The sequence below is a fragment of the Podarcis gaigeae genome (genome assembly GCF_964106915.1).
Source record: "Podarcis gaigeae genome assembly, chromosome: 2".
NCBI classification, from domain to species: domain Eukaryota; kingdom Metazoa; phylum Chordata; class Lepidosauria; order Squamata; family Lacertidae; genus Podarcis; species Podarcis gaigeae.
In genome coordinates, this window is record NC_139679.1 from 59651160 (window position 1) to 59795338 (window position 144179).

Here is a 144179-nt window from a genome sequence, read left to right on the forward strand (position 1 = left end):
GAGAATTCTTTCTTAATTAAAAAAAAGAGCCATTTAAATAAGGATGAACGATAATTTGATTATCAGGGGTAAGACTTTGCAAAGGGGAAGGGCTGGGGGTGGGGTTCTGCAAAGTTCCTTTTTAAAGGGAGGCGATTTAAAGAGGGATGTTGGGGGTGGGGGGAGATACTGCCGTCTTGGGAGGGAATAAACGAGAGAGAGGTAGGAACCTTTCCAGCCGCTTAGTGCTCGGCATGGCCGGCTGTCCACCGCTTTCAGCTAAAGAAACAAATCCCCATCGAGAGTCACTCATGCACGTGGAAAGCAACGCCGCCCACCCGACGGCCAAGCGCAGGGAAACGCGAAAAGATAAACAGACCCTCCCTGAAGTGGTTGACCCTTGTCAGGATGACATTTGCTCCGCTTGAGAGTTCCCATCTTTCCATTGACCCGAAGCCCCGCCCCCTCTCGCCAGAGTCCCCGCCCCTTCTCCTGAAGCGGCCGGAAAAGCAAGCAAACCCCCACCCCGGAAACCACGCCTCTTCCCCTCCCACCCTCTACCACAAAAAGCCCCGCCCACGACCCGCGCATTTCTTCGCTGGCGCGGTTTCTTTCCCCCCGCCCCGCCCCCCTCTCCTCCCCGCCGTATTTCCTCGAATAAAGTGGACGCTTAGAAGAGGAAGTCCTGTGCAAGTTCAAGTAAACACGCATACAAAACCCGCATCATCCAGAGGAGAACGAAATACATTGCAACTCATCCCCGTGTTTCAGGGCCGGGCTGGGGCGTCGTCTGAACCCCCGCCTCTCTCTCCTTCTCCCTCTCCTTTCCGGTCGTCGTTGCCGCCCCGCCGCGCCCTTCCTCCTGCGGGGCTCCCTTGGCGCAGCCGCCGCGATCCCTGTGCGGAGGCGCCGGCCCGTCAGCTGTTGTACTGGCAGGCGTTGAGGGTGGAGCCGGGGCTCTGCAGGCCGCTGTAGCCGAAGTTCGAGTGCTGCTTGGACTTGAGCCTCAGGCTGGCCAAGCTGGAGTTGCAAGTGTCCCGGTAGACGCTGTAGGGCGAGCCCGGCGGGCCGTAGGGGCAGGCGGGCGACGACATGGCCGTGTTGAGCGACGAGCCGCTCAGGTTGTTGAGGCCGGCGTTGGGCACGCCCGGCACGGCCGAGTGGCCCATGGACGACGGCATGCTCATGGAGGGCAGCGTGCTGGGCGCCGAGAACATGGACTGCGCCGACGAGAGCGGGCTCATGGAGTTGAAGAAGGTGAAGCTCTTGGAGGAGAGCGGCGCCGGCGCCAGGCTCTTGGCGTGCCAGTAGTTGGACGGGTAGCCCGCGTACACCTCCTCGTAGGGCTGCATCAGGCCGCTGAACTGCGGCACGTAGCCGCTCTTGCACAGGTCCATCTGCTGGTTGCGCTCCCGCTTCCGCCACTTGGCGCGACGGTTCTTGAACCACACCTGCAAGGGGCGGACAGAGCAGGGCTTAGCAGGGGGCGGCCGAACTCCCCCGACGGCCAAAGCCAGGCACGCCTTTCCCCCAGTCACCCACGCACCCACCCACACTCGCCAGGGCAGGAGAATCGTCATCTCAGGGTCGTGGGGTAGGGCAGCGTGCCAGGAGTTGGACTCAGGGGTGCCAACTTGAATAAAATATTGGCGGGGGGGGGGAGGAAGGCAAGTCACACCCCGCATAATTGATCATTGAGCCTGGATAGCTCAGTTGGTCAGAGCGTGGGGCTGATAATGCCAAGGTTGCAACAGTTGCATAGTCCTGCATTGATCCTTTTAGTTTACTATCTGCAAACAGGCGTTTAATGCTCACAACCAGCTCTCTGATTCTATGATCACATGAAGTGGCGCGCACACGCCATTTGAATTGCAATACCCATCAACAGGGGGGGGGGCTCCCTCAAATATTTTATGGGGGCAAAAGGCCCCTAGAAGTTGGCTCCTATGGTTGGACTAGATGACCCTGGGACATAGCTGTCAACGTTTCCCTTTTTAAAAGGGAAATTCCCGAATAGGATTCCTCGCAAGAAAAGGGAAAAGTTGACAGCTATGCCCTGGGATCCCTTCCAGCTCTTACGATTCTGATTTCATTTGCCTTATTTCCCCTGCGCCCCCCCCCCCCTTTATTACATGTCACCATTAAGCGGTACAGAAAATAATAAGAATAATAATAGCATAGAGGGCTTCAGAGTTGGCTGCCAGCCCTGCTGCCCTAAAGTACGTCTCCCTGTGGCCCCCGCCGCTACGCGGTCGGAGCCTTTTTAATGGGAAGCGCTCAACAGATGAAACTGTAGGACCCAAGAAGGGTAGCATCAGATTCCAGGGATGGCCAGCTGATGGGTGTGCTTCAAGATGCCGTGGGCGTCCACTTCCCATCATCCCTGGCCTTTGCTGATGCTGGCTGGGGCTGACGGGGGGTAGACGATATCTGGAGGATACGACCCTGGCAACGCCGGAGCTAGTTGCGTACTGGCCAGCCCGATGCTTCCGGAAAGCGTCTCCGCTCAACTGAAGCTCAACTAAAGATGCCGTTTAGTTAACAGCTAATATACTATCTCTCCGTTGTGGCATCTTCATGCCAGATTATGGAATCACTTGGTGGAATTTCTGGAGGCCTTGCTAAAATGTAGCAGGATGGATATTTTCTGAAAACTACCATAGAAGTATTCTGCCAAATGCTTTGCAAAGGTGCAACATGGTTAAAAATAATGGTTGCTTCTGAGCTATTTAGAAAGGAAAAAAGGGACAACCAAAGTAAAGGGAAAAAAACTTCGAGCATGTTCAAAATAGCTTTTCTTTCTCTAAAAGAAGAGCCATCAATGTTCAATAGTTTCTGCTATTTCTTTCTCCTTTAATCCTCCAAATATGAAAGAAATCTATGAGTTATTCTACTAGCTTATTGCACCCAAATGCATTGCTCACATGATCTAGCAATATAACCCTGGCACTAAAAATAGGTTTGGGGCCACCTCTTAAGTTTATTGAAGTGGATATGGAAACATGAAGTTTATTTATTTTTAACGGTCTTTCATGTGTATGTTGCCTTGATGTTTTATGATACGATAGTGTCAAAACACTGTTTAGAAATTTAAAAAATGGATGGCAGAGGGTGACCGGAATGTTAAAAACACGCAGGATCAGCACATTAAACTGTTTTGTTTTTTTTAATTCTCCACTGTATATAGACACCTATGGGCACTGTATATAGACACCTCCATTTTATATAGACACCTACCAGTTTCTCAGCCCAGCTTATGCATTTGATAAAAGTAAGCTATTGCCTTTAAAAGATTGCACAACAATGTCAGCCTTTAAAACAGGTGTGGGGACCTGTGGCCCTCCAGATATTGCTGAATTACAGTTCCCATCATCCCTGACCATTGGCTATGCTGGCTGGGGCTGGTGGCACCCAACAACATCTGAGGGCCTTAGGAGTTCCCTGTCCAGGCTTTAAAAGGGGCCATGGTACTTTTGACCATTTTTTTGCTGCAAGCTAGCATGATTGCTGGTCTGGATTTTTTTAAAAGCTGAACTGTCACTTGCAATATTTCTCATATTCATGCTGCTCCACTCCACTGGGAAAGCTGTTTGTGGATAATCTATTATGCCAGAGAGGCCATTCAGCCTCCCTCCGCCTCCACCCCCAGCCCTCCCAAAGGAACAGCTGGAGTTGAAGTCAATTGAGTAGAACCAAGAAGCCAGTAGAGTACAATTTGTTTCTGGGTCTCAGCTAGGGTCCAGTTCCTGTCTCTGGGGAGCAATTATCCTTAAAACTATGGCTGTGAGCCAGTTAAATAACGTTGGCTTTAAGAGGGCTTTTAATTGATTAATCAGCAAATGAATTAAATATAAATAAATATGCCAATTTCCGAAACCTCGGTCTAGGTGCCTTTCTGGGGGTACTGAAGAAAATACATTGTCCATCTATTTGTGCCCAGTCTGAACTTATGCCAGATTATAGATTTCCCTTATCAAGTTTTCCTGCTCTCCTTTAAAAAGCCCTGGAGAAAGTTGTCTTAGGAAGAACACACTTCCTCAGAAAGGAATTCTGTATCTGCCACCCCTCTCCCAAGCATGATGTCTTTGAGGTTCCATGCAATAAGACATGTAAGCTGTGTTTGTCCTGGCATAATTCCCTTCCTGCAGACTGCTGCTTTGGACGGGCATCCGATCTCTCTCCTCTCGATGATCTCCAAAATTTCAAACCCTCGCTTTCTTTCTCTGCAGAGAATTAACTACCCTTGACCATACTCTTGTTGTGATCAGGCCCTGGCTATGGCGGCTGGTCTGCTTTGTCCAATGCTAACGCTTTTAACAAAAAGCACACCAAAAACACCCTCCTTACAGATCATAAAAAGTGGGACTGGGCAGGTAGGTTTAAGGTAAACACAGAGCCAACCACCCCCTACATCCTTCGCCTTTCAATGGATGCAGCATCTGCCTTTGCATTTAATATTCAGAATTTACAGCTTTGCTGCTGGAGAGCAAAAGGAGGCTGGTTGCTCCTGGGGTTTAATGTAAAAAACGGTGAAAGAGGAGGGGGGAGGGATCTGATGCAGATTTGTGGAAAGTGCATCTTTGGGAAATGCTTTGAGTTCCCTTTCATAAAAATCCAGGGCTCAGAGAACAGGAAAAGACACCCAACTCATAACCTGAAGCAGGACACAGCCGGATCTGGTTTAGCGTCCTGTTAAGAGACGGCAGATCTAATGGGGAGGTATGTCTTCCACGTGGTTTCTGCTACAGGTTAAAATATCTTCCCCTCCCTTGGTGGAAAATATCGGCCTCCGGAACTGCCTGTGTTACTGGTGGGTTGTGTGGTCTTTGTACAGGTCCCGGCTAAGGAGAGTCAGGGAAAGCAAGCAGATGTGAGACGACATCACATCCACCTGGCCTCTTAGAAAGTGAGTTCTTCCTTCTAACAGAAACCAGTTTTCCTTAAGTAAGGTCCTTCCAAAAAGTGGAATGTTGCTGTGTCATTCAAGGGGGCCTTTCAGACTCGGCCACCTACTTCAAAATTATGCATGTAGCTGATGCTCACCAGTGTCTGAGTTTAGGGGCAACAAACTCGAATGCTACATTGAGAACAGGAAGGCAAATTGTGAGGGGAAAAGGACCAGGGAGGAGGAAGGATCCGGTGTAAATATAAAAGAGGAAATGAAGAAAGGCGACACACTCAAAACCTGTAATTCATTTTTCAGAAGGTGCTTCCAGACAGGAATTTCCTGAAAATGAGGCTAATAGTTTTAATGATGGCTTCTAGACGTTTTAAAGGAAGGTCCTCTTAGCAAATTAAGGGTGGATTGGCAAAACTGAGTTATAAGGCTGCTTCTAAATATATATGTATTATCTACAGAAGGCTGAAGGAGGAGAAGAATTGCAATGAATGGGAATGAATTCCCCGAAATTTTTTCTCACCAAATGTTCAGCTTGCCCACACGTCTATTATTATTTATTTATTTATTTATTGATTGATTTATCTACCTCTTACTTGCCAAAGTGGCTTCTGAGCTGTTTACAAGTATAAGCGCATTCACAAAATTTACTTGGGAGGAAACCTGATTTTTCTGGCTGCCCCTGAAAGGTTAAAAGCGGCATCTGCAAGCGACGTTTTTATTGGTTTGTTTTGTCCAGGTCTCAGTGATTTACGAAGGCCAAAGTGGGATTTCCGAAAACGGCCTTTCTTTTAGATTTGGACAGAAGTAAGGACGGGGCGATTCCAGCCGGATTAAGTCCTACAAACGGGGCTAGGTCCTAGAGTTTGAGGCTACAGTCTTACATCTCGCTTAGGGGAAAATTGAGCCCGTGGGGAGTGAGACGCCTTGGCAAGAATATAGGAAGGTGTCCCTCGCCTTCCAGTGATCCTCAGGTGATCCACTTCGGCTGGATCGCGCCAAAACTAGACTAAACGCATTCCTGCAAAAATGCAGCATATTCCCTGATCCTGCTTATGCTTTTTTTTCAGACACACGTCCCATTGACCTCAGGGATACTTCCTCTCAAGTCACTGAGCCTCGGGGTTGCTGCTTAAATTTCAATCAATGCAAAAAGGACCCATAGCCCTTTTTTTTGCTTGTCACAAGAAGGGCTGCCATTTCGTGCGCAGTTCCCGGGGATTAAGCCGGGATTTACTTTTGAGGAGACAGAGCTTGCCTAATTGCATTTTCTGAAATAAATATCAAACCTCTGCGGATTTCCCAGTTCTAACAGCCCGATCCCTAAGCCGGTTAAGCTCCCGTTTATTTATTTATTTGAAAATAAATTAGCGGGGCTGCCTTTGCAAGTGTCACTTGGGGACAGAATATCAGCCTAACAGGGCGATTTAAGCAGACTGAGGAGGAAGTGGCTGAGATCCCATGCAGGCGTGACTTGAGAGTCACTCTGGACTTGGTGTGATTTACCCCCGAGTAAAAGTGCATCGGATCCGGCTTCACCGCGGTTTCAAAAACCCCAGTACTCCAAGCTAACCTCCATCGAAGAAAGCAGTTCCCTTAACGTTTTCCCGAGCTGAGTTTACGCATATACTCCCCGATCGCTTCTCCTGCCCCACTGCGGTATACAAGCCCCTTTGGGGTGGTAGCCAGCTGGAGCCCACGATAACGCGGTTTTAAGAGGATGCAACGCATAACCATTGAACTGAATGGGCGTCTTGACATTCGCTTCCGCCCACTGTAGTTATGTCGCAAACTATCCTCAGCGGGGATTAAACGCACCCGCAGCTCTGGCGCTAGGAGGATTCATTCTCCCTACAGTGTAAGGAAGTATCCTGGGTTCATAAATGGGGGGTGGGGGTGGTAGAGGAGAAACAGAGAAAGAAAAGAGGGCGGAGAGAGTACCTCCAAAAAAGTCCAATAAACTAAAAATCCAAAGTTAAAAACAAGCAAAGAGAAAGTCTAATAAAATACTAATCCTCTCCCTACGGCAAGATATTTTTTCCTACCGGTTTTAAAACAAACAAACAAACAAACAAACAAACAAACAAACAAACAAACAAACAGAAACAGCCTCTTCAGTTGTAGGCAAGAGAGGCGTAAGAGAACATCTCTGTACTGATTTAGGACTATAATGATTTGTTGACTTGGGAGCCCAATGCAACTGGCCCCGGTAGCCGAGTTTACTCGGCGGATCCTGTCCGTGCTGCGCTAGAGATTCCGACCTACGCACAGACTTGGAAGTCGCGGATCCTTTGATTTCAACGAAATCTCTTGAAGCGAAAGTGTGCTTTGGGGTTTGTTATAGCTACAAGTTAGGAAAGATATTAATAATAAATATATCCTCTCCTGCCACCCTCAACATTCCCACACCCACAAGGCCCAGGCCATATAAAGTCAACACCAATGGGATTGTTACTCCGATCCCGAACACTGAATTTGTAGTTTCTTTAATTCCAGGGGGACTTAGCGTTTTAGGGCCACGCGCTTGAAATGAACTCCGCTTAAAAAAACCCAGTTTTGTGAATCAGGCTGTTGGCGTTCAAACAATATGTACACGAATATAAGGAAGGGGTGGCCAAAACAAAGCGAAACAAAACAAACCGCACAGGAAATGGGGCCTTTTATATATGGTTCCCTGCTGGTTTTAGGGATTTTGCACAGCTCTCTCTAACACACACAGAGCACCCTCAGCGCAACATATCAAATGTCATTTCATTTCACCGGGATTTACTTTCACGCAGTGGGCACGATCCAGCAACAAACCCTAACTATGTTTAACTGAGAAGTCCGACTGAGCGCTATGTAATTCACCCTCGCGGATTATGTTTCCGGGGGAGAGTTAAGCAGGTCTAGGCCGCTGAATTCAATGTGACCTTCCAGGCCAAAGCAGGGCATCGTTGCTTGGAATTAAGTCTCAGTGAGCTCAGGTGAACCTGAACCCACAGCAATGCACCTTTCTGAAATGCTTATTTTGGGCTGGATCACGTCCAGTATTCTTCTCCAGGGCACTCCAGGACAAGCCTCTTAATTTATTTAAAATCTCCGCGTTCTGCAGTAATTTAAGTACAGCGCGCAAATGCCACGTTCTGTCCAGCCAGCGCCATTCACAATGCCCAGCACGTGCAAACGAGCGCTGCCCCTGCCTTCTCCTACATTAGCTAAAGGAGCGGTGTGGTCGCTCCCCTACGTAGAATGCGTAGACGCCAGAATGTGGGCCGGCGCTATACAGAGGGCTAAAGAAACGAGTTATTTCAGAGAGTGTCTCCTATTCTTTCCCGCCTCCGGTTTGTTTAAATATGCTGAAACTTAGAGCTGAAGTGCAGGGTTCTGTCCTGGACGTGTCTCCCGGTCTCACTGACCAAGTTAGCTGCAGTCTACCATCTAAGGAAATGCGCCAAGGAAACGCCGCGCAAGCGAAGCACCACCCAATGAAAGCGGCCGGGGCCAAGACTCCCCTGGGAAGAAAAAGAAACCCACAAGTTCCTCACTTCTAGATCAGACCGCACAATTGTTTTTGTTTTGTTTTGAAAGATCCTTTCCTGGCCCCATGAAAAAGAGCGCATTCATAAAGACTTTCTACCCGGATGCCTGGGCTCCCTCTCTCTCTCCCCCAGCAATCGCCCGAAGAGAAAATAGATTTCCTGCTTGGTATTAAATGGCTGCATTTAATTAATGCAGGAGAGAACAGTAAATTCTGAAAGATGGCTCTCCTGGCCAAGCCCCGCTTTTCCCATGCTACGGAAAAGGACAATGATCTGGGGCGGTCTCAATGATTTCAAGATTATTATTTGTTTACGGCCCAATCCTGGGCATGCTTACTCGGTTGAGCTTGCTCCTTAACGTTCGTAGGATTGCGCCTTCAGCAGTGCAATGGAGCAGGGATTTTGTTTTAAATAAAGCCTCGCCCGCGTTTCTGGAGGCCTGTCTCTCTAGTGGCTTTAAAGGGCCAACGACGTGCCAGGAAGGGCGCCTTTCCACTGCCGCCTTCTCCACCCCTGGTCCCGGGAGGCCCCAGACGCCTCGGAAGGCCTCGGGGCTGCTTGGATCCTGCACTCTGCGGATCCTGATTTTCTGCGGGAAATCACCTCTGATGCGCCTCCAGGGAACTTACTCCAGCCCTGTGGTCGCGGCCTGAACTCGCCCCGAGATTTCCCCTCCGTCGGGAGCCCGACGCGCAAAGTTTGTTGCGCGTGGATTCATTGGTCCTCAGGCGCCCAAGTGAGGCCCGATCCGCCAAGTACGTTTTCACTGGGTTTTGCTCCCCAAATCGCAGCCTCCCCGACCCCCACAACCCTTGGCGTATAGGGTGCCTCCTCGAATTTCCTAAAGCAGGCTTGGAGCTGGAGCTTAGCCGAGTCCACTCAGAAGTAAATCCCGTTTGGTTTCTTACTCCGGAGTAAAGCTGAGGCCGCTTGCGTGCGAGCCCGTTGCTTGGGAGTAAGCAGCGAGGCGCGCGTCTAAGGAGTGAGTTACGCGGCTCCTACACAACATTCGACGGGGATTTTCTCCTCCATGCAACCCAACTCTGTGCACGTTTATTCTGAAGCAAGTCTCGCTGTCCTCGGTGGGACTTCCTTCCGAGCAAGTGGGAATATAGGGCTGCAAAAATTACCTTGGTTAAGGAGATGGCAAGCACAGAGCAGGTCAGGCCCAGCTCAGCCTTGTTTACCTGCATGGAATTATACATTTGGCTGCCTTCAGTACTGTGAAGCAGATTCCCCCATTCCTGAAATACTGCCTCTTTTTTCACTACGAAGGAGCTAATTCTAATTACAAGCTATAGAACTTCCCTTCTCTTTCTGTAGATCTTCCTAGCATAAGGTGATATCGACCAGAGATGGCTTAGGATCTGTAAAAACAAAGCACCCTTGGACAGCCCCACCAGCGCCAGATCCCCCGGATCTCTTCCTCATCTTCCAACAACGGGCGCTTCCTCTTAACCGCCTCCTGCCCCAGTGGCTCCCTCTCCTCGGATTTCACCTGGGACTCCTCTATTTGGTAGACCGGTGTCTAAATAAGGCTCGAGGCTGCGCTCCTCTCCGCACAGGCGCACCTACCCGGGAGAAGAAGGCCGCGCTACCTCTGGAACAAACTTATTTGGAAGTCCGTCCCCTGGGACGCGCACGTGGGGGGGGGGCTTACTTCCGAGAAAAGCTCTTTCTCGACCTGTGCTCCATCCGCGCCCGGCCAAGAGGCGGGAGGGCCCAGGGGAGTTGGCGACGGGCTCTTACGGGCTGCCTCGGGGTTGTCTTCAGGCAGGCCTGGGAAGTGGCTGGGTTGGTTAACCCTGGGAGGCGGGCGCCCGAGGAGAGCGCGAGCGTGGCTCACCCTGACTCGGGGCTCCGTGAGGTTGGTCCACACCGCGATCTCCTCCCTCATGCTCATGTCCGGGTATCGGTTTCTCTGGAAAGTGGCCTCCAGCTCCTGCAGCTGCTGGCTGGTGAAGTGCGTCCTCTGCCGCCTCTGCTTCTTCTTCTTCGCCGGGTCATCCACGTTCCCGTCGTCGCTTTTCTGCACGCCGCTTCGCTCCTTTTCTGCAAAGGCAAAGGGCCGGGCATAAGGAGGCGAAATAAAGAATTACAATTAGAAAAGTTGGGGGGGGGGGAATAAAAATGTCCAAACTGCTTCTCCTAACTCCCCAGCCTAAGTCAGCGCCACCAAACTCTTCTTCGGAAGGGAATCTGAATGAGGTCTGGATTTGTGGCCCAAATCTTCCTCAAATGCATCTTTGCACAGCACAGCAGCGAGAGCTCCTGGACTGGAACCATCGCGTCTGTTTTAGAAAGCCTCATCAAACACAACCCAGAACCAAGGATTTTCCATTACAAAAGCAAAGGCCAATCAAGCCCGGATCCTGACCTAGTCTTCCTTTGACGCAAATGATAACAGATTTTTTTTTGTTTTGTTTTCATAATGGACTTTAAGAGAGTCAAGGTGGGAAAAACATTTCTTTAAAAGGCGTGGGAAACCTTTGCAAGCCATTTCTTTAGGCACTTTTAAAAAGTCTCTAAAAACAATGAAGAATTCACATCGATTTTGTTGTTGTTTTTGGATATTTTCCTAGCAGGCACCAGGACACAAAATATACTCCCCACAAGGGGAAAGTTTGAATTTACTTAACCCGAAAACGAAGCCTTTCACACAACTGGATTAAATTTCTACTTTGGGAATTTGGATTCTGACAGTCAAATGATTTTTCAGTTAGGTAAAATTTAGAGCCTTATTTTTTTATGGTTCCTTAAATAAAGGAAAACAACAACAGCAAAAACAAAATACATTTGATCCCACCTACACCTTTCAAAAATGGAAATTATATGAATTATTTTCAGTTTCGAAGTGCACACACAATTTAAGGCAAAACATAATACCTGCTAGTTAGTTACAATACAGCATGTACAACTGGTACAAGCTTCTATTGGCACATTACATCAAGACCGGGGCTTCACTCTACGACCCTCTGAAGTCAATGAAGGAAGACTTCGAGGCCAAGAGCTCCATTGACTTCAACGGGCAAAATTTAATCATATTCTGAACTCTGCCTGACATCCATAGGACTTTCAAGATGTCATAGGTATGCGCCCTGGAGTGCAAGTATCCTCGCCTTCAATTGACTCGCTTCCGAATAAATACGCACAGGATCGTGCTGCCTGGGCAGTGATTAAATATATTGCCTTTTGCTGGTTCGATGTCTCCATATTTTTATTCCTGCTGAATAATATTAGTATATCTACTTAAATTATACAACGTTCATTTTATAGCAATGCATTCTACAATGGGGCGAGGGGCGGCGGCGAAATCTATGGCTTCTTACTTCTTTAAAAGCAATATAAGAGGAAATACCTAGACAGGGCAATTTGATTTCAGTGAATTTCGTGGTTCACCGGAACTACGGTGCTAACATATTAATGTAGAAGAAACATATTTCAGACCGGCAAACTTATTCTATCATGGAGCACGATCCTCTACTTGTTTACTCAAGAGAAAATCCCAGAGTCCAATTGGGACTTGCTCCTTCCTCCTTCTGAGGTGATGCTTTGAGAGCACTAATCATTTCGTCTTAACTGAAGCTATTCAGCTTGCAATCCGTGGCAGCAAATATTAACCACTGAACCCAGCGGCACTTTCTTCCGAGTAGAAACGTTTAGGGTTGGGTTACCAGTGGTCTGTTTTTCTGCATCGATATATTCGTTCATTATTGCAGAGCCACTCCAATTTTACGGGCTTGCAAACCGGTTTTTTAAACTCATATTTTACGAAGTATTTTATCAATAGCCATAGACACGTGTGTTAACCGATGATGATGCGTTGCGCGTGTCTATCGTAGTATGCAAACAGGAGTCCATATGCAAATCTTTTCAGGTGGGATTATGTGTACTCCACACATAATCGACTATGCAAACGAAGCAAATATTATGAGAACCACACATTTTGCTCGACAACGCTTTTTAAAAAAGTAACATCTTCAAAATAAATGCAGTAAGTTTTAAAACAAAGGGACTATGGATCTCAGCCATAGGCTGTTGTGTGTGCAGAATGAGAGCGATTTTGTTCTCAGGTACATAAAACTTTGCTTTCTTTTTTTTAACAGGCTGATGTATAACAACATTATTTGAAGTCCCAGTGCTATGGCATTGACTTAGGATCGTCACGTTCTAATTTCTCTATGTATTGAAACGCACAAATTGTAATTGAATCCGTGCGTAAATATATGTACAACACATCAGTGTTTATGTAATTAACAAACCAAACCATAGCACGGGATCCATCAAACAGCAAGCTCTTTCCTCCCATTGATTTCAAAGGTGAAATTAAAGCATACAGTTTAATCAGTGGGGTGTGGGGGGCATCAGAATCCCCCCCCACTTTGTTTGGATCGGGAACTATGTGCCATTCTATAGAGCGAGAAGAATTCCGTGTGCGTAAGAATTCAGTGTGTGTAAGGCACGCACAACACGCATACAAACACGCGCACGCATACACCTCAAGGACTCACGCGAACAAGAGTGAATGCGCTTTAATTCGCATCTGGAATGTTTATCTTAAATCCAAGGCTTAGTACTGAATTAATTTCCTTGAAATGTATTTCCTTGAAACGTCGTTTTATGTATCGGGCAGTGAGGATCTGAAAATCCTAAATAAAGGAGCTCTACTCCTGCAAAAAACCAACACCCCTCAGTTCCCTTTAAGTCACCGATTCATGCCTATCCCCCGCTCTGGCTGTGCTTAAAATGACTCCTGCGTCCATCTGGGAGCTCTGAAAGCAAAGAGGCGAGTTCAAACGGTTACACGGTTCAAACCCCAAAGTGGTAAATGACCTTATTGCAGCCTGTGATAGCCCTCTTTCCAGTAAGCGGTTTGCAAAGCAAACAAGGCCTGGAACGCGCTCGCCTCGTTAAAAGTTTCCTTGGTGGTGTCCAAGCCAGAAACCCATCGCTACCCAGATCCCACCCACTCCAGCCCCGGCTGGGCTCCTCCAGTTCGCCATCCCTGGAAAGAGGGTCCGGCTGGCTAGCAGCACAGGGAGAAGATTTCACTTTGGGACGCCTCCTCGAATTGGGAGAGGGCAGGAGAGCTGCCTCCGACACACACACACACACACACACACACACACACACACACTATATACATATAAATTATATACATATAAATCTTTGGAAGCGCCATCCATCAAGGCGATTGAGATCTTGGTCTTTGATTTATCCCTCTTGCCCGTTTCATTACAGGAAAAAAAGGGGGGTCTGCCTTCTCCAACGGGCCTCTGATACAGTTTCAAATCATAACACACATTAGGCTTAATTGGTCTTAGCACATTTTTCCACTTAGAAGAAGTGAGAGGTACTTTGTGTCTTGGCGTGGACTAGCGCGGGCCCTGCTCGCTGAACCGCTTTGGGATTTATGAGCCACAGTTTAGGGGGACAACGACCACTGGGAAAGGTCCCCCCGCTCCTCTTTCCCGCAGCTCCCTCTCCCCGCACCAAGACACATCGGCCTTTCAGCCTAGGCCCGGCCGCTTTCAAACTGCCTTTGGAAAAGAAAAAGGGGAAAGGAGGTTTCTTTCTTTATTCCGTGACTTGGATTTAAGGCGCCTCCTTTGCGCTGGAGCTGCTAAAACCGAAGCGCCCTGTTATTTTAAGACCTCGTCAAAGCGCCCAGAATCATCGATTTCCGTGGGGAAATCTAGAGGCAATAACGACCATTCCCAGCCCTGGTTTTTTTTACTGCTTTTGTTACACAAATTAGGTTTGTTTTAAGTTGTCCTGCTTCTCTTGATCCATTTTCCTTTGTCTACGGAGCTTATGCAGTGTATATGCATTCTCGGTATCACCTATATTGTGTAGATAGCTGCGCGTGTGTTTTACAGATCCGTATGTCGAAAGTCACAACTGTCTATGCAAAGGGAAACGCACGGAGGGGGGTTGTTGAGAGTTATAAAAAGATACTTAAATTTAAATGAAGCCAATATACGTATTGACCTGAAAAACGAGGCTGCGATCCTGTGCACACTTACGCAGAAAGAAGTGTGGCACAATGAACCTTGATCGCAAGTAGATTTGTATAAAATTGGGCTGCAAGTCCCAAAGGTTTCAGTAGATCTCCCTTCCAAGGGTGCACGCAGTATCCCGGCCATAACCTCTTCCTGTGCTCATTTAAGCTTCCAACCCTCCCCATTCACTTCCAGGTTACAATCTGTCATCGAGGCCTCTAATCGTGGTTTAGGTTTCCAGGGATCTTAACCACAGAACTCTGGAAATTAAATGGCAAGGCAAGGAACAGGGCTGTATGTACCGACTTGAGGGACACGGCCTGGGTGTCTGTGACTCTGTTTTGTGTTGAAATAAAAGATAACCTTTTCAGCGGAGGGGCCTTATTATATGCGGAACATCCGCCAAAATTGAAACAGGCAGACAGTTTGGAGGGGGAAGAAAAAGAAATCCGAAAGTCTCCTTAAAATAACTTTAAGCATTAACTTTAAGGCTGCGATTATACTACGAACGTTTACCTGCGAGTAAGTTTCAGTATAAGCATCTACACACACACACATACACACACACACACACACACACACACAGAGAGAGAGAGAGAGAGAGAGAGAGAGAGAGAAAGAGAGAGAGAACGAACACCACACATCCGTCCCCTTATTTTGGCATCTTCTAAAAATGATTTTTCCCTTTACGAAGATATATTGTAACATAATCCAAGTTTTACGTGATGGGCAGCCTATGGAATAATATAGATTCTGAATGTCTGGATTTCTCAGTCTTTCTCTCGTGTACTCCCACCCTTCACCCCCTCCTGATTTTTGATGGGTGCTCCCCCATTTTGACAGAGGGAGATATTTTTACATGTTGTACGGTTTCCAGGATGGAAAATAAACCCATCAGAGCTGACATGCTTTCAGAAACATTCTACAAAAACCGCAATCGGAATGGCAGCTCTCAAATAAATTTATAGCACATAAATTTATGTGCGTGTGCAACGCCAATATTTCGCTTGGATGTGGAGACCAATATACGACTATGTGTTAGAAAGTTTTAATCCCTCCGCGCCTCTTTCCCTTTCTGCATTCTGCATTCACCTATTTGGTTAAAAGACGTAAGTCCTCCGGTGTATCTTCCCTTAGTAAGGAAAGCAGACATTTGCCCTCTTTTCTTACGTGACGCAAACAGCCCCAAGAACGACGCCACTCGCAGGACGTCAGCCCTTACCTGGGACTTCGGTGTCGGACGATTCGCTGGCGGAATTCTCGATCGCTTCCCTGGCCTCGGACGATCTCTGCAAATGGAAGCTGGAAGCCATGTCGTGGGGCGCCTGGGGAGCTCTCAAGCCGTCGGGAACCCTTTCCAAATTCATCCCACCTTTAAAGGAATCCATAGCAAGAAGAAGACTCAGTTGTGCCCGCCTGTGCCTTCGCGGAGGCGCGCGCGCTGCTTTCCCAAGACAGGGCGAGGGTTATTCCACAGCGGTTGCAAAAGGAGAAGTCTGCTTTGGGGTTTTGCTCTGATTTTGACGGGTTAAATCCACTCGGCTCCGGGCTGGGCTTGGCTCGCTGCGGGACAGGCGGCGCCAAGCCTCGATGGGCTCTGGCTGCATATGCGGGGCAGCGGCAGCAGCCCCCCGCGCCAGCCAGCCCCTTCGATGGAGAGCAGGGGGGCCGAGCGCAGCAGCAGCAGCAGCAGAGCGCAGTGGCGCGAGGTGGCCGCTGGCGAGCGAGGGAGCTCCGAGTGCGCTGCCCGCGCCCGTAGGTCTGTAAGCTGCCTCGTAGCTCCTCCCTCGCCGAGGTTCGAGACCTCCCCGTCCCTCCTCGCGCTGAGATGCCTTCCCTTCCACGCTGGGCCGGCCTCAAGGGAGCTGCCTGCGAGCCGGCGGCCCAGGCGAGCGCTCTCGGGGGCTGGCGGCGGGGCGCATTTCTTAAAGAGACCGCGCCGGGGAAGGAGCGCTCTCGCCTCTCTCTCCCGGGTGGCTTGGCGCTGCTCTCGCTCTCTTGCCTCGCCTCCCCTCACTTGGCTTTAAAAGAACCGAGGCCCCGGAGCAGCCTGGAGCCAATCAGGTGGCTCCTCTTGCCTCTCCATCAGCGCCTGCCTCCTGCCACTATTTATGGCGCGAGCCAAGGTCCCATTCCAGCCAAAGGGGACCTTCTGGCATTGACATCACCGGAGAGGGGGGAGGAGGAGGAGGAGGAGGAGGGGGGCTGGGAAAAGGTAGATCGCCCCCACCCCACCCCCGCCAGTCTCCTCTAGGGAACGGCCATAGCTTTTAACCACATCCTACTGGAATCCACGAAGCCTCCCACCCCACTTCTGTGGCATCATACGGCGCCCACTATTTGGTTGCCAGTGCGCATGCTCCACTTCAAAGGGGATTAGTTCCTTCCTAAGAACTCCTGTCCCAATTTACCTGTAAACGAGGTTGGTTGGAGACCGAGAGGCTGAGCCGCCAGTAAACGGGCCATAGGATCGGCTTGTGCGGCTTTTTTGGGGAGGCGGCGGCGGGGATGGGATAGTCCAAATTGATTCTTAAGACTTCCTTCCACAAACCTGGGAGTGAGCCCTTCTGAAGACAAAAGGGTTTGCTGCTGAGCAAACCGGAACAGGATTGCTGATAAAAAAGTGGGGGCATGGGATGAGCTCCCAACACCATTTCGATGCTCACGTGCGGATTTGCTCGGGATTATCATGTCTCACCTTCCCAATAGAAGTTTCTGTGCCGATAGGATTGCTCAAGCCTAAACGACTTTTAGGCACAGGGCATAAGCCGCAAAAACCAGCCGGGGGTGTGTAGTTCTTTCGGATTAAATCGCGTTGTGTAAAACGGGTGTGCTATTGCTTAGGGCTCGTGGTGTAAGGTCAAAGGGGGGGGGGGGGGAGCACGAGAACGAATTCAGCCGAGTTGCTCTGGTTTCGGATAGGGTGGTGGCATGATGTTCTAACTTCTTCTACGGGTTCGGAGGTCCCTCCGCGCCCCTCCATAAATTTAAGAGCGACAGAGAACATATTTCACCCCTGGATATAAATCACCATCGAAAAATCCAAGTACAGTGATGCTCAACAGATTTTAAAGAAAAAGCAAATTAAAGTATTCATTAAGAACCCCACCAATTTGCAGGATAAAGCACCCCAGCCAAACACTCTCTCGGGGACTGATATACAGTGGTACCTCTGGTTACGTACTGAATTCGTTCCGGAGGTCCGTTCTTAACCTGAAACTGTTCTTAACCTGAAGCACCACTTCAGCTAATGGGGCCTCCTGCTGCTGCCGCGCCACAGGAGCACGATTTCTGTTCTCATCCTGAAGCAAAATTCTTAACCCGAGATATTATTTCTGGGTTAGCGGAGTCTGTAACCTGAAGCGTATGTAACCCGAGGTACTACTGTAATGATGGCGTGGAAACGTGGAACATAGGAAAGTTCTCAGTTTGTTACATATTATCTTTAAATATATCAGTGAAAGAACTTGCCTAGCTGCCTGTAAATTGGCGACCGGGGAGCGGAGTCGGGAAATAATTTGTTTTCATGCGGCAAGAAAGGCAACGCCTTCCCCCCCTGGCCATTTCTGGAGCCTTTGGACTGAAGGTATAAGAATCCATGTCCCAGCCTCCCCCCCAGCCCGCATTGCCCTGAGGCTGAATAAGAATCTGCCCAATTGTTATTCTTGAAGGCCAGCCGGAGATTTCCTTAATGCGGATTTATTTGGGTTCAAAGAGAGGCTTTTCTGGCGGGATCCTACCATTACCTGCGTCGGTAAATTGCGGTGCCCCCAGTGTTGCTGAACTGAGTGATGGACTCATTTCTGAGACCCTTTGATCTCTTTAAAAAGTAGAGTCTTTGGGGAGTTTTCCCTCGCGAGGCGAAAACAGTACCGCTTGAGGATGCAGCTTGAGGATGTCTCCCGACCTTCCCGTGGCATTTGGATCGCAGCCCACGCGCACTGAAATTCTCGTTCTTCAAGTCAACCGGGAGGCTCATTAGGGATTGCCGCAACGTGCAAGGCTCTCATTCCATGCAACTTCGGGAGGACTACTTGGGAAACTGGTTGTGGATTACAGTTTGGAATAATAATCCCTTTTGCTCCTGTGGTTTAAAACTCGCCTCTCGGTTGTCTTAAAAATGGCCTCCTAATCTCGCCCCATTTTGGAGCCCAGTGCCACTTTTGGGGCAGGTTGGATGATGATGGGAAGGTCGTAGCTGCCACGTGCGCGCGCGTGTATACATTTTGGTGACTCCCTAATTAGTTGTTTACAGATCTGTCGACCACCCTGAATTCACACACACATCTCAGCCCGAGAGGCCAACTTCTGGATCCGACTGCAAGCCCACCGAATATTTCAAATCGGGGAGAGGCTCTTCCTATTTCTACTCCTTGAAATCTCTTCTCCAAACTGGGCTCAAGGGCAGAATATAAAGCCTGGCTCTCCCTTCTCCCACTCAATAATAAAAGAGACAACGCCACTTTCAGATCCTCTGGCAACCAATGTTGAAATGTTTCTCTCCAGGTGGCCGGCTCGGTAGATCGGTTGTGGTTTGATGTCTACCTAGTTATAATATCATTCGCACATGCACCATTACTAAAGGTATCAGCGGATAGCAATAAACCAGTCGATAACTCTCATAGAATCTACCTTACATTTATAAGTCCTCTAGTTGGCTATATACAGTGGTACCTCGGGTTAAGAACTTAATTCGTTCCGGAGGTCCGTTCTTAACCTGAAACTGTTCTTAACCTGAAGCACCACTTTAGCTAATGGGGTCTCCTGCTGCTGCGCCTCCGAAGCACGATTTCTGTTCTCAACCTGAAGCAAAGTTCTTAATCCGAGGTAATATTTCTGGGTTAGCGGAGTCTGTAACCTGAAGCGTCTGTAACCCGAGGTACCACTGTATATAACTCTTAGTGTTGGTGCATATTAAATTCCACCTTCACCTAGGAAGGGCTCTTGCACAAACCTGGGATTGAGGCATGTGGGCCTGGGGATAGATTCTGCGTCTATACACTGGAGAGTGCTCAGGATCAGAATCTTCCCCCATCCCCTATCAGTCTGTCTTGTCTTTCACCCAAGCTCAACAATAAATGCAGGCTATAATGTTATTTAGCATTCTTCTTCTTTACAACTTGTCTGTTGCGGACAGAATATTCATTTATTTTGGATAGGAATGCCGAGTGCGGATGTTAAAGAAAGAAATCGCATCACAAAGAGATCAGCTCCGAAGCCGGACCTTTCCCTGTGTCCTGTTTAAGGAAGCCTCCTCCCCGCCCCCATTGTGGAGCATCCCAAATCCCTCCTGTAACCCCGGAAAAAGGAACACCGGGAGTGCTTCAGTGATGCCAACTTCACCATTTGCAAGCCTAAGCTCAATTCCTTGGAAACTATTCCACTTGAACGCAATCGGGAGGCCTTGTTCCAAATAGAGGTGGTTTGGGTCGAGAAGGCCACTCCTTGCAAGATCTTGCTTGTTTGGCAGGGCTGATGAAACTGTGGTCCTCCGGATGCAGCTTGACTTACAATTCCCATCATGCCTGACCATTGGCTGCCTGGGATGCTGATGGGAGTTGGAGTTTCGCAACATCTGGAGGGTCACAGGTTCCCTTCATCCCTGGTCTAAGCCGAGTGCCTATGCTGAAAGGATGGTCTCCCCAACAGACTGAAATCAGATACAAACCTCTGTGTGTGTATGTGTTTTAAAGGGCTGTGTGGGTTACATAGAATCATGGGCGACTATCTAAAGCAGGAGTGGGGAACAGCCCCCATCACCCCATGCCATTCTCATGCCGGCTAGGGTTGTTGGGAACTATAGTTTAACAATACCCGAAGGTTCCCGGGTTCCCTCCCCCCTTGAGCTAAAGGGTGTCTTTGTTTCCCAGCTCCCAGGTTCAAAATACTTTCAGAGAGAAGAAGAAATCTGTGGTTAACCTTCATGCTCCATATTCCGGGGATATGTCATTGGAGGGAGTTTTCCAAAAAGGGAAAAGGGCCCCAGGAGGTCAGTTTCGGTTTAGGAAACCCCTAAATTCCTGTACTGGACTCTCTTCTTCTTTAATCGCACCCTCCCCAACCAATGTGCGAAAGGAAGACTGGAGAACTGTCTTGAACAGACTTTTCCCAGACAACCCCAGAGCGCACAGCTCTAACGCTGACTCAGGGCCGCCGAACCACTCCCCGGTTAAAATGGCCCTTCAGCGTTTCACTCTCACTTCTCTTGAAACCACCGACCCACCCACTTGCTCCGAAAGCGCCGGTTTCCTTAGAAGCTACTTGCAAGTAAGTGCGCCTAGGATTCCAGCCTTAATCCAACATCCCTGCGTTTTTCAGCTGCTTTAGGCTCGGATCCTAAACCCACAGTTTAGAAAGGCGCTTCAAATCACAGGGGCAAAATACTTCCAGGGTGGCCGGGACAACGTTGCGTCGATCGCCCCGGGAAACTCCTGCGCTCTACAAATCCCTCTGAACAAACTCTGTGGCCTACACCAGGATCATTCCGGAATCAGGTGCCAAAGGCGGTTCGAGTGTCAAGAAGAGACTTGCCCGGGGGTTGTGTCACCAGAGGCTGCTGGCAAGCCGGATGCACCAAGCTGAAGTGGCGGGTGGGGATAAATCATCCATAGAAGCATAGAATTGTAAAGTTGGAAGGGTCCCTGAGGATCATCTAGTCCAACCCCCTGCAATGCAGGAATATGCAGCTGTCCCATATGGGGATCGAACTCGCAACCTTGGCGTTATCAGCACCATGCTGTAAGAACCTAAGCTATACGGAGTGTTTTCTCTTGACATCCGTTCCTGAGGCCAACAGGACCCAGCAGTTTAACTCCAGCTGCATCATGGGCTGTGAAGGAACTCAAAATTTGAGCTCATCCGTGGCTCCGCTTGGAAACTATTTTTCATGAACATAGGATGCTGCCGTTTGCTGAGTCAGACCATGAGTCCAGCAGCGTCTGGAGGGTTTCAGGAACAGGACATTCCCAGCCCCACCTGGGATTGAACCCGGGACCTATTGCAATGCGAAGCAGATGCTCTGCCCCTGAGCCAGGCCCTTCCCTAAGTGGTGCAATGGTGCGGGTGATCTGTTAAACAAATGCACCGCCAGTGACCCGCAGTCTCTGCCATCGTTATGACGGTTTCTGTTGACAAAGCGCAACGGAGCTCTGGGATGGAGCTCTCAGAAACACCCCACTGGGGTATTTATTCTTTTATTATCTGCGTCTCTTCCTCCCCCAGGGTCCAGTCCCAAAACTACGACCTCTGGACTGTGTTTTAAAGAGACAAAATATTTGCCTGTGCTGATTTCAGATACAAGGAGCCCAGTTTGTTTTGTGGGGGTGTGTGTGGATTGGGAGTGGAGTTTTCCAAAAGAAAATAAAAGACAAGCGCTCCAGAAGTCAGTTTGCTTAACCGAAACTCCCAAAGTCCACGGCAATTTCGTCTCCTTGAGTTAATCCCCTCTTATCGCCCCTCCAGCAGCAACGCATGGGCGAGAAAGGTGTGAAACCAAGCCTGGAGATTTCGGCTGCACAAATGCAACCTGCCCTTTCTTTCACTAAATCCAATTTCCCTCAGAAAGGATGCACCCTAAATCAAGAACATCGATTTCCCCAAACAAACTAGGTCTCGACACCCCCTTCCTCCCCTGATTCACGTCGGAAGCTAATAGAAAACACAGCTGGGTTTCTCCCATATGAGGCTTATCAATCGGCGGCAGCCAACAGACCAAGAGTGCTGTGGCACCTGGAAAACGAACTCGTTTCTTCGAGGGCATGCATTGAATTCGGCACATAATCCTGTGTCATAATTAGCGCGCTGTCTTGTCTCCTGTGTGAAGCCACAATGGGGTCCCTAACCATGTTCGGTGCGTCTTTGGCTTCGCACGCATCCCCCCTACAAGTTAAGGGTCAGCGGATGTAACCTCCAAGGCAGGCTCATTTCGTTTCGGAAATGAAATCCAGCATAAAAAACACACAATACGTTCTAATCTCCCCAGCCCTCATTTATTCCCTTTTTAATTTAAATTTTATATTAGTTTTACAAAGGGATGATTGAGGCACTGCTTGGTTCCAAGGGATGCGGATCCCCTCGCTTTCTGATCTTCCATGGTTATGGCAAAGTGCCATTGAGACAACTACCCATGAGCTGGTTGGACCAGCTGGGAAACGGAAGTTACAGAAACACAGGAAGCTGCCTTCACACCACTGGTCTGCCTAAATCAGTATTGCCTGCACTGGACGGCTGCAGCTCTCCTGGATTTCAGGCTCTACAGTGGGTTTCAGGTGGGAGTTTTACTTCTTTAATATCCCCCCTTTCCTCCAAGGAACTCAATATGGCATACATTAAAGTAAAGTGTAAAGGTACCCCTGGCCATTAGGTTCAGTCGTGGCCGACTCTGGGGCTGCGGTGCTCATCTCACTTTATTGGCCGAGGGAGCTGGCGTACAGCTCCGGGTCATGTGGCCAGCATGACTAAGCCACTTCTGGTGACCCAGAGCAGCACATGGAAACACCGTTTACCTTCCCGTCGGAGCAGTACCTATTTATCTACTTGCACTTTGGCGTGCTTTTGAACTGCTAGGTTGGCAGGAGCTGGGACTGAACAACGGAAGCTCACCCCGTCGCAGGGATTCGAAGCACCGATCTTCTGATCGGCTCTGTGGTTTAACCCACAACGCCACCCAAGTCCCATACTTCTCCCCATTTTGTCCTCACAGTGACCCTGTGAGGTAGGTTAGGCTGAAAGCGAGTGACTGGCTCAAGGTCACCCAGCTAGCTTCATGGCTGAGCGGGGATTTGAACCCTGGTCTCCCAGGTCCTAGTCCAGCACTACAACCATTACACTACGCTGGCTCTTTCCTCTGTCGTACCTGGAGATGCCAGGGACTGAAGCTGGGACCTCTTGCCTGCAAAGCAGATTCTTGACCAGTCTGTCCCCTGGTATTGGCAATCAAATTGTAAAGAGCATTCATCTGAAACCTAAGGGGATACTTTTCCAGTGTCTGTGTTTATCACTGTACAATGCATCAATCAGTTAAAATCCATGTTTTCTCTTAATTTACTTGCCGGTAGAAATATGATTGAATCAACCTTTTTTTTTTTAAAAGAAAAATGGCATGTTGTGGTGGGGAAATGACAAGTCTCCAATCTAAATCAGAGGGTCGCAGCTCATTTGCTGCAAAATCAACTTCGACAGACTTCACGGAAAATGCTCCAGGGAAAGCAACCTGAGACTTCGAAGTTTATTTTCTTGAGGAACACCCTCTGCATTGTTTCACTGAAAGTTAACACAAAGGGACTGAATTGCCCTTATCTCTTCTTCAATGATCAGCTGAGTGGACTGGGAGGGAGGGAGGGAGGCTACAGTCTGTGTTAGAAAGCCTGATATGGGAAGCTGCTGTGGCAAAGGGAGACAGGGCCTGTGACAGTCACAGAAGATGGCGTTTGGGCAGGTGCAAAGGACAAGGAAGCTTTATCTCTCTCTTTTTGCAACTTTTGCAAAAAGTAACTGTGATTCCTATGTTACCTTTCAACCATGTCATCAGAAAGCCATGAGAAAGAGTTTGACTTCAGCATAACTCTTATTTGGGCTGGATGTTAAGCAAAAAGGAATAAATGAAACAGAGGAAAAGAGAAAATAAGAAGTCGCAGGGTATTTTGCAAAAGGCCCAGTTCATAATTTGTGTTTGAAACACACAACTTGGGGCTCTCTAACCATGATATGTTCCTCAACCCCCCCCTTTTTTGCTTGACATACAGCCCGACAAAGAGTTCTGTTGAATTTGAAAGTTTGTGACCTTTTAGGGTAAGGAGATCCTAATATAGGCACTGAGGAGGGGTCAGTGGTAGAGCATATATTCCTAGGTTTAGTCTCCAGCATTTCCAACCCAAGTACAGTGGTACCTCGGGTTACGTACTTAATTCGTTTCGGAGGTCAGTTCTTAACTTGAAACTGTTCTTGACCTGAAGCACCACTTTAGCTAATGGGGCCTCCTGCTGCCGCTGCATGATTTCTGTTCTCATCCTGAAGCAAAGTTCTTAACCCAAGGTACTATTTCTGGGTTAGCGGAGTCTGTAACCTGAAGCGTCTGTAACCCGAGGTACCACTGTATCTGGATGAAACAAGTCTGTGGCACACTGTTTTTGAGGCCATGTGGATCTGTTAGGGGACAGAGTAGGTAAGAGGTGGAGAACCAGTGGCCATCTGGATGTTGGTCTCCAGTTCCCATAAGCCCCAGTCAGCATGACCAATGGTTAAATATGATAGAAGTTGCAGCCCAACAAGTTTGGGAGGGCACCAAGTTCCACACTCCCAAGGAGCTTGATTATCCAGTGGTGTGACTCAATGAAAGACAACTTCAGTATGGGCTGGGGAGCCGTGCCAGTGGAACAGATTTCCTAGCATAGAGAGATAACAGAATCAAGAAAACATAGAGGAAAATGTAAATCTCCAGGGCATTTTAAATCTTCACAGGAAAGAACTGAGGACTTTGAAATTGCAATATGCCACAACGTGCGCAGCAGCATAGTGCAGTGCTTAGAGTGCCAGACTCTGGGGTTCAAATCCTCACTTGGCCACAAAACTCACTGGTTGACCTTGGGCCAGTTACTGTCTTGTACCTCGCAGGGTTGTTGTGGGGATTAAATGAGGAGGGGGCTCCAACATACACCACATTGAGCTCTTTAGAGGAGAGGTGGAATATAAATGCAATGAATGAATAATTAAATAAGTAAACAATGGAAGAGTTAAGTCTTCCTAGGAACATAGGAAGCCGCCTTTCATCAAGTCAGTCCATTGGTCCATCTAGCTTAGCACTGTCTATGCTGATTGGAGGTGCTCTCCAGGGTTTCAGATGGGATTCTTTTCTCAGCCATACCTGGAGATGCTGGGGACTGAAGTTCTGCATGCAAAGCACCTGCTCTGCTGCTGAGCTCCATCCCTTCCCCTTCCTGTAAGCTTCCTACAATGATTTCATCATCATCCTTTTATTATTTATACCCCGCCCATCTGGCTGGGTTTCCCCAGCCACTCTGGGTGGTTTACTGAAAGGCTGACAGTCCTCATGGAATCAGAACTTTTGTCTGCTTAAGGTCACTTCTTTTTACCATATCTATTAATAGGAGTGATATGCCATCCCTTATCACATGGGAACCTCGGGGCAGGTCACAACATTTTTAAATACAACAGCCCGTGTCAGAGAGAATATAAAATACAATTAAAATCAGAATCGCCAGTCCCTGTATTAAGTATTACAATCAGTAGTTACAGGGACTGAATGGACTCCTTTATTTAATAGGGCCTAGTCAGTAGCCAAAGCAGCCACCAAAGAGGAACTAAGAGAGAATTCTTTGAAACCACGACCTCCTGTGCCAAAGATGCAACAGCTCAGGGTCTTCTGGCATAATTGCCTTTAAGTGTTGACACTCCTGCAGCCAATTTTAAAACCAGCTTCAAAATCATAGCCTGTCCTAAGAGGCCTGGAGAATTGCAGTCTTGTAAAGTGGCTGGGCGCTGGTCCCACCAGAACAAGGACAGCCCCCACAGTCCATCTCTTTGAATGCGAAGTTCTGCAGGATGTTTGAACGCCAAGAGAAAGATCCGTAGACTTCTAACTATCCTGTTCACCCTCTCTCTTCCTCCCTGACCCATTTTGCCGCCTGACCCTTTGATATGAAACTCTTTGCTCCTTTCGAAATAGCATCTGGTTAACAACTCAGCCCTCCTTGGGGGGGGGGGGGAGAGACATTTATTTGGAACACTACTGATTCTATGCAACGTTGCTTACTCTCAAGGAGCGATGCTCACGATCGAGTGTGGCTGCCTGAGTTTCCTGGCCAGGAAAACGTGCTCATGGACTAAGGGGGTTTGTTTCCAAAAGAAGCAACCCCTCATCCCCAATTATCCCCTTCTGGAAATCAATTTCTTTTCACTGAAGGGAATTGGATGCGTGAGCTGGTGGCGTCTGAAAACCCCAAACTGCAAACACCCAAATGATGGGTGCAGATGCATATTTGGGGACGTGGGAAGAGGGCTGCCTTGATGTGGACCCGCCCCACACAGACGTCCATCGGCACAGATCAGCTGTAACGGGGGCAATGGGATTGAATCTCCGAGTGCGTAAAAGTGATATTTTTAACTGGGTGCGTCAGCTCTTGCAGAGGGGTCTGAATTAAACCCTCGGTCCCTTAAAAGAGTGGCACCCAGCGCTGGGCTCTGCCAAGTGGCTGGTGCGACTCTGCAACCCAAAGGGTCCCCGGCCGGTGCTCGGCGCTCGCTCTCCCCTCCTGGCGCCTTTCAAATAGATCCGTGTCGGCCTGTCATCTTTTCCGAGCGCGGAGGGGCATCCGGAGGCAGCCGGTTGGTGCCAGCGGAGCTCCTGCTTCCCTCCTCTTTGAGCTGTCAAAACTTACACCAGCCTTTTCCATTGCAGAGAGAGAGAGAGAGGAGAGAGACCCACCCGTGGCTTTCAACGAAATCTCCCAGCGGAGCCTCCGGGGTTTGTGGCTTGGAGAGATCTTCCAAGCCAAACAACCAAACAACCGCCGTCGGTTGGTTAGCAGCCTTAGCCGAGTGGAAAAACTACCGAGGCAGCCTGCGATTGTCACCGCGGTCGATCTCAACCCGTCTCGCCTCTCTCGCCAGCCAAGAGCAGTTTGGTGCGGCGGAGCTGGGAACCAGGAGGTGGCGGGTTCGAATCTCACCAAGCGACTCTTGTTATCTCTAGCCAATAGGGAAAATGGAGATATTGGCCCACCTTACGGTGTTGCTGTCCTAAAAGGCGGCGCACGTTATTAAAAACATGACCGCCGATCCCAAATGTATCTGCCTTGCTTTGGAGGCTGTCCGTAACTTTCGATGGGGCTTGCGAGGAAGCGCGCTTAAACGTCCTGCCTTTGTTTCACACGCATTCCTAGGCATATTTGGGAAGCAATTCCCATTGGTTTCCTTGGGATTTTTCTTCCAGGTCAGCATGAATAGGATTACAGGATTTCCTCAAGTGGCAGTCTCTTTTACGAATTTATAAACCCACTAGAAGGAAATTTGGATCACTATGGATGAGCACCACTAATTTGCCTCCATTGACTTTAATGTCTCTACTCTTTGTTGGATACAGCCCATAACCTGTATTCTCCTATGCCATTTCATCTGTATAAAGTAAGGGGGTCCAATGAAGTAGTGGACCTTATCCCTTGTAATATTTTTCCCCACTCATACTAGTTGGTATGACGGAAGAGCACCGGTTCAAATGAAGGAATGGACGGAGAGGATGGCAGATGAACAAGATTTCATTAGTTAAACGGTTCTTTTTTTCCTTTTAAAGCAGAAGCATCAAAGGACGCACGCTCACGCAGGATATACGTTTCAATCTGGAATTGCGACCATATAACGTGCGTGGACGTAGGATCTCAGAAATAAAGGCCTTACAGAGACCTGTGTTGTTGTTGGTGCTCTTATTTGAGTCCACAAGAAACATCTAACCCACTCTCCCAAATATTTCGCCAGTAAAATATAGAGATTGCACGTTTGTGCTAAATTAATCTTGCCGCGCAATTCATGGTAGGTAAATTTATGTTCAAAGTGGGTTTTCTTCTTTTATCCTAGTAGGTTATTTTTTAATTCTTATTTAATTAGACGCTCTTTCTGCCCCACGTGTCTATCATTTGGAAGCTGCAGCTGAAGGGTGATGTCACCAAGCTTCTTTAAGGCATGTGCATGACGTCACAGGCTGGAACTAATCCCGGTCCAGCGGGCTCTCAACTTGGCGCTCTCGATAGCGTCCACTGATCGTCCTATGTCAGGACGTCTTGAGGGGGCTGGCTCGATTTTCCACGGGGAAATTCTCCTATAAATGCGTTGGACGTCTTATGGGAAAGTGTCCTAAACCGGAGTTTTTTTCTTACGCTATTATAGATTTATTTATTAAATTTATATTCCGCCCTCCCTCCTAAAGATGCCCCGGGCGGAAAAGACAGAAACCATAAAGCAATCAAAACACCCGAAAACATTTTTTTTTAAAAATAAACTAAGAGCCATTCCAATGCACGTATTTTGGAGAGCAAAAAAGAGGACACATTTGCTGACTTCTACTCTTAACTATGGATCGCATTGACGACTCTCATTTTACATACCCATGAAAAAGAGGACATGTCCTGGAGATAGAGGACAGATGGCAACCCTTAAAAGCTTCGTTGGAAGCCTTTTTGTTGTTGTTGGCTTGTTCCGGAACAGAGAGTCAATTTTAGGAGGATATGGTGGGGCGAGGGATGCAGGGCCTATATCCAGCAAAAGGGGTCGAAGAGGCTTGGGAAGGCCGAACACAGGAGGCAAGAGGTTGGGAGTGAGCCAGGAGGAGAAAGGAGAAAGATGGACACAGATGGGAAGGCAGGTGTCGGAGATGAGAACCTGCACATCATTGAGGGTGTACTATAGAGGGTGAATGAAGACGGCAGGAGGGGGCCTTGGAGCAAACCAACCTGGCAGGCGGTGAGAGGCTGGGGGGAGAAGGTCCACCTGCTTGTATTTCAGTAGCACTTTCTCCCTTCAAGACTAACAAGAACACAGGATACGGTGAGACCTATCTGGTTCAGTATTATCTACACCAGTTGACAGCTGCTCTCCAGGATGTCAGACGGGGGCTTCCCGCAGCCCTACCTGGAGATGTTGAGAATTGAACCTGGGTTTTTCTGCACGCAAAGCAGACCCCCTGCCATTCCCCACATTCATCCTATGCCCACTCAGTGGATTTAGGATCGCGCTGAAAGACATGGGACGCAATCCTAAATCACTTGTGTGGGCTATCTAGATAGAGCAGTCAAGTCCAACACGAAGTCGTGTCATTGAACATCGTGGATCTTTCTCGCGTTGGCTCAGCTCAATGGCGCAGCGAGGCAATTTCAGGCTCTGGATTGACAGCGAAACTCCATACATGACTTTTCAGAAGTAAACTCCACCGAACTCAATGGGAAGTGTACCGGATTGCAGCCTAAACGGCTTTGGGGTTGTTTTTTTCCTTCCCCAGATGGCAGAGTGTTTTACTTCCCTGACTTGATAGGCCAGTCAGGCTACATTTGGGGGCCCTGCTACTGATTCTGCCGTGTGGGATCCTAGACCTCTAGAGCCCCGAGACCTCTGCCCTGACGGCAACACGGGTTCCTTACTCTGATCGGGCGGAAGCAGATTCTGTTGGAATCGGCGCGGGTCTTCCTCTCAGACGCAAATGGGATTTGATTCAGGGATGCAAGCAGGGTTGTGCGTTAACAGCCGCAGTGTAGTTCTCACTTATCTCTCTCGTGATTATTAAATCCAGATTTGGTGACTAGGGGAAACAGCAGCAAGGGCGGCCTGCACAGGGGAACCGACCAGCGAAACCCTTAAGCCGGAGTACTCGGCTTGTGCAGTTCCAGCCAAGGCGGCATAAACCGAACAAACCAGTCCGAATTGAACCAGATTGTGTGCCAGAGCCGCGCTTTAAAAGGTCCGTGCAGCCCAGCTCTCGCTTTCCTGAAAGGTCTGAGGTTTGTTTGCGTTCAAGGAATTCCAGCAACCTTCCTACTGAAGACCGAAATTACCCTGAACCGATTAACCCTTTGCTTCCCACGGCGACCACACATCTGAAGGCCTTTTTCCCGGCAGGTAACTTTCCTTTCACGAAAAGTGCCAAAGCGCTTAAGTGGAAGTAAGTAAATCCACGACGACAAACCTGTTTTCTTTCAATGTGTTGAGGGTCCCGGTGTCAGAATGGTTGCAACGGCCCATCTGCAACAATGCTATCCAGAACCAGGACCCCGAACCTCCGAACCTGACATCTTATACACGCCTCCTCAGAAGTGTCCCATTGAGCTCGGTAAGCGACTTACTCCCAGGAAAAGGTGTATAGGGATTGCGGCCCAAATCTGCGGCCTTAAACGCATTTATTAGAGAGCAGGTCCCTCTGAACACAATGGGACTTGCTTTATCAGTGAAATGTAGAAAGTTGCGCAGTAAACTTCTACACGACTTGTTTTCTTTCCCGAGTCTGGGATCAGGCTAGAAGGAGTTCCTCCAATTAAAACCTGGCTATAAATCCGGATCTAAGCCTAAATTTCGAAGCTGCAAGCATGTTTGCTTTGGCTGAAAATGCAAGGGAATGTGTGGTTGGGACACAGTCTGTTGGTCTTGCGACAACGGGACTGCACCGTTTTTTACTACAAGCCTCGTTCTTACAAGGAGGTTTAAACGTCGCAAGAAGCTATTCCCAAATGCCTGCATTCCCCTGGGAACAAAAATGTGCTGCGGACATAAAGTTCATCACAACACACTCACGAGAAGGCTGAAATGCGATTGTAAATCAAGCTTCCTACCTGGCCATCAATCAATTAAAAACACGGTGCAAAGGTATTTGTATACTTCAACTGCCAATGGTGGGACGCGGTGGCTTAAAAGTGGTACGTGTGAAACGCGGTTTGGGGTTTCCGGATGGCGCTGCTTGGAGCTGTTCTGAGCCAAAATTGTGGAAGGTTGCAAATAGGCTTCCCCGCCTGACCCCCGCCCCCTATCTGTGCACAAGAAAAATACCTAGAGTTGTTGAGCTGGATCTGTACGTCCAGGAGCTCCCATGCGCTCTGGATCCGTATGCCTATGCATTTGTGGGTTTTTACAATAAAGTCTAACTCGGATCCCATGAATGTTCAGACTGGGCGATTTCCCTCCGCCGCTTGGTCGTTTTGCGACGGCTAATTTCTCAGTTGTTTTCTAATGTTTAAACTAGCAGCCCACAACGTGTGTGTGTTTTTAAACTTGATGATTCATTTTTAAAGAAAGTCTCCCCGCCCACCTTGTACAGCCCGATCCATAAACCAGTTAAGTTATAATATAGAGCTGATTACTAAACAGGGTATTATGCACAGGACAGTAACCCTTAGATCTCAGTTAAAAGCCACCTGGCAGCAAAATGTGGAATTCCGCCTCCCCCCCCCCGCTCGATTTTCTGCAGGTTTATTAGCGCTAAACAGACTCATGTTTCGCCGATAAATTATTGAAAATCGTTAAAAAGTAAGTGACACCGTTTCCTCTCAAATTCCAAGGAAAAGCCTATTATAATGAACTACTAGTTTATATATTAGGCAGTCTTCTGACGCACAAGCTCCACAAACGCTCCTAGGACGACATGGATATTATTTTGTGTTTTTAAAAACAATAAAAACTCCTTATTTCCTCAGACGTTTAGCAAGCAATATTTTAACTGACTGATATTCCCAGTCAGTCCATCGTGTTTTCAGTAGGGCAAAGCGTTGGATGGCTGCATGAACCTCAAGGGTGAGATTTTGGTTTGGATACATTCTAAGCGCCCGGAACAGGGCTGAGAGCAATCGCTGGCTGATACAATCGATTGACGAATTCACACGTGCAAGTTAATCAGGTGGTTTTAAATGGTCCTTGAGCCGGTTCACTCCGGCAAGCAATCCTGTGCCCTGGTCGGGCGTTTCCCTTTCCGGCAGGAGTATTGCGTTGGGTTGCCCAAGACATTGCCAAGACCAACTGGGTTCCGTAAGAAACGCTTCCAGCTAAGAAAGGAGAAAGGGGGGGGGGGGCGCGCGGGATGCGTAACTCTCGACAGAACTTGTCCAGATTGTTCTGCTTTATGGACAGTTACTGGGGAGTAAATTTCATGGGGTTCAGTGCGACTTAACCGCGCATTTTTTTAAAAATGCACAGGCTCTGGTTGCATATGTCTCCAAATGAGGACAGTTGGTTAATGGATAACAAGGTAAGCCTATGTATGTCTACTCAGAGGTAAGTCCCCCTGAGTTTAATGGCACTTTCTCCCAGCGGGATTGCATCCTTAATACGGTATAATTCATTGCACACAAACACGTACGCGTGGATGGCGAGTTCTGACAAAAAAAAACTCGTAGGAAGACTTTTGGACGTTGGTTGCCTTGGGACTGTGCTCTCTCCCGTGGAGGAAGCAGAGAGTTAGGAAATTAGGGAGAAACATTATTATTATTATTATTTATGCAACTTGAGCCCCCTCATTTCAGACTCACCAGCTGTATGTGCGCTGCTTGCCAAAGCAAAGTATGCCCCAAGATTTCTAAGGAAAATATGTAACTGTTTTATCAAGAAGACAATGAGGCTGTGGGTGGCGTTGAATGATGTGCCCATTCTCCTCTTCCAGACAACAAACAAGAACAATAGCCATTTCTATCTCGCCAGGAGAGATAAGTTCTATCTGCACAAGAAGGTGCAGCTCGGAAAATGGCTGGAAGGAGCGGGAGGAGGGAGATACTAAAAACCTGAAAGGCAGAATAAAACTTCAAGCTGCGCTTGAGTTGGCCTACATCATTCTGTTCACTATTGAGGCACGCCTTTTACTTCTAAACTAAGGCTTGCTTGGCTGTTATTTTTAATGATTTTACAGAGCGACAAACAAAATAAATACCTAAATAAAGGGTTCCTGCCCCAAGGATCTTACAATCTCCATTTTGCCGGCAGGAAGACAACTGCGCAAAAGGAAGAGAAGAAAGTTATGGATAGTTGCATAGGAGTAAGCCTTCCTAAATGTATTGAGCTACTCCTTAATTTACTCCTTAAGGACAGCAGTCTTTAGTTTACATAATCCATGGGTGCAGCCAAGGGTGGGGCAGGGGGGCAATTGCCCCCTAGATCAAGTAAAACAACAACTAACTGACCAATCACGTCGGTTCTGCCCTCTAATGAAAGTCCTGCCCCCCATACCAAGTCCCGCCCCACCAACAAAAATCCTGGCTACGCCCATGACCTAATCTGAAAAAACCTGTTGTAAATTATTCTCCGATTGCGCTCATAATCTTAAAATATGGGACACGACTCGCTAGTGAGTCCTCTATTTTTCCCAAGAGAGTATTAGACAGGCCCCTAACAGACCACTCTTGTGCATGTTGACTTCGAAGTAAGCCCGGTGGGGATACTCCCTAATGCATTTTCTTAGGACTGTGCGTCTATCCTGATCTCAGGGTCATAGAACCGTAGAGTTGGAAGGAACCCAAGTGTCACCTAGTCCAACCCCCTCCAATGCAGGAAGGATATACCTTGTAAGAAAGGCATCAACGTAGCTGTGTCCCTTTCTTGGTCTTCCTCATTTTTTGTCCATTTACATATAACCGTTCTCTCATCTATAACTGGGGGGGGGGGGGACCACTATTCTAAGCTTCGCATCAGTAGTACTGCATTCTGTTTTGGAATACTTTCTGCTTCTGCATTATTATTTTTTAATTTGAGTGTTACATAAATTAGTATAAAACAGCACACTGCTGGCTTGAGGTTAAATGGTTGTACCCTCGACTTTGAAATCTACCAATAGCGCAATCCTAGGTCTGTTTATGCAGAAGTCTCACTGAATTCAACGGCGCTCACTCCGAGGTAAATGTGCATGGGATCAATTCACTTTGTACACAACGAATTCGGATTAACTGGTTTGTCTGCTCAGAGCTGTGGAACGCAAATAATGAAACCAGGAGGGAGGTGGAGAACATTCAATGGTGCGCACACTAACGGTGTAGGATGGGACGCGACTGGTACGTGTTGAATTCATAAAAAGCAGACAAAAGCTAATATCAGACAATTATTAAAGCCTTAAATCGCCAACGAAGACCTCCTCGTGGTTTAAATGCAGTTCCTCGCACACATGCAAAGCACACAGTTCAAACTGCGTCCCAGGGGAGGATGAGCGCCAGCCACGTCTCACCGAAGCCCGAAAGGCAGGAGACTAACCCCACGGATTGCCACGAGACTCTCCATTGCGCGCACTGAAACTTAATCTGTCCTGCGTGGGGGGGCGGGGAGAAGTTCGCATCTCGCGCCACCAAACCCAGGAGACAAAGACACGTATGCGAGCACCGGGACAGCTCCAGACGCCCATTATTTGTGGATCATAATCTGCCTTCATTGCCCTGCCAAGTCGGTCCAAATCTTGCGCCCTTTTAAATCTGGAAGTCCGTCCCCATGGGAGGGTGAAGCGGGACTTCATTCCCAGCTAGCCTTGAAGAGGACTGCAGAGCCACGCCAACCAAGGGGCAGCTCTCTGATTCCCGACCTCATACGTGCTGCGAGGTATTGGTGATCCTCGAAAACCAGTTCCACGGCGACTTACTATATTTCCAAACCATTTGTTTCAGTCGGATCAGGGCGCGAGTCCCACGAAAGACAACTGAACCAATGCCCAACGCCTTTATTGGGGGAAATAAATGCATTTAAGGATGGGGACGTAGATATAGGCTGAAATCGAAGCCTAGGGAAGGGGAACCCTTGCGGCGGAGCGGTGGCTCTTAGGATTTGCAAGCAGCCTGCTTCTTCTTAAAGCCGCGAGTCCCTGCGCGCCTCCCCGAGGTGGCGAGGCTAATGGAGTCCCAGGGGCGCGGCTCCTCCCGGCCTCTTTCTCCCACTTGCCCAAAGCGTTATAGAAGCGCGATCGGGTCGCGTTGCCGTCGGATCTGCCCGCTCAGCTGCCCCTGCCCTCCACCAACAGCACTGGGCCTGCAGCCCCGCCACCCCGTCTCTGCGGTGGTGGTGTGCTTGTGGTGACCCGGAGGATGGCATGGGGGGCGGGAGGGAATCACACCGGCCCCGTCCTTGGAAGCGGACCTGTGGCCTTTGGGCCCCGCAGGCGGATCCTTCGCCGGCTGGTCTATCCTAGCCAGGGCGGAGAAGGAGCAGAAGGCGCCTGCCCCGCTCCAGTTGCCCCTAGCGTCCACCACCGTGGCAGCCATCCAGAGCGAGGCAGGTTTTATAGAGCCTTTTATTTTACACGGGACAATAAAACAGCTCCCTGAGCCGTTTGCCAACATAAAAACACCCCCGACGACGGAGGTGCCAATGCAAAGCGGAGGGCAACGCGCTTTGGGCTTGGGAGGCGATCGCAGCAAGAAGGGAAAGGGGGAGCATTCAAGAAGAAGGAGGCACTTTTTTGGGGGGGGGTTCAGGACCCCAGAAACAGTCTCTCCCTCTCTTCGTGGACACTTGACATGGCTAGACGACGCTTACTCACTTAAGCGCGAGGCTGCTTTTATTAAGGGTGTGTTGGGAGAACAAGCAGGCTGGTCGTTTTCCTCGAGCATGGCGGCCCTCAGGACTGGAGGTCAACTTCTGGCCCTTTACACAAACCACTGCCAGGTCAACACCGGCGCCCAAGCAGCGTCAGCGCTTGGAGAGGCGTCCCGGAGGTCTGAGGACCAACCTAGGCATGCGGGGGTCGCCCAGGAGGAGGAAATGGAAAGTTACAGGGGCTACAACAATAAGCCACAGGCCCCCCTCCCTCCAAGCACTGAGGGACTTCCCCCTCTCTTGGGGGTGCACAAGAAGAGAAAAACTAATCTCCTCGCTGATCAAAGCGCATCCTGACACGTACAGCCCAACAAGCAACATCCACTCCGCTGTGTGGAGTTCAGCAACTCCCTCACAACTACCACCACTGCGTTATCGCAATCCATGAAAGGTGGGGGGGCTGTGCATGACCCCCCACCTTCTAGCTTTGTCTTGCTATTTGAGTCACAGTCATCCTTGTCTTCGGGCAAAATCCCTCCTTTAGCCCCATGACGGGATCCCACTCCCCTCCTTTAAAAAAAAATGCAAGGGGGACATACAACCACACAAAAGAATTTGCTCGGGAGCTTGGTCTGCAAAACTTGCCTCTGGGCGATCTATTTATTCAAGTGACATTCCAGCTTTAAGCTTCAGAAGTGGATAAATTCAAGCTAGAAAACCCAGATTAGTTAAATAAATGGGCGAGGACCACCTACTTTCTCCGTCTCACCCCCCACCCTCTCTCTTCAGACGTGGCAAATGCACTCTTCCGCGAGCACTGGGACCCAGTGTGGGAGCACCATATCAAAGATCTACCTGCACGAATTTGAGAGAGTGCGTGTGTGTGTGTGGACTCGTGTGGAGCTCTGACTGTAATAGGATGAGGCATCGCGCGCTGCGCAGATGCAACGTCTTTAATATATTACTGTCCAAACAGATGATGGGACTTTAATAATAAGGCAGCGGCCCTCAGCTAAACGTTGGGAGAGCTGACAAAAACGCGGGCTAAAAAACAGAAAGCTTAATTTTCCCTGACAGATACAAATGACACCCCAAGGCTTTTTCGAAGAGCAGCAACTGGCTGCCGGAACCGCCGCTGATCTCTCCCGCTCCCCTCCACTCGCCGCTTGAACGTGCTTCCCAAAGCTGGGAAGAAAGAAAAGCCCTTCCCTCCCCCTCCCCCTCCCTCTGCAGCAAAGCGAGCTGGGTTTCCGCTTGGCACCGGGACAGCCGGCCTGCCTGCCTGCTTAAGGCGCGCCTGGGTGACTGCGGGGCCCCCAGGCCGCCAGAGCGCAATGGCTGAGCCTCTCTCGGGGGGCCTCCGCCTCTTGTTAGGATGCTGAGGCTCTCTTGCGTCCTGATCCTGGACGTTTCCAGGAGGAAGAGAAAAGGAGAGGATTGCAAAGCGCGTGTGGGAAGAAGTATCAGATAAAAAGAGCATCTGCTTTGCATGCAGTCCCAGGTTCAAGTCCCGCCATCGCCAGGCAAAGGGCTGTGAAAGGCCCCTGTCTGAGCCGCTGCCGGGCCAGCCACGGGGAACCTCTGGCCCTCCAGATGTGGATGGGTCCAGACAGCCAGGGGGAGGGTGACAGCTGTACTCCTGCGACATCTGGAGGTCCCACCGGTTTCCTCATCCTTGCTGTAGACAATAGTGGTCTGTCTTGCTGTTCGTTTAAAAGGAAAGCGGTCCTACAGTTCCACTTTCTACTAAAAGAAGCAGCCCTTGGGGCTGAAATACACGAGTGACAGCCTGCCACTTCAACTACATTGAATCCCATTTTGGACACCGTGAGGCTGAAGGCACGTAGCAGGGACCCCGCCCGACTCAGTGGCTTCTGAATCGACGCGCTCCGAATCCCGGCTCTAGGTCGCACTTCGAGGCTACCACTAATGCCTTGGCAGGCCTGGGACTTTAGTGCTGCAAAATCGAGATGCTTCGTTGCAGTAGAACGCGCTGCATTCCGACTTCGGCTGCAGCCCGGTCCTGTGCGTGTTGAAGAAAGACCCACTGCACGGAATAGGATTCGCTTTCCAGGGGGAAATAAAACGCGCATCTAATTTCCCTGTTAGGCTGCGCTGGGCACTTACACCAGAGCAGATCTATTGATCTTAGGCGGGCCCTGGAGTCCACGAGCTGCGGGTTGCTGTCTTCTTTAAAAGCTCTGACTATCTTCAGAGCAGAAGAGAAGGGAAGTTTCGGAAGCGTCCGGAGGAGCAGGATAAAGAACTATAATGTCGTTCCTTAGCTCGCCCCCTCTGGGAACATGCTTTTCAGATTAATTGATGGAGGAAAAGGGCAGGGGAGTTTGTTAACCAGGCTGCTCATATTACTCAGGGCATCTTGGTGCGCTTTTTTCCCTTCTTCTTCTTTAGGGCGGAATTAAAAAATATGCCTCTGATCCAGTGTAATCAAAAGCGCAGGAACAACTAGCCTCTCTCATTCGTTAGGGAGCCTTCCCAAGCTGAAGAGAAGCTGCAATCGGAGCCACTCGGGATTGTGTTTCCAACATGTATTCCAACCCCCCCCCCCGTCCTTGTTTCATTCGAGCAACCCTCTTAATTGCTGGCAGTATTTTGCTTGGGGAGGGAGGGAGGGAGGGAGGGAGGGAGAGAGAGAGAGAGAGAGAGAGAGAGAGAGAGAGAGAGAGAGAGAAACACTCCCCCCCCCCCAAACGGGACATTTCCTGAAAGGCTGAAGTATTCTAATAACGCACGGGGCTTTTTAATGTGCTCAGAGCAAACCCAGCTAGGAATGTTTCCTGTTTCAAACGACAAAAAAAATCAGACAAATAATTACCCTTTGTGGAGAACCAACAAACCCAAGATGCCTTTAAACACAGTTAAATTGACAACCCGGTGACTCTGCTGAGGAGAACGGTCAACGACCAATATTTAATAATGGTAATTATAAATGTTTCAAGAACATTTGAAACGCGCCCGATAAAACTCCCATTAAGAAAAACAGAACCCAGACAAGTGCAATCCACAAGTCAGTTAAGCGGAGCTAACCACGGCATCGGCTAAAATCCTTTCTGGTTCTGAGTTGAGCTGCGGATCCGTATGTATATTCACTCTAGAAAGTTTTATAGGAGTTTGGTTTTTTTAATAAAATCTAATCATCATTATAAAACTTTTTACTGACTCTCCCCGAGTCGAAACTCTATGGAAAGGGAGCCTCGTAGAAGGCGATCCTGCACACATTGGACCTGATGAAAACCCTGCTGGATTCCCCCTCCCCCTTGAGATCAAGTACTTGCAGGATCGCAGCACCCAAACAACATCCCCACCTTGAACATGTTTCTCTGGAAGTCAGAAAGCCACGGGACTTTATACTTCCAAGTTCTTATCAGCGTGTGCCAGCTCCATCCATTATCTTCCCTGCAGTCATGGGGTCCAGAGAGCAAACAACGTCGCAAAGAAATAGCTCAGATAAGGCTGGTGATGCTTTTGCAGTTGTATTTGGGGGGAAAAACATCCCGCTTTATCTTAACACTAGTAGCAACTTGATGGGGGGTGAGAGTCAAATATTCCCTTAAAGTCTTTTTTTTTTTTGGGGGGGGGGGAGAGAGCCGAGTTAATCAGCAGCACACGCAGAGAGAGATAGCGAGGCAAGAGTAAATAAAAGAAACGCGCCTCAATTAGTGCCTATAGAAATCCGCCCAACTAAAAAGGGGCTCAATGGACTTTACTAGAGTATTAAAAGCGACGCGGAGCCTAATGCCCAGGAAGACCCCCCTCTCCTCTCCCCTCCCCCGCTTCCCTGCTATTCCGAATTTCTCTAGCGAATAGACACTGTCTTACCTAAATCCACATAGGGAGGGATACTCTTGGGCAGACCCAGTTCCATAATACAATCTGTGTAGACAACAAAACACACCGTAAATGAATCGCATGGGGATGCTTGTATGTGTGTATATCTATGCATGCATGCTGGAAGGGTGAAACATATAAGATTTATACCAAAACCACGATTATTATTTTTAATGGAAAAACCCACACCCAATATTTCAGCTGAATGCCTTTTCTTAAGGGCCTATACCCAAGCCACCCCTTGCAAATAGGGGACACTTAGGTCCCGCTGATTTCACTGTTTAGACACGTGCTTAGCTCCCTTTAATGGAAATCAATGGAGGAATTAGGTTTGGCGGATCGCGCCTGGGATTTATTGGTAAGTGGGCTCTTCTGTCCCAATGTATGTTAATATAGCTCCCCTCCAAACAGAAAATCAAATGGCAGCGGCAAGTGTTTGACAGTCACTCTTGGAAAGCTGTATTTTAGCAAAAAGCTGCTTTCCCGCACACTGGAAAGGGAGATTTTATAAAGCGAGCGGATGCAGTCCTATGTCCCACTTATTCTGTGTCCCTCTGAGCACGGTGCGATTTACTTCCGAGTAAACATACAGAGTCGGGTTGCATTGGCGCAATCTAGAGCCAAGAGTGGATTTCCTACTGACTTGGACAGGTTGCCAACCCTACATTCAAAACTACAGAAGCTGAATATCCCGTTTTTCCGATTCTCCCCAGGGCTCCTCGTACCTGATTTTCCGAATGGGGCGGGGTGGTGGGGGCAACGGGAGTACGAAAACACAAGATTAGGAAACTATGGGAATTTGCAGCTGGGCGCTTTCTTATCTTAGCAAGCCATTAAATTTTTCAAAGGCCAAATAAAATAACATTTCATCCGTCCACATAGTACTGTATTATCTAGACTGGAACTATTAAACAGAAGTAGTTTGCCACTCAATCTTAATATGTTTACTCATAAGTAAGTTCCATGGGGTAGATCTCCCAGAGTATGTTTTAGGACCATATCTCAGGAGTGTGTGTCTGTGTAGATTAAAATGAAAACCACACAACCAACACCTATCTACTCCCCGCTCCCCTCAATGTAATAGTAACAAGAATTGCCAGGGTGGATAACATGCAAAGAAACCAAAGATATTAATCTAACCTCAAATTAGACAGGAACCGATTCAGAACCTTGACACAGATGTGTGTACACACATATACAGAAGTGTACATCAGGTAGCTTCTCTCTCTCTCTTTTGGTGCTACTGCCTTATTCACAACAAAGGCAACAACTGTTGACAAATGCTTGGCTGATTGTTTTATTTATTTTTATTTTACTCTAATCTACAATCCATTTTAAACCCCCGTGTTGTTTGGATTTAAAATGATTATGGTACTGGCACCCAGATTTTGATTTTTTTTTTAAAAGTAACCAGCCTTGATAGAAATAGAACTTACTTCCAAGTAAAAGTCAAGTTCTGAACAAACATACTTGGATGTCAGTTCTATTTAAATAATGTAGCCTCGTCTATGTTTTAATACTTGGAAACTTACATAAACTCTGCCTTAAGCTGTGCAAGGAGTGCAAAGAAAGCCAAGGAACTAATTTCTACTAAGAGGAACTGAGGATTATATTCAGCGTTTAACTAGGGCAGCAATTACTGTACATGGACGGGAAATGAAGGTACATGCTTCATTATCAATAACACAAATCTCATTTAGGATTTAAGTCAGGACAGTTTTGATCGTGTATATATTTTTATTTAAATGGATATTTCCAGTTTAATAAAATAGCTTCCATTTAGGTTTTGAATGTGGACAGTTTGAATTCCTATTTATTTTATTAAACCGTTTGTTTGCAGTTTAATAACTAGAACCAACAGTTATTTCGGTCTATGTAAAAAAAGAAAAGAAAAAAGACATCGTCTTTTTAAGGCATCGGGTTTCCTACTTGATTTCTCTTTGGAGTAATGCATTCTTAGTTTTATTTGTTCTTCCTAAAGTCCTCCTAGACTTTTGGCAAATTATTCGAGTTCTGGCGGATAAATCAGCGCTCTGAAAAAATCATTTGGACCTTAAGCTCTTGTCACATGACCTCTAGAAAAATACACCTGTGAAATATTAGGTTAGCCTTTTCAACTGCATATATATATTATAATAATACTTCAGGATCAAGTAGCTGCAGCTATAAAAAGAAAATCGAATTCCATAAAAATATAACATTTATTAGCGACGTTCCGACGTGTTTCTTGTCATGCTGATCCACAACGCGCAGGAGACGAAATTGTCCCCTGCAGCCTTGACACTAGACAGCCCCGAGAACTGTCTCCCCTTGGCAAGAAGTTCTGGTTTGATTTCCATCTTCGCAGTATGCAAAATGAGGTAACCCCCTTGGAATTATATTTTCGGGTATATTTGTCAGATTTGACGAAGCGCAGGAGCCCTCGAGAATTTATACAAGGTATAAAGAAGTCAAGGACTTGCAACTTCAAGGCTAAGCCCAGGCTGCAATTAGGAAAGCCGCGGGGACGGCGGCGACTTCGACGGGGGAAAAGGCCGAGGCAGCCAAGGAGAGAGAGGGCGGGGCCCGGCCGGGGTTGCCCGGCGAACGACAGGATCCCTCCAGGCTGACAAAACCCGACGGGCGATCGGTCAAGGCGATTCCGCCGGACGGATCGTTCTGCGGGCCAGCAGATAACCTCGCTTTTCCATTCGCAAGAGAAATCCCCTTGGATGTGGGGTTAGGAACTCCAGATTCCGCCCCCCCCGCCCTCTTTCCAGATTTAAGGACTGCCCTCTAGAGTGGTGGTGGAGGAGAACCAAGGGGGTATATAAACAACGTGGGGTTTGGGGCGGGGGCAAAGGGGAAGCCTTCCCCGAGTCTCCCAAAACGATTGAGGGAAGGCTTCGAGCTCCCCTTGGACTACAACAGACTCCGAGACCAGGAGCTCTGTGGAATCCGCAAACCGGCGACACCGGCCCGCCCCCGCGACCCGAGTAGCGAGGCGCTTACCCTTGCTCGCGCCCCGGTCTTCTGGAGCGCCTCGTATGTTATCCCAGCAGAGAACGGGCTGCTAAAATTAGGATAGCAGCGGCGGCGGCCTCCTCCTCCTCCTCCTCCTCAGCGCGCTCTAAGCGTCCTGCCAGGGTCCATGTCGACTCCGCTCTCAAAGCCTTTCGCGGGAAGCCGTCGGAGGGAGGCCCTTCCTCCCTTCCCTTCAGGGCGCTCCGGCCCAGCAGCAGCAGCAGCAGCAGCAGCAGCAGCAGCCCTCCGCCCCCCGCCCCTCGCCTGCTCTGGTCCCCGGGCCCAGCAGGGAGCTGTGAGCAGCCGGCGCCGGGGGGTTGGCAGGTTTTCTCCCGGCGATCCCGCCGGCTCCTTCTGACGTCAGTCACCCAGGGTCCCACCACCAGCACACACGGTCGAGGAGTGGGGGGGGGGGAGAGAGAGAGACCCCTCCAGACGAGAGCGGAGCCTTCCGCCGTGTATGTACCTTGCCCCGCGCCCTCGGTTTCTCTCTCCGACCCCGGCTCCCGCTTCCTGCAGTGCCGGCGGCCTCGAAGAACGTGATCCTTCCAGTCCACCCCCCTCTTCCCGAAGGGGATCACCCTTTCCGGTGCGTGTCTGCCCTAGCAGAGGGCTGGTGCCGAGGAGGCAGGAGGCGGCAACGGAGAAAGCTCCCCCTGCCTTTATATATATACATATATATGGAGAGAGCGAAAGCTAGGAGATCCTGGAAAGAGGAGGGCAGGTTTGTTGGCCCACCTTTGGCTGGGGACCCTGCCTCGCCACGCTTTGGCAGAGAAGACCTCCTTCTTGCAAAGGCGACCTCCTTTATCGCTTGTTATTCGGCCCCCCTCCTCCAGCGAGTCTCCTTGATCCCCCCTCGCCTATTCCCCTTTCCCCAATCAGGAGCAAAACGCGGAGGCCCCGAGCGGCCCTGATGAGGCACAGGGCCTACAAATTGGCTGCCTTCGTTTCCTTCTCTCAAATTGCCCCCTTCCACCCCCTGCAGCCCCCACCCCCAGCCGCCTGCTCCTTCCTCACTCGCCACTGCCAGCGACAGACAACATTAACATTTCCTTTCCCCTTTTTCTTTCCTTGCCTTCTAGGGGATGATTATTATGGAGACCCTCACCCTGGCAGTGGATAACAAGGTCTTTGCCTGGGGATTTACAGGAGCAGGACTCCCTTCTCTTGCTAGGCCTAATCCTCCAGTTTCTCAAGTTAGCAAGGCCTTTTATTAAATTGCTGAATAACAGGATACAGCAACACACAGCCGAAGAAAGGACTAATAGGCCGGCGGGGGTCGGCGTGGTGGATTGGTGGGGGTGCGTAAGAAGTGTTGCTAGCTTGCTGTTTCCTTACTGAAGCAAGAGCAAGCAAGCTCTCTCCATCATCCCATTGTGGCCAAGGCAGCAACCCTAAACTCTTTGCTAGGGAGGATAACCCATCGCACACATTAGAGCTTCCTTCTGCATAGACTTGGCCCAACCTCCCCTATTTCTTGGGTTGAAGGGGACAGTGGTGAAGAAAACTATACCTTGTTTCCCTTTTACTTTATGGAGGCAGCTTAAGAATGATTGGTAAAGTTGGCAGGGGGTTGGTGGGGGGGAGCTTAGCCTGCCTTGACAAAATGGCTTTAAGCCTAAGAGTCTTCCACTCCCCTCTTTTGGAGCTGATGATACAAAGAACCACCAGATTCTAGGTTTTGTACATAAATCACATATCCTGGTCTAGTGAGATTTAAGGCAAGGCAACTTCAGTCAAGTCAAGACTGACCCTCCTGAACTGGGGGATGCAGAGGAGCTAGGGGCCTGTTTGGAAAACAGGGTGGTGTGGGGGGCAGTGGTTTAGAAAAGTTGTTGCAGTTGAGAACCTGGATTCATCACAAATCTGATTCTTAAGAACAGGTGTGCACAATGCAGTTTTTGTGCCAAACCATTTTAAGTGCAGATGATGATTTCCCTGCCTTTCACCTTAGGCCCCAGGGCAGGTTACAATCAAAATACATAGTTCATAATACACACAGTTCATAATATGCACTACAGTCTTCAAGATACTTGCTAGGAAGTAGTGCCATTGAACTCTGCAAGATGAATTTAGGATAAGGTTACCAGATTTTTTTCAATGAATTCGGGGACACTTTTCAACTTCAATGGATTTTGTATAGGGGCTGATTTGTAAATCTGGAAAGTGTCCTCAGGGAAACGGGGACGTCTGGTAACCTTAATTTAGGACTTGGCGTAAACGTGTTTAGGATTATGGGTGGACTAGTTTCCTTCACTAGCTACTTAATTAAAAATGGATTTAAAACAATTACACCCTTATCCCCAAATTTGTTGTGTCAACCATGATGCCTACATTCCTCCAGAAAGCCATGGCAGCAGAAATGTTTAGAAAATGAGGTAACCAGCAAGCAACATACTCCAGTCTAATTAATACACGAAGGGGTTAATGCCATAGAGTATGCAGTCCCACCAGGCATAGCTATGTCACTTCACCTCATATTGGGAGGAAATAGGCAATCATTCCTATTGCCCCTAGTCATAGGCGCCGACTCCATGGGGCCTGAGGGGGCCCGAGCCCCCTCAAAAATTCGTTTGGGGGGGCTCCGCCCCCCCAATAATTTAAGAAAATTATTATCGTATTTTTCCGGCATTCTGCCTCAGGGTCTTACTGCCCACCCGGCTCTGTTTCCTTGCTGTGTTTGCTCAAACGGAACAAAGAGCAGGGAAAGCCCCTCCCCTCCAGGCAGAGGGAAAGCAGAGTGTGTCTCTGTGCTCCGTGCAGGAGGGAGAGAGAGCGAGAGAGCGCGCGCGAGCTGGCTGACTTGGATGGGTAGGTGAGGGAAAACTTTTGCCTTCCTTTCCTCCCTCCTCCTGTTATACCCCTCTCCTGCATTCTTAGCCAGCTGCTTCTCTGCACACCCCTCTCCTGCTCCGTGTCCCTTCTGTGTTTTTCCTTCCCTCCCCACTTAAAATGTGGTTAAAAACATGGATCCACATGGATCCTCAGGATCTTTGCATTGGGTCAGCCCAAATTCACCATCAGAGCACATAGCATGTCCATGGCTACAGCCTGCCCCCCCAAAATCACGCACCCACTGTTGCCTGGGGCTGCAATGGTGCAAAAACGTGGTTACAAAACATGGATCCACATGGATCCTCAGGATCTTTGCATTGGGTCAGCCCAAATTCACCATCAGAGCACATAGCATGTCCATGGCTACAGCCTGCCCCCCAAAAATCACGCACCCACTGTTGCCTGGGGCTGCAGTGGTGCAAAAACGTGGTTACAAAACATGGATCCACATGGATCCTCAGGATCTTTGCATTGGGTCAGCCCAAATTCACCATCAGAGCACATAGCATGTCCATGGCTACAGCCTGCCCCCCCAAAATCACGCACCCACTGTTGCCTGGGGCTGCAGTGGTGCAAAAACGTGGTTACAAAACATGGATCCACATGGATCCTCAGGATCTTTGCATTGGGTCAGCCCAAATTCACCATCAGAGCACATAGCATGTCCATGGCTACAGCCTGCCCCCCCAAAATCACGCACCCACTGTTGCCTGGGGCTGCAATGGTGCAAAAATGTGGTTACAAAACATGGATCCACATGGATCCTCAGGATTTTTGCATTGGGTCATCCCAAATTCACCATCAGATCACATGTCTGTGGCCACAGCATGAAGCACAAAAATGATACATCCACTGTTTCATTCAGAATGTTTTTTTCCCTTGTTTTCCTCCTCTAAAAACGATGTGCGTGTTATGGTCAGGTGCGTGTTATAGAGCGAAAAATACGGTAGTTATATTATGCTTTGTAAAATCACAAAATTATGTTGGTATTTTTTATTTTCCTTGTTTGATGATAGTTACCTTTTAAAATACATTCAGTAATGAGTTAAAACAAATAATTATTACGGTAGTAAAAGAGGCGGCGCGAGTAGTTTTGCTCGGTGCGTGCGACTGGCCCAGCCCCTCTTTCCTTTTCCTCTCTTCTGCTCTCCCGCCGGGCGCCTGAGGGAGAGTTACTTAGCGGTTCTGAGGAGCCGCTGTTGTTTCGGCAGGGGAAAAACCGCCGCCCGCGAACCGCCGAGCTCCCTCTCTCTTTCCAGCCTCTCTCTCTCTCTCTCTCTCTCTCTCTCTCGCTATGGCCAAGGAGGAGGAGAAGCCCTTCAGCCAGTCTATGGCCGAGTGGCGGAGGTTCATCTACAACCCCAACAGCGGCAAGTTCCTGGGGCGAACGGCCAAGAGCTGGGGTGAGGAGGGCGAGCGAGCGCGCGCGGGGAAGGGAGGGGAGGGGGCGGCCGGCACGAGGGGCGGTGGGAGGCGAGGCGCGGCGGGCACTTGCCTTGCCCACCACGCATCTCTCTCCTTCTCGGTCTCTCTCCCTCCCTCAGCTGGCGAGGGGGCCACGAGGCGGGCGGCAGCAGCAGCAATGGGCCGGGAGCGGATCTTATAAAACTTCCCGGGGCAGGACCCCGGTATGGGCCCCCCCAATATTTTTTATAAGTCGGCGCCCCTGCCCCTAGTCTACCTGAGAAACTCACTGTGTGAGGAGGTTTGAACTGGTTGCTGCAGCTCAACTGCTTGGCTCTCACCAGCCACTCTTGAGTTCCTATACCAATAATCTAGGAATTTTTACCACTTTGTAACTAAGCTAAGTTTTACTGCCTGTGCAAGTTTTCTAACTGATGTATGGAAAAGTACACGAACCAGATATTTGAAGAGTTTGTAAATAAACCAATTTTTAACTTACCAAACGTGTGGTCTTTTCCTATGCTGCTGGAAGGGAACTTACGGTACTTGAAAGGACATAGTTTAAAGGTCTAACAGCCTATATTTCCACACTTTACTTGCTGCATATTTTGTGACTTTATATCTCTGCTGGGGTTCTCTCACGAAGCAGTAATTTTCCCAAACTTGGATTTTGGCATCCAGGAATTCTCTCATTCCCTGCCCCCCCCCCAAACAGCATAGAATTCGTAGTGGTCTAAGTAGACTAATTGCAAACTAAAATACCTGTATTTAAGAACCCTGAATCCATTATGTAGAGACAGGCTCTAGTGACATAACTGGATTTATTTCCATGCAAGCTTCAGGAGAATCGAGCGTTAGTGCTGTTACTTCTATTCTTCTTTGCCCTCTGTTCAACAAAATATGGATTTAAAGTCAAACTTGTTGAAATTAGTGGGGTTGCCATGCTAGGTGCAAGTTATCCACTCTTCACTAAAATTGGAAAAACTGGACTGTACCAATCACTGGAGTGTGGGCCCATTTAGAGAAGAAGGAGTTAGTGCACATCATAGGCACAATCCAACACAGAGTTAGGTACACATAAACCCACTGAAATCAATTAGTTAAGCAGGCCTAAGCTATGCTGAATCTTTAGGATGAAGGCCTAGTTTAATTTACTTCTAAAAACGGAAGACTGCAATCTTCTGTTCACTTACCTGTGAGTAAACATTATTGATGTCAATGGGACTTGCTTTTGAGTTGATGTGTTGATTGTACAGTAAGACTGCAATAATATGCATATTTACTTGGGAGTAAGTCCCATTGAAGACATGCACGAGTTGTTGTTGTTTAGTTGTTTAGTCGTGTCTGACTCTTCCCCATGGATCAGAGCACGCCAGGCACTTCTGTCTTCCACTGCCTCCCACAGTTTGGTCAAACTCATGCTGGTAGCTTCGAGAACACTGTCCAACCATCTCGTCCTCCGTCGTCCCCTTCTCCTTGTGCTCTCCATCTTTCCCAACATCAGGGTCTTTTCCAGGGAGTCTTCTCTTCTCATGAGGTGGCCAAAGTATTGGAGCCTTAGCTTCATGATCTGTCCTTCCAGTGAGCACTCAGGGCTGATTTCCTCCAGAATGGATAGGTTTGATCTTCTTGCAGTCCAATGCATGAGTTACTTCCAAGTAAATATGATTGGATTAAGCTTGTATGTGTAATTGAGCTTTGATTTCTTACTTATTTTAATATAAGGCTTTTATCTGAAATAAGTAATACGGTACATTAACTGAATAGTAATTCCGAGAAAGAGGTGGTAGAGAGATACTATGATACAAGAGAGGCAGACCCCATCTGTACTACACATTGAAAGCGGCATCATAACACTAAATAGTCATGGCTTCCCCCAAAGACTCCAGGGAATTGTAGTTTGTGGAGAGTGTTGAGCTTTGTTAAGAGACCCCTATTCACCCCCCACCCAAGCTACAGTTCCCAGAGTGGTGTTAACAATCCCTATTCCCAGAGAACTCTGGTCTCTGAAAGAATCTATATGTATATCTTAATGACTGCATCTTTCCATCAGATCTAGACATTAGAGCTTGCAAGACAGCTGCTTCCAAAGAAGAGAACTGCACCTTTAGAGTAGCAGAGATTTGTAAGGAAGATTTTGAAGAGATTACACGGTCTGGGGCATATTTAGTGTAAAGCTAAGGGTACACATTTGGGGAAAGTAGTAGAGCACAAGCTGTGCATGTAAGAAGTCCCAGAATCAATCCTTGTTGTCTCCTGATAGGGCTGAGGAAGACTCCCATCTGAAATAACAGAGAGCCACTGCCAATCAGTGTGGACAATACTAATCTAGATGGACCAATGGTGTGACTTGATATAAGGCAACTTCCTATGTCCCTCAGCTTCATGCTGTTTTGTAATTCTGCATTTTGATTGTGGAATACAGCTCCAGTGAAACACAATCTCGGAACTTGGGTCTGGATCTGACAGTTACGCAAGATACATTATGGAATTCAGAGGGTAAATAAACCAAGGCCTAGCTAAGCTGGGAGTCCTGTTATGATGCAATCACTGGGCAGTGCTTTCCTATGGAGAATATGAGCAGGACTTCTGGAAAATTCCTTACAGTGGAGCCGCAGCGAGGGGAAAATTGGCCAGGTTCCAATTCTGGACAGCTTTAAAATACCGTTGTATAACTAAGGAGAGCAGAATGAGTACATTCTCCATTCCAGGTGTATAGAATTGATGGGTTAGGAAAAGGATGGCTGCTCCTTGGAGCCTGTTTATCCAGACGAAGAAGAGTATGATCCAGAAATAATAGGCGTAACAAGTTGTGCCCTTTATTTATTAATTTAATATTGATCACAGTCTCCAAGACTGTAGAAGCAGCATACAGTACTCACATTTGCCACTACTTCTTCCTTCCAGCCAGCCAGGATGTTGCTAGATACTGAAAGGATTCGGTTCATATTCACAAATTTGCATATAGTTTGTTTATGCTGTTTCTTATATGTAGCTGCCTCTGGGAAATTAAGAAGAAGGGTGGCTAGGATTTCATCAGCCACCTAGAAGCAAATGTTTTAAACAAAGGTGTTGTTTTTTTAAAAGGAAGGGCAGGAGATTCGAAACCAGAAAGGACACAGGGCTTGGACACCCACAACCACTTTCTAACAATGTCCCTGCTTCCTTCCTTCTCAAGCACCACTCAAGTGCCTGGGCACTTAATATCCCAAGGAGGGAGTAAGCTTTTCAGTTTGCATGTAAGAAAGGGCATCTTTTGGAGTTTCTCAAGCACATCATGGAGGTCCATGAGAAAACCTGACCCGAGCTTCCCTCTTGTTCTGCATATAAAGCAAAATGAGAGTATTCAATATGGAAAGGATCATAAAGATAAATAGCATTAAATGAGGAACAGTTGAACTGCACACTCACCGTTTGATCAACAGGGAAAGAGTAAATGGAATTCACATGCCAGGCGTTAGCCGATTCTTAGATGGTATGATAATATTAATGTTAATATTTTATGGGTTGCTTGAGCTTTTGAAAGGGACTAGAAAGGTGGGGTTAATATGGGATGGCTGGCGCATGTGTGTGTGTGTGCGCGCGCACACACACACTGTGTGAGACATTTTGGCACAAGAGCCTACCCAATACAACAAGGTGATATGAAGGTCATAAAAACTCATTGGGGAGCTCATAAATTAATGCATTTTACTGGTTTAATGCAGGCAACTAACAATGTGTTTCCTGTTTGGCTGGGAGTCCCCATTGCACTGTGGCAGCTGTTTTAAAGGGGATGTGAAATTAAAGAGAGCAAAAGGCGATTGTCCCTAAATCAGTGCTTAATAGAGTGCTATTAGGAAGTCTTCTTTTATTCCCCCCTTCTTTAAACTCCCCTCAAGTGGATCATACACAGACATCCTCCAAATGGAAAAGGAGAAGGGGGCACTTCCTGGTGTGGGTTGGATTCCCAGGAATGTGGTGAGAATGAAAAGCCACCAGGAGAGAAACACCTCAGAAAGTTAGGCAGAAAACAATAATTACAGCCCATGTACCCACCTCTTCTCCTTCACTCTTTACTTAGATTGAGATGATTGTTGAGGCATTCAAGTGAGGTCTGTGGTCTAGCTCAGTTCCCCTTCACCCCTGCTAAGATGTCAGTTGTAAGCACACTTATGAGGAAGTTCCACTGTTGCAAAATTCCAGGTTTATTCAGAGCCAACTCACACCTGTATTTCAGAGTTTGTATAGGTGATGCGGGGTGTATGGGGTGTTAGGGGAGGGGTGATTTAGGGACTTCCCCTGAATGCCAAGACAGGCTCTGGCGGATTGAGAAGGTGGTTTCTGTAGAGGGAACTGATGGACAGATGAGGCTTGTCAACCTGGGAAAGTCGCTTATCTAGGAGAAGGAAAACTCTGATCCTAACCTTCCTCTGTCTTGTGGGACATCTTCAGGAGAAGAAAAGGCTAAGGAGTAAACCCTACACCAGTGGTTTTCAACCAGTGTGCCATGGCACCCTGGGGTGCCTTGAATGAGGTGCTGTGGGTAACACTGGCCTTCTTCCCTTCCCTCCCTCCTCTGATGCCCTCTCATGTCTCCGATTCCCAAAGGCTTGCACAGCTGTTTATTGCAGCAGCCCTGGCTATAAGCTCCACAGGTGAATGGTGACTCTGGGAGGTATCTCTCTTGTGCGGGGGGCAGTTCAAAGACCAGGGATGGCAGCATTAGCTGCTCAGAGGACTCCCAAGGTGAGAGGAGAGGAGGCTGAGGGAATACTTCACAAGGGAAGGTGTTCGAAAAAAGGTGAGAGGCTGTCAGCTTTGCAGGCAAGGGGTGACATAACTGTGCTCTTGAGTCCCACAGGGGTGCTGCAGAGATAATGTAGCTGGTCAAGGGACTCAAAAAGGTTGAAGAGCTCTGGCCTACACAAATCCGGAGTGGACTCCCTAAGGCAGTTGGATGGCATCTTGTACGCCTCCTTCCGGCAACTCCTGTAGCCAAGCTGGTGCCAAACATATTGCTCTGCTTTCCTTTGGACCATATCAGTGAGGCTGGGGTGTGTGTGTCGTGTCATCTGGGCAGCCCAGGACCTCCATACACACTGCCCAGGCTTGTGTCTTGCAGAGGTCACTTTAGTGCTGTTAATGCAGCTGTTTGACTTCACCACTGGAGGCATACTCCATTGTCTCTTGAGACAGGTGGATGCTAACCAGTAGGTGATGCGGGAGGAACCATACCGCCCTGCTGCCTGTGGGGAGACATTTGTGTGAAATTTAGCAAAGTTTACCACTCCAGGGACACGGGTGGCGCTGTGGGTTAAACCACAGAACCTAGGACTTGCCGATCAGAAGGTCGGCGGTTTGAATCCCCCCGACAGGGTGAGCTCCCGTTGCTCGGTCCCTGCTCCTGCCAACCTAGCAGTTCAAAAGCACATCAAAATGCAAGTAGATAAATAGGTACCGCTCTGGCAGGAAGGTAAACGGCATTTCCGTGTGCTGCTCTGGTTCGCCAGAAGCGACTTAGTCATGCTGGCCACATGACCCGGAAGCTGTACGCCGGCTCCCTCGGCCAGTAAAGCGCAATGAGCGCCACAATCCCAGAGTCAGTCACGACTGGACCTAATGATCAGGGGTCCCTTTACCTTACCATTCCAGAAATAAGATTGCTCCTCGCCTCCCCATATACATTGGTCCTTGCCTTGAAGTAAAACAAGTTTCGGATGGAGGCATTTACTAAACCAAGCCTACATACACTATATACACTACATACACTATGCACTATGGGGGTCTATGCAGGTTTCTTAGCCTTCTGTTACCGCATTGTTGTCAGTGCCAGACCCCAGCCATTAATTTTCAGTTAGATTGATATGTGTTTGGAGAAATAACAATTCGGCCAGGCAAACTGTAATGTCTCCAAAGATCCTATTGGACATTGCATGCTCTGTGGATAGGTTTCCAGTGTTTTCCAGAGGATGGCATGCCACATTTTAGACAGGTACTGTCTTGCCGTCATGGTATTGCTGTTGAACCCTCTTTTGTAGGCAGCGGCTCTAATGGCTGTTTACCAGATAATTCTGTAATGTATACATTAACTGATTAATCCTATCTATACAGCTATTAATTCCCTTAGCTCGGTTTTCCTACACTGCAAAGGGCCAACCACCCACACTCTTCATACTAAAGCAAATACTTTTTTCAGCACATCTGATTCAGATTTGCCACACAGTCATTGGAGCGATCCAGAAGATGAGCCAGAAGAAGATATGTACCGTATCTCATAACCTGCCTGCTTAACATGTTCTTGGTTTGATAATACAATTAAGGGTAGTGTGAAAATAAAGACAATATGCCACACCAGGGTATTTCACTTCCATTTAATAACCTTTTTTTCTCGCTCTCCTCCTCTCCTTGTCTATAATGAGGGATGTAATCCTCATTCCCCCCCGAGGTCCTTTAATGGCTCATGGAAAATTTGCCTTTTCTTGTCTCAGTCGTGCTGCATGGGAAGTTCCGTAAATTAGCTCTAGGGAAGACCAGCCTAATGATTGGTTGTTAAGGTGCATTTCCAAAAGGGGAATGTGTGGTGTGCTTGGTGCTACAGCTAAGGCAAGATCACAACCGCATAGCCATTTAAACAGCAGAATTCCTGCCTTACATTCTAAGGATTCCATCCTGAGATCTGCTTATTTTAAAGTTGTTTTGTGCTCAGCGTACATGTGCTTGATATATACATGGGGTGGGGAAAACAACTCGGGAGGCCTGTTGACCCTTAATATGAATGTAACACAACACACTGCATTTAAACATTGCTATTATATACAGCTTTGGACTGTAGTGGACCTACATTTGGGGCCCCCTGAAGCTTGAACTGTTATGGGACCCCCTTTGCAAGCAGCAGTGAGGTCCAGGAAATCACTGTTCTCTTCTTCAACAGGGCTGTTCCATAACAGATTGCCACACTGAAAAAAATAAATAAAAATTAACTACTACATCTCAGATTTTGATTAAAATTGTACTGGATTATCTCACATGCCAAAGTCACTGGTGCAAAAAAAAAAAAAAAATCATATGCCTTACAGTTTTCTAGTTATGGGGTGGTGATAGTTAGGTATGTACATGCATGATGCATCATAGAATGATGAAACTGGGTCTAATTTTTTTAAGCATTGTGGACTAAAGTCGCTTCTGAGGCCCCTCCAGGATTAGGGCCCCTGAAGCTTAAGCATCATTGGTTTCATAGTAGATCCACCTCTGGCAGTGGACTTGTAATTTCTTTAAAATTTACTTATTTATATCCCCAGCAGCATAGCACATAGATACCAAAATCTAGGGAAACCTAGTCATATTCAAACCCCATTAAAATCAATTATTATCTTAAGCTATCCAACAAGGTGTTCCATTGGTTTCAATGAGAGTGAAGCATGAATAAGTTTCTCTGGATTTTGCCAGAGCACACACAGCTCTGCGTACAAGCATACCCTAATCAAATCTGCAAGCACATTCGTATATATCCATGTTTGCTCTAGTTAAAGTTTAGGACATGTGGCCTTTGCAACTACAATATGGGTTAGTCATCATAGCCTTCACCCAAAAACCTTGGAATTTATAGCTGAGAGAACTCAAGTAATTGTAGAAGTTATATGTTCACTTGCTTTGCGTAAACTAAGGCTTACTTGGGCTGCACACCTTTTGCCTAGGGATCTTTCCCCCCTTAATCCCAGATATCTGGGGGCTGGATGTGGTCAGGGGAAATAAAAGTACTGCGGCAATATTAGCAATTCCCTTTTTTAACCATTACTTTGCATATTTCAAGGCTGGGCCAAATAGACATATTTTTCCATGTATAAGACTAGGCTTTTTCCCTAAAAAACAATGTCAAAAACTAGGGGGCGTCTTATACACGGATACATCTCCCCCCATTTTCTTAAATCTGAGTCCCCCAAAATAGGGGGTGTCTTATACATGGGAGTGCCTTATAGACAAAAAAATACGGTAATTTTTACAGGAGTGAGCATCAAAATATAGCATGTACACTGCTGTGATATTTTTTTAATGAGTCAGCGGCTTATAAATTGAATGAATGAATGAAATGTTTTCTCCCCTCTCTCAGACTCATTACCATACCAAGATATAAAGTTATTCATCCAAGAAGGTACAGTGTGGCATGGCACAGGGGAATCCCCCCCCCCCATGCAGTCAGAGCAGTGGTGGCTAGTGGCCACTGGGATTGGTAGTGGGGGAGGGAGGGAGGCCAATTGGACAGGAGAACAGCGCTAGTCACAGGCAGCCCCAACTAATTCCAGTTTTGCCTCCATTCGACCCACTGAGGGTTCTACAAGGGCAAAAGCTGGCAGTAAATGCTACGCCCTGGTTGAATTTAAGAGCACTGATTATTGTTCCTGAGTGGTTCAGTGACTCTTATGTCTTAAACCAATTATTGGGCACCGTTTGGGAATAAGGTAAGTGTCACTTCTGTGGCTGTTCTAATCCACACGCATTTGGAACATCTAGAAACAGCTTCAGTTTGTTGCTCAATTAAGGTCCATTTACCCAGTAAATGTAAAGTATTTGAAGCAAACTATTATTATAGCATTTTCTGTTTTGTCTACCTCCCTAAATGGTTTCCTTCTTCAAAGTACTGAGCTAATGTATGTGAAAGACTTTGAACACATGACATGCGTGATATACTAATACGTGGTTATTAGCAGCAGGAATGGAGAGTTTCCCATCACCACCAATCCCAGGGGCCGTGCTGGGAATAACTTTTCAGACCTCTGTCTCCTTCTGACTTTCTGACAAAGAATAGGATTTGAGGGATTTGGGCATTCGCTTGAAGTAGTCAAGCGTAGACATTGATCTGTCTATATAAAATGTCATATCATAGCATTTGGATATAGAGTTCCTTTACTTTCAAATGCTGTGTGTAGTAGTGGTCTGATTACATTTGATAACCATGTAAAAACAACCACCGTACATTTCAAAAAGCATTAATGTCATGAAAACAATTCACAAAAGCACAGTTGTTTTACGCTAGTATGACTTGAATGCTATGTACTTAGTAGGATGTTAGTATCCTGAACATAACCCATGTGTGATTTTCAAAAATGTTTGAAATTAAATCCACATAATGGGTTTAGGAATTGCTGGGTGCTTCTGCTGACAATTATTATTACATTGAATATCCAATAACATTAAATATTTATATAAATATTCAATATACCTTTTAAACTTGAATACTAACAATGCAGTTGATTTATTTAACTTTTAATTTCTCTCCAAGGACCTCAAGGCAGCATGCATGAATCTGCCCCCTCTTCATTTTATCTTCACAACAAGCCTGTCAGGTAGGTTAGGCTAACAGTTGGTGACTGACCCAAGGACAACCACTCACCTGCATGGCTAAATAGGGATTTGAACCCTCATCTTCCAGGTCACAGTCCAACACTCTACCACTACACCAGACTGAATTAAAAGCATACCTCTTTACCTGAACTTTTTCTGACTTGTAATACCAGTTCCTGGCATTTCCATCTACTGTAATTGATACTGATGTTTCTTGCTGCTTTAATGATATGGTTTTTACTGCTATATTTTCCTCTCTCTCTCTCTCTCTCTCTCTCTCTCTCTCTCTCTCTCTCTCACACACACACACACACACAGAGAGAGAGTTTATGTGTGTATGTGTGTAATACAGTTATATTTGCTGTATCTCGCATGCACACACAAATATGTATGTATGCATATAAACTGCTTTTTACAATTCATCTTGTTCTTTAAACTCAAACCCTTTTAAGAGGTTTCCAACAAAATAAACATGTTCCCGCCAAATAAATCAGGCAGCTTCTAATTTTATATCTCCCCTAGTGAAGCCTAAGGACTGAAGACATCTTTCGTTCTTTCATTCCAACAAGATATAAATAAACTCTATTTTGCAATAAAGGAGTTATCCCTTTGTCTGCCTCCCCTAATCCTAATGATATTTGTAGGTCTTATCATTGTGCTGTACGCCAAGCCTTATTTATTCAGGTTTCCAGTTTTGGGTGGGGTGGGGGGAGGCCTCTGGATTCCTCTGCATCAGTAGCAGGCAGGACTGCCTTGCTCACCTGCCTTCCAAACACTGAGCATCAATGCTGCTGGTTCTTGGGAGGGAGAGAAGGAGGCGGAGGCTCAGGGAGTTCAGCATGATATGACAGTGTAGGGCAGTGGCTCCCTAAGTGGGCGGTACCACCCTCTGGGGGGCAGTGGGTTATCCTAGGGGCATTAAGAGACAAGAGGGCAGCAGGGGGATGCTGGAGGTAAATGACTATCAGACTGTGAGAAGCTGGTATCACTGGATAAAGTTCATCCATTTTGTTGAGTTAATTAAACCAAATACAGTGGTGCCTTGGTTCTCAAACGCCTTGGTTCTCAAATGCCTTGGTTCTCAAATGCCTTGGACCCCAAACACTGCAAACCCGGAGGTAAGTATTCCGGTTTGCAAACTCTTTTCAGAAGCTGAAAAAGCTCCATTTTGAATGTTATGCTTCCAATTTTAGTGTTACACTGAGGTCTGTCTGTTTTTGCTATTTATTTTGTGTTTTTGCGGCTCTTTTTGTCATTTGTTTTTGTGACTGTGTGGAACCCAGTTCAGCTATTGATTGATTGATTGATTGATTGTGTGGCTGTAGTACATTGTTTATTGCTTTCATTTTATGGATCAATGGTCTTGTTAGATAGTAAAATTCATGTTATATTATTGTTTTAGGGGTTCGTTTTAAAAGTCTGGAATGGATTAGTCCATTTTGCATTACTTTCTTTTGGAAAGCACGCCTTGATTTTGGAACACTTTGGTTTTGGAACAGACTTCCAGAACGGATTAAGTTTGAGAACCAAGGTACCACTGTAGTTTTAATTGGATTTTGAGTATGTGGGCAATTAATTGTTTTTAATGTGATTGTGTTATCATTTTCCTTAGTGGGTTGTGCAAACTGCTTTTAAAAGTAAGCTTTTTCAGGGGCACTGGGGATGAGTTTATGAATCCAAGGAAGGGAATGCCCCTCCCACAAATTTGGGAACCAGTGGTGTAGGGAAATTCTTCCTTCCATGGACCACTTGAAAATTGCTGAGCGTCTCTCCAGACCACTTAATGCCATTTCTGCCTGTGGTAGCAATTGTGCTAGATACTTTGTTATTTTTAATTGCATTTGTAATGTTTCTTTTATTTCATACATACAGTATTGCATTTAATTGCATCATAGTTTGAATTCAATCTAACTCAGTTTGTAATACAACAAAATACAATACATAATAGGAGAAATAAAATTATAATTAAAATCAGTATGAATACAGGTGGTGACCATTTTGCTCAGGGGTTCCATTCCCACCCCCCACCCCACGTCGGTACAGAGGGTATAAGTTCCACCTGCCCCATTACTGCCTCCCCTGCCCCCATTCCACCCCGTTCCGCCTTCTTCTGGGTCCAAAAGGACCCGCACTTAAGCAATTGCACATAATTGGATGAGCCTAAAATGGTTGCCAACTGTATTTAATGTGATGGCGGTGCCGTCTCACCTGTCTTCTGCCACAAACCCACAGATGCACCACGGACACTCTGAATGATGCTTGTGGATCAGTGGTGCTTCATGGATTAGTTTGGGAATCCCTGGTGTACGGGACTTAGTTGAACTTTATTTCTTTTGAGCACATTATGAAAACTAGACAGTTTGGATATGAATGGTGATTCCTGACTAAACAAAAGAAGTTTATGGCATCTTTATCCCATTAGTCTGTTTTTGATTTCTCCACATTTCATTACCCTCAGGAGCATAACATCATTTTTGCAGAAATGGGCCTTTACCTATTCCTCTTTAAAATAAACAGCCTTTTTGGAAAGGAGGTAGACATTTAAGGGCAGACATAAACCGACTCTGTACGCTGATGATGTGGTAATCTCAGCTGTAGTTCCAGTATTGTCTTGTAGAGAAACAATGGATACAATTTAAAATTTCTGCCAAATATCTGAGCATGAACTGAATGAGATCCCCCTCCTATGATTATGTCCTTAATTTGGAAAATGAAACTTGAGTGCAAATTATGATGTCATTTGTGTGACGTCCCATGGGTAAAAAGAACGAGACAAGTAAAATATATGAGAATATATTTACTCAAGCAACATTCAGGATTTTTTAAAAGCAGGGGAAGTCCATGGCCTTTCAGATGTTGCTGGATTCAAACTCCCACCAGTCCCAGCCAGCATGAACAATGGTCAGGGATGATTGGAAGTATAATTCCAAAACCTGTGGAGGGCCACAAGTTCCTCACTCTTCCCCTATAGATATCTATATCTTTTAAAACAGATGCATAGCAGAGGACTGAATGGATATTTGTGGATTTACCTCCCCAAAACGACATTCCATTTACTTTTCCAATTCCCAGGAGATATAATGGGGAAAAAGTTTTGCCTGGTATCTTTGCTGTTGCAGGAGTTAAGTAAATTACAAATCCTTTTCAAAAGTGATATATAGTGGTACCTCAGTTTACAAACTTAATCCATTCCGGAAGTCCGTTCTTAAACCGAAACCATTCTTAAACCGAGGCGTGCTTTCCCTAATGAGGCCTCCCTTCCACCATTCGGATTCCGTTCTTAGATTGAGGTAAATTTGCAAACTGGGACGCTATTTCCGGTTTTGCAGAGTTCGTAAACCGAATCGTTCTTAAACAGGACTGTTCATAAACTGAGGTACCACTGTACAGTTGGATGCAATAGAAAATTATAGACCATGCATGTTGCGTATATATAATCTGGAAGAGATGGACTGGATATTTCAATTTTTCTTGACATTCCTTCTATATTCTTAAGGTTGTAGGCATGGCTAATTCCCATTTGTACACACTGCCTGCTCCATGGTTTCAGAATTATATGGGTCTCCCTTCAAGATATGCACACAGTTCATTTCGTGTTGCAGTTTTTGGCAGCGAGCTGGCGAATGTCAGACACAGAATTCCTGAAAGAAAGTACCAATTTCTGGTGAAGAGTTACAATTGCCAAAAATATTCAAGGTGTGTTAGCATAATTACATATTGTATACCTCAGGATTAGGGAGTGCATTAAAATGTTTGCTTTTAAAGACTCAAGTTTACCCCACTTCATACTTACGTAAACATAGGAACATGGGATTTTTTTAAAAAACCAAAAACCGGATAAGACCGCTGGTCCATCAAGTCTAATATCCTGCCTTCTCTGGCAGAGACCCAGGTCTTGATGCTTTAGAGGAAAGTCTCCCGTTCATAATGTACCAAAGAACCGTAAAGGAAAAAGCACATGCCTGATTTGTATGCCTATGTATAGTTATCATTTGCATGGCTGAATGTATTTTATCAACTGATTATTCTTTGTTTAGTTTTGCCCTTAGCAGCTTGTTTAGCTTTGCTGTTTTTTCCCGCCAAATTTAGAACCCAGTGCCAATCCACAGCATCTTCAGTGAACATGGCATTTTAAGAAAATTGCTGTGCTTATAGATGAAATGAAATGGCTAAGTCCAGTATCTCAACCATGGTAGCTAGATCCATGATGGGATCTCCATAGAACTGGAAGGGATCTCAAAGGTAATCTAGTTTAACTACTGGGCAATGTAGGCAATGTACTATCAATACATTCCTGATAAGGATACAATTGATCTATGCAATGCTGTTGGGTTTAAGGTGTCAAATCAGTTTAGTTTATTTGTATTTTTTACAATGGATTATTTTTTTTTGGAATTTATTTACATATTGATATTACAGTTATTTCTAGTTGTTTCTAATATTTTTTTCCCATTGTTGTACTTATTGTTCTTTGTTTTCAGCCATTTTGGGCACAATTGTGTGGGAAGGTGGCATATATCTATGTCTATGTCTATGTCTATGTCTATATCTATGTCATCTATATCTATATCTATGTCATCTATATCTATATCTATATCTAGTATATCTATATATCTATATAAACAGATGATGGTGAGGTGGCCATCCAGTCTATTGAAAACCCCTAGCGAAGGAGAGTCCACCACCCTCCCAGGGTTGTATTGAATATTTTGTTCCATCTTAATGTTTCTTCTAAGTCATTTTACTTCCAACTTGAACTCAATGGTTCAGGTCCTACCCTTTAGAGCAATGCTACCCCAAATGTTATTCATGTGATGCTCCTTCAAATATTTGAATATGGCCGCCCTCCACATAGTCACATAATTATCTCTTCTCCAGACTAAACACAGCCAACTCATCCAACCTTTCCTCATATAGAACTAAATTATTTAATTGCATATGTATTCTGCCTTTCTTCCATCAGGGAACCCAAGGAGGCATACATGTGTGGGTCCCATGTGGTCACCCATCCAGATGCTTGCCAGACACAGACTTGCTTAGCTTGAGCCAAAGGGTGGGTTAATGTGCCTTCAATATCCTGCAATGTCAGCTCCAAATGTTCTCACCATGCAGAGGCAGTTTACACTGAGACAGTGGGGATAAACAACAGATTATGGCTGTTGCCTACATGATAAACAAAAAGAGAGGTGAACCTGTGATTGGAGCCTGAAAGACAATTTATTGATTTAAATAATATCCTGGCCAATATCTGCCACAGAACCAAAGCCATTGACATTTAATTACAATAGATATTTACCAATATGTATTTTGGATTGTACAATGAATATATATCAATATGTGCTATAAAATTAATAAATACAAAATAAAATCAGTGTGAAAACATTTGGTGGTATCCTGCAAAGCCATCCCATCAATGCAGGGGCTTCTGCTTGTGGAACAGGACTTCCTTTCACTGTGTGCCTCCTGAGCCTCCCCCAGATCTGCTCTGGAAAGTAAGGAAGCTCTCAGAACAGAGAATGTGCACACAGAAGTCATTGTGCTACTGCAGAGATGGGGAATCTCCAGCCTTGGGGGCCAAATGTGGCCCCCGGCCCTCTTTCTATGGCCTTTGGAACTCCCTGAAACCACACCACACCTGCATTCCTCAGGCAGGCCACTCCCCTCCCTCACCCCGCTTCACATCCTGAGTGTTTTTGCCGGGCTGGCGCCTGTCCTTGAACTCCAGTGCCTCCTGGTTGTCTGGATGAAGCGTAGCGAGGGGCATGTGAGTGTCTTAGAAGCTAGCCTTCTGTGCAAAGGTAAATTTCACACTTGCTGCTTCACTCACTTTTGCCTCTGGACCTGCTCAACCCAGAAGGCTCTTTGGCTGTAAAAGCTTTTTTACATCTGTGCTAATGGGGCATCTTTGCTGGGTACAAACCACTAATGAGATTCTTCAAAATGATAGCACCCATTAAATCAGAGTACAAACTGGAACCAATATTAAACCATCTATGTAAGAGATACGTTCTTTGACCTAGATAGCGTCATCTTTTTCAGCTCACATATTGAGGTTTATGTGATGATATTACTTAGGGCATTTAAAAGTTGGTTTTGAAATCTGGGCTTTAAAGAATTAGCTGCTTTCATTTAATGGGAGGACTTGGAAATCCTGCTTGGATGTTTCTTTTCCGAGTGCCGCTAACTTTTCGTAACTAGCCCATTGTTGTCTGTATTAATACAGTGGACTTGATGAACCTACTTAATCCTGGAGACGGCTGTCCACAATTGCCCTATATGCTTTCCAACAAGGCTGTTTCACAGATGCTTATTTCACAAATTTGGTATGTTTCTTGCTTAACATATTTTTCAAAAAAGAAAAAAAGAAAAGAAAAGAAAAGAAAAGAAAAAAGGATTGTTCTTGTGGTATTGATAAAGCATGTCTGTTTCTTGTTTTGTCAATTTTATAAATTCTTTTTTGGTGTGCTATCCAGGTTTATCATAGAATAACATTGTTCTTAGGTTGATTTCCACTCTGCAGTATTGATATACTAACACACCACTGAGGAAGATGTGTTAAAAATCTTTGCTAAAATTATTTTGCAGGTCCCAGTTGGACGTTTATCCAGTTGGACTTTTGAATTATGGTGCTGGAGGAGACTCTTGAGAGTCCCATGGACTGCAAGAAGATCAAATCTATCCATTCTGAAGGAAATCAGCCCTGAGTGCTCACTGGAAGGACAGATCCTGAAGCTGAGACTCCAATACTTTGGCCACCTCATGAGAAGAGAAGACTCCCTGGAAAAGACCCTGATGTTGGGAAAGATGGAGGGCACAAGGAGAAGGGGACGACAGAGGACGAGATGGTTGGATAGTGTCTTCGAAGCTATAAACATGAGTCTGACCAAACTGCGGGAGGCAGTGGAAGACAGGAGTGTCTGGCGTGCTCTGGTCCATGGGGTCACGAAGAGTCGGACATGACTAAACGACTAAACAACAAAACACACCACTGAGGAAGATGTGTTAAAAAGCTTTGCTAAAATTCTTTTGCAGGCCCCAGTTGGACGTTTATCTACCATTGGCTTCTTTAGGCATTTCTGATGCTGCAATTATTCTCCCTCCCCGCACTTCTCCCTGCTTGGGAGTTTCCTGAAGCTTAGCCATTGTTGGGAAACAGGTTGCCACACTAGATGGACCTTTGCTCCTGATCCACCCGGGCTTTTCTGATGTGCTTACCCAGAATGACTTGCTTGTGTAGTACATCTTCACTATGCTCCCCCCCCCAAAAAAGATCCTTTTTATTGTTTTGAATGCAAAAACATCAACAAACAGTTACAAAATAAAGGGCACCGTCATTGTACAACTAGCAATGCCAGGTCTCTTACGTTTCTACTGTGCAGGAGAATCATGACAAGGGAATGCAAGAGTTGCAAGTTGGTAAACAAAGTAAGTCCCCTTATCGTACAGAGTCTCTCCATAAGCCCACATGAGAGTCCAGTGGTTTCACTCTCTCGACCGACCTATTAATGAGCGTCATAAAAAGAAACCAGACAGTCTCAAATGCATCTGGCTTAGATTGTCCCTTGGCCAACCTGATGCTGATCTTCATTCAATTTGAACAAAAGTCGTTCCTGAGAGGTGAGTACATGGTAAAGGACACCCAGAAAACTCTGGAGGGAATGTTGCTATTTACCACTGCTTTGCCTCATAAGTCAGACTCAAGGGCATCTTGGGAGCTGCCATCATCATGTTTCTGAGTCACCATATCCCCTACCAGTGACCACCAGGAAATCTACTGGGGGCATAGAGGCTCTTGGAGTTAAGATTATGGCTCTTATGCAGTGCTGGATTTATGTATAGGTTAAGTAGGCTGAAGACTAGGGTCTCTAAATCTAGGGGGCCTCACCAGCCTGCCCTCTCCCCAGTACCGCAGTCTCCCCTTTCCCAACATTGCAAACCCAAGACTTCATGGGAGGGCAGGGCAACTTGGGCCTCTAAGACTAGGGGGTCTCACCAGCCTGCCCTCTCCCCAGTGCCACAGTCTCCCCTCTCCCAAAATTGCAAACCCAGTACTTCATGTAAGGGCAGGACAACTTGGGCCTCTAAATCTAGGGGACCTCGCCAGCCTGCCCACTCCTCAGTGCCGCAGTGTCTCCTCTCCCAAAGTTGTAAACCCAAGACTTCATGCAAGGACAGGGCAACTCAGGCCCAGCAACTCTTAGACTCAGGGCTAGCCAATGGGGCCCAATTTTAAGCAGTGGGGCGCAACTTGATATACAGTGGTGCCCCACAAGACGAATGCCTCACAAGACGAAATACCTGCAAGACGAAAGGGTTGTTCGGTTTTTGCGTCGCTTCGCAAGACGAATTTCCCTATGGGCTTGCTTCGCAAGAAGAAAGCCCATAGGGAAATCTCCGGGGACCTCTTTTAAATGCTGGCGGTGGGGAGCAAAGCCTTTCCCCCCCTCCGGCCTTCAGAAGAGGTCCAGGAAGGCCGGCGGGGGCCGAAAGGCTTTGCTCCCCACCGCCAGCATTTTAAAAGCAGTCCGGGATAGCAGGGAAGCGCTTCCCGCTATCCCGGACGACTTTTGAAGGCAGACGGGGGGGAGCAAAAACATGAGAGTCCAGTGGTTTCACTCTCTCTTCTGAAGGCCGGCGGGGGGCAAAAGTCTTTGCTCCCCCCCGTCTGCCTTCCCGGGGGCTTTAAAATCGCCCTGGGACAGCGGAGAAGTAAAATGCCGCCCACCAGCATTTTAAGATCGCCCGGGACAGCGGAGAAGTCTCCGCTGTCCCGGGAAGGCAGGCGGGGTGGAAGCAAAGACTTTCGCCCCCCGCCGGCCTTCAGAAGAGGTCGGGGGACAGACTGTCCCCGGACCTGGTCTGAAGGCGGTTTCCATAGGAACGCATTGATTGATTTTCAATGCATTCCTATGGGAAACCGTGCTTCGCAAGACGAAAAACTCGCAAGATGAAAAGACTTGCGGAACGAATTAATTTCGTCTTGCGAGGCACCACTGTATTTTTTTGTAGAAGAAGAAGAAGAGTTTGGATTTGATATCCTGCTTTATCACTACCCGAAGGAGTCTCAAAGTGGCTAACATTCTCCTTTCCCTTCCTCCCCCACAACAAACACTCTGTGAGGTGAGTGGGGCTGAGAGACTAAAAAGAAGTGTGACTAGCCCAAGGTCACCCAGCAGCTGCATGTGGAGGAGCAGAGACGCGAACCCGGTTCCCCAGATTACGAGTCCACCACACTTAACCATTACATCACACTGGCTCTCATTGTAGGGCCCCAGTTCACAGCCCAAGTCTGCAAAATCTTATAGATATAAATAAAATCCATCTAGATTGCCCTGGTGCAGGGGCCCCCTTAGGAGCGGCCCACAGGGCCCAATTTGGCCCAATTGCTCCAATTGCCTTAAGGTCAGCCCTGATGAGACTGTGCAGGGGTTGGACTGACAAGCCCTGCACCTTCTAGGTTCCTGGTGTCACCACTCAGAGTACAGACTCAGTGACTTGTTGTGGAAATAAAGGGGGGGGGCACTTATTGGAAATCAGTTTTTTCACCTCTTCCCCCCCCAAACCCCGAGACAATGAGCCAAGCCACCTTTTATTCACAGTCGCATAAGCACTACACAACAGCATGGCCATAAACTTATATGTTCAACCGCTGAAATATACACCTAATATGTAGCAATGGAGATTTATGTTACTGCTTTATGAATGAACACTGTGTTTTATGAATGGACTCTGTATTTTGTGAATTACCTAAGAGCCACCAAAAGGGAGCTCTAGAATCTGATAGTTAACCAATTGGGTACTACCAAACAGCGACCCCTATTGCTGAAAGCATGTAACCAGCAGGGAATGCTTCAGCTCAGCCTTTGCACTGTTGACTAAACACCCCCTACTGTGCAGATAATGGAGAAAGCTCGTTAATTGTATCCCTTTTGGCATCCTAGCCAACTCTATTGTTGTTGTTGTTGTTTAGTCGTTTAGTCTTGTCCGAACTCTTCGTGACCTCATGGACCAGAGCACGCCCGGCACTTCTGTCTTCCACTGCCTCCCGCAGTTTAGTCAAACTCATGCTGGTAGCTTCAAGAACACTATCCAACCATCTCGTCCTCTGTCGTCCCCTTTTCCTTGTGCCCTCCATCTTTCCCAACATCAGAGTCTTTTCCAGGGAGTCTTCTCTTCTCATGAAGTGGCCAAAGTATTGGAGCCTCAGCTTCAGGATCTGTCCTTCCAGTGAGCACTCAGGGCTGATTTCCTTAAGAATGGATAGGTTTGATCTTCTTGCAGTCCATGGGACTCTCAAGAGTCTCCTCCAGCACCATAATTCAAAAGCATCAATTATTCTGCGATCAGCCTTCTTTATGGTCCAGCTCTCACTTCCATACATCACTACTGGGAAAACCATAGCTTTAACTATACGGACCTTTGTTGGCAAGGTGATGTCTCTGCTTTTTAAGATGCTGTCTAGGTTTGTCATTGCTTTTCTCCCAAGAAGCAGGTGTCTTTTAATTTCGTGGCTGCTGTCACCATCTGCAGTGATCATGGAGCCCAAGAAAGTAAAACTCTCACTGCCTCCATTTCTTCCCCTTCTATTTGCCAGGAGGCAATGGGACCAGTGGCCATGATCTTCGTTTTTTTTATGTTGAGCTTCAAACCATATTTTGTGCTCTCCTCTTTCACCCTCATTAAAAGGTTCTTTAATTCCTCCTCACTTTCTGCCATCAATGTTGTGTCATCTGCATATCTGAGGTTGTTGATATTTCTTCCAGCGATCTTAATTCTGGCTGAACTTGCTTCCTTAGGGAGGAACAAGACATGGGGACTAGTTCCAGGCCTGCCCAGGCCACAAAAGGTTTACAAAGTTCAGTTATTGCAAAAGTTTTTCAGTGTTAATTTTATGCATTTAACAATAATATCTTATGTCCTTTATAGGAGAAATTATGAACTGTAGAATTTTAAATACCCGTCATCATCCTTGGCTTCACTCAATTTTGTTTATAACACGCTTCCATTTTCTTCTAGATGTGAGGGTGGGGGATGGGGAGGGGCCTCACAAGTGGAGTAGCCTAGGGTAAGGTTACCGGATGTCCCCGTTTCCCAGGGACAGTCCCCAGATTTACAAATCAGTCTCCATACAAAATCCATTGAAGTTGAAAAGTGTGCCCGGATTCATTGGAAACAATCTGGTAACCTTAGCCTAGGGCCTCTCTTCATCTAAATCCGGCCCTGTTCTTATGGTAAGCATGTCTAAGTGGGGTGAAGCTCACTCACCGTGGGATGATTGTTTTTAGGGTGCTTACTGAGTGTGAAGGAGAGATGGGTTTTCTTTTCCTCCTCTCTCAACTTTCGGATCAGCAAAGTGGATGAGTCACGCCATCTATTTGATGGATTCACACATGTCAATGCAGCCCACCGTTGCAGGAGGGCATCTGTGGAGCAGGGCCAATAATTTTAGGCTGCATTTACAAGAAACAGCATTGCATAATATGATATGGGAAGCCAGGCAGTTAGAAAGACCTTGGGAAGGAATGTTACTTTAAACAAATTGAGTGCCTGCACAGAGCAGATCTTCATAGTTGTATACTTTATCATCGAGGGACAAAGTAGATCTTCACAAATCAATGTGCTTTTTTCTACTATTACTGTTATAGGGTACATAGGACCTTTGTAAAATAATTTCATCTCATTTGCATTAATGTTAGGTATCTTTTCTGAAAAAAGTATCTTCGGCAAAACCCTTCCTGCTATTCAAAGGGCCAAAGGGCAGGCCTTCTATAGTTTTCACCCAGGTACCTGAATTTTAAGGGGGAACACATCCAAGGAAGAGATCTAGCCTTGACTACAGACAATAATTATTAGAAAACAAAACCAAATACTGCCTGTACCCTTATACTATTTGCTTGGGTTGTGAAGCTGGGGATGAAGGAATGGCAAATGCAGGCTTTCAGCATCAAGTAGATTCACTTTAATGCTTTCAACACTGACTACAGGCTTTCCAGTTCCATGTTTGTAAAGAGGCAGGAGATTTCTTTAAGGAAAGAGCTGTATACTTTATAGAGCCACTGGGATGGTGGAAGGAATACCACTTTGGCTATGTACTCTTCTACCACATGCTTTTATAACTTACATAAGTGTGCTTAAAAGGGGTAACATACTTATTCCAAGCAAAATTGAATAACATCTGTTTGAGCTCTAGTTCTAGTTCACTTTTTGAATTGTTTCCCCCCCTCCCTCAAAATTTACACAGGGACTCTAGCAATATATTACAGCTCTTTTGTGAGTTTGGCTTTTAGCATAAAAAGCCCAGGGATGGTAACCTACATTTTTGATGCGAAAATGCAGGCTTCTGCTGAAAGTTTTCAACAGAACTTGGAAGCATTTTTAGAATTCCAGGTAAAGACTAAACTCAATTCCCTTCAGTGCTGGGGTGCCAAGTGTGAGATTAATGAGCTACATGCATCCTACAAGGCTCTCCAATCCGCCCTACAACTGATGCTGCCATTTTGGTTTGGCTGTTTGAAATAAACTGGGAGATCACCAGGCAGCAGAGCCTAGGTGGCCAGCTTTCAGGGATGTTGTCTTCTTCTTTGGAGATCACTCATAGCCGAGTAAGATTGTCTTCCATAAATACAGTTTTAACAATGAGTCCCTAAGTGACTGTGGAGACCAGTTCTGGATCCTTACGTCCTTCCACAGTGGGGACATTGGTGTTTGGGTGGGAGTTGATCATGGTGAAGTTTTGCCAAGCATGCCTTCCTCTTAACACATTTTCCCCTTGTGTCCTGAGTTTGAGTGTCTTCAAAGCCCATGACACCTTTGGTAAAGGCTGATCTCCAATTGGAGCAGGCAAGTGTTTCCCAATTGTTGGTATTTATACTACATTTTTAAAGATTTGCCTTGAGACAGTCTTGAAACCTCTTTTGTTGACCACCAGCATTATGCTTTCCATTTTTAAGATCGGAATAGAGTAGTTGCAGGGATGCTGTAATAGTAGTGTGTTGTACATACTAACATCAGCAGAGGTGAAATAACTCTGAACATCTCTGCAGGGTCGAAGCTGAATACTGCATAGAGACAAATCTCCACTACTGCTTCAGAAGCAGTTACTTGCAGACTGAGCCTTATGCAGGAGGTGCAACTTTGTCTTCCACCTTCACTGAGAGGCGCTTCTTTATTAAAATGGCCCAGCATCCTCCTGGAATAGTTTACTCTGACAGAGTGGAAACACTGGCTGTATTGGAACTTCTGAGATGGAGTCCTCTGTGTCAGAGAAGGGCAATGCAACATCCTCAGACTGGAGGAGTACTGGCTCCATCAGCTCCTCTTGCTGAACCGCCAGCCTCATCTCCTGAAGAAGGTGACTCTGACCCCAGGGTCATGAAAAGTAGTGGGTTTCCTGTATCAGCAAGGGATGTATCAGCAGATGACCCACGGGGCCCCTTCTAACTCCATGATTCTAAATAAATTAAGCTGTTTCCCCCCCACTAAATATGAAGAAGAATGCACAAAAGTTTGGTTAACAAACAAGCAAACAAAGTGGAATGCCTTTTGCTTGCACAACAGGACTGCCTCCCTTCTCCCCCTTTGTGCTTCCTTAATTATTCTGGGGTTTCTTCCAACCCCCCAGAGAAGATTTGGTGACAGCACAGGGAAGGGGAGGAGAGGAGGAGAAAATCCTGTCGCTCAAGTGGAAGTTGCTCCTCTCATGTATTTATTTTGTTGAATACCATCCAAACAAAACAAGCAAAGATGTTCCAAAATTAATGAACATGACCAGAACCAGGTGAGTTTTCCACATGTTTGTACTGCAGCACACATGTTGCATGACTTGCATATATTTATCCATTCTGCTCTATTATATATAATTTGGGTTCTTCTCTGTGAAATACTGATAATCTTTTAGCTGAGAACTGGGTTCATTGTAGAATGAATGCTCTGGGTAGCCACTTAAGCTGTCTCTGCTGAGATTCAAAGGGTCTGTTTGATTGAGTTAATTTCATTGCTGATTTACTTTGTTAAATATGTCCACTAATAGGGGGAAGAGGAGTTGGCTGAGCCAGATGCCCTTTGAAAATTTATTGCTGTTCTGAGGAATTTCTTATACATACCAGAACCAGGAATCTGAACAACAGGCTGTCATGGCAAGTAAAGGAATATATGGCGTTATCTTGATAGCCAGATAACACAGTATCTGCTCACATAAAGTCATTTGGGGAATATTGTTTGGGAAAGCCACTTTGCTTTGGATCCACTCCTTTTCCCATCTTCTGATAAAAAGACCCCTAAACACCAAGCAGTTAAAGGCTGCCGTAAAACTGAGAAGAAACACTGACAAAAAGACACTTTATCAACCTCCATCTGGGAGACAAGCCAGCTCTTCCTACTTCAAGTTTATTCTCCTACTCTGCTTTACCTCAGATAATGTCTCATAAACAGTTAAGAGGGTCATTTATAAATGTTTCAGAATGGGCTATTGCTCTCATCATAGGTTCTGGATCCTTAGACCTTAAGCTACACAACATGATGAAAAGTCAGAGTAGAAAGTCAAAATTTCTTGACAATGTGACACTTCTTAGGCGGGGCCTGATCCAGAACAGCGCTTTTTATGTTCTTATTCTGTCTCTCACTGTTTTTAATGATATGATTCACATTTTAAAAAAGCAAGCAGAGTTAGTGTTAGCCATTCTTTTGTTGCTTCTAGTTTGGTAATTTCTCTTTCGGTGTATACAGCTGCAGTAAAATACAATAAAGTAAAAGGAAAAACCTCAAGAACGTTTAACCAAAATTTAAGATTTTTAGAGACACTTTACCAATGAGATATGTAACAATCACTCTAGTTGTTACATAATACTTTTTGTCTTCACACGGATAAGCCTTTCTATAACAATACAAATTGCTGTTTTCAAACCTGGAAGTTTGGAAGTTTCAAACCTGCAAGCTGGAAATGCCCACAGCTAAACTGTAAGAGCTGATCAACGCACAGTGTTTTAATGGAATATTTCAGATTGCTTTTAAACATTTTGGTCACACTCTAGTCCAAGTTAAGCATGTTTAAACTCTGTTAATTTCAGTGGGAGAATGCAGTATCTTCTATGTTACACACTGAAATCAATGGGACTTCAAAAGTGTTAAAACTTTCACTGAATTGTGCCCATTTAATTTTATTTAAACAGGATAAAGCTCCTGTGGTCATGCTTAAACTGGTATTTATTTACTGACTGAAGAATAAGCTACTTCTAGGAGAAGTGTAGTGTTTTAAGTTTTTAATTAATTTAATTGCACCTACAAAGATTGAAAATCTGAATATCTTGCTTATAAAAGATAGAGGAAAAACTTTGAAGAATTATTATTGGATAGGCACTCATGGTAGCCCAAAGGGTGATATAATTAGTGGGTGGGGAAAAAACACACACTGTCAATTAATGGTTTGCTTCAAAATAATGATAGCAGTCACTGGATTAGGTAATTTACCCAAGGTCATTCTGGAAGACTGTCACAAAGTTGGGGATAGCATCATCCGCACCCATTAGATTACTAACTAGTAGCCTTAATCTTACAATAGATATGTAGCAGAGAAATTTTAAATAAGGACTGTGAAGATTTTGCTCTCAATTCAGCACCACAAGCAGAAAAGCTATGCCTAGCAAACAAACCCTTTAGCAAAATACAAGTATTTTGAAGGCAAAAGAACATTTTCCAAGACCAACACTTTGGCAATTTTATTCTGTTAGTGCCATTCCTAACAAAGAGCACCTTTTGAATATGGAATGCCATGTATTTACCGTGTTTTTACTATTCTGCTGGGAGCTGCCCAGAATGTCTGGGGAAACCCAGCCAAGTGGGTGGGGTATAATTAAAATTAAAATTAAAATTATTTTCTTGCAATTTCATCTGAAGATGCAGGTTTGAGAAACAGAAACAAAAGGGTGTTTACAGCAACTGTTGCCATTTTTTGAATGAAAAGAGCCTACTTGCAAAATCATTTTGGTTAAGCTCTTTTCAAGAAATGCTTAACATACAAAGATGGAGATTATAAAAACGACCGAAATATAATGACACGTGGACTTACTCATTTCCCACTTTCAATGCAGTAATACAGTGCAGTGTAATGAGCAAAATTCACCACCAGAATGAACTGCAGTAATCAACAGCATAGCAATGCTGTGTCATTCTGGGAGGAAATGATGCAAAAATCAAGAAGAAAAAGTTTTCTTGCATAGCCATCTGCCTCCCAAGACCTGGATCTCTTATTCAAACTTCCTACTCTGGACACACAATTTTCTTGGCATGTTAAGGCCTGAGGAAACTCAGTCCCCTGACTGAGAATGCCTATTCTAAGCCTATACTAGGACTGTTGTGTTCCTTAAAGACTTTTTTAAACAGTTTGTTACTTCGCCATTCCCAAGTCTCCTTTTTTTTTTACTATTTCCTTTAGTGTCCCTTAGAATAAGGTGCACACTGATGATGTCATTATTAGTACATGGCACACTTTTGGACTTGCTGTTTCCATAGGGTCTAGTGCTAGAAACACTGTCCAGCTTCTGGTTTGACTTGGGAATTTCATTTTATGTTGTCTGAAAGGAAATTCAGTTTGTAAATTTAATCATAATTTCCACATGAAATAAATCAGTCTGCACGTTAGAGAAAGCACATACCTTAAATATATGTTGGAAATGTAAAGAAAAAGAAGGTACTTTGTATCATATGTGGTGGGAATGTAGAGAAGTTAAAACAAATTGGGAGATGATATGCAATGAATTGAAAAAAATGTTCAAAATGACATTTGTAAGAAAACCAGAAACATTTTAGTTTGGGGTTTTAGGACAAGACCTGCCAAGAAAAACAAAGAATTTATTTATGTATGCTACAACAGCTGCAAGAGTCTTGTTAGCACAAGGATGGAAGAATGAGGAAGTCCCAACCAAAGAACAATGGCAAGAAAAACTGATGCGTTATGCGGAGATGGCAAAGTTAACATATAAACTGCGTGAGAAGGACAACCGTGACTTTAAGAAAGAATGGGAACTATTTACAAACTATTTAAAAAGACAACAAAAGGATTTGGACTCCTTGGCAGGTTTTGAATAAACACCCCCAAATTTATTAGTAGAATATATGATAGACATGGTAATGATATGTACAATCTTACAGTATGCAGAGAATAATATGTATGAACAAATCAGAGAGGGAAGTTGAGGGAAGTCTTTGGAGGCTGGGAGAGGGAGTGAGGGGAAATGAAATTTGTTATATTTGATTTATAATTTGATTTGTTAAATTTACTAATAAAAATAGTTTTTTAATAAATAAATAAATATGTGTTTATAACGGTCCACTTTCTTTTATAAATAGCAGCTGTATAGGCCCCCAGTGTGGTCTGGGCCTATGGTGTTTTTTTGCCTTTTTCTCTCCTACCAAAAAGACATCACCTGAAGCTGTTTACCTCTCAAAAATGCTATTTCAAGCAATATCACAACTTTAAGGGCAAAAAGCAGCACTGGAAGCATTTTTGAGGTAGGCTAAATAGCAAAAGTAGAGAAGGCTTAACTAACCCCTTTATCAATGCCACAATCTGAGGCTGCGGATATTGTTGTTGTTGTTTAGTCGTTTAGTCGTGTCTGACTCTTTGTGACCCCATGGACCAGAGCATGCCAGGCACTCCTGTCTTCCACTGCCTCCCGCAGTTTGGTCAAACTCATGCTGGTAGCTTCGAGAACACTATCCAACCATCTTGTCCTCTGTTGTCCCCTTCTCCTTGTGCCCTCCATCTTTCCCAACATCAGGGTCTTTTCCAGGGAGTCTTCTCTTCTCATGAGGTGGCCAAAGTATTGGAGCCTCAGCTTCACGATCTGTCCTTCCAGTGAGCACTCAGGCCTGATTTCCTTAAGAATGGATAGGTTTGATCTTCTTGCAGTCCATGGGACTCTCAAGAGTCTCCTCCAACACCATAATTCAAAAGCATGAACATACCACACATTTAAAGAACCCCCCCAGCAAGAATCCTGGGAACTTTAGTTTGTTATGGATGCTGGGAATTGTAGTTCTGTGTAGCTAAAGTTCCCAGCATTCTTTGGGGGAAAGTTATGTGCTTTAAATGCATCATGTGTATGCAACCACAGCCTGGATCAGTGCTCCTGGGGCGGTGTTATGGGAGTAGTCCAGGGGGCTCAAGCCCTGGGTCTTTTGTTTCAGACCACAGAGCTCTTGATCCTTTCCCCTCTTTGATTTTTTTTAAAGAGTGTGTACACTTCAAAGTGCATTACTGTCACGACTCCACTCACCCCTTTAATTTTCCAGTGCATCTATGCACATAAAATTCACACATGCAGATGTGCAACATGGGTCTGTGCCCTGCATCCATTAAATCCCTAGGAACGCCTCTTTGGGAAATCAGTTTTTGTGTCAAAAGTAGTTGCTTTTTGTTTTTCACATTCCCCCCCCCCCCCACTTTCCAGTTCCCACAGCACTTCAGATTCTTAACCATAAATCCAGCTATGTAAAACCTCAAGGGTGATGCTAACCAGCATTTTTTAAATGTTAGCCCCCCCCCTGGAGAAATTCCGCATCAGACACCTCACACTTTAAAATGTAAAGGAAAACCCGAACAAACAGAAAGAGTGCTTTGCTGCTTGCTTACACCTTTTTTCTGCGGTGGTTTCTCCGCAGGAGTCACTAGTTTTCATCTATTGTACAGCAACTGTTTGTTTATGAATCTCCTTTGCAAGGGTGCAACGAAGTGTTACCTGCCCAAAGCTGAAGATGAAGGAGTGAAGCTTCCGGAAGGTGTTTTGTTTCGGCACTTTGCTTTAAATATGGAAACGGAGCACATTCTAATTTGTGTGCCTGCTGTCCCTAACATTGCTTGTCATTTAAATGCTGAATAAGCACATATCCCTAACAAGGCTATCTTCCTCCCACCCCATTATTCAAACTGCAGATTATCAAATTTCCAGCTGCACACGTTTTTCCCAACTCCATATTTTGTGTTCAACTGCACACTAAGAAACCACCACCTTGGTGCTAACTGTTGTCTGCTCAGGGCTATATCAATTGAAACTAGGTGTGTTCATCCTCAGACTCATCTCGTTTCAGGCAACTTTGCTTTCTTACTTGTTTCCTTAATGAGGTACAGGCCTCTTGGTATTTGTTCCAAGGTTTTCACCTATGCTGCATTTAATGTACTCCCCCCCCCCCCATTCTGTAGAGGTAAAATTAGCACATTGAAATGGAGCACACACAAAATATGATTGTTTCTGACAGGAGGAAATGAAATTGTAGGAAGGCCTGCAACAGCCTGTTTCACATTTAGAAATGTATATTTAGAAGGATAAAAACCAAAACTGAAGTAATGTAAATATTGTAATTAAATCCAGGGATTTCCAAATCCTAACACTAATTTGCTGCTTGGCCTTGAGATAGTCACATATTCTATAGGATCTCAGATACCAATGTGGAAAATATGTACCAGATTGAAGGCTCTAGTAAACACCATAACAGAAACAAATAAGGCTTTTCTGGTTAATAAATCAACCTGGACATATTATATAGCTGTGTCCGTTCTGTGAAACTCCCTTTCTAAGGAAACTTGCCAAGCAAGCTCCCTTCAGAATTTAAAGAGAGTCTTATTCCACACAACATTTGGGGGCACTGGTAGATTCATCTGCCTTCTTCTGATGCGGCTATTTTGACCTAGGTTACTGGGATGGGGAGGGAGGAGAGCTCAGTGGCAGAACACATGGTAAAGGTTTTAAATTCAATGCTGCTGACATTTCGACCGACACATATCACACACAGACCCTCCAAGTGTCCCTATTTTCCAGGGACAATTCAGTTTTATAGAAGCCATCCTGCTTTCTGATTTGATTCCAGAATGTCCCACCTTTCCTTAGGATGTCCCAATTTTCATCAGAGAAATATTGGAAGGTATGTGTCAGAGGCTCAGGAGCAGAGGCACAGGAGGGGGAGGAAATGGAGAGCGAGGGGGAGGAATCCGAGGGGAGCGTAGGAGATGACAGTGGTCCGAGGGATTCCATGAGCCTCTCCAGCGAATCGGAAGATTCACAGAAGGGGGCGCCAGTGGCCAGGGGTAGGGGGTTCCCAAGGGGAACGCCCCAGGAGCAAGGGGGCAGCAGGGACTCCCAGAGCAGTAGTTGGAAATCAGGACCAGCTTCCCCACCAGAGCAGAGTGGGGGGGGGAAGAGTCCCAAGTATCGGGGCCAGTGCATTCCCCACCAGGGAGAGAAGACGAGGCAGAGCTGACCACGCCTCCATCGGAGAGTCGCACAACGGAGGGGAGGTCAGATCCGGCCAGTATCCCGGAAGAGGGAAGCAGTGACAGAAGTAGTGTAACGGTTAGGAGAAAGGTCACTGGGTTGGCGCGAGAGGCAAGTTCAAATGTACAGGAGCGCGGGACAGCAGAGAATGAGGATTGGGAACCGGGTCCTAAAGCCCCCCGGAGGGAGGGGGAGGAGCTAAGCGATTCAGCGTCGGAAGAGTCCAGAAAGGGCAATGCCCCAGCGGGCAGGAGGACCCAGAGGAGGAGAGAGCAGCGGAAAAGGTGGAGCAGGGCTAGGATCTTAAACTGGTGTTAGAGGGGAGGAGACTCAGACGGGACTTCGCCGATCTAGGGTTTAAGACGTAGGGCTGCACGCTGCGGCTTTGAAATGGAAACTGAACTTCAATAAAGACTTTTGTACATTACGACAGCCTAGCGTTGGTCCTCTGTGAGCTGGGACCTAGAGGCAGCCCTGACAGTATGGTGGGTTGCTGCTATTTTTTTTTTTTGAGTTTTTGGGCAAATACAAACAAGACTCGACATAACAAACAAATCTACAGAAAACAAAGAAATAAAGTAAAGAACAGAAACAACAAGGAAAAAAGAGACAGAAAAGTGTGTGTGGGGGGGGGGAATCACGAACAAAAATAAAGTGAAATTAACTATACAAAACTATCCCAAAACATCAGTTCTCAAAAAATGTACTTTCCATTTTGGAGTAGATCTCTTTTGTTATTCTATTTATTTTCAACTTCCATCTCTCTGTTAAGGTAGACTCCCTTTGATATCTGTGGCCTTGGCATTTGTTCAATGGATGAGGCTGGTGTGCATTACCTAATGGAGTGAGATGGGATACCAAACACCTTACTTTAAAAGGTGTATTCTCAGTTACTGCTTTGACCATACACCTTGGCCACCCCTCATTGCATTCTCAAACTGGCAAATGTTAGCCATTCCTGTCCCTGAGAGGGATCCTATGGAAGCATATCAAAGCTCCACAAAAGAAGAGCAGAGTATAGTGATAATATATGAAATACCGTATGAGTGCCCTTGGCAAAAACAGAGACAGCACTGTGATGGAGTTGATCCAAAGGCACCCTTCCACATGCAAGGCATCTGCTTTAGCTGAGATTCTTGCATTGCAGAGGGTTGGACTAGAACACCCTTGGGTGCCTTACAACTCTACAATTCTAGGATTCTGCTCATGGAAGGCCTTTAAAAAAAGAAAAGAAAAACCTTATGCATTGTGAGAAAAGTGAAACTAAATGAAAAAATGATATTCTGCTTGTACAAGAAGTTTGTGCAAGTGGAAACATGAGAATTTTATATCTATTGTAGCAATCTTTGCCTCCTTGCACAAGCTGTCACATATGTGTTTGTGCGTCAAGCCTAGGAACTGCTTTCCTTCTCACTGCTTTTAAAAATTATCATTCACTCCCTTTGAAAGCAGGAAGCCCATGTTGTACATTGGTTTTGCCCGCTTCTGTTGCATTTTGCTTGATAGTACGGTCTTATGATGTGATTTTAATGATCGTAAGCTCCCTTGAATGAGATACACGCATTAGCAGGACGGGGCAGAAATTCTCATAAAAAACTGAAGCACCATTTGACCAGAAGACAGGACTCAAGCTGCACCGACTTTCCTGGAAGTATGCCTCATTGAATTCTCTGGGATTTACTTCTGAGCAGGCATGTACAGGATTGTGCTGTCCGTTCCTTCAACAATAATTGTGTGGCTGCTTTAGAAGAACCAGCCAAGTATAATCACTTAATTAAACAACTTTGTGCAACTTAAGAAGTGGTCTCTTTAAGCCGTGGATGATCTGCAACCCACACATCTGTAGCTTTCTTAATGCCGAATGACTATCTGCAAAACAGTAGCTGATATAGTATATGTTATTACAATAAGGAATGCATGTTATTTTGATATAATGCTTGGGCAGAAACTTAAGACTCAATCTGAAACAGGTGGGACTGGAGTCAGTTTGTGGGACTTTTCTTCCCCATTAACCACATGTGAAACGTCCATCGATATCCCTTGGTGCTGTGCTTCAAGATCAAGGGTACACGATGATTGTTAGTGCACGTAGTTTAAAATTGACTTTGAAAAGAATAGTTTATGGTTTGCAGCTTCCTCAGATGTGTACCCAGCAGGGAGCTCAACATCTACACCTGTTGGCATATCTTTGAGGCTGATCTGAAATGTAGGGGAAAACGCATCGTTATAATCTGCAACAGTCAGTATAAAACTGGTGTCCACAAATGAAAGGGTGGGTTTGCTTTGATATATCAGCAAGATCAGGTATCCAAGAACCTAATTATATTGGGTTGTAATTTCTCTTGATATAGCTTCAAGTGGAATTGGTCTAAAGAGGAAACAAATTGGCACTGCCATCTTGTCCAGTTCAGTTTGGATGCTGCAATGAATATTCAGCTTTCAATAAATGTTTTCTGCGAAGGAGACCTATTACTTTATAAATGTGTTGTGAAGGAATATTTCTTTACAATAAATAAACATTGCTACTGTTCCTACAACCACTTTTAAAATGTGTATATTGTTTTGGCAATTCAGTCATTTTTCCCTTTAAGGCAAGCTTTTGCAGACTTACGTAATCCCTGTGCTGTCAAAATTAAGTTTCACATTTTCCTTTTAGCTTATATTTTTCAAACATGAGTAAAAGGCTTCAATTTTTTTAATAAAAAAGAATCAGCAACGTATTTAACTAGCAAGGGACATTGTATTGAATTCAGGGCCAGATTTAGGTTTGATGAGGCCCTAAGCTACTGAAGGTAATGGGGCCCTTTATATGTCCAGCTGTCCTTTGTCAACAACAAATTGTCGCTGTTTTTTATGTTGAATATATGCTATATGGTAATTTATAGACCTAATAGGTATCTAAAGCCATTTGCACATAACAAATAGGAGCCTACACAACACAAAACACTGTTGTTGTATGTTTTATTTTGTTTTTTATCTTATATTTTGGAAATGTACATCTAGGTTTTTCCCCCTTTATTTCTTTGGGGGAACCCTAGGAGAGTGGGGCCCTAAGCTATAGCTTATTTAGCTTATACGTAAATTTAGCACAAACTGTGATGTGATTTTTTGGTTCCTGGGTCTGGGAATAGGGCAGTTGACCTGTTCTTGATGGGTGTATGGGTGTTGCACATCTCTTGAAGGAAGAAGTTCAAGTTCATAGTCTGAGGGTACTTATGGATTCTGCTTTGTAGACACAAGTGTCCTCAGTGGCATGGAGCACCTTTTCCATCTGGTTCATCAGCTTTGGTCATTCCTGGACAGTGATCGTTTGGCCACAGGAACTCACGCACTGATAACCTCCAGATATGATTACTACAATGCGCTTTACATGTAGGGCTGCTCTTGAAGGTGACTCAGACTTGCAGCTGGTGCCAAATCCTGCAGCCCGGCTTTTAAGTGGAGCTGCCAGTTGGAGTGTGTGTGCTGGGTGTGCCTAGGCACACCCTAATGTTTGAAAAATTCAATGATCATGGTGAGAAGGAGAGAGTCCTGAGCAGCAGCCTGGTTACCCAAGCTGCCACAATCTGTGGGAAAGCAGTGGGGTGGAGGGGAGAGAGACAAAGATGGAGGGGAGGAGGAAGGAAGCAGACACACAGAGAGAGACACACAGGCAGAATAAAAAGACTGGAACGGCTCTGGAATGGATCTGCAGCTTCTGACTGCACCTGTCTTTGGAACTCATGGTGGGGTGATTGGCTCCAGTGGTAGCAGTAAGGGAGAAGGAGGGAGCCATTCTCTAGGACAGGAAGATGAAGAAGCCTTTATCTGTTCTGGTCGATTTGAGTTAGCTCATTATCTGGTTAAACAGCATGAAAATGGATGGCACCTTTGTATATGCCTGGTTATCACTACAGCAATTTTTTAATTTTTATTTTGTGCCACATTTCTTAAGTTTGTATTTTTGTTGTCAATTTAAAGAATTAAGTTTAGTTTGTTTGATGACTAAAAATAACATCCTTTATGATTATGGGTATCTATTCAATAAATGTTTGCCTTTAAAAAAATTCCCTGGGTGCACACTCTTAACAAATTGTGCTGTCCACACTTACGATCACCTTATACTGATCCTTAAAAGACAGCACTGTTTTCAGGCCAAATTCAAGGTTTGGTGGTGTAAAGCCCTCAGTGATTTGGGACCAAGATAACTGAAAGAGTGCCTTTCCCTAGATAGTGCTGTCTGGGAGTGAAGTCCCTCCTTAGCACTCCACCATTAGGTACCTGTACATTATGTGGGGATGTGGAGGTGAGCTTTCCCTATGGTAGATTTCCCTGGCTATGAAACTCCCTCCCCCTTAAAATTAGGCTTGCACCTATTCTGATATCATTCAGATGATCACCCAAAACATGGGGTTTTTTTTAAACATTAGCCTTTGCAAACTGCTGTCAAAGTTAGGCTGGTGGCTGGTATATTTATGCTTTATAATATAACAATATAAAATTTTATTTTTTATACTCTGTCCATCTGTCTGGGTTTCCCCAGCCACTCTGGATGGCTCCCAACAGAATATTAAAAACACGATAAAACATCAGCCATTAAAAACTTCCCTAAATAGGGCTTGCTTCAGATGTCTTCTGAAAGTCAGATAGTTGTTTATTTATTTGGCATCTGATAGGAGGGCGTTCTGCAGAGCCACTACCAAGAAGGACCTCTACCTGGTTCCCTGTAACTTCACTTTTCACAGTGAGGGAACCGCCAGAAGGCCCTCAGAGCTGGACCTCAGTGTTTTATGTATTTATTGATTTTAATTGGTTAGTGGATTGTATTTCATTTAAGTTGTAGTGCTCTCCCGCTTCAGATCCTTGGATTAAACATGGGATATAAATATTAGAATGAACAAATTAACAGACCACTTAAAGTGTGTAATGCATTCTAGAACAAATTTGATCATATTCACGTTCTGTACCTAACATTACAGATAAAATAACAACCCCCCCAATATGTATTTTCTGCAAAGCAGTTCACTTTCAAAAATCCAGGTTGAATTCTGAGCTCACCTTTTACGAGTTAATAAAACGTCAACAATGAGACCTTAGGTGTCAAGACAGAATATACAGAGCTGTCAAGCTATTAAGTAGCTTGTCACCATTTGAAAACCAACGAGGGACAATCTATTCTGCATAAGCTGCTGTTGTCTCAATAGCAAACAATGAATGTGAGACAGCCAATGTAAGCAGTTTTAAAGCCTATTGATTTCAGTGACAGAGATGTAAGTACATGCTTAGCTTCTCATTTGAAACCAGTGGGACTGAAATGTGGGTTGTGCCCAGTAGTCATCATTGTTTCAAGTGGAACAGTTGTTCCACATTTCACTAATTAAAGTAGAGAAGCCCTGCACAGGACTGAGTGTGTTGGATTGTTTCAGCTTTCCACACCAGTGACTGTGTTTTTGTGATGAGAATTTATATTCTCTGAACTGAGAGCTTTCACACTCTCTTGGGGCTATACAAGGATACAAGGGCATTGATTACACAGAAGTCTCTTTTACTACAGCATCTCAAATTGATATGGTACAAAACCAACACAGCAAGATGATTTTGAAATTATGGAAATGTATATATGGAAGAAATATGTGGAATTTTCTCTTTATGTTTTAAAACTGCAGCCATGGTTTATTTCTAATTGCATAAAAGAATTCCAGTATGTTGGAGCATTTAGGCCACCTGGAGAATTTTGTAAAATTGAACTTTTATAGTGCAATCCTATGGATGTTTACTCAGAAGTAAGCCCCACTGTCTTCTCACTAGGGAGCAAGTCCTGTTGAACAGAGTGGCACATATTTTGAAGTAAACATATGTAGGGTTGCACTGTGAGACCCTTTCTTTCCGTTCCAAACCTATTGTGCGGGCAAATTTGCTGCTTAATGATAATTGACTGCTCGTCTCAGGAATGACGTTTTAGGGCACAAGTCCCATTTGATTTTATGACAGAAAACAAGGCTGGTCTATATCTGGAGGTTCAGAACATTTCACAGCTGACTGGTACAGATACAGATACAGATACAGACACAAACATGACAAGGAGGTTTGAGAGACTGTCTTTATTCTTGATTCCTTTCAAGGCACAGGGACCAGAACTGTGTGAAGCTCACTGATTTCGCTTAGCAGAGCTTTAGGTAAGCCTGCTCTTTTGGTTTTGACCTACCTGGGCTCCAACCTTTAAACCACTTACTCAGGCATAATCCTATTAAAGGCAAAAGGGTTAGTCTAGAGCAGATAGCTTGACAGTGAGGGACTCTCATATTCCTCATGGCTCTGGGTATTCTGAAGAGACATTCATTCAATAAAGTTGTTAGATCCTCAAATAAGTATCTTTACAAAAATTTTTAGAGGTGTTCTCTTGGATTCAGGAATTTATTACCTTTATTTTCCAAAATGTCCTAAAGGGCCGAACACATGTATAAACCTAACCTGATTTCCCACCCCTACTTGATCATTATGATGCATGGAGTCTCTCTCTCTCTCTCTCTCTCTCTCTCTCTCTCTCTCTCTCTGTGTGTGTGTGTGTGCACGTGTCTGTGAAGATGATGATAGCTTTGCCCATATATTTGTTCCTTTGTGTAGAAGAGCAACTACTGTATCTGAACAGGGCAGTATCTCAGGTAGGTGTGTACAGCACGTCCTCGGGTATCCTGACACCTTCCATTCTGTGGACATGACCAGGCCAGTGTAAACTTCACTGAGACAGTAGTGTGAACATGCTGGGAATTTGGGCTCAGGAGAGGACATCTTTGTTTGAGACTCTGTCCTGCCATGTAATGCCCAAAATCTTTCTGATGCAGCACATGTATTAAATCAGTTTAATTTCATATGCCTCCTTCGCAATCAACATTATGGTGTGAGATGTTTTTTTTAGAGTGCTGAAGCAATACCTTGAGAATATTTAATGACCGATATAGGCAGCCTGTTCACCTTAGAAAACCAGATACATCCCTAATCCTGCCAGTCTTGCTCAAGTGACTAGTATTTCCTCACCTTTGACTCCACGAGGTTGACTTTCATGATAGTTAATTGTTGCAGGTTCAGCTACATGAGGATGCTTTCAAAACAAGCTTAACATTAATTAATGTTGGCTATCTTAGGAGATATCTCTGGGAGCTAATCAGTGATTAAGTTGTTAAACAAGAGGTGTCAGGGCATGTGTCTTTGTGGAAGTCCCACTGCTAAGTCTGGAAGCATGCTCGTTGGCTGGGGAAACTGGGAATTGTAGTTCAAACATCTGGAGGGCACCGGGTTGGTGAAGGCAGACGTGGGCCAATGATTTGTGTAAGCCAATGAAGTTTAGCAAATGATGTGGGTGGGACAATTCCTGATTTAATTCTCTGTTGGTGGAAATGTGGAATGGAATGTGTTGGCATCAAGTAATTGAGATAATTCAGAATATTATACGTTGTTAATGGTCGTGTGATCCTTTGGTAATTCTTTTTGACTTTTTGGAGGATTATATTAAAAAACCAAATATGGAGTGGGCAATTAATCTACAAGGCTTTGAGGTTAGCAATGTTTGCAGATGGAAGTCCTCAGACTTTCTAATGATTGATAACTGAATTACAAGGATTTGGAAAACTGTTAAAGTTGTCACATCAACAACTCTCAATAGAATTCATGAAGGATGACAAAGAAATTACTTATGTTAGTTGGCCTACACAGATCATATTTGGAGAAAATAATTATTCTGTGTTCTCTTGGTTTATTTCCTGGCAAATATGGACTTGTAGTTGGTTGTTACATAAAGATTAAGGGAGGAATTCAACGTAGAGCTACGGAGAGTATTCTGTCTGCACAAGAATTTCAGCTTATCTGATGGCACAATCTCCCCTCTCCTCCCTCCACATGCTGTACTGGGGGTTCCCCTGACCCCCCTGAGCCAACTGGGGGGCACATGGTGGAAAAGCGGGGGAGGGAGCCCTCTTGCGCTAGCAGAAGTCCTTGTGCTGGCTTCTACTCGCAGGACTCATTTGTTGACTCTGGCCTTATATTCTTTAAATTCTTTAAAATAATAATAAAAAATTCAGACACCGTCACATTTAAATAACTATCTGGAACAAAAAACAACAACAAAACAACAACAACACCCAGTCAGTATGGAATATGGGAATTTCAAATGCAAGGTCAAGCCTAGGGTCAGGAAATTGGTAAATGTTTGGTATTTGACCACAGTGTATTTCTATCCCACATTTCTTTTTAGAAGCTCAATATAGTCATCACAACAATCACATTGGTGGCTGAGAGAAAGGGAGTGGTCTAAACTACCTAGTGTGCTTCATGGCTCTACACCACACAGTTGTTGTTGTTTTGTTGTTTAGTCATGTCCGACTCTTCGTGACCCCATGGACCAGAGCACGCCAGGTACTTCTGTCTTCCACTGCCTCCTGCAGTTTGGTCAAACTCATGCTGGTAGCTTTGAGAACATTGTCCAACCATCTTGTCCTCAGTCATCCCCTTCTCCTTGTGCCTTCAATCTTTCCCAGTATCAGGGTCTTTTCCAGGGAGTCTTCTCTTCTCATTAGGTGGCCAAAGTACTGGAGCCTCAGCTTCAGGATCTGTCCTTCCAGTGAGCACTCAAGGCTGATTTCTTTAAGAATGGATAGGTTTGATCTTCTTGCAGTCCATGGGACTCTCAAGAGTCTCCTCCAGCACCATAATTCAAAATCATCAATTCTTCGGCGATTGGCCTTTATCGTCCAGCTCTCACTTCCATATAACACTACTGGGAAAACCATGGCTTTAACACCACACAGTTAAATATGGTCAAGTGCTCCATGAAGTCAAGAATGCCTTTTTTGTGAAGGGAAGATTGCCTCCTCTCTATTGCACTATGGAGACCATCTGATATCAATGGCAGGAGTAAAGATCTCCTGCTCACCAGCCTTATAGGAGTCAGCCTCATACTTGTCTTAAAGGAGAAGGCACCACCCCTGCTCTGCAACTATCTACAGAGAGCTGCTTCTCTTTCTATTGTCAAGTAAGCCCCAGCCTGTCCCACTGGCTGTATGCTGTAACTGCAGGCACCTCTGAACTGGAACACAAAACAATGCGTTCAGGAGGAAGCATGAAGCAAATACGCCCAAGCAATTATCCCTATGCCCCCAGTTCAGGAGCACCACAGAGGTCACTGCATTTGCTTTGGGGAGGAAAGCCTCCATGAGGTTTGGCACCATGCACCATGAAGCTCCTGGGCGGATCTGGGATCTCCTAGAAAGCAGTCATCTTTGTAAATGGCACAATGATCTCTTTGCATTGTGAGTCTTCTAATAACGTTTGAAGCCCTTGACAATATTTGGCAGCCTTTGCCTGATCAATTGAGCAAGTTTTCTTTGTCGCAGGCTTGGAAAAGGCCTTACAGTTTCGTGCCTAGGATGGAACTTAAGAGGGCGGCCAATGGAGAGGTTGTGCCAATGACGTGCAATTAGCGCAGAAACTGGTTAAGCCTACCAAACAAAGACCTGTTTCTGAGTTGACATACACTCATGAAATCCTCCCTGTTCTCAACTGATGCATCCTAGAACCCCACCTTCCTAGCAGTGTTGCTTAGCCGTTTGTGCTGCTTGTCGCCAAGCAACCATCCTAAGAAGCTGTCACTCATCCTTTGCGTCAATCAGCCCCTGCCTAAAGCCAGCAATCACGAAGCATCAGAGGCAAGCACCCACTTGCTTAACTACAAGAAAAATTCATTTGTTGAAGAAGGATGCACCTCTCGGTAGCCCTGTGAATCTGGGATACTTGGATTTAAATGGATGCAATCCAACTGACTACGTGGTTGATGGTCTGGGGCTGCAGGATTGTATTGGTCCACAGTCGTACAACAAGGCATTTAAATGTGAATAGTGGGGGGAAAGGGGTGAACATATGCTAAATAGATGACTCCAACTCTAGTTTCTCCTCAGGGACGTGGGTGGGGCTGTGGGTTAAACCACTGAGCCTCTTGTGCTTGCCAATCAGAAAGTCGGTGGTTCGAATCCCCGCGACAGGGTGAGCTCCCGTTGCTCGGTCCCTGCTCCTGCCAACCTAGCAGTTCGAAAGCACATCAAAGTGCAATTAGATAAATAGGTACCGCTCCAGCGGGAAGGTAAACGGCGTTTCCATGCGCTCCTCTGGTTCGCCAGAAGCGGCTTAGTCATGCTGGCCACATGACCCGGAAGCTGTACGCCGGCTCCCTCGGCCAGTAAAGCGAGATGAGCACTGTAACCCTAGAGTTGGCCACGACTGGACCTAATGGTCAGGGGTCCCTTTACCTTTACTTTTAATGCATGATATTTTACACTCTGAATTAAAACTTATATTTTTTTCCTGTAATGAACTGCTATAGGCCTTTGAAGAGTGACAATGCAAAAAAGAAGATGGAAGAAGAACTTTGGTCAAATAAAACTCCATCAAAATTCAGGGCCCCAAAGGAGGGATTTAGGAAAACAAAGCTCTAAACAAGAATATAAATTGTCCCATTGAAGTATATGGTCTCTGCAGATTGCAGCTTTCTTGTGATGAACTGGGTAATCAAATGGCTATACATTTTGCCATAAGCAAATTGCAACTGGAAAAATTCACTTTCTTTTTCTAGACCAAACAGAGCAACTTTTACTAGGTGACCTGGGGTCAAATTCCATCACACTGGCAGTTGAGGATAAAATACATCATCTGCCCTGTGAGAAAAAAAATCAACATCACTGAAAATGCAAACAAACAAACAAACAAACAAACAGCTAGCAATAGGCTCTTCCACAGTTTATTGAGTCTGCCTCTTTACTGAGCATTCATCCTGACTTGCTTGTGCAAGGCTTACACCAAGGTTATACACAGTGTCTCAGCTTTTTTGAGCATTTGTTCTGATTTGTTTGTGGGGAAGTCATATGACAATGAACATTTACCTGGTTTCATCCAGATTTGCTTTCACAGTGGTTAAAATTCTTCCCCTTTATCTGGTGTTTATTTCATACTTTTTAAGTGTGTTCCCTTTTCACTTTTCTAACTCAAACAATCCTTTTTTAAAAGTGGATTTGTTGCACCAGAACACTTTACTCCATTTTAATTGTGAAAACCTAAGTTTGGAATACAGTATAAGATTGAATCCCTCACACAAAATGCTGTGGGCCAGATTCAACTAAACAGTTGCACTAGCAGGAGCCAACATAAACAGTCCCACTAGTGGAGTGGGGCTACCAATCTCCTCTTCTCCCCAGTGCCTCCTGCGCCCCTCCAGATCAACTCTTGGAGGTCAGAAGAGCCCTTAGAAAAATGCACAGAGGAAGGAGGGGTTGAGATTGTTCTGTCTGGCAAGCAGAAATGTATGCACTGGCAAAAAAATCATAACAGCGTGATGTTGAATTCCTCCCTGAATTCAGCAGGTCTGGAGGCAACCTGCGTATAGAGAGATAGGAAATACGAGTGACCTGTGCTTCCTATGCTCTCACTTCCTGTATACTGTTTAAGCCAGGAATCTCGAATCTTTCCCTATATCTGGAACTTACCCATCTCACCATGTGCCTTACTTTACAGAGAACAGTCCTTTTTTTAAAAAAAAAAGTTAAACATGTCCATGTCCAGTTTAAAAATAAAGAATCATAAGAAGGAAGGCTCAGATTTACATTGAAATTTGCATGTGCTGATTTGTAAGATGCATAATTAGAAATGATTAGTATAATTTAAATACATCTCATAATGTTCACAATAATTCATATAGGGATGTGATACATTTCATTATAGTGGGGAAGACTGCTGTCCAAGTGCTAACTGTGGATGGGCAACTTCAATGTCTCTGCTCACTTACGGTACCTTTCTTTATCCTTTAAACTGGACCAGACAGCCCTCAAAATTCAGGTCTCCTGTCCTTTTCTATAAAGTAGGGGCACATGCAGTCCTTTTTTCTAAAAAAAATGTTTAGGGGTACTCTTATTTTCCTACTCATTTTGAAATACTGCTCCTCAATGAGGGCAAACTTAGATTCACAAAATGTTTAGGAAAAAAGCACTGGGCACATGGATACCTTAAAATTTATATATGGAGTCCTGAAATGGGGTATCTTAAAAGGCTCAGAAATGTTAGCATTATGCTCTTTCTGTATGTGTTCTGGAGCCAAATTTATCTATCAGCCCATGCACCCTTCATCATAACGTCCCAGGGCAAGTTCTAGCAGTTGAATATACAATTCTAGAAACAGATAAAACTATGGAAAATTCTCCTTTTTTGCACAAAATTCCCTTTGTTTGCTCCAAGTGTGCACCTCATGGGGCCAGAGAGAGCTAAAGCCTTCCCTGAGCATCTTACCATCTTACCAATTAGAACTTCATATGCTATTCTGGATGTTTTGAGATTGGCTGCAGAATTTGTTGTATTCTTGTGCTTTGTGTTGTTATTGTTGCCGGCAGACTGAAAAGAAGAAGGTGAAAGAGGCAGCATTTGTTATGGTTCTGTGGGAGTGTTTTTATTTATGCCATTTAAAGGGAGCGTTTTAAGTTAACCACTTTCCCCTGGAAGAACAACAATGAGTCTTGTGGCACTTCAAAGCTGAACAAATTTTGGGAATACAGCCTTAGGAATTTTTAGAGTTTAGGGGGGGAACCAGCTTTCCCCCTGACTCACTCATTTTTGGCTGTCTCCTTTTGGAGTTTCAGTAACAGTGGCGATAACATTATACCAGCATATCTTTGAGATTACTGATGTTGTGTCCCAGTCGTGGAGTGCCTCCAAGATCTTACGCCAAATCCTAAGGGGCCCCAGATGGTGGAAATTTAGCATAAGATTACACCCGAAACCCTCAGCTTAAGCCTGAGTACTTTGGCTTAACCGTCATGTGGGTTGAGTAGCTGAAAATTCTCTGTGAACGTTTGATTCATCTCTTAACTTGCAACATCAAGTGATGCCAGCTGAGTGGGCCAATGCGGTTCAGTGCTTGCCTGCTCAAGTTTCGGTGGGTAGGCCTGAGTTTAAATGTGCTGTGGAAATGCAGCCTTCTCTCTCAGCATCAGCTCCCATGATGTTAAATGGGGCTTTCAACAAATGATCTGGCTGTTGGTTTGGCGTCAGATGTGTGTATTCTTCAAGCAGCTACGGCTTATAATGGAAGCTGTAGCTTCACACCCATTTGGAGAATCTGAATTAATAACTCCATAGCTGCGCCGCCTTGGAAATGAAGTCGCTTCTGATCTGGCGGGAGATGGAATGATTGAACAGAACATACTAAATGCTACACAACAATTTGGTGAGAGAGAGAGGGGGGTGGAGAGAGACAAAAAGTGAAATGTAACAGTTCCACAAATTAGGTTAGCAAGTCAGAATCTAACAGCCTGGTTGGAAGCAGTCCAGCACTGATGCAGCTGCTGGCAAAGTAAGGCTGGGTAAGCCCTGAAAAAAAGAAAAACACAAGCGATTTGTTAGGGGTTGGGTGTGTTTCAGCGCAGTAAGGAATTTTTATTGAATCCGGCCCTAAGTTCCTGTGGTACGAAAAAGACTGAATGGCAAAGGGAAGTCTCACATGCCAATTTGGAACTTCACAGCACAAAGAAATGAAGGTTCCTGTAGCAACTGGATGGTGAACTGCAGTTACATGAATAAAAGGTCCACTTCTTTTTAATTCACATGTACGGCAAGGTATGCTTTGAAACCAAAGCTTAAAGTAAATTCCGACCCCCCGTGTCCCTGGAAGTGTATTAAAACAGAGGACACCTTGTTCATGGTTGCCTCTGAGGTGATGTTTTCCCTTGGGAAATAGGCGCTCTCAGAATTATATTTGTGGTCATTGTTGGCTTTGGAGATGTCTTTTATGGAGCACCATGTGTGAAAAAGAAAGCCTTGGGTTTTTCTGAAGGTGTCTAGATCTATACAGTGGTACTTCAGGTTACAGATGCTTCAGGTTACAGACTCCACTAACCCAGAAATAGTACCTCAGGTTAAGAACTTTGCTTCAGGATGAGAACAGAAATTGCGCTGCGGCGGCGGCACAGCAGTGGGAGGCCCCATTAGCTAAAGTGGTACCTCAGGTTAAGGACAGCTTCAGGTTAAGAACAGATCTCTAGAACGAATTAAGTTCTTAACCCGAGATACCACTGTACAGCCTTTTGCAGGCTTCATTTCTCCTCTGAGACATGAGATTATATAGGCTGAGAGTTGACAACTGTTCCCCTAGATTTAGAACAATTGTGAAAAACCCATCCCCTCAAATTCCATCTTTATGTAACAGTAATAATGTTATCTGGTCTGGACTTTCCCTCCATTCCTTGATGCATCCCAAAGCTTGCTCATCTTGTCACTGAAGACACATTGCAAAACCCCCCAAAGGCAACAACACACAGGGATGATTGAATGCATAAAAAGAACCACAGAACTCAAGCAGATGTCAACAAGAGAGCCTTTAAAGTGGCAGTGGCCAGATTCACGAAATCTGTGTGACATTTGCCACTGGGATGTGGATTGAACTCTGTCCTCAGTGCCTCCAAGGAGCAGATCAGCCAGGTTTTACACTCAGTATGGCATCTGCCTGTGTAACCAAAACAACTCATTTGGAAATTTAATGGTATGTCTGATAGTAGAAACAAACCCACACAGTTTGTGTATTCTAGAAGCTGCTTAGCAGTCAGTTTATCTGTACATACAAAAGTCTCATGATAAGAAATCAGGCTGCCAGATACTGCCTGTATTCTTGTGTCTGCAGTCTGAGACTTGACTCAATGAAGATACCTGATGTTTAAGAGAAATAAAAATTGCTCGTTGCACTCAGGCAATGAATTGTATTTGCAACGCCATTTATTTTTTATTTCAGCTTTCATGTCTACATTCATGCAGCATCAGCAACACAATTTTTTTAAAAGACATTTTGAAAAATCAGATGAGCGTGCAGCTCAACTTAGACCAAGAAACCTGATAAACAACACTGACTTAGAAATGAGATCCTGCTTCACACGAATCTGCATTCTCTATATTTTGTTGTTAATCCATAACATGTGTACTCTGGTTTGGCAAAATGCACTACATGAAAGAAGACGGTTAAAAAACAACTTCAATGGAACACAGTCAATTCATATAAGTAGCCCTGGGCAAATAATTTTGGAAATATCTTATATAAATGTCTTGGGAAAAAAAAGATATGGAGACTTATGCACCAAGGTATTAGGCTATTCCAAGGCTGTGCATATGGGCTAGTAGCTGCCAATAAGCAGGTAATAAGAACCAATACATGGGATTGCTCTGAGGCAATTTGGTTTTCTCCATTTTCCATAAAGTTTTGCTTTTATAACCTTTGTTCGCCATCCTTTTCTTCTCTTTCTCTCATTTTTCTCTTCAATGTTTTGGTTTTTATTTGTCCAAAAAAATTTCTTAATATTAAAAAATCCTTAAGCAGTAAGTATCCTAAAAATAGCAAAGCAGCCTAATAAAAGCAGGTAAAAACAGGGATTCAGGAAAAAAAAAAAGGGACCGGTCATAAAACAGGGAAAACCTAGGCAAAAATATTATGTTACAAGGTATTACAAGATATCTACAGGAACTAATGGTTAGTGCTTTAGTCAAGGCAGAGGGAAGAGCGATCTACAGTGAACAGGAAATGGTAGAAAATGTCTGTTTTGGGGTCACTGCACGGTGCTATTCTGTAGGGTGTAGCGCCACATGTAAAATTTCCCTAGTGATTTTACAATACAAAATTGTGTGTAGATATTTATTTTTAACTGTGGATTAATGCAGAAACAGGGCAGAACAGACTATGAGGGAACATATGGCACATGAGAAAAATGGACACAGACTGGAAATGGACTGATCTATCCATCCCATCCATTATACCAGCAGTAATAGCAAAATATTGGGCTTGCAATTTCGCCCCTGGGTTTTAGTCCACAGAAGGCAGGCTTCCATGACCATCCTGAACATAACCAATCAGTGACCATAGAATCATAGACCCCAAGGGTCATCTAGTATTGTGACCACCAGGGGATGAGCTCCCCTCTACTCCCTCTGCTTATTTTTTTACTGTCCCAGGCACTGACCCCCAGGTGGGTTACCATAAAGAATTGGTGTGTTCTACTTGCAGAGTCACAGATTCTAAGGCGTAGCTCAAGACTCTGTTCTGCTGCAGCTGATTGTGTCAATGGCACCCCTCCCCAGCATTTCACACATGAAAATAGGGCCCAGTTGTGCTTTCTCCTGCCCAACACTCACTGCCCAAGACCATTACACGTTGCAGAAGGCTCTATTTCTGTCTGCCGTATCCTGAATTCATTTATTCTGCCGAAGCTGGCCCGGCAATAATTTAAAAGCAACGAGGGCTCTTGTTCTTTTAAGATACATAAGGTATGTGGGGCTTTAATCATGCAGGACCATTTTGGCACCAGAGCACTGACCTGCAAAGCTAAAAGGTGCATTTCCCGTTTGATATCTCGCCTCCTGACTTCGGCATTCACTTAAGAGGCCAAGGGCTGGCAGCAGAAGAGGACGAGGCTAGAAAAGAGCACAAGACCTGCAAATCAGCATCAAAGGGTTGGTGTGAGGTTTATGGGGACATTTACTAGTGTTGTTTTCATTATTTACACCACTGTTGATACTAGGAGATCTCATTAAAAGTGTAATAAATGTAAAAATATTTTACAGGCCAATAAAAGCTCCAAAGCAAAAACAAAACAGGGAAAAATAACTTTGTGCTGGGCTCGGAGTTCTTCTTTTCCTCGCTGTTCTTCATGCGTTTAAAAACAATTCTCTGTGGTGTCACACCGAACCTGCTGATAATTGATGGGAGGATAAAAAAGCTTCAGTGCTTTTAGGGAGCAAAGTGGCTGTGGGACTGGGCTGATCCCACCTACCTCCAGATAGGACTGGGGCAGAAAGTCAATTCAGTTTGCATTGAAAGGCAAACTTGCCTATTTCACGGATTTCAAAGCAGTACAGAAGTTGAAACACAGCTGCCCTTCAAGAGTCACATTTCTTCAGATTTTGTTATGCAGTTCTCCACACCAATAATGTGTACAAAAATGAATATACTGCAATAAAGTAGTGCACGGAAATGCACATATGACTGCCAATAACAAAAATGAATCATATTAGGCAAAAATGCAGACAGAAAAGTGCATATTAGGAGAAAACTGCACTAAATACTGATGAATTTTAATGTGTGCTTTCTTCTTCTTTTAGCTAATTGATGCGGAAATGTGGAGGACTGAATTTAAGATTTTAAAAATGAGAAACTGAGAGAAACTGAACGTGCCAGATTTGCCCACCCCTACTCCCAGATAGCTGGGATGCAGGTGGCGCTTGGGACGTGGGTGGCGCTGTGGGTTAAACCACAGAGCCTAGGACTTGCTGATCAGAAGGCCGGCAGTTCGAATCCCCGCGACGGGGTGAGCTCCCGTTGCTCCGTCCCTGCTCCTGCCAACATAGCAGTTTGAAAGCACGTCAAAGTGCAAGTAGATAAATAGGTACCACTCCAGCGGGATGGTAAACAGCGTTTCCGTGCGCTACTCTGGTTTGCCAGAAGTGGCTTAGTCCTGCTGGTCACATGACCCAGAAAAACTGTCTGCAGACAAACGTCGGCTCCCTCGGCCAGGAAAGCGAGATGAGCGCCACAACCCCAGAGTCGGTCACGACTGGACCTAATGGTCAGGGGGCCCTTTACCTTTACTCCCAGATAGCAAACCCTCCCCTCCTATGTTCTACAAAGGAGAGTGTCATGGAAGAGGGATCTATTTCCATAGCAAATAAACATCTTTGAAGAAGTATCTATTTCTCATGTGCTTACACTCTTTAGTCAAAGGTTTCAGGAAAATGTGTTCTTGTAAAAATGAGGCTCTTTGTTCAGGTTTTTGTGTGAGCTTCAGTGTATATACAAAGCTTCCAGGTGAAGGGGTTTCCCACTCACTTCACTATGGGTCTCAGCCCTGCATGCACGTTCCCTTGAACATCATGTCTGGAGAAGAGCAGGTGCCTGGTTCTTATTCCAAGACCTCAAACTGCGATAGCTTGAAACTTAACATGAACAAAAGACTTTTAATTTAATTCTAATATAATTCTAAATGATCAAAAAAGGAAAAGACTGAGCTTTTGTCATGAGTAACGAGGAAGCTGCTGAGCACAGTTTGGGCAGAAATTCTATACTATCCTACTGGATTCTATGGTACTTACTTCTGAGCAGATATGTATATGCTGAAGTTGCTGAAGAGGTCAGAGACGATATTGGCTGTGATTCCTGGAAGCAGTGGCGGAGCTTCATGCTCCGGCACCGGGGGGCAGAGAGCAGGCGGGGTGGGGCTGGCGTGCGTCCCGGGAGCGTGGCGCACATCCTGGGGGCGTGGTGTGCCACCCAGTGCACGCGCAGGGGGGAACCACGATGGCACCCCACCAGGATCGCGCTACCGGGGGCGGTGCGCTCCCCCTCACGCCTCTTCCTCTGCCAGTGCCTGGAAGACCCGTTCCCTGCCTTGCAGGGCCTTTTCCACCTGGCTTGGGAGAGCAGGGCCCTGACTGACTTCAGCTACAAAAACTGAGGCTGCTGAACAGAATTTTGGACTGGGGTGTTGTTTGGAAGGTTTTGTTGTGTGTGTGTGTGTTACTGTTGTTGTTTTGTTTCTTTGTTTTAGATCTTGTTGTGTTTTACGTGGAAATTGTTCAGTTTGGTTGTGTACTTTTTAAATGTTTTGTTTATGACTCCTTTTGTTATCCTGCAGTTATGTAGTTTTTCATGTCCTGGACAAAAGGGATGCCCCGTTTTCTGATATGAGAGCAGGATGGTGATTTTGGGGGCAATGATCTCACACAATTTTGTGCCACGATCCTGCCCCCCTGTGCTTTTTTGGGGACTGTGATATTGTGTGGTGCCCCAAAATGTGCATTTTTGGGGGCGCCTTGTGAACATCTTTTGGACTCTGTGACCTCACACTGGTCACGTGACTTGTGTGGGAGCATGGGCAGGACGACGTGCGTTCCTGTTTTGGGACTCAAGATGTTGGAGAGTATGATGTTGTAAGCTGCCTTGAGCGTGGTGTGGACTGTGGAAAGGTGGTGTACAAATAAAATTACATGTGTATGCATGCATAGGACTGTGTTGTCTATTTATCAAAAGTGCCTTTCAGCTAAAGCAACTTGAAATCAGAGGAGCTGAATTTATTAAGGTTAGGCTCCATTCCCATTGCTTTCAGTGGGATTTCTTTGCAACTAACTTTTGCTGGATTGTGTTCACAGTGCTTTTTATTATATGGCAATCTTACCATAACAAGCAATAGAGAAAAACCCACCCATTTCCCCCAAACAAAGCCAGTAATATCTGAGGAGAAATTTGTTTCTCACAAAGGGAGGAATCCAGCATCACACTCATCACAATCCCCCCTACTTGTCCCCATCCTGTGCACAGTTTTGGAGTTTCTCCTGATTCCCCCAGAGTGGATTGGGGGAAAGAGAGGGGGAATACCCACTGTCCTTCTGGAAACCCCTGCAGTGGCTTTTGCTAGCACTCTGGGTTAGATGAATGAACACACACACACACACACACACACACACACACACTCTGTACACACTTCCTCACTAGATGCATACTTCCTGGAGGTGATGATGTACATATAAAGAAAACAGAGATGGCAGATGTCACCCACCCAGATACCTGTGGGGAACAAGGTAGTTCAACTTGTCTTCCTCCTTTGAAGAGTCAGGTGCTTATTGCACATAGAAATTTTCTGGAGAAAAAAATAGTGACAACATTTCTGGAATTTGCCCAGAGTTTATTCAGCATCACTATTCCTGCAGGTAGAAAGTCGTCTTGATGCATCAAGAAATATGTAAGGGATAGATGAAGGATGGACAGAAGAACTATACCTGCAGGAAAAGAGTACAAAGTTTACCAGGGATACAGCTTGAATAAAGATGAATTTCATTTACCAAATAAAATGCAAGGGGTTGTAGGGTGGAAAAGGTTAGCCTTCCACGCCTAGGTCCCACTACAACCAAAAGCCTCCCTAGGTCAGGTCCTTTCATGAGCAGAAGCAGGTGTGTGTGTGTTGTGCGCATGTGCACATGTACATGTATATGAAAAATGTGCACATAAATTGATAATGCAGGTGTGTTTCCTTGCTTGGAAGGAGGGCCCACCTTTTCTGCTGATTGTTGTTGTTGTTTAGTCGTTTAGTCATATCCGACTCTTCGTGACCCCATGGACCAGAGCACGCCAGGCACTCCTGTCTTCCACTGCCTCCCGCAGTTTGTCAGACTCATGTTGGTAGCTTTGAGAACACTATCCTCTGTCGTCCCCTTCTCCTTGTGCCCTCCATCTTTCCAAACATCAGGGTCTTTTCCAGGGAGTCTTCTCTTCTCTTGAGGTGGCCAAAGTATTGGAGCCTCAGCTTCAGGATCTGTCCTTCCAGTGAGCACTCAGGGCTGATTTCCTTCAGAATGGAGAGGTTTGATCTTCTTGCAGTCCATGGGACTCTCAGGAGTCTCCTCCAGCACCATAATTCAAAAGCATCAATTCTTTGGTGATCAGCCTTCTTTATGGTCCAGCTCTCACTTCCATACATCACTACTGGGAAAACCATAGCTTTAAGTATACGGACCTTTGTTGACAAGGTGATGTCTCTGCTTTTTAAGATGCTGTCTAGGTTTGTCATTGCACTAGGGCAACTCTTCTATGAGAAACTTTTGCAGCACTTGGGTTTTTTGTTTAGGGAAAATGTGAGTAAGAGGGACATGATAGAAGTGTGTAAAATTGTTCATGGCATGGAGAAAGTTAAAAGATAAGTTTTTTTCTGCCTCTCTCTTACACTAGAGCTTGTGGACCTCCCATGAAGCTGAATGTTGAAAGATGCAGGACAGATGAAAATACGTCTTCAAGCACTGCATAGCTCAACAATGGAACCCATCCCCACAAGATGAATTGGATGGGAAAGAAGAGTATTGGGCAAATTCATGGAGGTAAAGGCTATCAGTGACTGTTAGTCACAGTAGCTATGTCCCACCTCCACTCTATGGAGGCAGTAAGTCTCAAATCCCAATTGCTGGAAACCATGGGAGATTGCTCTTGTCTTCAGGTCCTGCTTGCAGGCTTCCCATGGGCATCTGGTTGGCCACTGTGAGAACAGGATGCTGGACTTGACTGGCCTTTGGCATATCCCTGGAGGACTTTCTGATGTTTTTATGTACACCCAAGGGCTGGCTAGCATATCTTGTATACTCTCCATGGGACTCTTTTTTACTAGGTTTGAGTGCATTAATGCATGTGACTTGAGTGGTGCAGAAATGTAGATGCTGAGCTTGCTGAGACAACAGCAGTTTAAGCATCTTCTCAAATGCTTATTTTAAACAGGACTTAGGGACTCACAGCTAAATGCATCAGTCCAGGGACCGTTAACTCTCATGTCACGAGAAATGAGATTTTGCAAGTCACCTTCCTCTGCAGCAGCCCATCTTGGAGGTGGCTTTGACAGTCTTGGCTCTGAAAAACCAAGTGTGAGCATTTCATCACAAAGGGAGACTTAGGATTTTGGAGGGAAAACACAGTAGTTGATCTGAGACATGTCTTACATGAAACTTCACAGCTGTCCCTTCTGGCCACCACCCTCCACTCTTCCCCATATGTAAATCATCACCCTCTCTCCCTTTTCACATAACAAAAGATGGTAAATTTAAATGGTAAAAGGGCTCAGAAAAAGTTGATTTGTTTAGATGTATCAATAAAACAAATTATAAGCATTTAATAAATGGGTAGTTCGTCTGTTTATCCTAACACCCCCTCCCCTAAATATTTAAACAATATTACAAGAGGTCATGCATCAGTAACATTGTTTGCGATGTGTATCTTTACCACAATATTTTGTACGGATTTCAATTCTTGAGCATAGCAGCAAGCCTGTGAGTGGACTTCTGCCACCCACACTGTACAGAAAGCAACAATACTGGCTGTGTTTGTGTTATTTATATCTATTTGAAACACCCTGTCAGAAGCTGGCCTGTGTGCAGCTGTTTTGTGGGGCGAATTACCACAATTCTGGACTGGAGGATTTTCTTGAAGAATTCTCAAATTTTGGACTGGCCATGCCCACCCAGACTGGGCACTGGTTTTTCTTAGACATGAAGGGGAGTTCTTTTTGGACGGGGACATCCTCCCTGTATAGATAGCCCTGCAGGAAGGAACTGGAAAGGTAGTCCAAGGGGTCCTAGTGACAGTAGGCCAGGTCCCTGAAGACTTCTTAAAAAGCCTACCCAAAGAGCTTGCAGCAAGCAAAATGAGCCAAATTCAAGCACCCAGTACTCTACTAGCAGCCTGAGCAACATGTCAACAGAAGAAGGAAGAGGGACTGATTAAATTAAGCTGGGCAGAAGCGCACCCACTTTAGTTAGTCTAAGTCACCTCTTTGTGCTGGTATCAACTAGTGATATCTACTAACATGGCTATCACTACCAGACTGTGGTCAACTCATATTCCTGAAGCAGATTCTTTTTTCAGTCACTGAATCATTCCTGCACAAGTCAATCTACTCAGTGTAAGTCTGTTTGTGAGATACTCGGATGAGCAAAAGATACTCATTGCTGACTAATCATATAGCAGGTAGATTCTTGGATCTGTGGTCTGGCCTTTAAGAGATACACACTTCCTCGTTCTTAAGGAATACAGATTGCTAAAGCTGTTTTCAAGGAAATGTTTGTTTTTATATTGTGTATATCTGCGTTACCCACCAACATCTTACAGTATAGCATTATCCTAGATTTTTTGAAAGACCACATGAGTTAAAAATTTATCCTGAATAAACCAGCAGATCCTGGACTTTCTGATCATAAACTATGAAACTTCCTAAAAAAGAAAAAGAAAACATATGCTGTCACCTGACTCAGTAATACCCTGTGGTTTTGCAGAGGCATTCTAGGTCAGCCAACAGGGTGTTGTGTCACATTGTTGGCAATGATGGGTCAGCCACAATTGTCAGAAGCAATGCTGTGGTATGGAATAAAATGGGTGGAGTCTAGAATTGGAATCAGAAAGGGTGAGACTAGAATGACTCATCTACATGACACCCACAAGGTATTTTAGGCTACAGTCTCATAGACACTTACCTAGGAGCCCCATTGAGTTCAGTTTACTTAATTTTGAGTAGACAGGATCACACTGTTAGCCACTATTGAGCCAGCTACCTAAATACAATCTTACAAATGCATGATGATGTTGTTGCTGCTGCTGCTTGGGTTTCAAATAAGCAATGGACAGATCTTCTGTGTTTGTGTTTTGCTCATGCCGTGGGAATGGAGATCAAAGTACCATCACATTTCTGCATGTGCTGGAAAATGCCTTGTTTTATTTGTTTTCAGCCCTCATTTCATCTGACATCTTGCTTGCCTTTTTAAGCCTGACCATGCCCTAGGGAACCATGGGCCCAGCGTTTTGCACCCCGTGAGGTCTTCATCATTCCACCCTTCCAATCACAGCAAAATCACCTGATGCTGCGTCAGAAGGTAATTTGCTAAAAACCAGGGGGAACCTCAGAACACTCACAGAACTTTTCAGGAGAGCAGGGAGGACTTTGAGGCCGCCTTCACTTAAATCCATGGTTCCTTTGAGGAATAATACATAACCAATCAAATGGTCTTTTCAGTGCAATGCAGCATATTTTATTTTGAATTTATAGAAGTATAACCTTTGGAACCGTATGGAAAAAGAGCTCTGCTGGATCAGACCAAACTCCCTATCTAGTCCAGCATCCTGTCCTCACAGAGGCCAAACAGATGCCTCCACAAAGTTCACAAGCATGACATGTGGCATTAATTTTCCCACTCCTCATATTCTTTTTTCACTTGCCTTGTCATCATTTTACATTTCTTTCGTCATGAGTTCCTTTCTTTTTCTCTTCACGGCTGTGATTATCCCCAATGTACGGAATCCTCTTCGCCCTTCTTACTGGAACATAAAACGGCAACCGTTGGCCTAATACAATAAAATGGAGGAAAGATGAAAGGTAAGTTAGGTGCAGAAACTTTCCCACAAACCAAAAGGATTCTCTGGAATGTGCCCCGTTTCACCATTTAAAAAGAGATATGTCAATAAACGGTTTGAGCAGCAGCATAAAACTGAAAGAAAAATACCCAAGAACCACTTGTGCTGCCAACGACTTTTGGGGGATTTAGGTGCTATGTGTGTTTTGCACCTGCACTCTTGCTTAGGGCAGAGGGTTTTAGAATCAATTTCTATTGGCTCAAAAGGACTTCCCCTTCCTCTTGCTCTCCACCCCCTCACACACTCTCAAAATTTGCTCCAGAGTGCTGACGGGAAGTCTGCAGAATTGTGCAGTGTGGCATACAACCCAGAATCTAAAAATAATAGAATAGCAGACCAATAAAATTATTAGATATTCCAAAACATGGTTTTTAATTATTCTTTCTATAAGGAACATTGTACAGAATCATACAATTCAATTCAATTCACTTTATTTATTTATTTCATTTGAGAAAATCTATATGCCACTTAAGAAAAAACTTTCTAACATAAAATACTCATAAGAAAATACTGATAATAAAGACTTAAAGCAACCGTTTTAAAAGCAAATGAACATAATAAAAGTTACATGTCTGGGTAGATTTGCCTAACAATTTTAGTAGGCATCGGAAATTGTACAGTACAACAAATTTTGTTAATTAGCAATTATATTATTTTATAGATTCTCCCTCTAAACGGGAAAAACAACAGCATTAAAATGTTCAAGGGACCAAATAAGGAGTTGATAATTATTGTGTTTCTTGTATTTTTTGTTTCTTTCTGTGACATTCTGCATATGAAGCCCCTACTTTTGCCTTTAAAAATGCCAGGATATGTGCCCTTTGAACTCTGCATCTGTTGGCTAATTCCTCAAGCGTGTGCCAGTGGTGAAGAGAGCCAATAGTGGAAGTGGGGCTGAAGCTCAGAGGTGATTCTTGCATGAGACATTTTCTCAGCCATAATAGTTTCTGTGCCAATAGCAAATCTCAGGTTTGGATTTAGAGGAATATGGCAAGTCTAAACAAAAGGAACCTGTATATCCCTTCCTGTATATCCCAAGCTCTTTTGGCTCCCTTCACTTTCTGTGTGGTTAGAAAATATTTGAGCAGTCTTAATAAGGGAAGATCTTTAAAACTGGGAATAGGTGTCTGATTACTGCATCCCTCCCCTCTTTCTTTTTCTTTCTTTTTAACATTTCCATACTTTAAAATCCTAGAATCCTCAGCTGGTTGCACGAAAACTTTCTTTTGTGAATTGAAAACAAATCCGTCACCTTTTATGCTTTCCTTTCTAATCCTTTCTTTTGTTTTGCCATGTGCTTGTTTAAACGTTTTCCCAGAGCATGGTAAAACTGGGAATCTATCATTAAAAAATCAAACCTTTGGCACCTATCATTGATCTTATCGTTCAGTTGAGCTTTTTCAGTTCTTTGTCTGATATTTGTAGGCCTCCGATTGAAAGGCCTTAATTACAAGGTCCCTCCTCCACAGACCGACACCTAAAATGGGGTTTTGCTCCTATATTATGCCATGTGTTTTGTGCACTGAGTAATCTAGGTAGAGCTAACACCCCTTCAGAGTATGTTCTTGAAGCTTTGGCATAGCAGTTGGGTATTCTTTTTAAAACCACGAGTAATCACAGAAGGAAGGGCTAAGATTCAGTTCTTACAAAAGCAAATTGATATGCCTTTATGATTAGAAGTTATAGGTATCAACCTTTAAAAGAGGGAAGAGGTGTAATTTGAGCAATTTCCCCAAAGCCTTGAGCTAATGTTATTTACATAGGAAGCTGCCTTATACTGAATCAGAACATGACCTGTAGTCCAGGACTGTTGATCGCAGGAGTGAAGGAACCTGTGATCCTCCAGATGTCACTGGTCTTCAACTCCCATTAGCTCCAACCACTTGTTCACTGGTCAGGGGTGGTGAGAGAGCTGTAGTCAAACAACATCTGAATGGCCCATAGGTTTCCCACTCCTGGTTTGCAGTGTCTGGAAGTGGCTTTCCAGAGTTTCAGAAGAGGTCTGAGATCCTTTCGACTAGAGATGTCAATTAGGACCTTGTGCATGCAAACAATGAATCCCTGCCACTCCCCTAGTTTCAGAGTTAAATGCTGAAAAAACAAGACACAGTCTGACTCATTTGGTTCCTTTGTTGGACAATGGCAAGGTGAGAACAACACTTGCCAAGCTTGCACAAATCAAAGAGGCTTTTCAATTCATAGTAGGTGTTGGGTCTTTTGACTAAGCACGATTTCACAGTTAATGAACTTGGCTACAAATGTTTCACCCAGCACTAACTGAAAATTAGTTGTTTCCCTCGGCTCCTGGTGCCATCAGGCCCTACATAGTAGGTAAAAAGGTAAAGAGACGCGGGTGGCGCTGTGGTCTAAACTACTGAACCTCTTGGGCTTGCTGATCAGGAGGTTGTTGGTTCGAATCCCTGCAACGGAGTGAGCTCCTGTTGCTCTGTCCCAGCTCCTGCCAACCTAGCAGTTTGAAAGCACGCCAGTGCAAGTAGATAAATAGGTACCGCTGTGGTGGGAAGGTAAGCGGCATTTCCATGCGCTCTGGCACTCATCACGGTGTTCCGCTGCACCAGAAGTGATTTAGTCATGCTGGCCACATGACCTGGAAAACTATCTGTGGATAAACACTGGCTGCCTCTGCCTGAAAGCGAGATGAGCGCCACAACCCCATAGTTACCTTTGACTGGACTTACTGTAACCGTCAAGGGGTCCTTTACCTTTTCACCTACATAGTAGGTGAAAAATCTTCTCTTACTGAGCATCACCAGCACCCAGCTACTAGGGCCAGTGTGCGCGTAAGAACTTTAATGAGTGTATTTGTTCCTGTTACACTCTCCCACTTTACCATTGTGCTGGTGGATCCACATGTCCCTGAAGCTGGAACCACCTGATTACTAATAAAGTACTTTACAGCATGTATTTCTTCACGATGTGTTCAAGTTTCAAGAATGCATGGAACTTGCTTATCAGCTATATCTATTTGGGGTCTCACAATCAAGAAGTGGTGTCTACTAAGTTGTACTTCAACTGGTATGAAGATGTTGAGTGCAGGGACAGGTTGTTTTGAGGCTACAAATGTTGCTGTAGCTATCTGCAATTGAGTAATGCTTTGGGGAGAAACTACAGCAAACTAGTACTGTTGCTTGCCTTGCCCACCCTTTACAACTAGCTTAACAAGTGAGAATGTAAATCAGCTTTTAACTGGCTTTGTCCCACTGGGAATAGGAGCTTGTGCCTCCTTCTATGGTTCTACCTAGACAGTAAGCCCATTTGAAACATGGTTGTGATTTACTCTCATGCCCAGGTCAAGGTGTAGCTACAAAGGGACATTCTAGAGCTTGATCTTTTCTTGGCAAGCGGCACTCATATTCAGCACCTTCTGAAATTGGTGCCAAATTCAAGCCCCACTGGGTGTGGTTCTGCAGAGGTTGCAGTCAATCCTTGCCAAGCTGGTCAGTAAAGGAAGAAATGAAAGATTTGGAAGCACACTTAGAGTGAGCTCCTGATCCTTTCCTTCTCAGTAAAGAGAGAAAGGTTGTGCTGGATATTTTGTAGTAAATAGGAAGTTATAGAGACGATATACAGAGGAGATAAAATAAAGCAGTTACTCCTGCTTTAAAAAAAACACCCTCAGAAAACAAAAGCTACGTTATAATATGACAAAACCAGAAGTGTAAGAAGACAAATCCTTGTTATAAAACATGAAGTGTCTTAGATAAAAAGTAAACATTTTAGTTTTATTTTCATAATAGCATTTTCTGTAATAGATGGGGTTACAATGGTACCTTGAGTTACAAACACCTCAGATTACAAATGCTTCAGGTTACGAACTCCGCTAAACTGGAAGAGTTACCTCAAGTTGAGAACTTTGCCCCAAGATGAGAACGGAAATTGTGTGCCGGCCGCGCAGCAGCAGCAAGAGGCCCCATTAGTGAAAGCACACCTCTAGTTAAGAACAGTTTCAGGTTAAGAATGGACCTCCGGAATGAATTAAGTTCATAACTAGAGGTACCACTGTATAGGTAACTTGTTTTGAATTTTGAATTCACAAAATTGAACCTGCCTCTAAAAACATAGAGAAGACGGGTCTCATTCAGTTTGAAGGTTTATGAATTGCTGACTGAAGCCATAGAATTGAGGATGGAGATTAGGAGTGAATCTGTCTAGACCTGGCAGAGGCCTCTACCATGGTAGACTATTGTCTCACTTTTGACAATCAGCCTTCCTTTTTGTCCATATTTAAATCTTGCTGGGATAGTGCTTAAAATTACATAGAATAGTCATATACACAAGGCTCCTGTGACAAGAAGGGGGAAGGAAAATTTATTCAAAAACTTGTTTTACTCTCTTTTAAAACAAAACCACTGTTTTGTAATTGAACTGGGACTGGAGATAAATGCTGAATTTAACCTTCATTTTAGCTGTTACACTCTTGCGTTCACTGCACGATCCTGTACCAGAGGAAGACTTTTCTTTTTACACTGCCTATCGCTTCATTGCAATAGGTCCTGTTGTATATGCTCTATATGTATCTGAATTCTAACAGTGCCCATTGATTACTTTAAGGCAGAAAGCACTTCATCTGGGGTTAAGTAGCTAATGAAATTATTCCTAAGTAGGGATTAGTTTAGCTATCTTCATGTTGTCATTCTAAAGCCTTGTTTACTTTGTTTTCTTATAACCTGGAATGCTATTTCATTTACTGGCTTATTATTTGCTTTGTGCGCAGGTCACTTGCCTATCATCACCAGCTCTAGAGCAAACACTCACTATACAGTCATGAATAGCAGCTCTTTTTTTTGTAGACACACCTGGTTCAAACATTTAAGATAAATGGGAGTGACTTTCAAATTCTCCTCTTCTTTGCATAGTAGCAGAAATTTGTTTTCACCCCTTTCTACAGCGCTTTGTGCACGAAACTGCTCAAGGGCACCCACTCAGGCAACTGTCATTTATTCAGAAGCAAAGGTACATTGCCATAACATGGTCTCAGAAAGAAAGGTTCACACACTTCACCTGAAGGCATCCCCTCTTGTCTTTTTTCAGAGTGGATCACTGGAGTTATGCAGTCCACACTCAGAGCTAGCCCAGGGTAGGCAATGTGGTGCCCTCTGCTGGACTCTAACTCCCATCAGCACCAGCAAGTATGGCCAGTGGTTGGGCATGATGGGAGCTATAGCCCCTCAAACACATTTGAGAGACACCATGGGGGCTGCCACTGAGATAGACCACACTGCCTTAGGAGCAGGGATGCCAACTTGAATAAAATATTGTGGGCGGCCAGGTAAGCACCGCCCTGCATAATCTAACACAATATGAAGTGCACACACAACATTTGAATGCCCATCAACTTTGTGGAGGCCGAGACCCCTCAAATATTTTATTGTGGGGGCTGAAGACCCCCCAGCCCCTAGAGGTTGGCTCCTATGCTCAGGAGCCTGCATCTTCGGATGCCACATCCACAGTTGGTCTCAGTTTGAATCACATGGCTGACTTCTCAAGACATGCCAACACTATATCTGTCAGCAGAAGGCTACAGTTTTCCCTTGCCTGTCACTTCATATTAAAATCACCTGCCTCTACTGCTCCAGTTCTTGTTGGCCTTCCAGCCCTGACAGTCATATTTGTTTATGTTACCGATTCTGTGTAAACAAGGCGAGTTTTTTAATTGGCTGTCTGCAGGGGCTACCTTTTTGGGACTTGCCTGGATCCTACGCATTCAGAAGTTTGGGGACGGGGGCAGTGACTCCAGAGAGTCTCTTTTAGTACCCAAATGTATAGCCAGATGGGACCCAGAGTAGTTCCACTGAAATAAATGGACCTCTTAGCCATGTCCATTAATTTCAGTGGGATTACTCTGAGCATGGTTACATCCACACTATACAAGTAAAATATACCACCTCGCCTGTGTCTCACCTCTTCATTCCAGGTGTAGGAATAAACAGGAATCCATAGTCAAATTGCCCAATAAAAGTATCTCAGGAGAGTGTCTTGCAGCATAATCCTGTGGCTCACAGGGGTAAGTAGGACATTCCCTCTCCTAAATGTCCACATCATTGCATCCTGAGTGTTATATAATTGGATGTTGAAATGTACCAGCTGCTAACAAGACAGATTGTAGCTGTCACAAAGCATTTACTTGATTAAAACCCAGTTAACATTTAACTTAAAATCTATGTATTTCCTTACTCTATCATAAAGAGAAAATAAGTAGAGTGATGGTCACTATATAACTGTTAATCTCCTGTGGTTCACATGGACTGAATTGGAAAGGTAAATTACAGGGACAGACTCCTATCTTTCTTGCCTAATGTGGCTTGCATAGTTATTGTATGTTGTGCAAAACAAGCATTGTAGGTAAAACATCACATCAATTCTAGGTTCTGGATTGATTACAGTGTTAGTCCTACTCAGAGTAGACCCATTGAAATTAATGGACATGACCAACTTAAGTTATTAATTTCAGAGGGTATACTCTAAGCAGGACTTAGCTGAATGAAACGTTTATTTTTTATTTTTTTAAAAAATCTTGTAGCACAAGTTTAGGAAATTAAGTCAATTAATGGAATATTTTATTGCCTAATTTACTGCATTCCTATTAATAAAGAACCATAGGCTGCTCAGTGTGATTCAGTATGAGAGCATAACATGTTGGCAATACTAAGAGCTGCTGTTTTGTGGTTTTCAGGGGCGTATCATTGCCGATGTGTTGTGTCATCTGATGCACAATTGGATGATACTCTTCTATGCATGGAGAAGACAGCAAAAGTTGCTTTCATACATAATAACATGGCAACTCTATGATGTTGACACCCATATAAATTCGCTTGAGGGAAATAGGACCTCAAGTCACAATACATTTCCTTCTGGCCTTCCAGAGTTTTAAACTGTATCTATATAGTGGCGAATAAACACAGGGAAGAGTTGGCCATCTATAGTGGCAGTGCTCTTGCCACCACAACTGCCATTCAGTGCCATGGATTGTTCCTCAGGAAATTCTCCCCTGCCCTTAAAATCCTTGCACAGCTAAGACATGAGTAAATACAAAAGCAAAGTCAGCAAATCTGCATTCCCTGCTTTTTACCTCCTCCGGGAGAGAGAGGAATGCTACAAGGATATGGCTTGATGTTGTTGACTGGAAGTGGGCCTCTGTCTTTCATCTCTTTGTATCTTTGAGCAGTGAATGCCATGTACTTTTGCATTCCCTGTTGCTGGACTTGCCAGCATGGCACCCTCCAGATGCTGCGGGATGACCTCTTATTTAGGTACAGTACATATTTCCAGACTGCACTTTTCATAAAAATACAAGGGAGTACAAAACATATGGTTTAATATTTTTTAAATTGTTTTATTGTCCCATAATTCTGTGGATTTTTTTAAATGTACACTGCTTAGAAACGCAAACAATTAAGTTGTGTGTGTGTGTATGCAGTGCTTTTTTCTAAAAAAAATGTTTAGGGGTACTCTCATTTTGACTCAAGAAAATCACCATTTTATAGTTCAAATCAGGAACATTAAATACAGTAAATGGACAAAAGTACAAAGATTCACAAAATGTTTAGGGGTATGCATACCCCTGCATCCCCGCAGAAAAAAAGCACTGTATAGATGCCTTAAATAAATTCACAATGAAAACAAGATAAATAAGAACAGCAATAAAAATTGGTTGAGGGTGATTTTTTTTCCCCTGGAGACGTCTAAAAGTAGGCAGGGATGATTCCTGTCAACTGTCTACTTCCCAAAGCATCTACTGGGAATTCTACACGGTGGAGACTGCCACACTAAAGGCTTGGGACTCAGCTACATTTGTAAAGGTAAAGCGCTTTATATGCGTTATAACACTGTGACACCATGGCGCTGTGGAGTCCCATTTTTTGCCAACAGGATTTCCCTGTATGCATGTACAGAGTGCACACACATGTATTTTCTTCCCCCACTCCCCCCAGCCAAAAACACCTCTCATTTCTCAGATGAAAATACCCCAATTTTCACCTGAGGAATGTTGGAGGGTATGGTTTAGGGCTTTGTGAACCTTGAACCTTTTCTGGCACCAAATTGGCAAGCAGAGCAGCTCTGTCAACAGACGGGTAGCATGTTGCCAGTAATCTGCTCCTGTGAGCAGGCTGGTTGCTGTACTCTGCGCCAGCTGCAACTTCCGAACCAGATGCAAGTACAGTCCCACATAAATTATGTCAGAGGAATCAAGGCATGAAGTTACCAGTGTGTGTGCCACTGTGGTCACGCTGGTTCAGGAATGGTTGTAGCTGGCGTAGCATCTGAAGCTGACCATTGGCTGTGCTGGATTGGAATCATGTGAGTTGTGGTCCAATGCATCTGGCCCTCCATGTTTGCCCTAGTACAAACCATAGAAGAAAGTATAGTTACATATAAAAAAACGAAACAATCAAATCTTTATATTCTCTGTCTAATCCTTATATCATTATTGCACATGCCAATGTATTTATATGACAAATCGGGTATTATCACTGTGTGCTCTTTTTGTTTTCTGTCAGTCTGCTTCCCCCCAAACAGTGTCATCCTTACCATATAACCCATAATATTGTACTCTACAGTGGTCCTAGCTGTGGGAAAAATTGATACCGCACTGTTGATGTTGAGACCACCATGAGACAGAGCAGGGGTGTGTGTATAAAGTCAAACAGGAATGGCTGAGCTCTGACGGCATCACCTTCCCCTGCTTTTGAGCTGACGCAGGGACAGTCTTAGGATAAGGAGTCCCCTCTTTTGGACTAAAAGCTGCCTGTAGCTTCCGGCCTCCTGGACCAAGGACTTCCCCTCCTCTAGATCATCCCCCTGTGCACAAATGCAAGGAAATCTGAGAGTGGAGGCAAAGATCTTATTTGTTTGCTTTGCAAAGTAAGCCACGGAAGAAGAGTATGGGCTGCTCTCTGCTGTCTTTTTCTTGTTGTTGATATTGCTATTGTACGTTTTCTGTGTGGCTCAGAGAATCATTAAAGGACTTAAACTGCCTGTGGTGATAGAAGCTGGCTACAAAACATGTAGCCCTAATGGTATGTGCCGGGCAAAATGGAGGGTGATGATGGATGAAGAGAAGAATCGTATTTCCCCCCCTTGACGTTATTTGCACAAACCAGAACACAAATGAATGAAGTTTTTCATAAGTCAGTTGGCCATGCACATAGACAGCTGTACAACATGACAGAACAGACCTACAGATTAGATTGTTTATAAACAGGTTACTTGAAAGCCAGTGTTATGGCTTGCTTTGTCAGAACTTGAAAGTTTCTTTGATTAATCCAATGTTGCTGTTGATTACAGAAGGGGTAGTTTCCATCAAACTGTAGCTGCTTTAGAAAGCTGCAAGGTCTTGCATATAAGCCACTCACTTAGACTCCGCTGCAAGGATGACAATTGTGCAGCACTGCACTCTCACAACGGCAAGACCAAAAATGAGCCAGAATACACTTCTAGTAAGACTGACCATCATTTTTCAGCAACCATCCTTTATATTAGTAGATGACGACCATACTTGCTAGATCTGCCCCAACTCCTGATGAACATATGATTCATGCCCAGAGCCTGCCTGCCCATGAGGCAGACTGAAGCAGCCACCTTGGGCAGTGAAATCCCATGGGACATTGCTCCTTTGGGTGTCCCATCTCCCTGTTGCTACTGGGGTCATGTGGTTGCTGCTGCAGCTTCTAGCAAAATCTCACGAGATGTTACAGAACTCTTGTTCTTGTGAGATCTTGCTAGAAGCTGCTGCTGCTACAGGGCAGGACAGTGGCCCCTTCCTGTTTGCCTCAGGCAGTGAAACTGGTTGGGCTGCCCCTGTTTATGCCACAGTGATTACCCACTGGAATGGAGGAAGAAAATGGGGAGATCCGGATCAAGTATCTCTTTCTAAACAGTTTCTTAGGGTTGACACTGATCTGTTCATTGGGTGGCTGCGGACTTGGAAAGCTTTAAAGATGATTGGACAAATTTCATGGAGGAGAAGGGTGTCAGTGGTTATTAGCAATGATGATCTATGCCCTGCCACCACAGTTGGAAGCAATATGCTTTTGAATACCAGATACTCATGGAAAAACTTGCCCTGCCCATCTGAAGTTTGCACGTCAAAAAAGGAATATATATGGGATATCATGCATATTGTGATGGCACAAGGTGAATAAATACTCTTTGACCTTGGAAAGGGGAGAAAGGGCAAATTGAAAGTTGAAAATGTTGCCAAGATTTACAAATAGCTTTGCCTGAGGCAAATCTGTAGGGGTCCCCTAAAATTGCAAACATGCCACATTTTTATGCGATCTCTAGAGCTGTGGCTACAAAGCATTTATTTGCATTGTCTATGCAAGGTGAGCACTTGTCATTATTTGAAAGCACAGCTCTAAGTATAAAGACATCTTTCTACCTGTAGCTTGTCAATTTCCATCCCTTTCCCCTTCTTTAAGCCAATTGCCAGTCTTACAAGGAGATGCTGAATGTAAGTTAATTACACAATAGGTGCATTCTTCCATTCAGCCCATCAGCTATTATTGAAGTGAAATGTCCTCATGACATAAGTAGCTGAATGCCAGGCTTATTTTTAGTAATAGCCTTGTCATTGCACGGTAGCCCTTGATAGCGGATTAGTGCTATTAGTTCAGGTTCACTACAGAAAGGCTATGCATTACAAGGTGATTCGATGCTGAACATGCCTGCAGAGTGAATGACATGCATTATATGCTGTGTTCATAGATAGAAAGACATCAGTGACACATGCCTTGTAGGAGAATAGGATGTCAATCTTTCATTTGACTGTGAAGAAGCTCCCTGCTTGCCAACAGAGAGTAGGCATAAGAAGTCCTTCATATTACACAACATCTGGCTTCTGGGGATAAAAGGAAATGGCTACTTCAGGCAAATTTCCAGAAGCTTGTTATATTGCTAGCACTTTGGTTGATGGCAATTTTGATATACAACTTTCAACAAGTTGTCACTTTGATCAGAAGGACTCTAAATAATTTTAATGATATATAAGATACTACAGTGGCTGTCCAGAAGATACCACCTTCATGCATGCATCCAGTGTGTGGAAAGGGAAATGGGACTCTGCTCCTCATCCATGATGCCCACACAATCAAGTCAATATCTATGTCTGGTCCATTTCCACCTGACTTGGAAGGGTGGAGCCTTGACTAGCTGCTGTTGAAGGTGCCAGAGACCATCTCACTGTAAGTCCTGCAAGACCTGGTCCCTGCTCTCTGTCTGGTTCATTTCCGCCTGGCTTGGAGGGAAGGGATAGGGTAGAAATTCGATTCAGTTTGCATTTAAAGGCAAATCTATGGGACGTGGGTGGCGCTGTGGGTCAAACCACAGAGCCTAGGACTTGCTGATCAGAAGGTCGGCGGTTTGAATCCCCGTGACAGAGTGAGCTCCTATTGCTTGGTCCCTGCTCCTGCCAACCTAGCAGTTCGAAAGCACGTCAAGTGCAAGTAGATAAATAGGTACCACTCCGGTGGGAAGGTAAACAGCGTTTCCGTGCGCTGCTCTGGTTCACCAGAAGCGGCGTAGTCATGCTGGCCACATGACCCAGAAGCTGTACGCCAGCTCCCTCGGCCAATAAAGCGAGATGAGTGCCGCAACCCCAGAGTCGGCCACGACTGGACCTAATGGTCAGGGGTCCGTTTACCTTTACCTTACCCAATTCACAGTTTCTGAAACAATACACAAACCGAAACACAGCTATCCTTTGAAATTCACACTTCTCTGAATTTTGCAACGCATTTCTGCATTCAAGACAAGTGTACAAAAATGCATATACTACGGTAAAGTGTGCACACATTCATTTTTTTTCAAAATAATTTTTATTCAATTTTCCATCCATAACAAAGAAAACAAAACAACAAAACACATACAACACGAATAATTTCAGACTCTTAATTTCATGTTCCTTACTCTCCAGACTTCCTCGTACCTCCCCTTTCTGCATTCCTGTGTCAAATTTAGTTAATTAACAAATCCCTCCCTTATTTTCAAATTAATTGTACAAACATTCAAATTCTTCCACTTAACCATTATCGCTATTAACCCCTATTTTTCTCATTCAACATCAATCTAGCATTCACTGATTTTTGAATATTTCTTTAAATAGTCTTTAAATTTTTTCCAAACTTCTTCCGCCGTTGCTCTTCCCTGGTCTCGGATTCTGCTCGTCATCTCTGCCAGACCCATGTAGTCCATCACTTTCATCTGCCACTCTTCCACGGTGGGTAGATCTTATGTCTTCCAATACTTTGCTATAAGAATTCTTGCTGCTGTTGTAGCATACATAAAAAAAGTTCTATCCTTCTTTCCAACCGATTGGCCGACTATGCCCAGGAGAAAGGCCTCTGGTTTCTTAGGAAAGGTGTACCTAAGTACCTTTTTCAGTTCATTATAGATCAGTTCCCAGAAAGCCTTAATCCTAGGGCACGTCCACCAAAGGTGAAAGAATGTTCCTTCTCTTTCTTTGCACTTCCAACATTTATTCTCGGGTGAATGATAGAAGTGTGCACACATTCAGGAAAACAATATGCAAGCATGTATTATATTAGGGAAATTTGCTTTGCAAAAATGTGTATATTAGGCAAAATTGCATACAAAACCATGCTCATTAGGGGGAATTAGCACCCAATTGCTGAATTTTCATGATGACTTATTTTTTAATTGCAAACTCATGTGGAAATGTGGAGAACTGAACTCAAGATGGGAAAAGTAAGAGATGAAGTAACCAAAATTCACCACCCCTATCTAGGAGGGCAGGCTCCAGTTCCTGGCTCCAGTTACAAAGGCTGTTCCTGTTGCTTAGATATAATCAGGGTCAGGAATTGTTTATGGGCTGTTGCTGGGATTAAGATTTAGTTTTGGAGTTGTATTATTTTTGCTGTTTTCTGAACATGATATCATATTTTTATTGTTAGGCCTTGTTATTACTTGTCAGTGAATTATTAAATTTTGTATTGTGTGTTTATTAATATGTGATGTTTTCATGATCCTATTGTCAAACAAGCTCATTTCCCATGGCTTTTCTTATCACCAAAAGTCCAAAGTGAAAAGTTCCCTATCACAAAAAGTCCAGTTGTTGAGGAAGTGACTTCGTTGTGCAAGACTGCCAGAGCCCCTTTAATTTGTGAAAGCTGAATTTGTTGGTATGTGACTGAATCCCAGTAGTCACAGTCTGGAAGCACCCTAGGATGTGCTCCTGCAATGGCTCCAGAGGAATCAGTCAGTGAAAGACAAACCATGTTCATTTTAGTCTCAGTAGTTACATGCACACAAAGTTCGACACAAAGACAGAGTCAGTTGCCCTTCCCTCACACCTTTGGATTTCAGGCAAACATCTCTGAAAACAAATATTTTATGTGAACATTTGTTCACAGTGGTACTGATGAAATTTCAAAATGATCGAACATTTTGCAGCGTTAAAAGTTTTATAAAATTATTTTATAAAATTCTGGTATTTTATAAGTTGGCAGTTACTAAATAGAAATGAAATGAAATGTCAAATAATATTAATCAGCTTTATCCAAAGTTTCATTGTAAAATGGGTTTGAAGAAGTAGCCATATAAAAATTTACATTGCAAATGTAGATGTAAATGGCCAGCATGAAAATGAAGCAACATTTCAGCATAAAATGGTCAAAACTCCAGCACATAAAACATGGTCTGGAGGAAAGGTCTGTTGTGGTCACTGCAGATTGCTATGCTCTGCCTACATGGCTGGAGGCAGTAATCCTTCTGGAAACTGCGGGAGGGATCTTGCCCTCAGGCCCTGCTTCTGAGATTCCTGTAAGCATCTAGTTGTACACGGTGAGAGCAGCATGCTAGACTAGGTGGGCCACTGGCCAAAAAGAGGACCCATATTTGCATATAATATGCATATGCGACTTTATATAGGGAGATGCAAATTTCAAAATATTTCCTAAAGCATGCCTATAGTTCAGAGCGAACTACTTTTAATGCACATTCTAACTTTTTTTATCAGGTCCTTTCAATGAAACAGACACCACTGCTTTGAATCAAACTTCATTTATTTCAACAGGTTTTTATTTCACACCGGATTTTTTTATTACTGTATTATTATCTTTCTGTGGTGCTGCATACTTCCTTTTTGCCAAAGGTTAATTCGGTTCTTGGTCAATTTGTATTCTTGGTTTGTTGAGCATGTTGGGTGATAGAGGTTGCAGCAATTGCTTGGCCATTTCTATTCTGCTTTGTTGGGCTGCGCATTAATTCAGAAGCTTGCACCTTGGTGAGGAGTGAAATATTCCTGCTGCCTATCTTCCTTTGGATATGAATCTTTGTTTATTTCCACCCCCATCTCTCTCTCTCTCGAAATCTGAGTACAACTAAGTGTGCCTGTCACTGATGTGAGCTGAATAACAATTGTAAAATTCCCTCGTGCTTCAGCTTGAATTCCTGTAACGTTTGGTAGGCTCAGTGGTGGAAAAACATTGGAAACAGATTTTTCTTGATGCAGAGTAAAGAAGGACTGAACAGAAGCCAAATGATAAAATAGATTTTCTTCTCATATTTCTTATTTTCACAACTTATGCCAAGGGCTTCTTAACATCACTCCCCAGTGCAGATTTTTTCCCCTAGTAGTAATGTTTGCATAAGAGTTTGGGTGGGTTCCGTCTTGGTTGTTCTTTTTAAGCTTCCTCTGCTTTCATCACACCAAAACATACTTTAAAAATAATTAAAGGACTTCAGTGTGGAGGGAAAGGTCTGTTTTATTAAACCGAAAACAGGACGTCATAAGTGCATGCTCCCTTTTAGGCTACATCACATGCATATAGGAGTAACACAGTGAGCCTTATTTCTGAAGAAGTGTCCCCTGGGATATGCCTTAAGTCCTACTGATTTCATCTGGAGAGAGTATGGATAACTCCCATTCAAATCAGTGGGTTTCAGATCACACACATCTTTCAACTTTTACTAGAATAAAAACAAATCATTCCTGTCCCATGCATGTTGACCGAGAAGTAAGCTCACTGTGTTCAGTAGGGCTTACTCCCATGGAAATTGGGACACGAGATTGCAGCCTTAAAGTGTTTCCCTCTAACTGGATTATGTGTAACTCCTTACTGGGAGAGTAGCAGTCTGTTTGGTGGCATTGGTGGACACTGCTGATCTCCAGGGATGTGGAGCAAAATTAATATACCTCCAAAATCCAATTTTGACTTCCAACAAAAACTCCTAAATAACACCCTACCCCAATTGTCCCAACAGACATTCCGAGTAGCAGAGTGATAGCAAGATATCTGGCCCTTTCAACTGTAGCTGGAATCGGTCAGGTCCCTGCCCTGGTCCCAAACGAGGTGGGGATAGGCCAGTAAAGCAAGGATCTGGTCTTGCAGGACTCACAGGTAAGATGGCCTCATCTGTTTCCAATAAAACTGATAAAAGTTAGAGTAATCATAATCATAATTGTATCCCGTCCATCTGACTGGGTTGTCCCAGCCATTCTGGGCAACTTCCAGCATATATAAAAACATAAAACATTGAACTTTAAAAAGCTTCCCTATACAGGGCTGCCTTCAGGTGTCTTCTAAAGGTTATAGTTACTCATCTCCTTAACATCTGAAGGGAGGGTGTTGCACAGGGAGGGTGCCACGGCTAAGAAGGCCCTCTGCCAGGTTCCCTGTAGCTTCACTTCTGTCAGTCAGTGTATGAGTTCAGTGCATATGTGCGTGTAACCATTAAGTCATGTTTTATGCAGGGGACTACATGATTATTTACTAGAAATATCTAAGATCTTTAGGAGGCCAATGGGAAATCTTAGGCATTCATTATTAAATATCAAGGCCAACCAAATTACTTCCCTAACTGACCAAAATTTCATTTCCACTATTTTCTAGAAAGAGGTGAAGTTGGTCTTAAAACTTGAAACTCAAAAGCAATCTCATGCTGTTATAAGTGTTAACATTTCATAAGACGTACTGGTGAATGTCAGCAATGATTATGACACAGAAAGCTGCCCCCCCGCCCAACACTTGCACCCATACTATGGCATATATTCAGTCTTTTACAGGATTGAAATAGGGATGGGATGCAATTATTTACCAAAGGCAAAATGTTGGAATTTATTGAGATGAATGTATATCCCTATCTGTACAGAGTCACACACAAATTGATTATGTACACAGGACACAGGAACCTGTCTTATATTGAATCAGAGCATTGTTCCATCTAGTAAAGACTGTTGGCCCACCCACACTGATTCCCTAGTCCTATTGACAACCAAGGGCAAAAAGGTAAGTCTTCACAAGACGACTGAGACATTCACAGTACAGGGCAGCAGCAGAAAATGCCAGTTTTCAGGTCAACAAAATAAAATATAAGATGGCAACCAACCTATAAAAACTCACCAATATATTGAACTCATATTAGTGGTTCTATGAAAAATGCAAAACATTTTTTTAAAAACGCCATATAAACCCAAATATTGAAAATGAAGTAATATATGTATATAAGAAAATTCACGCAGTGAAAATCAGTTCAAATGATTGAAAATAATTGGCAAGTTCCCATCTTGCACAGGACAGTTACCCCTGACTTTTCCCTAACTGGGCAAATGGGTGTATAATTAGGAAAACAGAGAAGAGAGGAAGGGATAAACTCCCCCTCTCTCCTTAATCTCTCTTTACAGGAGTTTTGGTTTGTGACCATAAGAGTAAGATCCAAGCTGAACAGCCACAGTGGGGAATCTTCAGGCACTGTTTTAAACACAAGAAGAGTGACAGCCTTTGCTGTTAGCAAGGGAGAAAAATATGTCATGCACTGGAAGGGTTAAATCAAAATAACAAGAGTGATTTATCTTGTAGCTTTGGCTGGCTATTCCCAAAGGGCCCAATCCCAAATCTACCTATTTGTCAAGTCACTGACAATAGCCTATTTCTCTCTTGCTACCATATGCTTTATTAAAGAAACACTTGACCTACCTGTCATATCAAGCGGCTCTCTTTTTCCAAAACAGAATAATATAGACATTTCCCTTAAGGGAATCCTGATGCAAATACATAAGGACAGGTTGCCAATTTGTTGAGCATATTAGGGTACTGCAAACTGTCAAGGGAAACAGCTGTAATACAGAGAGTTCTAACAAGCTCATTTTTCCGTTTCTCCCCAGCTGCATTTTTGGAGCTTCTCTCTTCCTTTCTTTAGTTTATATATCACACTATTTATCCATTATATTTTTATGGACAGCTGTCAGATGCAACTCTCTGGTGTCCCCCCTCCCCCAACTTTTGAAAAGAAGCCGCTTGGAGATTTTGCAGCATCTCCCTCTTAGCCTTTGCCAATAACCATTGCAAATCTTTCCACTACAAATAGTTGCAGACCAAGTTATAGTGGCGAACTTTAGATAACTTCTTCTGTGAAGCAGGCAGACTAGGCTACAATTTACAAGAAGCCTGTGTTTTCAAATAGGGCTTTGTAAATTACTTTTCCATTTTTCACCTGCCTGCTTGCATATCACAAAAAATAGGTTGATAACTATCACTAGACCTTTATTGGATTAATAGATGTATTTTTGAAATTGCACAGATAGTAGCCTAAATAATGCACTTCAGCAGGGAGCTTTTTCTTCACAGCAGGCTGCACAGTTTAAGCTACAATATGGTTGAGGTTTGCTTGTTTGAAAATCCTCCGATCTTTTCATCTAATTTTCAGCTGCTTTACACTTAAGATTTTCTGAAAGCATGCAAGATTTAAGAATTGATTGGCTATTGCACAAGGATTCTACACCAGCTTGGGGAAAAACACAAAGACTACACGGTGCAGCCGCATGGAACAAAGCATAGATTAAGACATTGGCTGAAGCTCAGCTGAAATCAATACAGTTATAGCAGGGATTAATTTGGCTGCTGCATTTCTTTACATATGTGATACTGTAGACTGTTTGCTGAGTGTAAACGATTGAGTGAGAAAGATCGAAAGTTCAGACCGCAGAACGATAACGCAAAGCCTGTAAATATATGGGGGAAAGCACGAGAGAATCCACCATGTTCAGTCCCTGTTTTAGTTGGTTTATGTCAGTGATTATTACAGATCTTGACTAGTGGATCATTTTCAGTCTTGTGGCTTGCCATTTCTTACCCTTACCCAGCTGCTGAGGATTTAAAATGGCTGTAGCAATTTCAGTCATCTATGGCAAAGCCGCTCGATTCATGACCTACTCAGCTAAATGTAGCCCATCAGCCATAGATTGGACTTGCTTAGAACGTAAGAAGACCCCTACATGATCAGGCCAAAAGCCTATAGACCCACAGTGGCCACTGAGTTGCCTCCAGGAAGCAGGACCTGAGTACAACTGCACTCTTCCCATGAATGATTCTCAGCATTTGTTATTCAGGGGGTATAGCAATGGACTGATAGCCATTGATAACTTTATTTTCCCCTTAAAAGCCATGCAGGTTGGTGGCCATAACTTTGATGCAGTTCACTTTTAAAAGGCTTTCCAAAACAACTTTCTGAAATAACACATGAACGAAAACATGGCCACCCTTTGAGATTCACACTTCTCTGAATTTTGCAATGCAGTTTTCCAGCCATGTAACACGACAGATTCCTCCATTCCTAGTGGCCAGGACAATATTTTCTGGTAGCAAATTCCAGAGTATAACTTGGAAAGTTGCCTCTATTTGTTCGTTCTGAATTTCCAACATCTAGCATCACTGGAACTGGGTTTTAGTCTTATAAAAGAAGTAGAAAAGTTTATGGTATTGGTTTTTAATACTCGATTGGGAGCCACCCAGAGTGGCTGGGGGAGCTCAGCCAGATGGGCGGGGTATAAATAATATATTATTATTATTATTATTATTATTATTATTATTATTATTATTATTATTTATTTCCTTTCTTTATCTACACCAGGACGCTCTGATAATTTGCACCAGTTCTACATATCCCTTTTTGAAATGCAGCAATCAGAACTATTCACAGCATTCTAAGTGAACTCACACCATGGTTTTGTGTAAGGCATTGTGCTCTTGGCAGTTTTCTTGTCTATCTGGTTTCTAATGATCCATAGCATGTTATTTACCCTTTTCATAAGATCTGCACACTGGCTCATTGTTTTGACCTATCTACCATCATCTGAAGATCCCTTTCCTGGTCATTCATTGCCAGTATATACAGTGGTACCTCGGGTTACAGATGCTTCAGGTTACAGAGTCCGCCAACCCAGAAATATTACCTTGGGTTAAGAACTTTGCTTCAGGATGAGAACAGAAATCGTGCTCCGGCGGTGCGGCAAGAGCGGGAGGCCCCATTAGCTAAAGTGGTGCTTCAGGTTAAGAACAGTTTCAGGTTAAGAACGGACCTCCAGAACGAATTAAATACTTAACTCGAGGTACCACTGTATGTGAAGTTGGGTTTTGTTTTTTTTAATCTGAAAGCTCATCATTCTACACTTGCATGCATTGAACCACATTTGCCATTTCATTGCGTTTTCACCCAGTCTGGAGAAATCCTTTTGCATCTGTGCAATCCCTTTTTGGTTTAGCCACCCTGAATAATTTGATGTCATCAGCAAGTTTGACCATGTCACTAGTCTCCCACCTACGGAACATAGATGAACAAGTTGATGATATGCTGATTTGTCCCCGCAACACTCAAAGAGCCTTTTGGATGGATTTTCAATGTGCTAAGCTGTATGCCTGCACCAATGTTCAACCTATATATTTGCAAATAAACTCAAACTCATGGGGTACAAAATGCCACAAGCCTACAGTGACCTTCTAAAGGAAACTAAACCTGGATCAGCTCATGCAGCACATCTAGAATTTCTTCACTGCTTGGAGATATGGGAGAAGCAGTATCAACATGGGTTCCAGAGAGGAAGGGGCACCAGGAGCCATTATCCTAATACCATTCACAGCTTATGAATGTAGCATCCAGGTTATTAGAATATAATGACTGTCCCTTCAGGAAATACCCCCATTATGTGTAGAAAGCAGGGGAAAAACCCATCTCAAAGAAAAGCAACCTCTAGCCTAAAAAAAATCATCTAGAAGGCACACAAAAGCTGCAATCCCATACACATTGATTTCAGAGTGAGACCCGCTAGTGCACCTAATGGGAGTTCCAAGTAAACAAGCATAATATCAGGTTGTAAATGTTCATTAGTCCAAATGCTGGAAACAATATTTGCAAACCATTGAGAACTAAGTTGGGATTGTCCCTATCCATTTAAATGTCTGTGTAAGATGCAAACTGGATATAAAATGAGCTAAAAGTACTTTGTGCTTTCATCTTAATCATCCCAGTGAAATCTTTATTAGGTTCTGAAATGCTACTTGCATGACCAATGCAATAATAATATGCTAGAGTTCTTAATGTGGAATATTCTCTCAGGCCAAAAGATCGTATGTTGTTAACATTGTATTTGTTATTTAGTTAAATAACAGGCGGGTCCAAAACTGTATCTAATTTCAAACTTTGCTCCTTCATTTATATCTGATGGTCTGGTCTTACTGTCAGACATGGCTGCTGCCAAGGCAGTGAGGCAACAGCCTTAGAAGCAAGAGAAGGCTATGGGGGAGAGGGAGGCAGAGAAGGGGATTTTGGGTAGGGAGTGATGGCAAGAGAGCATGCTTGACCCACAGACTTTTATAGGGGCACAGACCTTCTCACACAACGCCCTCTGGCCAATTGCAGTTCAACTGGCTCCTTTGCTGGTGTGGTTTGTTACCCAGAAATCATCTTCTTTGGCCAGACCTTCAATTAGCCTGAATCCCCACTTTTTGCTGCAGCCAGGAGGTGGCATGTTGTTACATTTATGGCATTGAAATGTTGCATTTATTATATGCTGCTGTTTTATTATTGCTGCTGTTATGAAAATGTTCTTGTGACTGCTGATTTTTTTGTTTTGTTCTCAATGTCATAAGCTGCTTTGAGAACCTGTTGAAGACTCTTGCTCAAGGTTGGGGAACCATAGGCCTGTAGGTTTCTCCATCTGGTCCCTGGGAAACACACCCTCTCACCCTCAGCGACCTTTCCCACGACCTCCTTGAGTGCTCGTACATGCCCTTGAACTGCATTCAACCTTCTTGCCTGCCTGGATGGAAGACAAATCAATGCATCTTATGCAGAAAACTTCTGGTTTCTGCATGGATGGAATATATAGCTTACAGTACAAAGGGAGGAGTCGCATCTATTGCTCTTCCCATTTCTGCTCCTGGTCCTGTCCTTTACTGGGACACAGGCTCCTATGAAGTAATGTAGTCTTTGGTGTAATGATCTCTGGCCGGCAAGCAAGCCCCAATAAGAAGTACCAACTCTCCGACAGTTTTATGTACGTTTATTTACAAAAAGACACATCCAGAGCACCTGCTCACATTTACGATAGTTAGTCAGTCTGAATCTTCGCCCCTCCCACAGCAGGAAGGATGCCAAACTTCTGCCTTTCCCCTCTTGCCCTTCCGTTGCCTTCTGTTCTTACCTAGTCACCTAGAACAGGGACTGAGAGTCTGGCCTCCCCCCTTCCACTGGACACAGACCTCTGCTTATCTACTGATTGCCTAGCAACACTGGCTGCTTTCCAACACTTCCTCTCCTTGAGAACTAACCCCGGGAAGTCTTCCCCAGGAAGGGGGGTTGAACTACCCTTTCTCAACTCTGTCAGCCAGCTCTCATCTGCAGAGTCGGTCCCTTGTTCACTTAGTTCAATTTCTGAGTCTAACTCTTCCCCTGTGCTCTGGGGGGGGGGGGCACATTCCTGACACTTAGAGTAGAGAAGGTTCTTCACCCATGCTCTAGCTGCTCTTCATAATCCTTGAATGCGCTGTGGATTTCTTCCTGGGCAAGGGTAGCATGACAGCTGTTCTGAGGCAGAAGACAAGGTCACCGCAATACAATAACAAAGGGATGGGGAACCTCAGACCTGGTGCTAGACATCTCTGTCCAACCCATACGCTCCCTAGGTATGTCTCCTCAGGCCAGGCCTCCTCCCTCCCCTTACAGGTGCTGTTCTATGGCCTCCTCAAGTGCTTCTGCTTGGCTTGAACTGTCATAATGCCTCTTGCTTGACTGGACAAGAGGGTGAATGTGTAGACATCCCTGATTTTTGCATTGCCAGAATGTAGTCCACTGTACAAAGATCAGTGTAACAGCCATTGCTCCAGTTGCTGTTTCCCTCTGGTCTCACATTCCACTAGCATGCACCTCTCTTCCTGAAGATTGTCCATGAGGGAACATGACCCTCAGGATGGGAAAGGTTCTCCGTCCCTGAACACATATCAAAGCATCATGTACAATAGCTGTCTTCCACTAATTCATTTCAAAACATAGTATAGCAATCCGAATAAATGGCCCATTTCTGAAATGCTCGATGTACATGACTGGTCAGCTGTATTTGGCCTGGTGAATCACATGTTATGGAGGGCTTCTGTACAGAAAATAAAATAATGGTAAATTAAGTGCCGCAATAAATCTGAAGGAAAATACATTTGATGCAAGGCAAGTCTTCTGTTTGCGGATGCATGTGATTTGAATCTGAATGCAGAATTCCCTCAAATTAACTTTCCAACCACCACAGCACTAATTAAACAAGATGACAGGAAATGAAAGTGAGACTTGTGCTTACCACAGGATAAGCCAGTAAATAACACTACATGGTGAGACCGACAATTTGCATCTTTTAAAAAAATAATAATAATGAAAATGAAACAAATGAATCACAAAGTGGTGAAAGGAGTAACTCAGTGAGAGAGCGTCAGTGATACAAAACGATTTCTGCCAAATGGAAGTTGCAAAAGGGAGAAACACAAGACTAAATGATCACTAAAATGACCATCTTTTGTCAACTTTTATCCACAAATTTGGAGACAAACCCCTTTTCATTCCAACTCTAGCCCAGCAGATCTCACAGTAAGATGGTTTTAATAGTGCAGGAAAACATCTAGCTGACATTTTTGTGTTAAACAGCATATCTTGATATGTTACTCATTTGGTTTTAATTCAGTCTGCTGCGCCATGTGGTTACAGGCTCGGCTTGTTTTCGTTCCTGCTTATTTTTTAGCTGCTTTCAGTTATTTCCTCTTTTTTCACTTCGGCTTGTGAATTTCAAGGTCAGGCTGAAGTCAAACGTTGCTGTTTTAGTGATGAAATGCAAGCAGATGTGGCCAGTTTGTGTGACATTGTCCACACCCTTTCAGCTGAGTTCTTTTCTGTGTGTAGTGTGTGGCAGTCTGAACAAAGTCTGATCATTTACAAGATCCTTCTTTTTTAGATTCAGATTTCAAAGGCAATGCCTGTCAGGCTAATGTTTCTTAAAGGACATATGAATAGGGAAGTTAACTTTATATTAAACAACACTTTGTTGATTGGTTTAGGCGAACCAACAACACCCCCCTTCATTTTTGTAACCAAAAGTCCTGTTAAAGGCCATTTGCCCCTTAGACGCAGGTCTGTTTCTGTTTGCTATAAATGACTTCCTATTCAGTTGCTCAGCAGTCTGCCTTCTATGTTTTTTCAAAGTCAGTATGTTTCTGAAGCAAAGTGTCATATAATATTGGTTGATAAATAACTTGACTTGAAAATACATAATTCAGATGAGTGCTTATATTCCAAAGCCTACGTAATATTAATGATAATTTATTTATACTCCTCCTCCTTTTCTCCTGATGGTACTCAAGGCAGCTTACAGATAAAAACAAGAACTGCTAAAACAATTGAAATTCAATCATTTTTTTAAAAAATAAACATTGATAGAATTAAAACTATATACTTAAGACAGAGAGGGAGTGCCCAAGTCTGGAAGCAGCCACAGAAAAGGCCCTCTCCTGTATCCTTACCAAGCATGCCTGTGAGAGTGGCAGGATGGAGAGCATGAGTCTCTTAATCTCAGGGCTGTGGGTCCAAGTCCCACCTTGGGCAAAAAAACTCCATTGGTTTCTGAATAAAACCCAAAATTTGCCTGTGATCCTTTTCCATATCAGTTTTGTTCAAAAACAATATTCAAAGCTTTGTTGAATTTCCTTTCCTGGTTAGTCACTGTTGATGATTATAGCCACCCTATTCTCGTGCTTTATTGATTTTTTTGAGCTGCTAAAACAAACACACAAATTCATTTCATTATTTAAAAGAGTAAACCACACCTTCATCCACACATGGATTCCTGGGTGGTGTACCTAAATATACAGAAAATAAAAATCAAAACAACCTAATAAAAGCTAAAGTAATAAAGCAGGAAGTACTCAACCAGTACAGTGTTTTAAACAGCACAAACAAATAACAGTCTTGACCTGGGGCTGGAAAAAAGTTCAATGTTGACACCAGTCTTACTTCCTTCAGCAGAGTATTTTCAAGTCAGGGCACCACCACAAAGAAGGCCCACACCTTCATGAAAAAAGGTTTTCTCTCATAATTGGTGAAACAGGGAGGAATTCAACGTTGCACTCTTCTGATAACTCCATTAGCACAAGCATTTCAGCTTGCGAGGTTGAACTACATGCCCATGCTACTCCAGGGTTCCCCCAAGTTCCCCCAAGCTAATTTAGAGGACACTGGGAGCACAGTGGGAGCACAGAGCTTGCTCTGACAATTACCACCACAAAGACTATGGCTAAGAATTCCCACCATATTTAAGCCTTCCTGGAAGACTTGGAGAATTGAGTCCCGTTACCCATTCTTTAACTACCTGGATTGCTGGAATGAAAGCTAGATAGTGGCAGAGGTGACAATGAGTAATAATGATTAGATTATGGTTTTATACTGTTTTAGCTGTCTGGGTTTTATTCCTCTGGCCTCAATTTTAAACTGATCTGTTGCTGCAGAGAATTTATTTCCCACTCTGTTCTTGGATTTAAAGTGAGTTATCATTTTATCAAAGAGTCTCATGGTGCCTTAAGGAATAACAAATTTAGTATAACATAACCTTTTGTAGATCCCCCACTTCTCTTCAGACTCATGAAGTGAAATATTAGTTGGCAGGTGTATAAAGGTGAAAATTGGAAGGCGGGATTCAAGTTATAATGGTGTTATTTCTAATGTTGTTCAATTTAATCCCTTCCAGCTATCTTTAAGTTATTGGAAAGCCCATCAATTGTATGTGTGTATTCAGAACAGCCAGCTGGGTGAGGCAGAGCTGCTATACTGGCTTTGAGGCTTGTTGCTTTTGCTTATTGGGGAAGATGAGGCCTTGGGGAGGTTGGCGCAGTGCAAACTTACTGGCGAAGCCAATCTGGCACTTCTGCCAGTGTGTTTGCACCACATCCCCCTGCCCACTCCCTCGTGCCTTTCTCTCCTAGTAAGGAATAGTGACAAGCAACAGGATCAAACGTGGCCATTAAAAAACCCCCAAACTCAGGCACTTACAATCACTGTAGAGTGAAGGGCTAAAGAACAAAAGCAAAGGGCTAAAGAACAAAAACCGTACACATATAAAAACTTTTGCCTCAATCTCCATAGGTTTTCTGATACTCTAGAGAGTATTAAAATAAGGAACGAAGACCCAGTTTTGCAAATGCTGGGGATGGGGAGAAGACGCATTTCCACAGACAGTTAAGGGATGAAAGTTAATCATATGCACATGTATGATCAGCTCCTTGAAGCATAACACTCTGCAGGGGAAAGGACCCATGCTAGAAGGATAATTCTAAGAATCTACCTATACCGAGACAAAGCCTTTGGTTTATTTGTGCAATTGCCTGCATTTCCTTGGCATAATTTATTAAGCGTCTTTAGGTTTTGGTGAAATGGGTGTTTACAGATGGTGGATTGCCATTGAACCTATATGCACTGGCTGTGAACCTGACATTTTCTGAGGAGGGATCGCAAGGGCCATTTAGTACAACTCCATGGAGTAAGACAGATGAAATAAAGCAGAAACCGTCCCTAAAAGACAAGATTATGAGGTTTTCCTTAGGAGGCTGTGATGAAGTTAACTTTATAATTTCTCCACTCAACTCCTTCTATCATTGTCCAACTGCTAAGTCAGTGCTGAAACATCTGAATTTCCTTTCTTGCCCTTTTTTGGCTGTGATGTTTTGTTTATCAGTGTTGGATCTTAATGTGGGAATCCATTTGCTTCAACTAGTGTTTTGCTGGTTGTTAAGACTGTGAGTATATTCACACCCAGTCTTGAGAGGCATGGGGTAAGAAGAGGATTCCCTGAAAAAGCAAACTTGTTGAGAGAGAGACCCCCTGAACTGAATAGTCATGGATGATGCTAGTTGTAGTCCAAAAGATCTGGAGAACATCAGGTTGCAGAAGGCTGCTCCACTGAAATGAATGGAAAACACATAAGAATAGTGGTGCTTTCACATGGCTCCCATTCATTCTGGTGGGTTTCGTTTTAAATGTTTCAACCAAGGCCTATGCGGTTCCACTATGCTTTATTTGCTCACATATATTAAATACATGCTGGGCTGCAAAAAGATGGTGTTGTGCCTTTTGGTAAGAATTCTAGGTTAAGCTTATCGCAGAATTCCATGCCACACAGGCAAGACTCCAGACATGTGTTTGTAATTTCCTCCATGTTGGTCTGCCTTGGTTCTGAGAAATGGTGCATTTTTTTATTTGTCTACTCAAAGGATCTTGAAGACCCATGTTTGAGTTGTTTTGATGATAACCACAGTAGTCAAACTTTGGTTCTCAGTTTGCCTTCCAGCAGGCCTTCAAACACACAGGCATTTCATTCTCCCTTTCTTCCTTTATATGGTTAGGGAGGAAAAAAAAATAAAATATTTTCCATAGAGGAACGTCACATTTCCCTTGCAGTGTTTTCAGGCAATGTGTTTCCCCCCCAAAAAACATTTTAAGAATTTCTGTTAAGAACAACACAGTGGAAAATTCTTTCCTTATCATCTCAGCACCCCTATTACCTGCCTCAGTAATTTTTGCAAACTCCCATCAAGGCAGTACTGCCTGTGTTTTATATAAAAGGAACAATTACTGTGCTTCAAGAGGAAAAATAAATGTGAGTGTTATATTTCAGAAAAGATGGAAACGTTCCCAGTACTGTGCTCTCATTCATTATTATTATTTTTTGCTCACCTAATTCCGATTTGATACCAAGAGTATAAAACCTCTAGAATTCCAGTTAATGGTGCCATGGATTAATATACCTCTTTTAGCTTCAATCTTGCTTTCTGTTTTTTACTAATAGAACAATTTTCTGATATACCGTGTGACTCTTTTTGAGAAAAGGCAATCTCTGTAGAGTTATGTCAATATATATCCTGTTTTTGAGGAGAGGACAGAGGCTGCAATTCTGTAAATACATACTTCAGAGTAAGTCCCACTGAATTCAGTGAGGCTTATTTCCGAGTAGATGTGTATATGATTGAGCTGAGAATTTAATTAGGACACAGTTTGCATCAGCTATCATTAAATACAACCAATTGACAATTACATGGGATCTAAGTTAAGTTAGGTCCACTCTTTCACTTACATTATATATTATACTTTTTCAAAAGAACGTAAAGGAGAAATTTTGAATTTACTAGGGGCACATTGTTTGTGTAGCTTAAAAGCACCTCAAGGGTAAACTAGTGAAATTTTTGAATCTGTTTTTATGAATCTGTATTTCTTTTTCAAATATAATTAATTCATATGCCTGTAATATTTTCAAAGGTACATTTCATACACCCAAGTAGAACTAAGTTTCATTTGGTGCTAGAAACAAAAGCATATATGTTTAAAACTTCTTTTAACGATTAAAAGAGAAACTAAACCAATGTATTTATGAAACACAATATTACGGCTTCTAGGAAACTTATTTGAAATCCTGTCTAGTCTTAGCAGAAGGTAATAATATAGTTGGCTGATGAAAAATATGACAACCCAAATTTGCAACTGAACAGAGTCATGTCTGAGTGATAAATTCATGTGTGACCTGCCTCTTTAAGAACATAAGAGTTCTGCTGAATCAGATCAAAGGGCCATGTAGCTCAGCATTCTGTTTTCCACAGTGGCCAACCAGATGCAGAAGGGAAGCCCACATGAGGACATGAGGGCAATAGCACCCCTTCCTTCTGTGAGCTGGAAAATTGCAAGTTATGAAGAAGTTGAAACTAGAAACTATGGTGGAACTGGGGGAGTGATGGTTCATTTAAGCAATGAGAGTGCTATCATACCCCATTTTCAGGTTTCTGACTAACTCTCATAATCAGGACCACAATCTGTGTCAAGTGGCTTTCTACCCATATAGTCTACTGAGAAAACATTACAGTAGCAGCTAACCTGAAGGTTAGGATTTCTCACAATATTCAATACTTTGAAATGCATTAATGGAAAAATACCCACGATGAGTTGTCTTTGGACCGAAAATTAACGTGCTGGAAAATTAAGAGAGTCAGATCCTTTGGTTCATAATATCCTGAAATATTTTCATAGTCTGTGAGCCAATATTTGTCCAGAAAGCAATGATACTGAATAAGAATGTGACATTCTAGCCAGTTTTTCTTCCTTGGGTGAAAAGATTGCATTTTTGGCCCATCTTTGTGTAAACTAAAGACAGAAAGTGATTAAAATCCTAGAAGACCTATAAATGTATTGCAATATAATTATTTTGGGAGGGGGAAAAAGCAGTCTTAATATTTGTACATTTATTTATATTACCAAAAAACTAACATTTCACATAATGGATTGATATTTCAAAGGCTGATGCAAAACAGATTGCACAACTGATGTGTGAGTGTATACACCAAAAAAATTGCTTATATTTAATAGGGGGGAAGATGTAAACATGTTTAAATACTATTCCAGAACTGGTTTTTATAAATAATTGAGTTTCTGTTAAATAATCTATAATTGTACACTGAATTTCTGACATTTTCTAATGATGAAAATAAAGGTCAAGGAAGTAAACATACACCTAAAGCCACTGTAATATCTCAGAGAATTGAACAGTTACCAGAGGAAAGGGAGATCTTATTTGTATTGTTTGTGAACTTGTTCAAAGAATTAAGGCAGCACACATGGCCAAAGTAAACTGAATTAGTTTATAATCTTAGGTCCTCTGGTACTTTTCCTATTTCTAACACTTTATTCATAATGTCTTTTAGGTTGGGGCCTAACTCATCCTGATTTTTTTTGTAGTACCCCACCACAAGACTCCATGTGGACCTGGGGCTTCCCCAGATTTTCCCTGACTTATCGCCTGGTATATTTCCATCATAGACATTGGTATTTTTAGTAGTCCTGCACTTTCTGTTGGGATACTACTCAATTTACTTTCCTCTGTATACTTCTCTATTAGTTCGAGATCTTCTTTCTCTTTTTTATATAAATCTGAATCAAACTTCACATATCCCCGTCTTATTTCTTTTGGGTTATTTATGTATACTCCATCCTTTATCAATTCATTAATTACTCTCTGTCTATTTTCTTTTTAAAATTGCCAAGCCAGTAACTTCCCTGCTTTATTTGCAAATTCAAAATTCCTTTGTTTTATGATCGTAATCTTTCTTTCTATTTCTTGGTTTACGAGCATTGAATATTGTATCTGTAGTAGTTTAATCTCTTGAAGTACCTCTTTATTTCCTGGTTTTTTAACCAATTCTTTCTCTTTCTTTATTAATTTGTCTGACATTTCCCCCCTTACTTTCCCTTACTTTCTCTGATATATTATTTCCTGAATAAAATCATCTTTTAGAACTGCCTTGCTTGCATCCCAAACGGTCTTTAAATCAACACCTTGATTACAATTAAATTCAATATAATCTTTAATAATTTCTTTTGCCTTTCTCTATCATGTCTTTATTATTCAGCAGGTCTTCATTTAATCCCCATCTTCTATGTATTAATTTTTCTCCTTGAAATATAACTAGTATTGAATTGTGGTCAGAGAGTGTTCTCGCTTGTATTTCCACTTTCCCCATTTTAAGAGCCAGGTCTTTTGTTGCCCTCACCGCATCTTTTCTACTTGCTGAGTTCTTGGCATTGGACTAAAATGTACTGATATAGCGATCAGATGAGTGTTATGTGGCTTGATCTGGTCGGCTTTGCAGAGTCAAAGAACTTAAATCATCTTTGTTTCATTTAATTTGGTTTGCTGAGTGACGAAATATCTTCCTGGAACACAGATCCATTTAGTGCCCTTCCTTTTGCCATGTGTATACATCCCACGCTACCTCAGCACTGACTTTATCAGCCTTTCCTAATGTAAGGATTATCCACTAGCTTCTTTTATGTCTCAAATAAATGCAATTTCCAGAAATGGCTACTTCTTCTGGTACAACAACTTCAAATAAGATTATAACCAGTTCCTCAATGATAAAGCACTGTGTTATTGAAAATGATTTCTTTCTAAATGACCAGACTGTCAGAGTTTGGTTTAGGCAACAGCTTCGTCTCACAATGCTTTCAGCAGCTATATATTAAATGGCAACATCGGCATGAATAAATGCTTTCATAGTTTTTCAAAGATTTGGGACTAGTCCCTGAACACCTCCCCCCCCCCCTCTCTCTCTCCTGGGCATTCTTGTAGCTGCTGGTAGGAAAGTAGATACTCTCCATACTGTGCAGGGGATCCACATGGCAAAGTGTTTACTCTAGATATCGTTGCAGTGTCGACAACTCACCAACACAAAGGTTGTTTTTGAAAATCTGTATAACGTGTGTTCTTGACTTCATCTCATAATTTCATTTTAGTGAAGACAGACGATACTTGTAGTGAAATCATTGTAATGGGAATTACAAAAACAACAACAACACATTTCTGTAAAGTTTAAACAGAAGGCTTGCAATATGAGTTTTCATTTTAAAACTTTGGTGAAAACGTTGCGTTGGAAATTTGCTATCGGGAATCACTTCAGCTCAAGTAGAAATTAAACCAAGTTTGGCAAAATCTCAGCATTTAGTTTCTTTTGTTCTCCTCGTTTTTGGCTTCCTGAGTCAAAAACCTAAGCATCCTTGACAAAATGTAGTATTTTTTTTGTTTTTTGTTTAAATAATAACCTAGTTCAAAAAGGCACAAAGATGGTTGTCGGCCCCATATTTTAGACAAAGCCATTTCTCTTAAATATAAAGGCCAGAGATTATATGAGGCTTCAAGTTTGATGGTTCTCTGATGAAAATCCAAAGAATCGTTTAAAGCAATCCAAGATTGCTCAGTGACGTGGGGCATGAAATGGACCTACTAGAAGGTCTGCTTTCAGTTAAATGCCTTTCCTTCGTATTATCATCTTAGATAATGATCATTTGTGGCCACAAATCTTCTTTTTGTTGTCATGTGCTGTATTTATATTAATAAACTCATTGTTAATATTCTTCTCCTATAGAACAACCCAGACTGGCTATCCACAAGAGGCAGCAGCTGACCTCACTACCACTTCCTTCCTTCCCACTTTCCTCCTTGTAAACTGCAGCAACACTCACCCTGGGGCACTGTGTGCGAAATATGGGCTGCAGACAAGCAAAATATGGACTGCGATAATAAAGACCAAATTATCTACCTTTTATTACCAGCTAGATTAACCAGTACAAAAATCTGGAAATATTTGGAAAATGCCTCTCTATTATATACAGTTGGGTCTGGTTTCTGGCTCTGTTTGAAACGTTAACCCCAAAGGCACATTTATATAAAGGTATAACAAAAAAGAAAGAAATATATGTTTTATTTGATGTGGTGTGATTTTATTAAATTTGTCAATTAAAGAATTGAGGCTCCATTATCCCAGGCTAGGTATGCGGGCATATGGAATTCCTCATAGCAATATTCCACACCTTAAGTATTTCATTATAGATAGATAGATAGATAGATAGATAGATAGATAGATAGATAGATATAATGAGGGACTAACATCATGAAATGTTCAAAACAAATGCAATCTTTAAATATCATATGTGGTTGAATCCAACAACAAAACAAATGAAATAACAAAACTAAATCAATAAATGCACTGGTTTAATAAATTTGGATACATGCTAATTAATTATCATAGTATCTTTTTAACACTGTTCAGCAAAAGTTTTAAAAACCACCCACTTCTGTGCTTGAATTTAAAAAAACCTGGTGCTCTTCAGTGCTCTGTCGGCAACATTTTGGGCAGTCTCTATTTGTATATAGCCTATGGACCTAGAGAATCAGATCTACAGGAAAACATATATAGAAACTATAAGGTATTGGAAAGCATAAGCAAAAGAGTGACAGAGTGGTACAAAGCTTTGTGGGAATCCTTATCCAATTGAGACAGGGTTGGCACATCACTTCAACATGCACGGGGGAGATTCCCAAATCACTCAAATTTGACTCATTGCTCAGTCCTTCCATAAAGCCAATGCACATCTCTGGTGTATACATATAATTTCACAATCAACCTAATAAGGTTAAATTGAAAATTTGCAAAATGTTTAGCGTTAACTCCTTTGTCACAATTTCAGTTAGCTAATATGATTTACACCTTGACACTTACTAATTTATTGAAGTCAAGGAAAGTTAAGATCTTTAACAAGTCTGCATGGGATGTAAAACTATTTGTATTATTTACTGCACTTTTCAAAGAGCCCCCAGTTATATTCTTCTCAACCAATGAAGGGCTGGGTTACAAAGTACAACACTGAACATGATGCTCAGTTTTTATCTCATGATATCATCACCGTACAGGAACTGTGTACAGGTGAATTCTTCTAAAAACAGAGATCTAGAAAGACTCGTGTCGGTGCCATGCCATGTCAAGGGATGAAGTAATGGAGATCTCACCCTATTACCTCTTTTTTTTTATCCCTCCTCAGATATTCATTCCTCTGAATTATTCTGCAGCTTCACAGACCTGCCCATTTTCTTCTGGAAACTCAGCTTCCTAAGCAATGCAGCCATTTTCTTGAACATGAGACCAGAAGGAGCAGTGAAGTTGTGGCTCTCTGGATGCAGAACTCCCAGGCTCCAGCACACAAACAAACTAAGCCACATTTGGATTTAATCTGGTTTAGTTCCATTGAAAACTAAGTAGCTGCCAGGCTGCCAGGGCTGCAAGCCAACTTTAAGTGTGTGTGTGTGTGTGTGTGTGTGTGTGCGCGCTATGAGAGGGGAGCGGAGGCACATGTAACTGGCTCCATGCCACACTCTTCACACAACATCAGAATAATGCATCTGATTGTGTTCAAAAGGTACAGCCCAAATGGCCCCATCACCATTAATGGAAACTGTACAGCAGCAGTTCTTGGTGGGTTGTATCTCCAGCTGTCAAAACCAAAGAAGTGAAGCTGAAGCTACCAAAGCAAATTAAATTTAGCAGAAAGTATCAGATTAAATCACTTAATCTCAAAGGGTGCTAATGCAGACTCAAATTTGAGTGACTCTGAAAGGGAGTAAATTTTCCAATTAAATGCATAAATGGGGAGAGGCAAGGCAATTTGATGTATTAAGTGGGGAAGGTTAAAGAGGCAAGACCAGGACCAACCATCTCCCTCCTTTGCTAACTCTCAGCAAAGTAGTCTTTCAACATTAGATCAAAACAATCAATCATCATCCACGAGTCTTCACAGGATCCCATGGTATTTCCATATGTCCCAGTCACGCTTATAGAAAGGCCAAAGAAGAAGCCTTTCAAGAAGAAAGTCAGGAAACAAAATAGCTGCCGCTTGAAAATCCGTGCCAGAGAGTGGGATTTAGAAAAGAAGCAGCTGCCAAGCATGCTGCCTGTGTGGCAAGCGGGTGTTGTTTTTGGGGCTGAACCAGAGTCAGAGGAACATGTGGCTTTCAATGGGCAACCAAGGAGAGGGAGAACGGTAGGAGACACATTTCTTCAGCCATTGCTGGAGGGCTGTGGCTCCGTGGCAAAGCATCTGCACTGCATGCAAAAAGTCACCAGTTCAATCTTCCGTATGTCCAGATAGGATTGGGGATACCCCCCACCTCAAATCCTGAAGAGCTGCTACCAATCAGTGTACACATTACTGAGCTAGATGGACCAATGATCTGCTTCAGTGTAAAGCAAACATACCCGTGGGAGCACCAGACTGGCTCTGCTGCTGTGTCTGCACCACACCAGCTTCACCACCGCCTCTACCTTCTGGCAAGCACCAGTGAGGTCAGGTGGGCAGTGCTGCCCCAACACACCATCTCCTATTGCTGCAAAGTGTGAGCAGGAATTGTATGTAATCATAACTGGGAACTAGTTTGTGTTTTTAGCTTCTCAGTACAGCAGAATTGGATATTCAGTGGGCAACCTAGGTTTGGGAACTGTGATGGCCGATAAGGGCCTTGTATGGAGGAAGTCAACAACAGGGAGAAGGTGCTTCATCCTTTCTTTGCTCACAATGTCTCTCCAGTGTCTTACCCTTTCTCCTTACCTGTGGAACACATGCGTCTGGGAACTACAATGCAGGGAAAAGCTGTTGCTGGAGGCCATGGCGGACTTAGGTACTATGGCACCCTGTGTGAGGCCAAAATTTGGCGCTGCCCCCAGTCCTTGCACTGCCTTCCTAAAGGTGGGTAAGGAGGCTGCTGACTTTGGGAAGGAGACATGAGATCTCTGGCAAAGTCCTAGAGCCTCCAACCTCCTTTCTAAAGCTGGGGAAGCACTAATTATGTTTTGTGAAGGAGGGGGAAAACTCTAGGACCCTGTCAGAACCTTGATGCCTCCTCCCCAAAGTTCAGCATCTTGCTTACTGGGCTTTGAGAAGGTGCTTTTTTGGCTCAGTGCCTAGAGCATGTGAACCACTTGCACAGACCTGAATCTATCCCTGCTGGAGACAACTACAGGGGAGAAAGACATGAAACAGACAAAGCTTAAGCACCCTCACCTTGCCCACTGCTTCCTCCATCCAAACTGTGCTTTCCCGCCACTGCTTTTGAGCTGTCCCATTGTGTCCTGGGCCTTATGTCCCAGTCTGCAGCGCTGCTAATTCAAAAGTGGAATCAAAATATATCTTTGAATCAATAAGAGGTCCATTTTTAGGCTCAATACGGAAATAAAGTACTATGAAAGAAAGTACCATTTTTAAAAGTACTATACAGAGCTATAACGTGATATACAAAACCCGATGAAAATGCGGCTTTTACATTTTTCTGAATCCATTTCCTCAGTGGTTTGCGGCATAGCTTCTTTTACTTCAAAGGCAGGCATGGAGCCTCACCCAAAAGTCATGTTCTCCCATCTTTTGCTCTCTCTTCTGCAAATTTCCATAGCAACTTCTCCCTAAGGTAACCGCTGTTGACAGACATGTCTTATTAGAACAAATGTGCTTCTCAGGCAGCTTGTCTCTTGCACACCTAATGATTTGCCCATGAATATACTGAATGTAGAAACTCTTGTAATGCTTCAGCAAAGAGGAAATGAGATAACTTCCATGGCCACTTGGGGGCTTTTTCTTGGTGGTAGTGGAAAGAACCCAAATAGAAATGGAAATACCTTATTTGACAGCCAGAGTGACCGTAACTATCGGTTTTCAAGTCCTTCATGAAGCTGAGAGACCAGCTCCTGCACATCAACACTCACTCCATCATTTCAAAGAAGAGAATTGTCTACCCTCACTTCTGACTATTCCTTTGTTCATTTTTCCAGGTTGATGGGGGCAGTTTTCTCAGCATGCAGGAGCATTCCACATTTTCTTGACTTAGGTTTTCAAAACGTATGTCAGAAAGAGGTTTGCTGTGGTCACTATTGAGCAGATATGCCAAAGAAAGAAAGAAAGAAAGAAAGAAAGAAAGAAAGAAAGAAAGAAAGATGTCATTATAGTTGGCCAGGCACTGATATTATTTTATGTTCTTTTATTTATATCACATATACCCTGGTGTACATGTGAGGGATGGGAGTTGGTGTAAGATCCCATGCAGCATTTGCCTGAAGAACTTTAATTTTTTTAAAAAAACACTGATTTGCCTGACCCTTTTATTTTATTGTTTTTACTACTTGATTCCACCTACTACACACAGTATCCTGATATAGGATGAATAGACCCAGAATAACCCCCAAAGTCTCAGATATCTTCTTTTAAAAAGGAAATGATCCAAGCATTTATATGATTTCTCTCCTCTGTGGAATCTCTGGTGGAATGTAAGGTTTGTGCTCAGACCGAAACTCTTTTCACATTCCAAATATTTAAATGGCTCCTTCCCTGTATAGAGTCTCTGATAAGATGCAAGGCGGTGGCACCAACAGAAACTCTCTTCAAATTCTATGCATTCAAATTCATGTAAATTCTACAATGAGTGTTAATTACTGGATCACAATTGAAGTTCCCACCCAACCAAGCAGCCAGAAATGCAAGGAAGAATGTGCACAGCTGTTATTGAGGAAATGGCCCTGTATTCCTAAACATATCCAACGGACCACTTTCAAATGATTATTGATCGGTATCTTCAGAAAATTAGTTGTTCCTGCATGGGTTGTTACAGCATTTTCTGTAAACAACAGCATTCTTCTGTAGACTTCCCAAGAGCTAAGACTCTGATTATTATGAAAGTGCCATTTTTAAAAAATAAATCCATTGCATGCTTCCCCCACTACACTATAGGAAACATGCTTAGTTCTGTTGGTGCTTCAAAAAGTCTTCAGTAAAAGTACTGCTTAAGAAAAGCATTCTGGAGGGGCACTTTCATTTCAGCAGAGGGAAGACATTTCATCCGAGCAAGGATTCTCTGTGAATTTTGCATGTAGAAATATGGCAATTTAGCCAGTCACTGCTTCTCATCCAAGCCCTTTTCTTGGTTAGTAACAATAAACAGTCAAACACGAAAAGACTGTTGAACTAGATCAGCTGCAAAGGATATGATTATTTCTGGAGCGATAGAAAACTTTGTGGGTTCAGGTCCAGTTGAGACCCATGTTAAACCAGTCCTTCCATCTTTAACTGGTATGTATGTTTCCTCCAAGTCCCTTCATTTAAAGGCAATGCTTTTCAACAGCTTTCACCATACATTCCATTGCTATTATTCTCTGTGTAGATAAATGGCATGCAACCATGGGCTGGTATGTTATTGTAGGGCAGAGCTAATAAAACATCTGGCTCATTCTCAGGAAACTTTCCGATTTCAAAATACTCCCCTAATCTTCAAGGTTACCCTATTTTGCCTTTTCACCTTTGGACTATATGGTTTTGCTTTAAAACCTTTCATCTCAAGAATCTTTTCCGCTTTCAAACCTTTGCAACCTTAAATGAGAGCAAAATATTTCAGGTTACAATAACCGGTTAATGCTTTTAATCAACATGGCCTAATATGTGTTCAATTTAGATGTACTTAAGAAGGTTATGAAGCATTAGAGCCCCACAGATTTTAAAAGTAGTAGCTGTCACAAGCGATGCATCTTCAAAGGGGTTGATAAATATTAGATAACACTAGATTTATTTCTATTTCTTCTATTTATCTATGAGAGTATTTGTGAACAGTCGGCTCATTAAAAAAATAAAAATCGTGGCGGTGCACAATAGCATCATTAAAGCATCATAAAGATATAAAATCAAATCATAAAATAGATAACAAATGACTAATATTGCATCAAATTAATTCATGCTACATTGTTTTAGCTGACATGGCTTGTACCACAGCAGCTAAAGCGGAGCAATATAAACTTGACTTCCCAATATCCGGAAGTGTTCTTATTGTTTAATTTCCTTTTCTATCAGGTGGGAGTCCTAGATAAATTCAGCAAGTAATGAGTGTGCTCATCATCATCATCATTTTATTTGTATGCCGCCTTTCCACAGTTAAAACAACGCTCAAGGCGGCTTACAATAGGAAAAGATTTGCCTAATTACAAATATAGCAAAGTTGTCATAAAAATAAATAAAACACATCAAAAACTACATAACCAAACTGAACAATTTCCACATAAAAATAAATACACTAAAAAATTAATATCAATAACAGCAGCAAAAACTCCCAACAAAACTTCCGCCCAAATACCTATTGGGCTGGTTTCCCAGTTGCATGGTATTATTACATTGGGAGCCAGTGTGGAATAGTGGCTAGAGTGTCGGACTAGGCCCTGGGAGATCAGGGTTCAAATTGCTATGAAGCCCACTTGGTGACTCACCTTAACCCACCTCACAGGTGGGGGGATGTGAGGATAAAATGGAGGGGGGGGGGAAGCGTGTACGCCACTTTGATCTCTTTGGAGAAAAGATGGGATATACATAAAATATATATGGATTGGAATGATTCTGCCAGGAAAGAGGTGGATTAGTTGAGAATCTCAGAATTGATGGCCATCATGCTAAATTATGCAGTAGATCCATGGTGGAGTTTGTAAAGAGCTACTCCTGGAAGAGGAGCATAAGACTTTAAAGAGCAGCTTCATATGGATAGGAAATTGGCAAGTCTTAGTATCAACAGGAGCAACAGCCCCAAATCGAAAGATTCTTGCATTCCTCTCTCACATTAAACCCACTCTATGTCTCTGCAAAATACATCTAGTGATGGTTTAACCCCACCTCATAAATTTAAAATCATGTAAATTGTCCCATGGAGTTATTACATCTCAATAAATATATATTTAAAGTCAGCAGGACATTAAAAGAACACAGAATATAAGCCTCACTGGAAATAAACTCAGGGTTTGATAGAGTTGGAGCTGAAAGCTAAAGTGCTGGAGAAACGTCCTGTGGTTTTTAAGTAGGTGCTACTGCAATATAAATTGTTACATATTAGTTATTTACCTAAGTTCCTGTTATAAGAACTACCCAATGAATTATAGACAGTCTTTACTCTAGAAGCTACTTCAAACACGACTTACAGTGCAATCAAATGCATTCTTACTCAGAAGTAAGTCCCACTCTCTTTGATGGGGCTTATTCCCTAGTTGAAATCAATGGGACTTCATATATCTATCTATATTAAACCTTTCCATATCTAATATAAGCATTTCATCACTATAGTAATCCAAAAATTTAAGGGGGTTTCCAAGGCTGTCCATGCATGAATGGAATGGGCTTCTACTCATGCAACAAGACGTTACCATTTTCTTTGCCCTCCAGAGGGTTCATGCCCTCAAAATCTCCTCTGGAGCTTTGCAAGACCATCTGAAATGGATTTTGGAGGAGTGCTGAGGGAAAAGAGGATGGTGAAGTCTTGTGGTGTGCAGTGCAACATTGGATTCTGCCTTTGATCAAGAAATATATATCTAGAGATGCAGTGATTGCTTTGACTCAGAAATCATCAAGCTCTACCAATTCGGAGTGGCTTACTAAGATACATAGATTCAAATAAGAGAATATACAGTGGATTTTGTCAGTGGTTTGAAAGCTGTTGATTATATTTTTAACACGCATATTTGATTTGCTATATGTATATCTTAACATTTATAAATTTGTATATACTTTTTTTTCTATTCCCATACACTGATTGCAGATTGGCAAATAGTTCTGACCTGGATCATCCATGTCATTCTTGAGTATTAGTCAAGCCACAAAGTATGACTCACAATAACACCATGAACAGATACAGTTCCTTTACAGTGATTAGGGCCCATAAACAAACCCACTGTTCTCTTTTACCAGTGGAAATGTAGACAGAAGGAAGGCACACGTAATAAATAGGTCTGAAAAAAGATGACAACTTCCTCACTGTCCTGCGGCTTTTTGCAGGCCGCTAATGAACAGAACTGAGAAAAACTATTTTGTGAGTATGGGAAAGTGGATCACATTTCCCACTAATTTTGGGCACTTTTGAGAACCCACTTTGTGGCATTTTAATTCTTTTTCTTGGCATCAATATTCCTTTTACTTTGCCTCCACAGTCCTTTTACTCGTTTTTTTAAAAAAGCTTTATAATCCACTCCACACCTCAGCATTGGTGACTACTTCAGCCTACCTGTTCACCAAATCTAGCAACCTTTCCATTGACACTGAGCTGGGCAAGCATATTGGCAAGGCAGCTACTACAATGGCTCGCCTCTTCAAAAAGAAATGGGAGAATATGATGCTAACATCCAATACCAAGATGAAGGTCTACCAAGCTTGTGTGTCGAGCAATTTATGGAAGTGAGTCGTGGGCAACTTAGCTTCCCAAAAGGAGTGATGCTATAATACCTTCCATAAGTGCTGCATCAGGAAGCATCAAATTGCAAGGCAGTGTCTCAAGCAAAGATATCTTCTTCCAAGCCCACAGTCCCAGCTTGTTTGCATTTCTGTCTCAGTGAGGTATACACTGGCTTGGTCATGTCCACAGCATGGAAGATGGCAAGATCCCCAAGGATGTGTTCTACACAGAGCTGGGTTCTGGCACTAGGACTTTTGGCAGACCAACTCTGTGTTACAAAGTTGACTGCAAACATGACAGAAAGCTGGCAACATATGGGAATCCTTTGCAGACAATTGCACTGCCTTGAGACAGTCAGGTCATGTAGTCACAGCAGTGACCAGAGGTGGAATGACCACTAGGAGGAGTGCAGAGAGAAGTAATGCTATGGTGCACCTGTAGCAGCAAAACTGGATGCCTTCATCTGCCCCACCTGCAATCATACATTTCCCTTTCGTATCAGTCTCTATAGGCACAGCAGGCACTGTAGCTCTCTAATGGTTCAACTTTGCTCCAATGGCACAATTATGTATTGTTTCCCGAGACAGACAGGTGCAAACAACTGGTGATCCACATGATTTTATGGATCATGTCATGTTTGCTATGATGATAACTTGGATGCTCATAAACAAAACCACAATGTATCCCCAGAATGAATCAGATTAAACAGCAGTGTGGAGAAAAGAGATCAAGATATGGACAGTAACAAAGAAAAAACGTGGTTCTAAGAAGAAGTCTCATCAGCCAGGAGAACAAAAGGGCACTGAACAATATCTAAACAATGCAAATGTTCATTGAAATGAGACTTTTTTGGGTACCATGCTGTGCCTAATGGCCTAACTCTGAAGCAAACAGCAAAATCAGAGAATATTCAGTACAGGCCCAGTTAAGTATTTGTTTTTCCAATCTTACGTTTTGACGTTACTTGTGAGAGAAGTCTTGTGTCATTGATCTCTGTTGCTGGAAGCATTTCTGAAGCTTTATTCTATGGGTATATTGTAGTGATACTTCCTACCCATTAGCCTTCCTATTTCTCTTTCTAAACATAAACAGCTTGATCCATGATATGTTTTGAGGAACTGCCAAGAAGCAGCCAATACATTATTTGTTGACAGGTTTTTGTTGTTAATTTTGCATGTCCCCTCGCTTGTACCCCTGGCGGGGGCCCACCTCACCCCTCCTAGCTACGGCCCTGGCTGGATGCAGCCCACAAGCCATATATTGTATTGTGGCCACCCAGGCTCTTAACTCCCTTCACAATTTTTGCTGATCACAGCAGCCAAGAAAACAACAGGACATGCAAGCCTCTGTTCACACAGCCTGCATTTGGCCCAGTGAGTCACAAGGTGTGAGGCCTCCTGTAACAAGACCTCCCACAAAGCACAACAACCCAGTTAGCTGACTCTACTTCTTAGGGAAGAGCAGTTCCAAGAGACCCTGCTGTGCCCTGAGACAGTCGTCTCAAATTTTACAAAGGAGTTGCTCGTGTAGTAGCAATCTTGAGGACATCCCCCAGGGCCTACAAAGCCTCTGAAACAGCCCTCCCCACATACATACTGCCCTCTTCGTCATGAGGTAGTGAGTGTGGTTACCTTTTCCTTCCTTGTAAAGTACAAAGAGATTAAGGAGGAAGTCGGCATATTTATTTATTTATTTATTTATTTACTTAGACTACTTCTATCCCGCTTTATAGCTTCTGCAGGCTCTCAAAGTGGCTTGCAAAATAGTCCCACAAAATCTGGCACAGGAACAGAAATGACATGGTGTCCTCATGATGCCAAGATATGATTCAGGTGACATTTGCTACCCTCATCCTTGGTGAAGCTAGAACTTCCTCAGCCCATTATGGAGGCAAGTCCTCATTTGTAGTGGTTCCACTCCTTCTTGGACAATCATTTCCAGAAACTGATGCTAGCAGATTTCTTCTCAACCGCTTGGAAATTATGTTTTAGCATTCTATCTTATCCTCCATATTGCTTAACATCTGAATGAAAATGAGCTGAAGTCACCTGAAGATTTGGACTGAGGTGCCATGAACATGCAGTTGATACTCCATCTGTCTTTTTTCATCAAATCCTGGAGAGACAGGTAGTGTTCTCAGTGCTCAGATGCGGTAATGGATTGGATAAAAGCCAATAAACTAAGACTCAATCAGACACAAGAGAGGTATTGCTAATGAATAAATATAATAATAATAATTTATTACTTATATGCCACCCATCTGGCCGGGCCTCCCCAGCCACTCTAGGCGGCCTCCAGCAGGATATTAAAAACACAACAAAACATCAAACATTAAAAACTTCCCTAAACAGGGTTGCTTTCAGATGTCTTCTAAAAGTCAGATAGTTGTTTATTTCCTTTTTTAAAATGATATTTATTCAAATTTTAAAGATTACAAAGAAAATTTTAGAAAAACCAAAAAATGAAGAAAGATAAGAAAAAAATACAGAAAAAATACAAACATTTAGAAAAAAAAGCAAAGTAGCTCAAACATTTACATAGCCTTCTTTCCTTTACTTGTTTCCTTGACCTCCTCACACCTCCCTTTTTTGTATTCTAGTTCAATTAGATATTTCAGCAAATCCTTTCCAGCTTAGTTTTTATCCTAATAATTTATCTTAATACACTATAATTTTACATTCTCGTCTTTCACCAGTTAAAAAATCAATTTTTACCTAATCCTTTATATCATTTCTGCTAAAACCACCATCCTTCTAACATTCCTGGATTTTACAATGTTTCTGTAGATAAACTTTAAATTTTTTCCAATCTTCTTCCACCAACTCTTCACCTTGGTCTCGGATTCTGCCAGTCATCTCCGCCAGATAGTTGTTTATTTCCTTGACATCTGGTAGGAGGGCATTCCACAGGATGGGTGCCACTATGAAAAAGGCTGTTCCCTGTAGCTTCACTTCGCAGTGAGGGAACTGCCAGAAGGCCCTTGGCGCTGGACCTCAGTGTCTGAGCAGAACAATGGGGATGGAGATGCTCCTTCAGGTATATTGGGCCGAGGCCGTTTAGGGCTTTAAAGGTCAGCACCAACACTTTGAATGGTTCGTTTGCCTAGCTGAGTGGTTCTGGAGGCACTGCCCCTAAAGATATGCACTTTGACGGCACTCATTGATCCAGCGTTGCCACCAAAGGCAGAGGTGGTCTTGGTGGAGTGGCATTTATCAGTTTCCTCTGACAAATCAGCTCTGACCCAACACAGTTTGATTCAATTGTCAGAGTGCCATTGACATATTGGGCTACACCTTCTGATGGAAGGAGAACCATTTACAAGCTAACTGGAGCTGTAATGCACTATGCAAACATGAAGTTCAAGCAAAAACAATGTGAGGAGCATTAATTCTAAGTGCATCAGACTTTTACCCAGATCTCCTGGGAAAGCAAAGCATGTGTGTGCTTTCGCTCCTTCTGTTGTTCAGTGGCATTGGGAGGTTCATCTGGAGCAGGGCGGTGGAGGGGGGGGGATGCGCCCTCAGTACTCACTCACCAATCTAAATGTGCCCACGGGGTTGATAAGCCCTGCTTTGCTGTATAGCAATGATAACAATTTCTCAAGTGCCCTGGCTCTTTCAGTGAGCATGGTGCATGGCATAGTTTGCCTTCCAGCTTCAACTGTCAGCTTTTGAAGCTGTTCCTTTTTGGTGACAAGCGACTATAAAGCTCTTGTTTGCACTGAGTGTTGACTCATCTTAGGTGGAATTATGTACAGAAATAAGTCAATAGTTCTCCATTCATTGTGATCTATATACAGCTCAGGCTGATGATACAATGCAAAGCTCCTGTATAGACAAGATTCTTGTTTATTGTGTACTTTTCCAGGTCGCTTAGCACGTTGCTTCATAAACGTGCTTTTAGGAGTGTAAAGCCTGGTGTGAATGGACTTTGAGTTTATGTAGAGCAATTCACCCTTAAAAACTAGCAAAGCTAATTTTTAAAAATTTGCACTGCAAACACATTAAGGATGAGCTAAGCTGTTCCCGACAAGCTTTGGGTACCTCCCAAAATGTTAGGCTATTAGAAGATGCTGTGTTTGTTTTTAAGGCTGTTCTAGTATTCTCCACCTTTGAAGGAGGTATCACCCAGGGACTGTCATTCTTGGAAGCAGTTCATGGAGGAAAATACTTGTGGGAATCAAATTGCAATCACTGGAAGTTTCTTTTGGAAAAATGAGCCATTCTTTCCTCAACTATTTCCTTAGCACAGTCCAA

At 43.9% G+C, this 144179-nt stretch overlaps 1 protein-coding gene across 3 annotated transcripts; it reads right to left on the reverse strand.

Annotated features, from left to right (window-relative positions):
* Positions 1-536: 536 nt before the first annotated feature.
* Positions 537-43285, reverse strand: PITX1 (paired like homeodomain 1). 3 transcript variants are annotated; one of them, XM_083728623.1, is made up of 5 exons: positions 42225-43285; positions 39225-39278; positions 15622-15771; positions 10244-10449; positions 537-1430 (listed from the first exon to the last, which is right to left on the reverse strand). In XM_083728623.1, the coding sequence occupies exons 2-5, from the start codon at positions 39268-39270 to the stop codon at positions 897-899; spliced, it is 936 nt and encodes a 311-aa protein (XP_083584749.1). In that variant the 5' UTR covers positions 39271-39278; positions 42225-43285; the 3' UTR covers positions 537-896. The 3 variants fall into 3 exon arrangements, with proteins under 3 accessions (XP_083584749.1, XP_083584751.1, XP_083584750.1); XM_083728625.1 differs by lacking the exon at positions 39225-39278 and having other exon boundaries at positions 42225-42475; XM_083728624.1 differs by lacking the exons at positions 39225-39278; positions 42225-43285 and having other exon boundaries at positions 15622-16333.
* Between the last annotated feature and the right edge of the window lie 100894 nt (positions 43286-144179).

Bases quoted from the DNA above. Each gene is read 5' to 3' on its own strand.
- PITX1 (XM_083728623.1), bottom strand. From the start codon at position 39,270: ATGGAACTGGGTCTGCCCAAGAGTATCCCTCCCTATGTGGATTTAG. The intron at 10,450-15,621 runs GTAAGGGCTGAC...TTGCCTTTGCAG, and splicing joins GTCCGACACCGAAGTCCCAG to AAAAGGAGCGAAGCGGCGTG. The intron at 1,431-10,243 runs GTGAGCCACGCT...CGCCCCTTGCAG, and splicing joins TCACGGAGCCCCGAGTCAGG to GTGTGGTTCAAGAACCGTCG.